Genomic DNA, 114,771 nt, shown 5'->3' with positions numbered 1-114,771 from the left:
AGATGTGAGATCAAAGACAGCCTGCAGTAACTGCTGCATGTCAGACTTGCATTATTGAGGGAAATATTCCTAGAGCCACTGGTCCATTGCTGCAAAATGGAGGAAACCAATTGGTGTTTTCACCCTATTTCCTTCAGCATGTAAGAAATGGTGAAGGTCAATGCAATAGGCTCCTACACTTGCTTGTCCTCTCAGGATTTGAATGTCATTGTTCATCAGTGGAGTGAATTTGCCTGTCTGGAAATGTGAAGGATGTAGTTCTGTGTCTGCTCATGAGATCTTCAGGGCCAGAGTCTAAGGATGGCAGAGGGGATGAGGCATCTGTTGCCTCAGGAATGAGAAGGAGCAGTCACAGGGGAGATGATGCTGGAGGGGAGATCAGGGTACTCAGCCAGCAGTCCCTACGGCAATTGCACTGCTGACTGCTTTCCTCCAAGTGCTTGACCAACATAAAAGAGAAAGGGGAAAGGAGCAGCTCTTCTGACCATGCATCCTCACAAGAAGATGGGCAGGAATCCTGGTGGATGTACCACAGGTTGGGAGTGCTAATGGTGCAGCCTCATCCTACACTGAAGAGCATTAGTGCTTTGCTTAGTCAAATAATCTTTTTCTCTTAAGGAAAATAAAGAGAGGATACTTGACTGACTGACTGACCACTACAAGTGGATAGAGGATGGTCTTCAGAACTGGAATTCTTCAGAATGGTCCTCCAGCTGCAGCCATTGGCTCTAGAGTTACTGCTGCCACATCAAGGGCTTTGAGAAGAGCCAAGGATCTGGTAGGTGTAAATAGTATTCTCCTGTCTCCCTGAGTGAAAACAGGACAGCCAACACTTCTCTTGACTCAAATCTAAGCTGCTGACTTTCTCTTTCCTTGGGTTGCCCATCCCATCATGGGAAGGATGGGCACCATCCTTCACCACCTTGCTTGGGAAACCACAACAGGGAACACACCAGATTTTTCTCAAAAACAGCCCACAGTTTTTTTCATTTTAAATTGGAAATCAAGTGTTAGCTGGGTATATGGGTTTTGCCAGCATTTGTCGTTTTTTTTTGTAGCAGCCAATTAACAGCAGGCACTGAGATTGGCAAGGTAAATATATGTATCAAAGACTGATGGTTATAGAGTTTGACTTACTGATACAGATTCTTAACATTCCCTGTGTTCTCTGGTGACCCTTGGGTTAGTGCATGTGCTTGACCCCTTGCAGGCACAGAGGAGGAGGGTTTGAACTTGGCAGTGAGCATTTACCAAGAGACAGCATGGCAAGAATGGAAGAGCTGTGGAAGCTGGAGGCCAGCACTGATGTTTCAGTAGGCAAGAACAGCATTGGCAACTGACACAGAGCAAAACACCTCTGAAGAGCATAACCAGAAAAGCATTACCAGAAAGACCTGTCAAAGCTGACAGAAAATCAGGGGAACTGGCAGAAATCACAAGATTGAGCAGGACCATACACGCACGATTTCTGATGATGGCTGAACACAGTCCTCCACACTGACCACCCCCAAACAATGCTGGAGGACCACAAAGCCCAAGAACTGAGGGGTCTACACAGTGATAGGACCCAGAATTTTCTCCATTGGGAGAAACAGCTGCCAAACCCTGCAAGCTTTGTTTGTCAGTGGAAGGTGATCTGACAGCTTTGTAACAAAGTACAGGGAACGTCTCTTCAGGGACCCAGCAGACAAGACTAGAAGAAAGACATAGGGAAGAAGAGATGCCTCTGTAGCATAGCTCTGCCCCATCTCATCTATCTGCTAGAATCACCCAATACACAACTTGTTTTTCATGTCTCAGGAGCGTACTGTCTCCATTTGCACCTTTGAAAGTCCTGCATAGTAGCACAAAGGGGACGGCACAAGGAGATTGTGGGAGATGAGAGAACTGTGCCATGGAAGGAAGAGATCCTCAGTATTTCTGCCATCAAAACTTGGAGGAGGAAAGAAAAAGGGAATTCAAAACCCCAACCCCCACACTAAATTTGCACTTGTTCTCGCAGGCTGGCAGCCTAGAAGTTCGTAAACTCAGAAGTACCTTGTTCTGGAGTAAACTGTTCTGAAAATAGTTTCCAATGGCTTCCCCCAAGTTTGCTTTGCTGGTGGCAGCCCTTTGGCTCCCATGCTGGCACGTGTATGAAGCTCTTTGAACAAGTTTTGACCTTCCTTTAGCCCCTCTGCCCATCAAGCCAGCTAATGACATGCTTCGTATTGCACAGAACACATACAATTGACAAGTTCATAGTGTTGTTTAAATATTAAACAGTCTAGACAGGCTTTTGAGTCTTACGCCGCTGTGAAAAGGCTCAGACCATGCCCATCTCTGAAACTGGGCTGCGGGATCATTTGCACAGTAAGACAGACAATAAGACTTGTATACATTGCCATGCAACAGAATAGACCCCAAACCGCCAGCCCTAAGTGGAAAGTTTATTTCTAAGCACAATATATGGAAAAAACAAACCAACAAACCCCACAGATATAGAAAACGTTGTAGCAAATCCCTGGTCAAGTAGGACTTCATGTCTGTCACTATCCTGCACCTCACAGCCGCTTAAAATGTCATGCAATGGAGGAGAGGGCACTCGGGCGACAGCCTCCGCGTCCGCGCGAGGAGGTCTCCAGGGAGGAGAAGGCCGATGGGCTCCCGCTGTGATCCCACTGTAACCAGCAAAAGGGCAGCGCTGCTCACCCCCACCACACACCTCGGCACTACCGGCGGTAGACTCAGCGCTTCAACAGGCTTTACCAACGTGGATTCTCACAACACCCCTGTGAGGTAGGTACGTATTGTTATTCCCCCTTGGCGTGGAGGGGGGACTGAGCCAAACAGCCCAAGGCTACAGAGTCAGTGGCAGAGCTGGAGTGAGAGTATGCAGAGTCCTGTGTGCTCAGAGTACACCACTCTTTCACAGCAAGTTGTGCTTCTGACCTCGTAACATTTTATCTGTTAGCCAAATTAAAGGAATTTGACTTCTCCATGTTAAATGAGTGGAGGGCAGGGAGGGAAACGACATCATGGGTGACAGCTGTCCCTTCATCTGTGTATACTTTCCCCTTCCCAAAAACACTATTATTATTCATCCCTCGGAATGTGGACAGCTTCCAGAACAGGCAAAGGAGTGAGAGGCTGCTGTGTTTGCTTGCTTTGGCCAGGTTTCTCTCTACTGATGCAGTTCTTGCAGAGATCATTCATTGCAACACCTTCCTTCTGGGGGATAGCTACTTTCAGAGATGACTGGAGCTGCACCTTCCCTCTCCCTCTGCCCACCACCATCTCTCTTCTCCCCTCTGCCAAAAGCACTCTTTGGTAGATAGTAAATCTGGTCAGACAAAGGTACAGTGGCCTCAGAAACCATGCTGTTTCACACTGGTCCTCAGTAAGCTGGCTTTCTCGGACGCTGTTCCACCTCCCACATTCTCTGCCAGAGAAGTAAGTACCTGTTCTGTTGCATTCTGATATTTAAAGGGACACTGTCAAGTAATCAAGGTGAAAAATACGACCTTGCCTTAAGCTGCTCACCTCCATCCCCAACGCTGCAGGATGGCTGCCATGCTCAAACACAGAGGCTGAAGTTTGACACCTTCTCCAGTCCAGAAACACCTAACCTGTGGCAGCCCGTTTGCCCTGTCTCACAGAACGTGTGAGAGGTGCTGGTACGATGATGGAGGGCAGCTGCTTTCAGCCATCGTGCAATGTTGCTTGGCACTGCTGCTAAATGGGTGCAGTTTGGCTGAAGACTTTATCTTGATTTTGGAGGGAGCTGGGTTCAGGCTTGAACACTATGAGGTCATTGTTTTGTGATAGCTGAGCTTCTGCTCCTGAAAATCCCAGCTAATCTCTGTATTTCTAGGGTTCTTGCTCTTATGCTTCCTCTGTAGCAGCTGCAAAATAACTCAACCCCATAGAGTTGGGACATACCCTCCATAGAATGAAGACAGTCAGCAAGAAATCAGAAATATGGATTTCCTCCTGTCACAGAAGAAAGGTGGGGAGGAGAAGGACAGGGATAGTGAAAGGAATGGGGTGAGTGGAGAGAACCATACATGCCCAAATGGAAAAGGACAAAATCGGTAGGGAAAGAAATTTTATTTTCAAGCTTGTAAGAGAATATTACAAACAATGGAGAGTAAAAAAAGCCCAAACCCTAAAAACTATTTAAAAAGTACTTGACAGTGTCCCTTTAATATCCACAAATGATTCAGCCATTGTGCATTGAAAGAGAATGTTCCTGAAGAGCAACCGATACCTTCGAGGATATATCCCAGAGAAGGAGACTTATTAGAAGTGCTACACAGTCAGTCAGCAACTGTGCTCCCTCTTCAGACTAACTCTCTCTTTTGGATGATTGAATGGAATAGACTCTGTAATAAACTAACAGACTGGATGTGAAAGGATCAGCCTACAAGACTGAGTGAGACTGTTGCAAATTGAGCAGCAGAGATACAGACACCAAAAAAAAAAAAGGTACATCTCCAATGTATGAGTGTCTGAATCAGCAAGGGAGCAGAAACCCACCAAAGATGGGTCAGCTTCTTGTGATTAGAGTAAAATGGAAGGAAATTAACCTGGAATGTCTGCATGGAAAATGATGTGTGTGGGTGGTAAGGTCTGGATGCTGCATTTGGGGTTATGAAGGCATGAATCACACCAGTACTTGTGCTTGAAACACCTGCGGAACGTTTGTACAAAATTTGCCAAAAATGCCTATACGTCAAATAAAGGTTATGGAGCACCCTCCCCCCTCCCAGTTCTACCCTCACAAACCCCTTGTCAGGAACATTATGAAAAAAACAGGCTTCTTGGTGAAATTTGGGTATGCCTGGATTTTGTTAAGATTTTCTTAGTGAGATGATTCAATATGTCTTCTGTAAATCAATACTGAAAAATCCCCAGCCATTTCACTTCAGGTACCCCACAGTAAATCAAACAAGGCTTCAGTGACTCATGAAACAAAACAACTCATAGCCCTGGTTAATTGGAGTCTGGAAAATAAAACCACTCCAAATATTTCATTCCCTTCCATGTTTTTATAAATCTCACACTACGTGTGTGTTTGTGTGCGCGTGCGTGCGTGTACGGGGGCTGTGCACAGAGCGTTACCTATTCCAGGTAATAGGATTTGTAAGACATGCTCAACCGTCTGTTCCTCTGCTTCCCCAGAACTCTGCCTACTCAGTTTGTAGTCTGTATTGCACTTGTTTTGTTGGTTTTTTTGTGATTTGTGTTGTTATTTTTTTCTTTTTTTTTTCTTTTTTTTTTTTTTTTAAACAGGCTGGAAAACATTAACCTCTTTAGCATGAGTGTGCAGCTCTCCCTCCACCTGCTTTTTTCCTTAGCTGGCCAGGTGCCGCCTCTTATATCTTGTGCAGTTACTGAAAAAAGAAAAGAAGAGAAGAAAAAAAAGAAAAAAGAAAAGGAAAGAGAAAGAAAAAGGCACACCATGCTCCTCTGCTTTATGAGTTCTTTGTCTCCTCCGCTTCGTGTTAAGGCCTCCTGAATTCCTCTGCTCAGACCGTCGTGACCCTCATGACGAGCTCTCTGTTACTACTAGACTGACTCCTCTGTTCGTGAGGCCTCAGGTGGCTGAGTATATGCAGGATGGTATAAGCACAGTGGTGGTCAGAGAGGGTGCCTGTGGCATGGCCGGCAGCCCGTGCCCCGCTGTCGGCTGGAGCGGAGTTAGTGGCTGTACCACCAGTGGAGGACGAGTGGGTGGTTTGGGAGGAGGGGCGCTGATTTGTCCTGGTCCCTGTTTTTTGCTCCTCCATGTCCTTTGTTTTGTCATAGTTCAGCACTTTCCACTGCTGATTGACCGCCTGCCACCGTTTAAAAATCCGGTAAACCGAGGGCCCTTCGTGTATTATTAGACCTGGAGGGAAGGGGGAAAGAAATAGACATAAAACACAAACAAAACTTTAGAAACAACCATAAACCTTCCCCAGCATTTTTCCCCAGTTAGCTGGCTAAGGTTAGCTCTCCAACCAGTGCTTTCTGAATGATAAATCCTGTATTTTAATTACCGACAGGCAGAGCACTGGTGCTCATCCTCTGCTGGATCCCTTTTTCCCCTGAATTAAAGGAATTACGGGTTTATCTCAGCCATCGACAAACGGATCGTAAATGGAGCGCAGTGAGTTATGCTCTTACAGCAAAAGAGTATCTGTTTACCAACAAATGCCCAAGGTTTATCTCTCACTGGGCTAATTTTGCATGCTGCATAGGCATGATTCACTGGGCTCAGGCGTGTGTTTGGAGGGGGTGTAGCTGCAGCTGACGTGTCACTGACGGCTGCTGCACCAGCGCCGTGTGTGTGCACAGCCCATGTCTCTCCCCACACACAGCAGCAGAGCAGACACACATGTGGAGGCCAGAGGCAGCAACTGAGCAGAAAAAGAGGTTCTGTCTGTACCCATAAGTGGTTTGTTATCCAAGGTAAAGTTTTGCTCATCTGCAGAGCAGGTACCTCATCCAGCATCGTTGCCTCCTCCCAAGGGAGAGCTCAGCACGCTTGAGAGAAAGGGCAGAGGAGCTCCCAGTGTGTGCAGAGCATGCAGGCAGTGCCTGTGTCCTGCTGCCCACCTGCAGGCACAGGGCTGATGTCTGGAGATGGCTCTGGGCTGTAGGACACAGCACTGCTAATGGTCTCTGTGTTCCTAAGAGAAGGAGCAGCTCAGGCCCCTCAGCAGCCCAGCAGTTAGCTCAATTCCCAGCTGTCTCCATCATCCTCCCCACCCTTACATAAGGACTAAGGAATTAAATTATTTTAGCTGCTTGGATGATAACACTACTTGAGTATTAAGCTCTGCTACTATTACTGAAGTTGCCAGACCCTGGCTAGACCCTGTGGAAGCACTAGGTCTAGCAGTGGCTGCCACACAAGTCTTCTCCCCCGAGGCTGAAGGAAGCTGCAACATCTTCTGTAGACTGGCTTAGCTGGCACACTGTAATATACCTCACAAGCCTTGCTAGACAATGGGATTTATGTGGAATGAGGGGAGCCTGAGTGTCCCTGCTTTGCAGCCATCTGTCTCTTAGGAAAGTGCCTTTGTGTCCCATGTAACTGAAGCCAGACCAGCAGGCAGGACTGGGTGAGTTAGCACTCAGTTAGAATGGTGAAGCCAACTCAGAATGGTGAGTTGGCTTCACCATTCTGGGTCACGATCAAGATTATCAAAAACCCTTCTAATAAAAGTAGCTCTCTTGCCTTCCTGTTGCAATCATAAAAATACAAGAACAAGATTCACAAGAATCAAACCCATGCCTAAACAAATGGGCTGAATTGACCAACAACATGTAGAGAGATGATGGGCACCCCAGAATAAAGTGGTTTACAGCTATCATTGATTAATCAAATCCTACAGCTTTACCCACCACCTACTTTTTCCAGACACTTCCAGCTTCTGATGACAGATTATTACTGGAGACAACCTGTGCCACATCAGACCCCAAAACACCTGAAGGTCATTTTACCCTTAAGGCTAATCTCCCCATTACCCACTGAGAGGATGCAGGCACGTGGTTTCTTAGGATCAGCATTTGATGTTAAAGAGTTTAAATCCTTGCTTCAGTACAGACTGAGTTTCCAGCCTCCCTGGTTCTAAGCATAACTAGGAGCCCTGCTGACTTGATCCCAGATTAGCTTCAGGGAATGAACTTGCATTCATTGAAATGGGATGCTGAGCCTGCTCACTGGCTGTAGAATTAACTCCATTGGATAGCTTGTATGGAGATCTGACTATTTTGGGACAGGGAATGGTGCAGGGCACCACAGTATGAGAGAGCTCTACCCTCTGGTTCCCACAGGCCACTGAGATTGCACAGCTGTAACCCTGCAGTGCTGCTGGCTTTTTATAACCAAACCCAGTGATGTCATAATAGCAAATGTGGGTTTCCCTTCCTGCTTTGAAACATGGCTGAGGATTCTGACGTGGTCTGATCAAAGCATCAACCATAAAAAGCAGGACTTAGGGAAAGCCTGCAGATCCAGCCAAGGAGACAGAGCTTTGAAGCATGCCTGAAGTGGATCAGCCCATGACAAGGGACATTAGACATACATTTAAATGAGCTGTCTGATCAGTAATGAATGAAATTCCACTCTGATCAGTGTTTCTCAGAGACCACTTTAAGCCTGGGATAAAAGAGCCAAAATCAAATGTTTTCTCTTTGGCTGTAGAACATTCTCCATAGAATCAAATCCATTCTATAAAGTATTAAACACCGAACCACGATTGTAAATCTATTCTTAATTACCTTATCACAAATATTTAATGCGCAGCCTGATTCAAGAGGGCTGTTTATAAAATTCTTGTTTGTTTGCCTTCTAATTATAAATGTTTATGATCTTATGCAATTAACTGTGTGATGCTGATGGATGGGTTGCTGAGTCAATTGAGCAGCTGTTTTCTTAGATAGTTTTGGTTTCCAAATATTTATAAAAGTACAAAATAACCTCTTTTCATCTGTATTTACTGGGCTCTAAATTACTTATCGATTTCCCAGTGTCAAGCTCAGGAAGCTGTAAAATTAAGAAGGAACCAAGTGGAGGGGTGGGCATGGAAGCGGAAGTAACAGTGATTCATTCACAAGAGGAAGTGCCAAGGGTAAGCAAGAGTCCATCAGTTAATATCAAGCTGCAGGATGCTTAATGCTCTCATTGAAACAAATCTTGTCTGCCTCAGATAAATTAGGATTGGAATTCTTACATTCAGCTCTGTGCATCCCTTACCAAGAACATCCCTCCCCTCAAGAATCATTCTTGTTGACTGAGGTGAAATGTTCAGTTTAAAGGCCAGAATTCAGTGGGAAGTCCTTTAGGAAGGACTGTATTCAACTGGAGGTGTCCACTTAGAAGCAGTTATTCCATACGCCAAATCCTCTGAGTGTGTAAGATTGCAGGCTGGTGTGATCTTCTCTCTTTGTGCAGTCCTCAACACAGAAATGTCTATATCAGAGTTTCAGATGGATTCTGGGAGTGTCCTGGTCCTTTTCTACTTCTCCCCATTTTATCTTGCCCTCTTCTGATTCAGAAAATCTGTTCTCAGTGGATCCTCTGTGAAAACCATCCTCTTCAGAAGGAATATTTCTGTGACCTGTACACTTTTTAGTCTAGATCGTTGCCTCGTTGCTCCATGAAATCCCAAGTTTGTAGTGTTGGTGAAGTGAAACTCCCATGGAATGTGGGCACTCATTATGTGTTGCTCTCATTCCCATTTTCTCATGTAGAGACCTTGCTGGACCAGCATTAGATGAAATTCCTTGATCTGAAAGTTGTTGAAAGCTGGAATCTCGGGAATAGAGACAGAGATGCATTGCATAGGTGGGCTTGTAAGAAAACTCATCAAGAGAAAGGTCCTCAGCCCAAGGGCCAGAAGAGCTGCTGGGAGAACAGTGGCAGAGTAACAAGGGAATTGTGTTTGTGTCTCTGGATGGGGAGCAGTACCATCACAGCTGCTGTACCACCATCCTGTGAGACTGAGATTAACCCAGGGGGTTGTGAGCCTCCAATTTAAAGTAACTTTGGAGCAGCAGTCTCCCAGAAACAACATTCAGTGAATTCCTGAATGTGGTCAGCCTCTGCCACTAAGTGTTTTCCCCAGAATTTTCAGCCTCTAGTTACCCTTCCTCTTATTCCAACACTTGCTATTCATTTTCTTGAAAGAAACAGGTAAAGTTTTAGGGCAGGAACTGTTTCATCTGTTTGCCAGTAAGGAAAACCACCAAAACAGGGTTTCTGCTGACAGTGGGTGGCTCATCACCCCTGCACTGACACTGATATTATCTACATGAGAATAAAATCACAGTCCATTCCAGCCAGTTGCCTTCTCAAAAAGGCCCTGTCCTGTTACCTCTTGTTTCCACCTTCAGCAGGACTTTGCCTTTTTGTTTTCCTTTTCAAATGCAATTTCATCTCAGCCAGACAGCTGCCATGCTTCAGCCTGTTTCTGTTGCTTTCATTATTGGGTGTCAGGGGAAGATTATGGCAGCTGTGATCAAAGCTTAATGTTTGCCTCCACAGCAGCTGTGACTCAGGCCAAGGTAAACCAAGCTTTCTGGGAGATAACACTTTATTTGCAAGGCTTTCTCTCTATTGACATCATTGCATACACAAACCCTTCCCTCCCTTTCTGTGAATTCTTTAATCTTTTGTGACAATCTCAAATTTCGGCACTTTTGTTTCCAAAGCTCCACCAGCTCAGCCCTCACTAATCTTTTTGCCTTAATCTTATTTTATTTGCTCCATCCTTAGTCACCTTTTATCTTGACCTAAGAACAGGAAAGTGGCTGATGATCAATCAGGAAAAGAAATACAGGCTTGGGAAGGGGTACATGGTATCTGGCATCCCTCACCATTGTGCCCAGGTCGGTTCCAGCTGAATATGACAAATTCTCTGAACAGCCTGGCATTCTTAGGTGCTCCTGTGGCTGATACTCAAGGCTGCAGAGGAAATGGGGAAGAGGGTGAACCTGTGCTCTTCAGGAAATGGGGAAGAGGGTGAACCTGTGCTCTTCAGGAAATGGGGAAGAAGGTGAACCAAGGAACAGGGAGAAGTAGTTTTGTATTTGAAAACAATGTCATGGCATCAATTTGACTCTGTACTTGGGCGGATTTGGAGGAGAGTTGTGAACCCCGGAGCTGACCAGGCTGGGAATGAGGTAATGTCCTTCTTCTCCTCAATCCTGCTCATCATCTCCAGAATATTTTCATTTCATTTCCCTTTTTTCTGCAGGTGAACTCCCCAGCAGGGTGCAGTCCCAGAGCAGAGAGGCGCAGAATCAGCACTGTAACTCCCCACCTGCCTTTTGATTCCCTGCTGAAATAAACTGGTCTGTCACTGTCTTCAGCAGTGTGACTGGTCCAGCTTGTGTTTGGGATTCTGATTTCTCATTCCTAAGGGTAATGCTTTGCACTTCTTTATTCAATTACATCTTGTTGATTCCTCCAATTTGCCAAGATAATTTCAAATTTCAAATGCTGATCTGATCCTCCAAAGTGCTTGCAGCCTTTCCAAGCCTGGTGTCATCTGTGTATTTTATAACAGCAGATCCTATTTAATTATCTAAGTCATTAATAAAAATATTGAAGAGAGCAGAGTCCAAAAGACTCTCTACTTGAAATGTGTTTCCAGTTTACAGCACACCACTGATAACTACTGAGAAAGCAGTTTCTCCATTGGCTGTACACCTGCATTATAGTAATTTAATCTAGAACATGTTTCTCTGGGAGGAGAGTCCAAAGGCAAAGCACCAAGAGCATTGCCCAAGCCACAGCATATTAAACTAACAGCTTCCTCCTTAGCCACTTTGCAATTACCCTTCCAAATTACATCTGGTTATATTCCTGTGCTCACCAATTGGTTGGCTAAAAAAGATTCAGTATCTTTCTATGAATCAGTTAAGCTGATTTGCCCTTCATTTCCTCAGTGCCTACCTTCATTATCTGATAGAGATTATGTTTAAAGTTAGGTACTCTGCTTGCATTTCCCCAGCTGCCTGGCACCTCCTGCATCCTCCTCAAGTTCCTGATGATGAAATGCTCATGGGTCAGCCACTGCTCCTGCAGCTGCCTCTGAAGTTCATTAGGACATGCTGACAAGGACAAAGCTAACTCATTTGAATATTTTTGAGGCTCTTCTTTTCTGATTCTGCCCTGGGCTCCTTTCTCCTCATTAAAATTATTTTAGTTAAGTTTTGAGGACTGAAACAAAGGCAACATTTAACTATTTGTCTCTTTGTTATCAAATACTATTTGAGCTCTTAGACTTGCCTTGTTCTTATTCACTTATGCTTATGGACCCAGTTATTTTTGCCTTTTGAATCTCTGGATGGTCATCTTGGGGCTCAACTCTGACAGCTCCCCATGCCTGTGTGATTTCTAGAGACTTTTCATTAGTTGAAGGTTATTCTCTCTGCCTTTTGGGTGATTGCAGCTTCTGATTTTGGGTCCTCAAAGAGTTCCTGGTGCAGCCTCTGTGCTCTCTTCCCACGCTTCTGAGCTTCCCCCTGCACAGGCACAGTTTGCTGCTGTGCCTTTAGTATCATCCCTTTTGGCAGCTGTGAGCTGTTCACAGCTCTTTTATCCTTCAAATTCTCTTCCCAAGAGACACTGGCTGCTCTGCTCCCCTGGGGCTGCTGCTGCTGCTTTTCTGGAGTCCATTATCCTCACATCTTACTTTTCTTCAGCTCTGGAATGCTTTCATTAAACAGCTGCTTCCCATACAAACTACTGATACATTCAAATTTTCAGGGAGTCTTTGCTTTCTGGGGAAATCGAATAGGAAGTATAGATTCCTTCATAACTATCATCTCCACTCTCCAAAATTTAATTTTTGTCCCTAGAGCTGAACAGTCTTCCCTGCATACAGGATTAGTTCCTACTGGTTAGCCTGGAACATGTGGTGCTGTCTTTTAGAAATTTCTGGAAGCTGCAAGACACTGGACCAGTGATCAGGATTTCTCTAGTCCACAAGACTTTTAGCAAAGGTCTGCTCTGAATTATGCTGGAACTGAACTAGGAGGGTGTGCAAACTTAGCAATTGCCAGCATTGAATGAGATAAAGTATAAATTGAAAATGTATTCATAATGATTGGAGCTCAAGTGAATGCTTAACATATGGAAAAATAATTAGCTGATTATAATCAGGGACTTTCTTATCAATCATTCTCAATGCACATTTTTTTAATGTTTAAAGAACTGATTATGTACTGTTGTGGCTCAGCAGGACTGGGATGTCTGCATGGCTGGACTCCCTTGAGTGCTGTTATCACTGGATGCCATGGCCATCATGGATCCCATGGACCTGGGGAAGACAAAACATTCCTTCTGCAAAGTGCATTAATGGTAGTGAGGTTTCACTGTCACAGCGCTTTCCCAGTACTGGCATGCCATGCTTGGATCTCCTGGCCACAGGGCCATGACTCCAGCAAAACTGAAATTGAGCTCCTCAGAGATTGGTACCTCCACAGCCAGGAAAGGGCTCCCACCAGTGTGCACAGAGGAGCTGCTCCCAGTCTTTTATGGAGGTTTGGACTCTTCCATTTTGGGTCACTACAGCAAAAACAAGAAGGTTGTGGGGGGGCCCACAACCTTCAAGTGCTGAATAACCAGAAAACCTTGTGTTTATTACAGCTCATTTCTCCCCGTTCAAAGGCAGCTGTGCCTCAGGGCTTCCTCAGCCCCTGGTGGGCCAGGACCACCCCCAAGTGCAGTGAGAGCCCTTCTCCTTCCCTGCTTCCTCCACCCCATCGGGCAGAGCCAGGGGAGCAGCAGATCCACCTGGGCAGGTCATCATGCTGTGCCCCAAGCTCTCAGCAGCCGGTAACACCCAGCCCAGAGTCAGCCCTGCCAGGTGGGACATGGATCCAGCGTGCTGGCACCTCAGGGAGTCCCCACAGCTGCTGCTCCACCAGCTGGGTGCTCCTGGGGCACAGCGTGGGGAGCTGGGGACAGGAGGCAGCTCTTCCATTACTGCTGGGAGTGCCTGGTGTGGCAGCTGGCAGCGTCCCTCCCCCAGGAATCACTGAGATTTTGCAGGATGAGGCTGAGCTACATGGCAAGAAACAATCTCCAGGCTGTGACACTCCAGCTTGTCCTGAGTTCATGTGACCCAAGCATGCAGCAGTGATTCCTGCGAACACAGGATGCCACAGGTTCCTCCTGGAAGCGGGAGCTGTCCACCCCACAGACATGGCATTTGTAGCTGTGGGAGGAGGAAGGCTTCATCCAGCAGGATGAATTGAGCTGACAGGTAGGACTGCTGTCATGGGGCTTGTGGAGCTCATGGGAGCTGGGGACAGGGTTTTGCAGGAGCATTTGGGGAGCTTTTATGGCTGCAAAGTAATGCATCTTCTCTGTGAGGTGCTGCCTCCATCCCAGGGCAGCCTACTCAGCCATGTTCCCCACAACACATGGCAGGGCCCTGTAGGGCTGAGCTGGTGAGACCCAACATGAGGAAACACTGCCTAAATTAAGGAGCTGAGAAGAGCTGCCCAATGGAAATGAAATTTTATTTTGTTCAGCACTCCCACACGGTTTGTGTGCAACGGGAAAATATGTCCAGCAGAGATGTGACAGAGGAGCTGGGCTGACCCCTGGAGCTGCACACAGCAACACCATGGCCCTGGAGATGCCACAATACTTCCAGCTGTGAACATAAAAACTACCAACCACAACTTCCTCCTCCTGCACTGCCCAGACCAGTACTTTTTTACCCCTTGACTCAAAACAGTGATAAAAACCACCCTAAAGCAAAACAAGAAATAACTGAAAATAGGTAAAATGAAACCCAAAGAAATTCTTGCTCAGGCAGTAGATAAAAGCATAAACTGAAGTACTCCCATAAACTCAGCTGGCTGTGGACAGCTAGAGCAAAATGGATGTTGTGCCCTGAAGGGCCCTTGTACTCCTGTACAGGGCATTATAAAGCAGAGGATTAAAGGGAAGTCTGCAGTTATGCAGGCAGTAATAAATGAGACTGTTCTTGGAAAAATCAACTAAATAAATAGAGATGGGAGCTCCACCAAGAGAACACCCCCTTGCTTCTGAATCATGCCTCTCCAGCACCATTCCCCACTTGTGTGTCTATCCATAACTGTGCCAGAACAGGAGGGACAGGGCTTGGAGGCAGTATACATAAACCCTCTTGCTCTCTTAAAGTTTCCCCTCCTTGCTTTGTAGCTAGGACTGGGTAGATCCTCTTGGAAGCTTTTTTTTCCTCTGAATTTAAAATGGATATAACAGCAACACCCCACATCTTGAAAAGGCTTTGTTCAAGAGGTGAAAGACATTCATTGTGTGCATGACAGATACTGCAAGGTCTTTAAAAGAAGGGAGTAAATAATCATTTCAAGCTAGGTTGAATAGAGCACTGGTCTCTAGGTGATTTTATGGGTCTTTTCTACCTTCAGATTTCCAGACATTCCCTACAGAAGCTCATGGAGTTGAATACTTATGGTGAAAAGAGAAAAAGCACCTGACTTCCACTTCATTCTGTTTGCAGGATGGAAACCATTCCAGGTCTGGGTCCTGAACCTTCCTGTGCCACAGCTAATGTCACTCTGCCCAAAGCACTGCCTGGGCAGTCATGCTGATCCCCAGACATCCCAGGGACACTCCTTTAAAAGGACAACACCACTGTGCTGTGCAGAGCTTGGAATCTGCCTTCACATTTGCTTGGGGACCTGAAAAAGTCACATTGTTCCCCAGAATGGAAGAACACACGTGTATTTGCAGACAGGTTAAAATGTTTCATTTGGAATTGAATTTTTTAAAAATGTTGTATTCTAAATTCTGACACTGAATTTGAAACACTCAGCATGAGCAGTCATCTCTAAATGTTAAATCAAAATGCTTTGTTCAAGAATGATCAAAACATGACATTTGCTTATTGAATGTAGAACTAATGCCTCCCTCTCTGCTTTTATTAGCAAATGAAATTCTGTAAGGAAAAATGAGAATAGTTTCACAATTTTTTCATTTTCTAAGGGATGCAGGTCCTGTCTGAGCCCAATTCCTCCAGACTATTCCAGTCGCCTAAGTGCTTTTTCACTAAGACAAATACAAACCAATTAGGAGAGACACAAAGGTGAGTACAGATCACCCTTGCCATCCCCCAGGGTAACGTAGGGACATGGGCTAAACTAAGGGACCTGAGATGCCTGTGATGTCACACATTGGCATGTGCATCGTGATTGCCTCTACTGCCTCACTGGAGTGAGACGTGGGCATCTCTCCCCTCCAACATGCAGGAAGGCATCCCAAGGATGTCAGGCAGAAGGTGTTCATGCTGGTATTTGGCCAGCCTTTTGTTGGGATAAACATGTTCCTGGGATATGCCATGGTGCAGCCTGTCCTGTGCTGCTTTGTCCTTCGCAGCCATGACAAAAAATACCAACAGGATTTCTGTGAGACCTCCCAAAGCCTTTCACCTTGGTGCTGCAGCCTCTCTCTGCTCCCTGATGATGTCCCCACAGGTCTCACCCCACCTTCTCCCCTGCAAAGGTCTCCTCCTCTCCCACAGAGGCACTGTTCAATATTAACAAAGGTGGTAGAAGCCAAAAGGACAAGGGTGTGTTATTTCTGATCTGTTACTACCTAGAATCTCTAGGAAGGCAAAACACAATCCTTCCTTCTCTGCACATACAAGGGTCTTCCACCAAAGCTTTTGGCCTCTGTGGCTGCAATATCCAGATGAGTGAATGCTGACAGAGGCTGAGGGGCAGGAAAGGGTTTACCTGCACCTATGGGATCTGCCAGTGCTGAGCTCACAGGTATGACAGCAGTGAATGGAGCTGAGCATGGTTAAACCTGCAGCAAAGGTTTAGAGAGCCCTGGAGAACACAGAAAGGCTCTATGTGTGGCTGTGGCTGAGCAGAGTGAATTGTCCCACCTGGCATAGTATGGATATTGTGGAACCAGCTCTGCCATGGGACACAGGGGCTCAGGCTGTGGCTGTGATTCATGGGTTTTGGTGCAGGAAGAAAAGCACTCCTTCAGGGCGTAACTTTCAGGAAGAATTAACTTTAGCAACTTAGCCCATAGGCTTGTTTGCAATATTCTTCATTACAGCCTGTTGCATCTGGATTGAAAGATGGCTGTGCTAGTAGGTAGCCATCAATCAGTCTCTACAAGGTGATCCCAGAGCTTGATTAATGTGTCTTCATATTAATCTCTTCTTACCTCTGCTTCTGGCTCCCCACTGAGCTGGGGACACACTCATCTACTGTACATGGGGGGTGACCCCACTGTGGTCTCATCTTTGACCATGGAGTTGAATTCTCTTGCTACAGCCACAACAGCCTGCCATGGGCCACAGCTTCCACCTCCAGGAGTGATGTGTCTGTGGGGATGCAGGCTGCAGTAGGAGGAGTGATGGGACAGAAGGCATTTGGAAAAACACAGCCTGGCACAGAACTGAGGACTTTTTTCATCCCTTACTAGACAGCACAATTTGTGCAGCTGGCATGGGAGATCCTACCAGCTGCCTACAAGGGAATTTCCTGCCACAGTGTAGAGGTTGTGACAGGCAGGTGAGTGCTCCTGCCTCTGCCCACATATGGAAACTTAACTGGGGACACCAGGCACATGATTCTGTCAAGGAGTTTAGTGACAGTAAGGCGCCATTCTGATTGTAAGGTATCACACTTGAAAGCACAAGATGCAGTTCATAAGGTGAAAGAATTTCTTTTTTCCCCTCAAAAAAAGCTAATTATGTTGCCCTCATTAAACGCCAAGCACATTGATCCACTGGAGCAGAGAGCACCATATGGTTATTCACGATATGGTTATTCACTGTTGCAGCCCTGCTGCAACAGTGGGACCCTGCTGGAGATAGATGTGGGGAAGGAGTGTGGAGCTGAACACACACATGTGAAAGCCCAGGTGCTGCTCAGTTTGTGCTGGAAGCCAAGTTCCCTCCCTTCAAGGAGGGAGAGGGTTCAGAGCCAGGTCCAAAGCCGTGTCTCTTTGCTCAGCAGTGATGTTCTGGCTCTGTGGAGGGCAGCTGGAGCTGTGCTGGAGTCCCGTGGGCACACGGAGCCCCTGCAGCCCTGCCCACTGCTGGGAGAACACAATGCACACATGCCAGCTGCCCCTGTCCTCTCTTATGGAATAATCAATGCAACAGTGGATAAAAATAGGTCCCTTCTTTCAGGGCAGAAGGGTGGCTTGTCTCGATTTCGCCGAGCATCCGTGGTTCCTGGATAACAGCCAAGGAGTCAGTGGCCAGATCAGCTTTGCAGCGTCGCTTCTCCTGATGCTGGCCCAGCTACAGGGCCCACAATGATTGCTCCCCAGGAGGGACCCTGCCCAGCTGGATTGAGAGCTCCATAACATGCCCTGTGGGAGCTGTTCTGTCTACACAGCCTCTGTACAGCTGATAGATCAATGATGTGCTCAGTGGTTGTTAAAGCACGCACACTGTGGCTGAATGTGTCCAACCAGAGTTCATGGTGAAGAAAAGGTGACTTTGCTGCCTAGCTTTATCCCAACAGCCTGCTCTGAAGGTAGGACTTGGATCTGGCTACTCCTATTAGCTCCTGACAGCTCCAGTTTACATGCAAATTGGGTAAGAAGTGCATGAAGAACCTGGCAAGCAGTGCATCAAGCTGAAAGACACAGAAGACCACTGTATATTCTCACAGATCTCTTCCAGGTATGCCAAAGTCACACACATTTGCTGTGTGGGCTGCTGTCAGGTCTCTCCTCCAAAGACATTTGCTGAACTTCTCTGCCTTGTGCTCTGCCTTTAGGGTGTCATCCAGCCAACATGTGGGTTTGGTGCTTCCTCAAAACTGATTATTGCCTACTGCGATAGGAATTCTTCCAGCTTTGTACCTTGGGGGACTGTGTGGACCTGAATGAAAACATCTGCTTTTCTTTTGAGAATGGGACTGATACAGATGAAGACCAAGACCCTGCAGACACTTCATTTCTCAGTTTTGTTTTATTTCGTTGTGACTTTGACTTCTAAATCCTTTGAATGCTGAAGGCCCAAGTGACCTGGCTAGATAACACCCTGAGGCTACCTCAGCCCAGCATTTCCTCTGGAAAGCAAAGCTCATTTAGAACAAAACCCCATTAGTCTTGGCAGGAAGCTTGAATTGTCACTGTTTCAAGGAAGCTCCATTAATTACTGTTCCCACTGCACTATGAAAGATCAAATGCTGTGGATCGGTTTTAATTGGCTATTGATTTCTTATGTTATTACCTATGGTTGTGCTGAGATGCTGTCAGACATACTGGGTGCTTTTGATTATTCTTTCTGGCAGCTGGGATTAAAAACAGCAGGCAGACATTTCCTGATCTGTAATGGATTGCCATGGTGTGCCAACAAGACTCGTTGGCTGGATGAATGGTCCTGCTCTGCCCATCTTGTGCTGCTGAGGTGCAGTGCTGTTTTGAAGGCAAATACCATCAGGGGCCAGCCAGGGAAAGAGTGGGAAAAACTTTAAAAAGCACGAGGATTTAGTGCTTGGAGAAATGCACTGCTGTCAGCACCAAGGCAGGGTGAGCCAAGGGACTTGGGCACAGACAAAGCAGAAGCGCCCATCCGTCAGTGATCCAAGGAGAGGCAGACCAGATTAATTTTGCATTGCTGGGGATAACCCCCCAGCAAGCCAGCCTCAGGCATAGCCCTGTGATCCCAAGCAGGCCAGCACACACAAACCCTATCACCACAGCCCTGTGCACACAGCCTGCTAATGGCCCTCCTGGGACATGCTTCTCTCTCAGAGCCCATCTGGGGATGCCTGAGCCCACTCTGAAACATGCTCTCATTAGGTGGCAGAGTTCCTTCTTGTTTAACAGGAGATGCTTTCCTGTCCTCCTGACCCCAAATGACACCTTATTCTACAAATGTCGACTTCCCCTAATTGCACCTTGACAGAGAGAGAGGCAAACCCCTCCTTTCCTCTCCAAGGACTGTCATTTAATTAACAGGCAGGTATCTCTCAGGATTTCGAGGCCAGCTCTAAGCTGCTACTCTCTCTGCTCAGTAGCTGAGGCCTGTGAAGGCTCATGCCATTTGTCTGTGCATTTCAATAACTGCATTTTTGCTAATCTTGCTACGTGAGAGATTTACCTCTTGGATTTACCTCTCATGGACCATGGGGAGAGCAGTTAATCAAATGAACAGTCCCCATCTCACTTCTCATTCCCTTCCTGGTTCCTGATCTCAGATGTCTGTGTTGTAGATGACTTCATAGCAGAGCTGTACCTATGATGGCACCATCACCAGTTTCTAGTTTAATCCAACTCTCATATCTGTCCTACAGACATGACCAGAGATAGCACAGATGAAAGAGAGATCAGAATCAAAGACATCGAGGCTGGCTAGACATCAAGAAGCATTTAATTTGTTCCTCCTTCACAAACTGGGATCATCTCCCTGCAACCTGTTCTTGACATATGTTTTCTAACAGGTTCTTAAATAAAATCCAGTACTGGAGGTTCCCACAAATCCCAAGCAATCTTTTCAGTGCTTCTTGCCCTCCTGTTAGATGTTTGAGAGCAAGGGGCAGAACAGTGTTAAAAGCCCATCTTGCACATCTTGCCCAGAAGGACAGAGATTCTGGTGCTTGGGGCCATACCACCTGTCCCACTGATCATGAGGAGCACACTGATTTTACTTTGGTTATGGTTTTTGTTTCCATCATGGGTGAAGAGGCAGATAATGGTTCCTGTCCCTCCCAACTGTTTTTGTGGGGCATGCTAGATCTAGAAAAGTCCAAAGAAAACTAGTATATTACTGAAGGTTAGTGACTGAGGGTCAAATCCAGACCCCTGGATTTTGTTCCATGGATCAATGGTCTCTGAGTAAACAGACATATTTTCAGAGTTCAGCTTGGAGATGATCTGACCATTTCAGAACAAATGAGGATAACAACAACCAGTTAATGTGCTGAGGGAGCAGTATGTGCAAGGAAGCACTTATGCCCTCACCTTTGACTCCACACTGGAAAAGATCAGTGCTGCCATGGGATTACCCATGCAAATTGCCACAGATATCTCTGTCTTGGCAAATTGCTACCTAAATCCCTTACTGACCAGGTAGAGAGGAGATCACACAAAACAGCTGGGCAGTTGCTGGCTGCCTGTCTGATTTTATTCACACCTCTGCAGAGTTGGTGACTCTCCAGCTTTGAGACTCCAGAGTGCCAGAGGAAGTGTCCTGCTGAGCATCTCCAGTGACAGGGTGTATAAACCTGCCTCCAGGACAAGAATCACTGGCTACCCAATGGATGTGAGACATCCAGCTATAACAGAAGTGCAAACTGGCAGGAGCTACAGAGGAGCTCTATTTCAGCACACCTGCTCTTCAGTAAGTACTTTGTCTTTCAAACCTCTGCTCCTCTGATAGTGAAAGAAAAACTTGGGGGTCAAGCTGGAGGAAGAAACAACTGGAATTCATGCAATTACTGTAGGACCTATGGTATCACATTCTGCTAGCTAAGGCTGCCCAGCCTGTTACAAAAAAATATACAGACAGCATCTTACATTAGCTGGAAAAACCAAGTGTGGTAGAACTGAGTGCACCTAATGTCTGGCCTTTCCCCATGACTGAGCATTTCTTAGTTCCTAAATCTTTCCTACCCACCCACAGGCTAGGTAACAAAAGAGGAAAAGGGCTCTACTGCAGAGGAGGAGACACTGAATTGCACAGACAAGACTCCAAGTATTTCAAGATCCATTGCCACTGTAATTATCCATGAGAGGTTTTATCCTAAACTTGCAGAAGTTGAACTAAAACCCAGGGACGAATAACAAGAGGCTTAGGGCCATGCTGGCAGTCAGGAGCAGAACTTTCAATCTCCAGAGCTGCCTTTGACTATTTGTCAAAAGGCCCTGCATGAGGCAGTAAGGTTTGGAAGAAGGATAAAGAGAGGGAGAAAAGCTGTTCCACAGTGAGGAACTCACTGCAAGCCTTCTAGGGAGACTGCATCCATCACAAATTTATAGTGAATGAGGAATTCACCTCAGTTGCAGTGTTCATGGAATGGGTTGGGTTGGAAGGGACCTTAAAGATCACCTTGTTCCAAGCTGCCTTGGCCAGGGACACCTCCTACTACTCCAGATTGCTCAGAGCCCCTGTCCAATGTGGTCTTGAACATTTCCAGGGACTGGGGACCCACAACTTCTCTGGGCAACCTGCTCCAGTGCCTCACCACCCTCACCGTAAAATATTTCTTGCTAATATCTAACCTTATTCTCTTTCAAATTGAAGCCATGACCTGTGTTCCATCACTACATGCCCTTACCCTAAGTCCCTCTCCAGCTCTCTTGTGGACCCCTTGATGTACTGGAAAGCTGTATCCCCAGACCCTTCTCTTCTCCAGGCAGAACAACCCCAACACTCTGAGCTTGTGTTCATAGGAAAGAATTCCCTGTGATGAGTCCTTTCCCCTGGCCTGACCTGGCCTTGCCCCTCGGTGGGACAGAGCAGCCTTTTGGCCAGTGCTAGTGCACACCCTGAAATCTGCAGAGCTCAGAAGTCACTCAGAAAAGAGAGATGACCACATCAACTGCTGAAGATCTCATTTGTCACTAAGTTTGAACTGGGCAGAAGAGGAGGAGGAGGGGAGAAGAGTGAACACACACTCTCAGCTAGTACGGTTCAGAACTTATTTTCTCTCCACTGCTGAGCTGGCAGCAACAGCAGCAGCAGCACCAACAGCTGGGATTTCAAAGAGCAAAAATGCACTACACAATCCAGTTTTACACTGCAGGGTGGCAGGGGCAGAGGGCTGGCAGCATCACACATGAACTTTTCTACAGGAATGGAGACAGAGCTCACGTGCTCCAGAACATCCCCTGTCCCTGATGAGCATGGGTGGGCTGCCTGGCAGCACGGGCAGACGTGCTGCACACAGCCCAAGTGGAGCAGCTCTGGGCAAGAGAACCCACGTACAGACATGTTAACTCACTGCATCTGTAATGCTTCCCACTGCCTTTTGAGTTTGTGGGAAAGCCAGCATGCCTGGCACCCCGGGACTGCCAGCTGTGCAGGGAAGAACATGAGACAAGGGGATGCCCCAAGTCACGACTCTGAAACGTTCCTGGGAATGGGATGTAAGCTCCCAGCTTAAGGCATTATGCTTTATGGTGACATCAGTGAAGATGCAAACAAACTTATTTTTCCCTCAGAGAAGGTGGAAAAGAGAAATAGAGGCCAAATCCTTAGGAAAAAATAACAAAAACAAACAAACAAAAGAACCTAAAATCTGATCTGTCTGCCCAGTTCCCCTTCAGTTCAAGGTTGGCATGGTTTGTTCTCTGCTATGTGGTAAGATTTGCCTCCTATTAACAGATGAGCTAATCAGTTCCCCTCAGCTCTTAAAACTTTATCAAAGCCAGTTAATCATGTTACTGATGTGTGCCCAGCTCAGAGCTCTCCACTTCTGTCCCCTGCCAACAACGCAACCCATGTGCACACCACACATGCACTGGGAAATTTTTTTTCCACTTTCAATTATTCCAGTAAGAGGACATAGCCTGTTGTGCCTATTGTGCCAACATATGGGTGCTGCCCATCTCTCTTTAACACACTTTGTTCCTGGGGAAACGTGGTAGCTCCACCAGCATCACATGAAGAAGCAGGGTGATCTCTACAGGCCAAGCTCACATCTCATTGCTAGCACAGTGGTGGCAACAGTGGGAGGAACTGGTCTTGGCAGCCCCGTCCTGTGCTGGAAGGCTGCTGAGGCCAAGAGCCATTTGAACCTGGACACCAGGGTGTGCAGTCCAGAATTCTGTCCCTGCCACTGGGTCTGTTTTACTTCTGCACCCAAATTCCACTAGCTGCTGCTCTGTCCTGCTTCTCCTGCGGGCTGGAATGGGGGCTGTTCTTCCCTCTGGAATGGTTCTATCCACACATACACATATCCACCAAGTCAAGAAGACTGCTTTTTCCCACTGAGTTTGAGGGGGCTTCTAACTTCTTAACAGTGATGCCAGGACCCAGACATGAAGAGGTCTCTGGTTCCCTTTTTGCTTCCTGTCAGGGTCACTTGAATTGACAAATTATCTTGTGGCCTGTGCTTGGGTGGACACTGCTCAGGGGCACATTTTGAGGTGGCTGGTGCTCACCAGAGTGTTTCAGGAGCTGCTGCAGGTATTGGCAGCTATGTCCCTCCATCCTGCAGACTTGCACTGGTCCCAGGGAGACTTTCCTGGGGTCAGGCTGACAGCAGCTGCTGTGCTCTCCAGGCTTGTGCAGTGTGAGCAAGGCAGCTGCATCCTCAAAGAGCTGCTCTTTACCAGAAACCTGACAAGGACCCCAGGCTGGCCCGTGACCTGGTTTGGACTTACAGCTCCAAGGTGGGCCAAAGAAGGGGAAGCCACTCCTGCCAGGCAGAGAGACTGGGGCTATACCACCTCTCCCACTGATCATGAGGAGCAGACTGGGCTGGAGAGCCAAGGAGCTGCGTGTGGAGAGACCCTTCCACGCCTGGTGTGGGGCAATCCCTAAATCAGCTATCCCAGGATTAGCTTTATTCTCTAAAGCCTGACACTCCCCAGCCTCCCCTAGACCTCCCCACCCACTTCTTGCTCTGAAGAGACATCTGCTTCTCTCTGGTGTTTTTGCCGGTACCTCTGCCACCCCAGCCAAGGAAACACTCTGGGGCTGCCCAGATGAGCTGAGAGAACAGTGAAAAACGGGCCATAAAAGCAAGGAGGAGGAAAACCTGTGGGACTCAATCCAAGCCAGACTGTATGGGCTGGCTCTCCAGGCCATGCTCCACTCCTCTCCAGGGGTGAGTGAGCAGCTGGCACGGTGTGAGGTACGGTCACCCACCTATACAGACAATGTCCATGAAGCCGTACATTCCATAGCAGATCTGGAAGAGCAGGTCCTGGCGCTGCCACTTGGCTGAAGGACTGAAGGTCGACCAGATGAGCCACGAGATACTGGCGATGAGGAAGAGGGAACCCAGGATGGCCGCTGCTATCTGAACCTTCTCAATGACCGTCAGAGAGATGGCCTGCCACTGTACAGGGAGGGCACAAGAGGGAGGGAGGGAGGACAAAAGAGAAGAGTTAGTTACTTGGAGCACATTGCTGTTTTGCACCATTGTGGTGGCTTTGGAGATCTCAAAGAGCACCTCTGGGCATAGGTGCTTTTACCCCATCCATATTTGGGATGGAGTACGGCAGTTGTTCAACAGTGCACGGCCTTGGGTTTCTTGGCAGCACTGCTGAAGAGGCAATGGAAAGGAGTCCTGCATCTCACCAGGAAAGCACAGCAACCTGAGTGAGGCAGGATGGATGAAGGCAAGGCACCAAAAACAACATGCCCATGGCAGTAGATCTGCGATGGCCATCAGAAACCATAAATTCAGTTGCTCCCTCAAATAGAAGCCAGGCAACATCCTCATCCAGGGCATCCCAGTACCAAAAGAGTAAGTATCTCAAAGAACCAAGCTCTCTTTCATATGAGCTGGCTCTGTGCCACTTTGTGAGATCTGACATGATCACAGCCCTAGGTAGAATCTCACAGTGGCAATGCACATCCCACAGAACGTGCTACAAACAACACAAGTTGTTGTGGTCAGGACACCCTGCCTTTAGATGAAGACATATTCAGGCTGTGTTCCAAGGTAAACGTCAATGCTTCTTCCTCAGAAAAAGAAAAAAATAGAAGTAACTCCTCCAAATCCATTCACTTTGTCAAAGAGCTTTGTATAAGCAATGTTATAAATATCCTAAACCCAGACTCCTCTCTGTCATCCAGCATAAAACCTCCCCACTCAGATTTACACTGCTGAGAAAACTGTCCTATAAAACCAAGAGCAGAAATTGGAGTCTTTAACAAGACTTGGGGACATGGTCCATAGCATCTTCTGCAAATCAAACATCAAATGTGTAAACAGGTTGAGGAGAGACAGTCTCTCCTGGCACTGAAGTATATAGGCCACCTCTAGCTGTGAGATACATGCCCTTGAAATCACAGTGGGACTGGCAGGAGGATAAACAAAGATGGACTTCAACCTCCTGCAGGTACAGAGGATTCAGAGGAGTTGAAAATCTTTAGCCTAGATTGAGCCCAAATTCAATGTCCCCATGAAGTAACAATCTTGTGAGATCTCAGAGCCCTGCGTGTTGGTCAAACGTATCCTAGGACACCAGGATCACCCAGCAAGCCTGGTCCCATCCTTCTGCAGTGCAAGAAGGGAGTTCAAGTACTGGATACCTCTTTAATGCTCAGGCCAGCCAGGAGTTAGCAATGTTTTTTCCAAGGACTTTTGAACCCTGACTGAAGGGTGAGAAGCACAGGGTGACTTGTGCTGGTACAGACACACATGGCACTGCTACCAAACCCCTCAAACCCCTGAACCAAATGCACTTCCCTGAAAAGGGCTGCATTTGGAGAGGGACAAACGAGAGCTTCAGCCAGAGGCTGAGGTCTGTGGGTGGCAGTTGAAGGAGATTCCTCTGCCTCTGCCAGCCTTGCTCCTTGGCTTACATCCTGCATGGGCAGACAGCCCTCAAATTGTCCACCATGGATGTGTAGCACCAGTGAGGTGGGCAGTACCAGCTTATTTGGAGTTGGCCACAGAAATGGTCACTGGGCTGCTGAGCAGAGAGAGAGAGCTTGTTCCTCCCTGAAGCAGGACTGGGTTCAGCTAAACCCAGTCTCTTCCCTGGGCTCAGCTACTGCTGTCCCCTTCCTGCCATCTGCCCCAGCAGCTGACCCAGCCAAAGGCAAACACAGCACTGGGGACACTCAGTAATCTTTTCAACAGCCCATTCCCACTCTGCCACAGCCCGACCTGCTCCATGCCTCCATCAAATCCACCTGGCACCTCTGTGCCACTGAGAAGTGAACAGCCTGGAAGTCCCAATGCTGCAGGCGTGCTGGAGTCCATAACAGAGGTGCAATGGTGCAACTCCTCTCCTGACATCAGGCAGAGCAAAGGCCACCTAGCACCCATCACAAATCTGCCATGTGAGGGTGGGATAAGCAGCTCTGCCATCCTCCCACCAGCTCTCCAGCTTTGTTCTCAACAGCATCATAAGCCAATAAAGGACAAATCTGCAAGCAATGACTTTAGCCCAGAGCTCCAGGACTAAATTCATGTGGTGGGGAGGGAGCTTGGCTGTGTGCATGGGGTTGCAGTTTCACCCCTGCAGCTTCCCTCAGACCTCATCTCCCATTCCACTGGCAGTGGCTGACTCAGAGGGAATGAGAGTGCTGAGAGCTCAGCCTGGGACTGCGTGCGAAGGCTTCACTGCAGCCCCGCACACTGACCCGCGTGCGCCTGTGCCAGCCAAATCATTCTGCATCATTTCTCTCTCTTGAGGAGGTAATGGACTGGCTCCTCACCATCTGCCTGGAATACTGCAAGGCCTCTGCTAGCAACAGGTCCTTCCAAGGTAGTGATTAGCAGCAAAGAAACTTTTTTCTACAACTAGAAGCCATGTACCACCAACACCATGGCTCTGCAGAGAAAGGGAGGCTTAGGTGTAGCACTGAATACACTGTTAAAGGGGATGGGGCTCAGAGAACAGAAGAGTTACACCTGAGTGCAAAACCTCAGACCCTGCTCCCCTTGGCTGGGAACAGAGAGGCTGAAACACTGGCAGGGACAGTGCCTGACACTGCTCAGCTGGCATGGCTGCTGGGTAATTCACTGCGGTGATAATGAAGAGCCTGGAGCCTGTCAGCTGTGCCAGGGGGTAGGAGGCTCTCCCCCTGCATCTGGCACTAAGTGACAGTGACACACACAGCAGCAGTCCTGACTCTGTTCAAAAAGTGGCACTGGGGTGTGATTACCCTCTGGCAAGGAGGTAAATGGGTCAAAGCTGAACATTGGGGAAAACAGCCAGCATGCAGAAGAATTTAGTATTTTCCAGTAAAAAAAAAAAAAAAAGTAATAAATGTTGTATTTTTTTTTCTGGCAAACCTGAGAACTGCAATTTAGTGTCCCAGATCTAGCTTGAGCCACTAATAACTAGAGTCATTATTTTTCATCTTTTAATTCCATTTTGCTACATGTCTTAGTGTATGAGATAGAAGATGTTAGCATGAGACAGAAGATAGACCCCGTTACCCCCATGAGTGCTCAGACAGAAAGGTCCAAGAGCTGTTCAGAGGTGGAATGTGCTGATGAATTTCAGCTGCAGGAGCTGGGCTTGACATGTTCCTGCACTGGTAGCCTTAGGAGCTCACCTCAATCACAGCACCATGTCTTTCAGATTTCATAACAGCCCTTAGAAAATCACCCCTTTTCCCAAGCCCTCTCCACCCTCATTATAGCCAGCAGACCAGGGACTTGGCAGGAGACCTTATCATCCTTGGGTCACCAGTAGAGCTGCTCAGCAACTCTGGAGTCCCTCTACTGGCACATCTGAAACCCCCAAAGCTCTTTGTCTGAATGCCTAGCAGCAGAAACAGCCCCCTCCCTCCAAATCTCCACTCAAATGTTCAAGATCTAGCAAGATCACAGTAGGTCAAGCAATCCCACTTGTGGGGAGAGACCTAAAGCTGAGCCCTTGTTCCCCCAGCTGATAATGACTCGAGCTCCTGGTAGCCACTGAGCTGCCCTAAAATAAGTGCACCTTTAACAACTCAGCTCACCCAGGTTGTCAGTCAGGGACATGACCTTTAGGCAGGCAGAAAGCTCTGCCAGTGCTGAATAGGGCAGAATAAGGACTTGGTGGTACCAAAAAGCTTTAAAGGCTCCTACAGGATAACAGGATCAGCTTTGTGAGCTCCAGACTCACAATGGCTTCAGAACATGTCCAAGCAGTTCTCTGTGATGGTCTGCCACCCGCACTGGAAAAGTGCTCCAACCCTCCAAACCATTCTGGAGAAGCTGTCTGGAGCTGTCTGTCTGTCCCCTGCTACCACCCCCCTGGGCCACGTGCTTTGGCACACCACCCATGTCTGCAGGTGCAGACCACTCTCTCTCAGACCAGTTTCCTCAAGTTTCCCCATTTTGCCCAAATCACAAAAATCTGCAACCCAGATGCCTCAGAAAGGGCTTCTTAGGAGCTCAGTCTGACATTTGTGATGATTTTAGTCAGGGTCCAAGCTGGTACTGCTGCTTTTGAGTATGTCACTTGTTCTGCATTGTTTCATAATCTGCAAGTTGTACTTGACACAAACCTGTTTCCCTGTTTGCTTCAGTGATTCTGCTTACAGATTTGTAAGTGAAAACCTGCTCACGTAACACAGATGAATAATGTCATTACTACAGTATTTAATGCATGATCTGTATTTCCCTGTCTTTGGCACTTGCAGTCTACAAAGGTTCCCAAGCAGCAGCACAAACATATCCAAGGCAGATACTGCCTGCAGAAGATGTCTATGTCTTACTGCAGCAGCTTGCAAAGAAGTCTCATTTGCTGGAAGAGCCTTCCTGCACTCCCCTGAGAGCTCCTCCATGCCTGCCTCAGGCAGTTCAGTTTATTTTTATTGCTGTATCTGACACATCCCCTTAATACACATCATTAACATCCTGAGCTGTGCTAGTCAGCAATTTAATTCTCAGACCCAGGGTCACAAGCAAGAGAGGTTTTTCCTAGAAGGTTAGAGAGGATCATTTGCAGCTTAGGTGTGGTTCTCCCCTTGCTGCTGTCCCAAGACCCTGGCCATCAATTATCTTCTGGAGGATGTTTTTTTCTTATAAATTCACCAAGCAAAATTAAGCCATTGCTGTGGCATAGCTTCCCTGCTGTACACTTCCAGATGCTGTGGCTTATTCAGATACTAGAAATGCAGCAAGGAGGCGGGAGGGCCCAGTAGGGCCATGTCATGGAAATGTGCAATGATGAAAACCCCCCTCCTCCATGTGCCACAGCATCTGGTAAGACTCAGGCTACAGCACTGGCATCCTGGAAAACTCCTGTTTAACACACAGGCCCTGAAGTCTCTCTTGCAGTGCCTGCACCCATTGCTTGCAGGCTGCAGCTGAAGCTCAGCTGGGAGAAGCAAAGCTCATGCTCAACACAGCTGATTCAGCAGGCTGGGACAACCAGGAGACATCAGTACACTTGCCTCAAGCTTTTTAGCTCAGCATCTCAGGATGAAGCTCCAACGCCCTGTGAGATCAGCTGTTCTTGCAGTTGTGAGTGTCCTGATGAACTGGCCATGTAAGAGCACTCATCAGCTCCTAACAGATCATCACCATGGACAAAATGGAGCCAGAGGAGAACAGAGACCAGATCCCAACCCCAGCATTGGATAACTGGGGATCTTTGGAGCAGAAACAGCCCACAATGCAGGAAGAGTCAGAAATAACAACTGTAAATCAGAGCTGAACTCATCAAGACTGCAGACAGTTGTTGGGAAGGTTGGTTCAAACAGATTTTCTCTTTGCTAAAATCAGAACATCAGAGTGGATGTGGTTCAGGACTGACTACAAAGGAGGTATATAGATTAAATACACTTCAGAGGCCCATCAAGGTAGATACCTACTCCACTATGTATCAGCACCAGGGTGCAGGCAGTATGATCACATGCTTCTAAACCCCTGTGCCTTCAGGGCCTTTAAAAAATCATGGGCTTTACACGAGTATTACTATGGAGGGAAGCATTTAAACCTCCAAGCTTATGACTCCTGTCTCAGTGACTGGCTAACTGGACAGCAGAATGGATTGGTGGATGGATGGATGGATGGATGGATGGATGGACGGACGGACAAAAGCTCTAGATTTCCTGGTTGTTCACAGCTGATGGAATATTTTTGCTCATTCACTGTCTGACTGCTGCTTGGCAGGACACCTGCTATGTTGTCCAACAACTTTAATCCCCCAGCCTCAGCAGGTTAGCACTATTGCTGCTTGAAGACCTTTGCTCTTAAATGCCTGCAATCCAGGGAGCAGGGAGTGGGGTGGGTTAATTTACACAGATTCATTCTGCTAAAACAGAAGACTAAAGGTCCCTCTCTGGTATGAAGCTTCCTAATAGCCTGGAGGCTGGAAGGAGCCTGTGTTAATTATGCATGAACCCGGCTGTAACTTCTCTGCCCACACCATGAGTCTCCAGACACATCTGGCCCATGCTGTGCTTCTAAGCACTCCAAAAAATGTGCAGCAGATGTCAAAACGGGCAGAGAAACATGCAGGTCCCAGGGAACATGTGGGTGTTGGATGTGCTGCTCTGCTCAGACCAATTGGACATGCTTCAGGGATCCAGGGTCTGCCAGCTGCCTGGATCTGGCTTCCCAGCAGTCTATCAGATACAGGACACAGGAGAGAGGTAGGCCATGATCTTGGTTAGAATCTAGCCAGGCTCAGAGCATCACCCAATTAGGTTATATTGGACAAGGACATGAGGCTTGTGTGGTCCTTGCCTGTATTATGGTTGGTCTGGAAAAAACAGATGACCTTGACTTCCTACAGCATTTGCCCTCCAAAAACTGTGACAGAGATCCAGAGATTTCTTGTAAGAATAAAACTGGGCCCAAGTTCCAGCAGACCCTGAGAAGAAAGGTCAGAGACTTTGAGATATACTTGTATGTCCAGCTGGCCCCTGTTATCCACATGTGGGGTGCAGACCAAGCAGAAATTATGCTCCTCCCACCTGCACATGCTGTGACTTGTTATGGGATACAGTGTTGGGGCATAGTAACTCCTGTGTCTTCTCTGCCCCCTTTTCCCAGTATCTTACCAGAGGGTGAGAGCCACAGAGAAATGAGGCATTCATAGTAAGGGGTTACAGGGGGCCCAAGCCCTGAGTACTGGTAGGAAGTCCTGGCCTGGTGTATCAGCCACTTCCCACAGGATTTTGCATATTAATGCCAGGGTAGCATCTGCTTCCCAGCAGTGCCTTTGTGCTGGCACCAGACAGGGCACCCAGGCTCACAGCTGTAGCTCTACACATTGCATTTATTCCAGGCCAAGTGGTTTTTCACTCCAGTTGCTTCTTTCCATCCTCCAAATTTCCCAGTGCTTCTGTGAGAAGTGCTGTGAAGTCTAAGCCAGCAATGTGAAGGCTCCAAGCCCCGGATCTGCACAGTGCTGTGGGACCCTTGCTCCTGGAGCTGAGCTCTCTAACTCAGCTGTTTCTGCCACCCAGTGTTCATGGCAAAGGCCACCAGATCAGGCCACTTTCTGCCAGGGGAGCCCAGAGAGAGAGAAGCTTTGCACAGGCTCGGAAGGTTTTGTGTGTGAGGTGGAAGCTTGTCCATGAGCAGCTCCAACAAATTTTAGCTGAGTGAGGAACAGGAAGAAAGTCACTGACCCATTGCCCTGAGCTCCCTGAAAGTGCAGAGTGTTTTGAAGTCATTCATTAAAGGCGGTTCTGAGGACACAAAGGCTCACAAATTTGTACTCACAAACCTCCAGTGCTGCTCAGCATCGCATCCCCAGTCTGAGACACAGGAAGCATTAGGGCAATCATGGAGCAGCTTTCCAGAAATAAACAAAAGCTGCTTTGTCCACATCTCCCCTCCTGTGTTTCAATCTGCTCTGAGTTACTAGAGCCAAGAAATTAAAACATTCCGGGTCTGAGGCTTGGGATGAAACTACTGATGTGTCCAGCCCATGGCTCATGGAAAATTGAATCAGAAGCTGTAGGGACTCTCAGAGAGCAGGCAGGTTTTTCCCTTCTCTCAGTAAAGTTTCCCCATGATGTCCCCCTAATTTCAGTACTTCATTTAAGTCTGGAGTCCTAATGGGTTGTCCCTTTTTCCTCAATGTGGTAAGTAACCTCAGGCCTATAAAAAACCACACAGAGACCACAGTTTGAAGGAGAGAGCAGGAGTTTGCCTTCCCCCACTCCCCTGTACAACTGGGCACCATCACCAGCACTGTCCTTGCCTCCTGGTAGAGAGTGACCCACAGAGGGCCAGGCACTGGACAGACCAAAATCCCTACAGACATGACCCTGGTCTCTAAACCACTGTAATGCCCCTCCAGTCCAGATGATGCTGATTAAGCAGAAGTGCCTGGATGTAATGTGCTTCCTTATGGCCAGAGCACTAATGATGCTTAGCAAAGGCATGCAGTAATTAATGCATCTTCAGGCATTGCCCCCACAATAAATCAATAGCTATTAAGGATAATTTATCCCATTTTTAATAGTCACACAGGTTTCCCCATTCTGAATCCTGATATAAAATCACCAGTCTGTATTGTGACTTATTCACTACAATGCTTTTCAGATAAGAAAGAACATGGGTCCTTGCATGACTTTCACAGACACATCAAAGATGTGCTTTACCTGTTGTGTGCACATCTGCAAAAGTCCATCAAGAATCAGGCTTGAAGAGACCAGAGTTTTAGAGTCAACACCTCCTGTGCCTTGCCATGACTGTGTGAGAGCAGTAAAGTGAAAAAGGGGGTGAGATCAGAGAGGAGAGTGCCAAGAACCCTCCATCTGCCTCCACCATCCCTCACGCCAACACAGCAGAGTCTCAGCAGGAGGGGATCAGGATTAATGGCACAACTATAAACACGTGGAGTCTCGACTGCTCAGTCACAGACTGTGAGCTCTGTTGCAGTAAATCCCACAATGGCACAGTCCTTGCCTGGCCCTGGAGGCAGGCACAGCTGGGGTCTCCAGTGGATGAACACATTTGAATGTGAGGTATTTTAGCACTACTGTGGAATTTTCAACAGGAGGCAAGTGAATATAGGAATTGCCAAGGAGAGAAAGAGCAGACTCCCAAGGGAGTCTGGGGGCCTCTTTGGACCAGCCCCTGGCAATCCTTTCTGAGTGTCTCAGACATATGAATCCCTGTGCACAGGGAAGGAAAACCCACACAGGTAAAATCCACTTGCTCCCAGAAACAAAAATTGAAACAAGAATAAATAGACTTTGAAATGTCTCTAGTACCTTTACCTGCAGAGGGTTCTTTGTGCTTATGGCAATGACGTGATACTTGTAGTAACACAGCTCACAGCTCCAGCAGCCTCTCTCGCTAATCCATTTGATCAGACATGGCTGGTGCGTGCACTTCACAGATCCATCGCATCGACACGGGCTCAGCAACTCCCCCTGAAACAGACAGACAGACAGCATCAGCGAGGCTCCCCTCCTTCCACAGCATGGCACACGTGGCAGGCATGGCAGAAGCTCCCTTATCCACCATGTGAACTTTCTTCCTTTTTTACCTGGTTTGGCACAGGCAATCATGCTGCTCCCACCCCTTTTTCCCTCTAATAATGCTTGGCTCATGTGAATGAGATGTCAGGGATGTAACAGTCTCAAACACTGGGGTCTTACACGCCTTGTCACCACTGAAGGAAAAGCTGGATGAGCACAACTCTTACCACTCCAGAGGACCCACACTGACCCCAACCAGTGGACACACTTCTCTTGGAAACCAGACACCATCCGTTCATTGCTCAGGTTTTTGTCTCTCTGCTGCCTATTTTAGAAAGTGAGGTTGGTGGTGGTGATAAGCTGTGAGACAACCTCTGCTGCAGATTGATGGCCTGCTCAGACCCATGTAGCTTCCTCAAGCCCAGGCATGCAAAATGTCCTCAAATTTCTCTCCCACACTACCATCCCAGACAGTCATACTGGTGAACTACAGGGCTGGCTATTTGCACCCTAGAAGCAAGCAAGATGGAGAACAAATTGTGTTCTGGCCTGCAACCCAGACAGTTATGAGTGGTGGCTGAAACACTGAACCTCCTGGCTTACTCCCTTGTTTCTGGTTCAGCTTTTAACAGGGTCCACAAACATCCACAAACACTCCCTATTATTCTGATCTATCTGCTATCATGCTGTTCACCATGAGACTAAATTCCTCTGTGCACACAAGCTCAGGAGCCATTTACAGTTGTTTGCCATTGCTTATTTATTTTAGGAGAAAGCCATTACATTTTACTCCTCACTGTTTAGTGTTTAAAAGCCACAGTATAGATTCCAGTAGTCTCTTTAACTGTGCTCCAAGACTAAAAAGCTTTTAAAGGCAGGATATCTATGGGACAGGGAAGGTTGGATCATACTTTCAGTGCTGGGGAGAAGATATTTGCTCTTACAGCCCAGATCAGCCTCATGACTAGCCTGATGGAGCACCAGGATAACAGATCCTGGCACTGGACACTGCTGGATATGGTAAAGGACATCCATAACTGCCTCGGGTTATGAACCAGATCCTGCTCTTGCTAACCCTGGTGGGAAACTGTCTCAGCTTCTAGGTCACTACATCAGGTCTCAAGACCTGAGGAAGTGAGGACCACACTGGGCAAGAGTGATACTTCTTTTTACGAAACCTAATGCGAACATGTTAATCGTTTCATTTGTTTCAGCTAGGTCACCTAAAAATGTCATCTTTCATGAAATTGTAGCATAACTGTAAATAACTGTTTGTGTTACAAACCCAGCCTTGGCTATACTTGTTACTGGTTTTCATTATATACTGGAGGGGATACAAATCCACCTGGCAAGGGGTGACATGGCAAACCAGAAGAAGGGAAGCAGGGAAGGATTAGATGGGAGAAAGGTGCACATGGGAATGAGCACTGACATCTGGCACTCAAACTCCCCATATGAGGTCCAATTTGAGGGGCTCAGGTTTGGCTGGGCATGTTTGTGCCCTTGGCTGAAATTGGGGTGGGACATCACCAGAGTGATCAGGAGCCCAGAAGAGCAGGCACTGCCAGACAGGATGCAAAAGGAGGGACCAGAACTTGGCACAACTCCTCTGCTTCCCCACTCGCCAAACCTCTTCCACACCAAGAGCCAGCCTGGTGCAAGGACCACTGCCCTGTGCCTCTGGTCCGCCCTTCTCATCTCAGTCCCTGGTGCCTTATTTTGTCAACAGCTTTGTCCCTCAGCACACAAGTGAGGCCCCAGCAGTAAGGAGGTCACGCAGAAACCTCCCAGATCTGCAGCATCCCTGCCTTTCCACCTCACTGCACAGCAGGGTCTCTTGCAGGGCTCAAAATGGTGAGTGCAGGACCTGGGCTTTATCTAACGAGCAGCTGGAGGCACCGATGATGAGGGATCAGGAATGGAGCAGGATGGAGCAGGAACTAAGAGCAACAACCTCCAGGCAAAGGCAGAGGGGAAAAGCTGCAGCTACAGCCTGGACTCGTGTTGGCTTCTGGGGCTCTGTAATAAATGAGTCTCTGAAATCTGAGCTTCTCTCTTCAGAGCCAAGAGATGTTCACAGATGTCCTACAGCACCATGGGGACCCAGTCTCCCTCCCTAACTGTGATGCTCAAACACACAGTCCTGCCAGCTCCTACAAACTCAGGATTCAGCTGTGGAGATGAATCCCCCAGTAACTTGATTTTAGCAAATCTAGCAAAAACTCAATTTATCGCATTTTCTCCAGCCATCTGAAATATTGCATCCTTGTATGTGGCACACAGCTATTTTTGCATACTGTGAAGCCCAATTCTATCCACAGCAGGCATTTGTAAAACACTGCCACAAGCACACACGTGCACATGCACTCCTGTAGCAGCAGAAAAACAAACACCAGGGGCATATTAAAGGAATAAATCCTTTGTACAGCAAGGGAGAAGGAGTCTCATTGCTGTCTGTACAGAGAGCTCAGGAACAGATCATTGGCTGTGATACACAGGAAGGTTTTGCTGTACAGAGTCCTTTGCTGCTAAAAGCTACAGGAACACAAAAGCAATCCCAAAGTGGGACAAAAATCGCAATTAGAGATGGGAATTAAATCCCTAATACTCATTTTTGCAAGTTTGTAGAAGATGGGTCTGCACAATATATTCTCCAGTGCCCAAACAGCAGCACTCCCACCAAATCCCTGTGGGGACTGCTCTCCAAAAACCCTTTGAAGGGTCTATTTCCCTATTTCACAACATTTATTTTTGCAACTTCCCATTATAGAGTTACATTTCATCACTGGGATGAGTCTAAGCAGCATTTTTCCTTTTTCAGTAACTAGTGGAGAAATGCTTCCCAACTGCAAGCTTCCTCCTCAATTTGCTCACTGTCATCTTGTTCTTCTGAAACACTGAAGTGTGCTTTGGAGTCAGGTCACCTGCCTTCTTTTTTTTTTTTTTTTTTCTTTTCTGCTATCCAAGTCTAAATTAGGAAAAACCAGCGTTAACAAAAAGTGAAAGGCGCTCTGGCTCAGCCACAACCATTTCAAACATATGCATGAAATGCTCTTCCCTACTTCTGGAAAGAGTAATTTACTGATCAATTATATATATATAATATTTTTCCTTATCTCTCAGTATGATGGAAGCTTGTCTCAAGGAGCAGCAAGGGCGAGGCCAGGCTGAACTGGCTTTACCCTGAGGAGGACAATACTGCTGGAGATGCACCAGTAGTGCAGCTCTGCTCCAGCTCTGTCCTTTCTGTCTGAACTCCCAGTCTGTCCCCGCTGCAATACGTCAAAGTGGTTAATGATTATCTGGCCCCTGCTATTTAAAGCCTACTGGCAGGAGTGCTGAGAAAGGATGGGGAAAAAAAAATTATTGCCAGTGCGTGCTTGTGGTGCTCAGTATATCCAGGGAGAAAATAACCACGTCAGGAGCAGCGTCACCCCTGTTGAGTGGTGGTGGCAGAGCTCTGCCTGGCTTTTATCTGTCATTTATCAGTGCTGGGGCCCATCCACAGCTGCAGCTGCTCACCGACCAGCAGGCAGACAGGGGATGTGTTTCCTAGGCCTGTTCTTTTAACTGCAAATTAAGTACAGCAAATTTGCCCACCCAGTCTCCTTTAAACAGGGCAGGGCTGGGGATGATGGTGTCACTGGGCCAGGATGTGGCTGGTCTCCTGGGTTGGCCCAATATCCTACTACCGCAACCATTAAAGCAAACATTTTGAGTGCCAGTGCAAGCTGTGCACAAAACCAAGATAGTTGATGGTGATCTTAAGACCTGCAGTTTTTCCTTTACCTGTGCATTTTTCCTGCTCAGGTATGCAAAGTAGCACAAGCATCAGGCAGAAGAGCAGTGCCCTGGGCCAGAGCAGATCAATGAGAAGATGCTGGAGGAGTTGTCCCATCACACGGGCTGCCATCTCTCTCTGGGGTGTACATGCAGCTGCTGAGGCTGCTCACAGATCTGCATGTGTGTATCTGACTGCTAGCATTTATCTGAGTTTGTCTAGTTTGCAAAAGGAAGCCAGGGTCATTTAATTTCAGGTCTTCAGCTGTGTCTCCTAAATATACTTAAATCTTCACATTGAGTTTAAATGCAATGGGAAGTTTTATTACAGCAAATAAATGCCAAATGATTTCTATATTAGGAACATAATTACAGACAAATTAAGTAAAATGGCAAAGAGAAGCCCATTGTTACACAGCTGGTAAACTTCAATGAACATGTACTAATGACCACTCTGTCTTCACACACTTACAAGAGTTGCTCTTCCATCCTTCTGAACCAAACACGTTGTTACCAGCATCTCAAATGCTTCCCCATGCATGCAAGCCCTGTGCCAGCCAGCAACAGGCAACAAGGGACATGGAATAGGTATCTATGTGAATGTGTGTGTATACATATGTGTTATATTGCATGAAATTCTCCAGTACTGGAGCAAATTGACACAGAGTGGACCCAGGGAGGAGTGGAGCTAGGTCTCCTGTGGTCCAGGATAGCACAGACATGGTTATGTATGGGGCTCTGGTGAGATGGCATTTCCCCAGGCACCTCAGCAGAGCTGGGAGCTGATCCCAATCTCCATCTTGGCAGAAATCTGCTGAGAGCCTTTTCTTGACCCAGCTGGGGGAATACCCCAGCTTGGCACCTCCCTAAAATCTGGAGACCCTATAGGAGAATCTATGCAAGTGATTAGAAAAATAAATCATCCAGACTGCCATCTCTGTGATCAGAATTGGACCATCCCACAGCTCCACTGCAAGACCCAATATCCCTGTGCCATGCAGAGATAGCACTGCCCATGGCAGGCAAGATCTGTGTGCCCTGGGGTGCTGTGAGTACCCCCATCCCAACAGCAAGATAAAATGCAGTCCCATAAAGGAGAAAAATCCAGCTCTGGACAATTTTCTGTTGCTTAGCTGCGATTTTTATTAAGTCTGTGACTGCCTGGTGAAGCCTCTGGTGTGTGCTCTCGGCCTGGCAGCTCCCTGGGTCAGGATCATGTCTCTGCAGGCTCAGCTGTGGCAGAGGTGTGGGCCCCTCTCCAGGATTCCTCAACTTCTTGGCAGTAGGAAGGAGCAGCCACAGCTGGGCATGTCAGGCTGGGGGCTCTGAGATGGGTGTGGTGGGGGCACAGCTCTGCTTTGTCATGGTTTTCTGCAATTTTCAATGGGGATTGGCTGTTCTGTGTGCCTCATGCATCTCTGCCTACAGGCTGGGTGTGAGCAGACAGGGATCTCAGCTTTAGTGCACCCAGCAAAACCATCACACACCCCTCTGGGACCACCAGGAGTATTTTGGTGATGTCTGGCAGTGTGGGCGCTGGTTGAGAAAGGTGTGCATCTCACAAGGTCCTGAGCCAAAACGCCTCATTTGTTCCAGTGAGCCTTTTCTGAAAAGCCATCACATCTGCAGAGCTCCCAATGCTTCAAAAACAACACAAATTGCCTTTCCACCCACAGAGGCTGCTGCTGTGGCACCTGCAAGGAGTGCTGGGGCTGCCACGCTGCTCAGGCTTTTTCTGCACCTCTCTGATGAAAACATGAAAGGCTGCAGCCACAGCTGTGAGGAGGGCAGGGTGGGACCTGCTCTGCATCTTCCCTCTGCTGGAAAACTCATCCCACCACTGTCACAAGAGGCATGACTCCCCAGCTGAGCAGCTGATGCCCATAGCCTCTGGCTTCACCACAGACCAGCGAAATTTAGAGTTTTCTCTGCTCTTTCCCGTCTGCAGTGTTTTGTGCTTGTCACCACTGCTGAGACAGACAATGACAGAGGTGTCAGCTCAGAATTTGGGAGTGGGATGGAGAAGTGGGAAGGAAGACTTTCCATTTTCTGAGCGTTACCATTCTCCCTGGGGACTCTTCTGTCACTGCAGAACTGAGGGACCATCACCTCATCTGGCTGCTCATCAGGGTAGGAACAAAGCTTGCCCATGTTTTAAGTCAAAACATGTTTTTTTGGTTGAAGCAGATGACTCAAGAGTCTCAGCTGTGCTGGAGGCAGACAATGGATCAGATCCCTGTACCCATGCCCAACAACAGTGCAGGGATGTGGAGGTCAGGCATCTGACAGAGGCATTGGAGGTCCCTTCTTAAGGCTGTTCAGAAGAGAACAGAAAAGTCCCAAGAGGGCCCTCAGCTGCAATGGCTGCCCTCTTTGCCAAGTTGCTCTGCTCCTACTCTGCCACCTCTGAGCAAGATGTTCCAAAGCAAGACCCCTTGTGGCACTATCCCTGCGCCCCCAGGGGATCCCCACTGCCTATTAACAGGGATGTGTGCCGTGTCAGAGAGGCCTGCGGGCACCCTCTGCTCTCCACCTTCCCAAAGGGTCAGTAATGGTGCCACAGACTCAGGAGCAGGAGTGGGTTCCTCTGCACTCAGATCATCTCTCAGCTCTGCCAAGGAGCAGGAAAGAGGATGCCTTCTTTTCCTCCCTTAATTGCTAAAACCTTAAAGAGTTCTGCAGGGCAGGAAGGTGGGAGAGAGGCATGAAGACAAGGAATAAAATCTCATGAAGAAAAGAAAGAAGAAGAGGCTTGAGAGGTCCTGGGTGCAGAAAGCCCAGCGCATTGGAGAGGTGGCTCTGGCTCACTCGGGCAGGAGCCTTTGCTGTGGTGACTCATCCTGGGAGCAGTCTGGAGTGGTGGCTCTGCCCTCACTCCTGCACTGATTTCCAGAGCAAGGTGATTGAACACCGCTCCACTGAGCTTAATGTGATCTGTCAGGGAGCTGGGGCGTGTTTGTCTTGGTAACAGAAGAGAAAACAGGCAAGCTGTAGAATTTAATATAAAATATTTGGACGTGACCCAATCACTTTTCACTATAAAAAAGGAAAAAAAGGACTTAATCTAGGCTGGGGCTGTTTCAGTATTTATCTGACAGCAACCTGGTCATGTGTTTCCCCACAGCCTGGTACTATCCAACAGCTCTGGGCACTTCTTTGCCACCACTGGTAAAGACCAAAGAGAGTTGGTTTGGAAGGGGCTGGGTGTCTCATGGCTTAACACCAATTTCCTTCAAAGCAGCAGAAAAAAAGCATTTTTGTGAGAAACAGAGAATCACAGGGCATTTTATGCGCAATGAGCTATGGAGTACTTTAACACCTGGTTTCAGGCCAGTGAAAGGTGAAAGGCGGAGAGCCATTCAATTCCCACTTGGCCAGGGAAGGGAGACAGCATGGAAAGGGATGCTGGGGATTGATTCTCACCTGAGTCCACCACTGCAGGGGAAGTGAGAGGGAAGGACAGTCTCTAAGGGTCCCCCTTAACTGAGAGGAAAGATGCTGAACTCCATCTCTGTGTGCTGGTCTTGCCAAGACAGGCCCTTCTCAGAGGAGATTCCTCTGAACAGGAATCCTGACCCATCAGTTTTCCTCAGAGCAAATAAGCAAATGAGAGCAAATCAGAGCAAAGCAGTCCTCAGTGCAAATCAGCTCCTCAGGACCTGCAAGCACTCCTGCCATGTTGTTGCTGCCACCAGCAAACCCATGACAAAGCAGCTGAAACTGATCCTGAAAAATTATTGCACCACAACAAAGTAGAACCTTACCTGAAATACAGAATAAGGAATCAGGAATTAATTATTAATAGCCCAAGGAGCAGAGAGGTTACAGAATATGATATTTATTTGCTTTTCTCTCTACAGAAGGATTTTCACAAGAAAAATTACTTGACTTATGTGTTCTACAGCCCACTTCATCCTAATGTCATTGAACATGTTTTTGATTAGCTGATTTAAGTAATTCTTACTAAATGTTGCTTGGTTGCAAGGAATCAAAAGGCAAGTGTCTCAAATATCTCCTGCTGTGCCTCATCAGGTGTGATAATAGCACCGATTAAGTGAAGAGCCTTCAGTGCATGGAAGTCACAGTGCTGCACATGTGAAATCAAGGTACCTGAACACCCCTGAGCACTTGGTGTTGCACTGAGTTCAGCTCCAGACTCCTCTTGAATACAGAGTGGAGCCATTTCAGCATCCCAGAGAAGAAATGTCATGAACTGTAGCTCCTGGGCTTTCACCCAAGGTACTGAGGGCTTTAAGCTTCTGGAGATTTACTCTAGATCCCAAACCTTTCATGAGGTAGAATACTCTAGTTACTTCTGAAAAAGAAATCCACTGTTGTTTCACTCTGGCTCTTCTTAATTAAATTTAAAGTATTTCAGACAATACTTAGATTTATTCTGTGTGAGATACAAGAGGGAACTCAATTTTGCTCCCTAGGATGAGATGCTGGGATAAATCTGATGCGACACCATGAAGTCAAACAACTCTTCAGAACAAATACAAAAAATACAAAAAAAGTACCCTTAAGTTATGGCTTCTTGTAATAAATCTACAACCAATTACAGAAGTTTTCTTTTCTTTTTTTTGGGTACAAATGGCTTTTTTACTAGAGAAAGCATCATCCAAATAAAATCTTTCTAAATATACTTATTTTTTCATAGATAAAAAAGATAGCAATTATTCCTTGCTATCTCTAAGTTCAAAGTATAAAGTTAATGCTTTCAGAATGCAAGTACTGTACAATGCAATTCTTATCCGAGATGTGCTCATAATTCAGCAAATTGAACTTTGCAGCTACTTCCCTGGGAAGCTGTTCATAAAGATATTCAGCTAATGGCCATTTCAGGAAACATTATGCCATCAACTGCTGAGGAACAGCCATGGAAAATCTACAGAAATGGATGCTGCTTTGACTCTCCACTTTTAAAGACAGTGAAACAAACAGACCAATAGGCTTTTTGGTTTTGTTTTGTGGTTTTTCTTTTCCTCAGAGAAAGCTGAAAAACCCTTCAACATTAGGCCTGAGAAAATCTTTACGCTGTAATATTTGCCTAATCTTCCTGGGTTCTTCAGGAATGAGAAAATGGCCAGGTGCTACTGGCAGTCATATAGCAGTGAGATGCTCTGTCCAAAAGTGCAGCAACAGCTTAGGAGCTGTTTCACCCTGTACCATCTCATCAGTACAGGAGGGGAGCAGATGATGGCAGCCAGGATTTGAGGGCTGTCATTTGCCATAATACCCTCAAGGGATCCCCAGTCAGGACTGAGGGCAGTGCTGTGAGGAACCGAGGGGGCCACATGCACATTCAACAAGTGGAAACCAATCAGGCGCAAACAGAAGCACAGAGCAAATCTCCACTACTCAATTCAGTGTTTTCCAGCTGGATGTGGAGTGAGGACACGACAGGAGGGACTGTCCCAACAGGTCTGGATGGGAATGGTTATGCAGGAGCTTTTCCTGCTCCATTTGGGATGGTCAAGACTGGCAGATCAGAGATGGAAACTCTCCAAAGCCATGTCTGTCTCCAAAGCTGTTTGTGTCTCCTGTGGCATGAGGGAGAGCTCAAATGTGGGCTGCTGGCCTTGGGGGCACCTGGGGTGAAGGCTGAGGACAGCCTGGCAGGGGGCTGAAAGCAGAAGTGAGGTGGGAGACCACACACACGTGGCTGCAGCAGCAGCAGGGGAGCTGTGATATAAAATAATGAGCGTGCTTTGTTTACTTTTGGCTTCACTAGCACTGCGGGACTGAGCTGGTTCATTAAGACGTGGCCTGATCTGCTTTTCCTTTCTGCCTCCCAGACTCAAGGAGAAGAACACGCAATTACAAAGTTCACTCATGTAGAGCCCTTCAATTACTGGGTAACTCTGTTATGGCTTTTCCAAACGTTTCAAGACTCGTGCAATAGGACATGACATCTGAAGTAATTCATTTTTCATCTGCTGATTAGCAGAAATTAAAATGGTTCTCAGAACATCCCAATTTATGTGAGATCAAGTTCCTTATCGTCTTTGCGGTGAAGGCATTTCTTTTTATTGTCTCAGGCAACCGTAAAGCAGAGATGCTGAACAAAAATACATGAAGGAGGCAGCTGAGGGGAGAACAGAGACCCACAGGGTCAGCAGGGTGGTGGAGCTCCAGAGCCTTGCCTTCCAGTCCTGCCATAAGGTCACTTAAGTGTTTGGCAGAAATTCAAAATCTCGCTGGCAAAAGTGCACTGGAGGCAGAAGCACCTCCCTTCTAAATGATGCTCCAGAGTGAAGCTGAACTGCCTTTACTGGCAGTGAGCTGAAAACCAGCCATAAATATAAAGGGTTTCTTCTGCAGGTGTCTGCCATAGGTAGCAGAGCAGCTGCCTGCAGGATGCACTTGTGCCATGATGATGGATTCGACTCAGCATCCCACCAGGCAGAGCTGCCAGCAGCACCTCTCCAGTGGGATCCAGGGAAGTACTCACAGGGCTGTGCTGGGGGGTGTCTGCAGGGCTGGCAGCTCAGGGGGCTGCGAGACGGATGGAAGAGTGACAGCACGGAGCAGCCTGAGCAAGGAATGGGGTAAGGGAGAGGATAAAAGCAGGGTGTCTCACACCATTTGGCCATGGCAAGAGTGGTCACACTGCCCTTTCATTTGCTTTCCATTTTCAAGTCATCCTGAGAAAGTAGGTGAAGTCCCCTGGGAAAAGGCTGGGATTAGGAGGCAGGGGAGCATGCTCTTGCTGACTCTCAGAACCCTCCTCCCTGCCATCACAGGAGCCTGCTCCAGAGCTCATAAACCCACAGGCCCACTTAGCTGAAATGCAGTAAAAATACACCATGGGAAAAGGCAGCTTAATCCCCAAATCCTTTTGCACAGTGTGACAACTTTCCAGTCAAGAGCGGCCCAATAGGATAGAGCCAGAGGTACCAGTGGCACTGGCTGCACTGTCCCCAGGGGAAGCTGCACAACACTAATTGTGATTTTTTCAGGGCTGCCCTGGCAAAAAGCCTCCTGTATACAAAGCTGCATAAATCCATGTGTTTCAGTCTTTGCCTGCATACATCTCCTGGAAAGCCTTTCTTGCATTTTCCTACTTCAGCTGGGGAATCCAGCTTTCCTTTCACAGGCAGAATATGAAACAGAAAGGAGAGAAAATAGAAATAAATGTAAGAATAGCTGTAACATTAGTCAAGTGGGCTATAGAGGCCATTTTCTTTTTTTTATCAGTCTTTTGCACAAGTTGAAGAACAGGTGAAATACACACACACAAATGTGCATATATAAACAGTGCCAGGACTTTGAGGTTTCAGCACTATCAGTGCACAGATATTAAGCATTACATAGGGCTGACTTATCATGTGACTCTGTGATAACCTTCTGAAGATATACTGATTGGCAGCTTACATACTAACAAAAACATCAACACTGAGGCAATGTCAGATGCCATGTACAGCTGTGCTCCACTCCAGAAGTGGCTGAACTTCAGACAGTGGCCAAATCATTTGTACCCCTCAGTATGAAAGATGCCCTATTGAAATATGAATTATTATCTCTCTGTTATTGGTCTTTATTGTGCTTTGTCAAATTGGTTCTCCTGCCCTTTCCCCACAAGATTTGCTGCATCAGATACAGAACCTGTTTGTGCCAAGCACGATTCCTCCTTCCACACCAGGATTAGTTAGTCAGTGAACTATGTCCAGTCAGACTGGGCTGTGGCCTTCCTTAGCTACAGGTTAGGCTGCCTTTCTCTGAAACAACACATCTCCTCTGTAAAAACTTACCGTACTTTCAGCAAGTTGTGTCTCCACACAGGAAGGCTCAAATACCTGTTCCTGAGTTCCAGTGCTGGAGATTTTATTATCCATCTAACCTGCACTCAGCTTTTAGGATGGGGTTGTCCTTTACATCCACCCAGCTGCTCTACTCCACTTTCTGGTGCACCAAGCCAGGAACAACATGAAAATGCCCAGCCCACTTCCCTGAGAGTGACCTGCTGTACTCTGGCAAGACTCTTCACTCCTTCACTGTTGTTCATGCAAGCAGCTGGGATGGAAGAAGGGCACTGGAAAGAGAAGAGGAAAGAGGGAAGCTGCTCTCATTGCTTTGCCCTGGATGTCATGAGTACAAAGGGGACAGGGCTACAAGTCCCAAGAGTTGAGTTCCTTTAGTACAATAGTCCTGGTCTTTGTTGTGATTTTAAGAGGCTTTTGAAAGCTCCTAGTGGTTTTTTTCCTTGCCTTTGCAGGACTGGGGCTGGTAGAGAGATAAGCACAGAAATTATCACTATCCACACATCTATTTCCTGGAGGAAGTCCCACTAACTGCTCAGGGCAGGGTATTGTGTAATCAGCTACTCATCTGCTCTTTGATGTCAAACACTGAGAAGTTGTGTCTGCAGAGCCGAGAGCATTCAAGCAAGACTAAAGAAACTCATTACCCAGCTATCACCCTCCAGGGCGATGCTCCAGGAATGGGAAACACCTGCAGCAGCCACAGAAGCTCCTCATGGGCTGCAGTGTGATGGGAGCTGTGTGGGGATGGCATGGGCAGAGTGGGCCCTGGCCCAAGCTCTCCCTCCCACAGCTCTGCTGATGTCCTGCTGCTGGGTTTGGGGAAGGCTCCATGTTGTGATCCTTGCTCTTCATTTATCTACATGTGTCCACAGTGTTCAAAGATCTTGAAAAAATAAGGTTGTTGAAGGGAAAATTATTAAGCATGGCTGGCCACCTGTCTGCATGGACACTGATCTTCGCTGGTGTGTCTTTGATGCTCTGGCAGTCAGAGCATGTCCAGCCTAAAGCACTGGGGCAGCCAGCTCTGCTCTGGAGGCAGGTCCCATCCCTGCAGCAGCCCTGTTCACCTGCAGAGGTGCTTGAGTGGAAGCTGTTTTTCAGAGGCCCTGCCAATGTTTTGTAACAGCAAACTGAAATTTTAAGGAAAGAGAAATTACCTTACTATTTCACAGCCTCCCAGTAGGGGGGCTTCTCCTCTTCAATATGTTTACATACAAATTCTCAGCCTGCCTTCTGCGTCCTGGGTGAAATGAATGGGCAGTTGCAGATGATTTTTTGTTTCCAAAACGAGTACTTCCAGCTGCCATGCATACCTGTGAGGGGCCAGTGCTCAATGGTTCCTCACTGCAGGGATGGCAGAGCAGGGTCAAGGGGCCCTGGCAGAGATACAACACCTGCATCCAAAGCTCTTGCCCAAGCCATGTCTGCCTTCATCTCTGGTTGAGATACATTTCCACAGGTAGTAAATACATTTCTACGTTTTCCTTTTGAGGGGCAGTGAGTATGGAATGAAAGCAGTGGTGCCTCCAGGCAAGGCTACGGCAATCATCCCAAGAAGCTGGAAGAGTTCTGACAGCCCCAGGGCCTGGAGGGTGAAAACACCCCGTGTCCTCCAGACCCCTTCCTTGTGCTCGGTCACGTTCCTGGGCTCTGGTAGCTGCCATGGAAGCTGAACAAGATCTGAGGGTGGGACCTGCATCCTGGCCTTCACTGCTCAGCATCTCCTCCAGCTATTTTGCCCTCCTGCTGCTGGGAGGAAAGAAACGGGTTTTGAATTTTTAATTTAATTCCTTCTCTTTATTTCTTTGGAGATAACAGAGATGAAAGTCTGCCTGGTAACAGTGCTGAGGAACACAAGCACACAGGGGGCAGGTCTTGAAACGTGCTCTGCTGCACTGACACGTGTTTTAGGGCTGGCTGTGTTACAAACTGAAAGCAGGGTGTCCAAGTCCCTCCTGACCAGTTCGTTTTCTGGTTAAATTCATTGCTTAATAGGAAAAAAGTAATAATCCCAGCCTGCAGCTATTAGACTTGCCAATGGTTACAGAGGGGAGCTTGCCTCCCTCCTTACCTGAATAGGTTTCAAGGAAACAGGGACATAAACTGAATGAGATTTTCCCCAAGGTGAGCCAAAAATATGGCCATGTTTGCCTCTACAGGAATGGTTTTATTCGCACAGCCTGCAGGTAACTTGGCCATGACAAGGCTGGGGCTGGAGCACAGGAAGAGGGGAGGCGGAGGGGAAGCGATCACCTGGGTGTAATGGGATGGAAGGGAGCGAGGTGGGAAAGCACAGAGGAAGCGGAGCCGCGGGAGCTGCGCTGCGAGCAGGGAACAGGGGCCGGAGCAGGGAACAGGGGCTGGAGCAGGGAACAGGGGCTAGAGCAGGGAACGGGGGCTGGAGCAGAGAACGGGGCTAGAGCAGGGATCAGGGACTGGAGCAGGGAACGGGGGCTGGAGCAGGGATCGGGGGCTGGAGCAGCGCAGAGCCCGGCCGGGCTGCCGGCAGCCCATCGCGGCCGGGCTGGGCACAGAGAGCCGGTCAGGAGCCTGCCGAGATGGGTTATTTGCTTTTCCCTACGGACAGGGACAAACCCTGCTAGGTGAACGTGTTAAGGCCACGCTACCTCGAGTCTGCCAGCAGATCCCCAGCCCTGCCTTAGCCTGGGTGATGCTTTGCTTCTTTGCTTCGGGCCTGAGGATGTTGGGCAGAGGGATCTCAGCGTTGATTATCTGCTCATCATCCCAGGGCACAAGCCCTTCCAGAGAAGGGCTGGCCCAGGCTTTGCACTGTCCCTAGCTTTGCACAGATCCTTGTGCACATTGTTTTCCAGAAGCAAAGCCACTGTATTCCCTGCATTAACTGTATTCCCTGCCGCTGTATTCCCTGCATTAACTACTGCACAGGCAGTCACTCAAACCTGCCTGGCTCTGCCATCGCCTTCCCTTTCCTCCCTGTCTGCACTTAACGTCACCTCTCTACAGGCATGAATTTCTTCTTTTTCATTCCAGACTGTCAGGAGGAGATGGCAACAGACAGCTGCTTATCCTGTGTCATGTCCACCTGCAGTGTTGTCTCAGGAGGAATATCATACATTACAGCTGTGAAAGATGATGGGACAATACCTTGGGACAGACACAGGGAGTGAGGGCCTACAAGGGAAATGCCATAATTCATCATTGGTGTGGGTGTAGTCAGGCTTTTTACACATTGGTAGTCAGTTATGGAGATTGTCACACACAGAAAAGCTTCCCAGTTCCCACCAGGCAGCAGAGGGAGGATCCTAAAGTGCCCCAGAGAAACAGTCCTACTACAGTCTTTAAGTATTAATATAACAGTAAAAGCATACTGTCTAAAGGAGAAAATATTTCCGGATGCCTAACTTCCAAAAATACAGTCCAAGGAGACCCTAGGGCTTCCCCAGCTCAGACCTCTCCTGCAAGGACACACAGCATCTTCACAGCCCACCTGCAGCTGCTGCAGCCTTCCACCTCACCAGGAGTGACCCAGGAGAAAGCCCATTGGGCTTCTTTCCACAGTCCTGAGGGCATTAGCAAACACACCTGAATATCCTGGGCACACCTTTGAAGAGTGGAAAGTGAGGCTGTTTTAGGGTTTGGATATGGCAGTGGGGTGTCCTCTTGGGCTAGTGGCCAAGAACAGCCCCAGGAGGGGACTCTCCATAGCTGAACTGCTGCTCAGAGCAGCTGTGGGGAGGTAAAGTCTCTATTAAAGCAGGGAGCTGTCTGGGGATGGGTTTGCTATGGGTCACACAAGAAGCTTGGGAAGATTTTGCTGGCTCTCTGGTGCTGCTGCTGCTATTTGTGAGGCTGTGTCCATGACAAGCTCTGCTGAAAACCAGCCTAAAATCTTAGTGGGGCCAGGGAAGATAGAGAGCTACAGAATGGAGGCTGTACCTAGAAGCAGGATGGAAGGAGGCTGACCTCCCTTTCAATCAGCAATGTTATGGCCTTTGCTTGGCTTTAGTGAATTTGTTTGGCTTTACTCTGAGCCATGCAGGATTAATTTCTCTGGGACAGTGACAGTAGGCTGCACCTCCTTTCTAGGAGGACTTAGCTCACTGTTCTTGCTGCCTCATGGGGAGCAGGTACCACTGATTTTTCTCAGCCTCCCCTTTCCTGTCTCCTCTCCTTGTCTCTATGGTCATGCAGTGCCTGCATGTGCTCTGTGAACTCATTCCTAGGCATGGACTGGAAGTGTTTCATAATGAAATGCAATCTAGTTTTCATGTAGAAGAAAAAAAAAAAAAGAAGACAAAAAACAAAAAGAAAAAAACCCCTCTGTCAGCCTGTGGTGACCAGAAAACACTTACACCTACCTCTCATCAAGGAATCTGCCCTTGCCCCAGTCCAGGCAGCCCCTAGGGGACTGATCTGTCCTCAGTGCAGCCAGGTAGAAATGGAAGTGTGAGCTCTGAGCTGAGCTGACTGGGATTCCTCCTGCATCCACCTTTATTTACTCTGGATGTTTCCCAGGTACAGAATTTCTCAAAAACAGATTAATGGCTGAATGTGAGCAGAGAGCTGATGTGAGCTTTTTAACCTGATGCTAAACACACTTCATCTTTAAGCATCTGTGGTACAGAAGCCCCTCACAGTCCTCCAATCCCTAGAGAAGACTTTAGACTCTGCACCATGCAGGACTAGAAAATGAGACTGCTGTAAATGTAAAGATTGCAGGTTATGTCAAACATACCTCACCCTTGATGTGTTCTATGCTCCTGACTTGTTTTCTCTACCATGAACCTGAATACAGACCCTCAGCCAACAGGGAAGGAATGTTTTTCACCAGAGATCTGATCCAGTTCTAATTTTTTGGTTTTCCTTTCTTGAACCTCAAGAGTTTGATATTATGGTCTTGGGGGTAAAAATAAGTTTTCTGTCCACAAAGCACTGTTTCTTTCATGTTCAAGGACTGGAATAATGGGTCTGCTTACATAGTTTTGTTTTGTTTTGTTTTTTATTTTCCCTGTGGGTCAGGCCAGTTTTTCACTTTTTATCAGGTCAGGTGATGAAAGCTCTCTGCAAACCTTGCTGTGGACTATGGGACTGCACCTTCACCTCCCTGCCTATTCCCAGGCTCACAGAAACATGCCATTGCAACCCAGCAGCCTTTCAGGTAGTCAATTATTTATTTCCGTAATTTTGTTGTAATTCTGTGAGTTGTGAAGTGGTTGTTGGGAGTGCTGTTACTGCTCCTTGTGTTGCTGTGAACCTGTGACCAGGCATCATTCACCTCTGACCTGTTGTCTCGGGCTCCCTACAAATGCAGGGAGCAATAATCCATCCACCATAATATGTCTTTACCAATCATTTTTGCAACTGTGACAGGATAAGGAACTGTGAAATTGAAGACTGAGACTCTTGGGAACAATTATGAAACCAATATCCTAAAAACGCTCATTTCCTTCTTGCAATTCTGTGTTTTCACTTATACTTTCAGAGAACTATTGTAGCTTGTATTTTCTGAGAGACAAGCACTGCCAGCAGCAGAGTGGAGATGCTGTTGAGTTCTTTGGGATGCTTTTCCTCAGGGCAAAGACTTCCCTCCCCCCCTACTCTACTGAATGGCTCATTAGATCCTATTTAGGTGGAAACAGTACTTATTTCACTTGGGAGATACTCAGAGCTGTGTGCCAGGCAAGCTCTCTCTACCTGGAATTATTTTGAAGGATGCTCCTCTGCAATACTACAGTAATTGTAAAAAGATCACCCAGGTGTATTAGCAAACTGGAAGCTTTGAGTGATGATAAATGAGTGATAAGCTGTCTACTAATTTGAGGTTTATCTGTTCCCTCATGTGTGTGAGTTTAGAGCTGGCTGCTTTCAGTGATCATGGCTGGTTTCAGAATTGCTTATCCGGATTTAGATTTGCAACACCCAGAGGGGGTTTTGCACAGGGGAATACCCATGCTAGAAACAGCAAAAAAAGGCTGGAGAAGCACAGGTAGGCCTGCTGTGTGTATGGCCTGATGGAAGTTGCAAGGTCAAGGAGGGACAGTGATTATTTGGCAAAGTTCAAAGAGAAGCAGTGGGAGAAAGTGAACAAAAATGCCCTATGTGGCAAGGGTCCACCTTAGCTGAGATGATGCTCCTCTGGGCTGGGAAGGGTCTTCCCCTCACACTGACTCTGCTCCAGCCTCCATGTGTTGTGAACCATGATGCTTCTACTGTTTCTGTGGGTATTAAGAATAATACACCTTCATCCTTGCAGTCAGAGAAATAAAAGCTTAAATGTATTCAGGAGGCTCTTCCAGAAAGAGAGCCCTGTTGGGTTTGACTTCAGAGGAAGGAGGTTTTGGTGCTGAGATTTTGTTGCCTTGCACAGCATCTCTGTAGACCATGCCAGCAGCTCTGGGCTGTGGGGAGAGGGTGGTGATGGTCACCAGCTCACGTCTGCCCTTGCTGAGTGAATGCTTTTGTGCTCAGAAATTGGAGCCTGCTTTCAGCAGAAAGATGTAAGATTGAAGAGATCACTTCAGCTACCAGCTCCAGCCTCCTGTTATTGCATGTCATAAATTTGCACTCAAACCTGCTCTGCTTCATTGTAATATCAGTTCAGTTTAATGACCCAGCTCCTTCTGGAATGTTCCTCCAATAGCTCCCTACTTGGTCAGTTGGAAACTTGTGTCACCCTAAATTCATTCAGGCTCTATCTATATTAAATATTCCTGTTGTAGAGTAATTTGGGGAAGCTTGAACAGCTTGAACTCTCTACCCAGAATTACATGTCTCCTGTGTATTTACAGGGACAAATCAGGTCAGCAGTTTATTTCTCCCTGGGCTCCCAAGCTCCTGCTCAGGAAACCACCTTGGGTTTGTGTGCAGCCTGTTTCTGCACTGTTGCTGGGTTGAAACTGCCCTCCAAGCATGGTGTGCTCCCTGTGCTACCCTGGCCCAGCCTTGCCTGCAGCCAGCTGCAGGTATCAATACTGCAGAGAACAGCAGGGAGACCATTTTCCATGGTGTTCAGGATCACATTTGTCTTTTTCAGTCCAGATGCACTCTGGTCACTCAAAATCACTGATCCTAGAGTTCCTCAAGGAGCTCAGTTACCTTCTCTTTTCTGGGAGTAGAGATATCAGACACAAGGAACCATCACCCTTCTGCTTTTGATGTGAGCAGAACTTTACAGCAGCAAGTGCAGGAATATTATTTGTACCATAAGGCATAACTGGAGCCTTGTGAGACCAGTCTGTGTGAGGTGGAAGCCTCACAAGATACTCCTAAAGCCAAAGGGTCTTTAAATTATGGGAACCCCTAGCTACAAAAAGCCAAAAATATGAAAGAAAAATATGAAGGAGAACAGCAGCAAAAGCCCAGATGAGCTGAAGATTTCCTTCAGCAAAGCAGAGCCCTCAGTGTCCCTCTTGTCTGTGCTTCCCTCCAAGGCCCAAGGCAGACAGTGATGCTCTAAGCCACAGAGCTGGGATGGGGGAGAGCTGGGGAGATTTCCACTTCTCTTTAAGGGCAGAATTCCAGTGCTTCCTGCTCATCAGTTCAAATGTTGCATTGTCCAAACAATTCATTGCAGAAGGGAATTAAACAAACATCTCCTTTCATTTTCCACAATAATAGTTTTATTCCCGGGAAACCTTGTTTGCTGCATAATAATTTAATGGGTGAAAGACAAATATACTGATTAACTGTTTCTAAATTTACTCACTTGGTGCAACAAAAGGGAGCTTAATCTTGCAATGAAGTGATTTGAATGATGGGCACCTTTGAGAGGCAGATCAGGATATGAAGTCAAATAAGGAGCTGTGCTGGGGAAACCTCCTCTGTTCCTGCTCTGTTCCTCTGTGGCTCCAGCTGTTCCTGCAAGTGGGGCAGAGCACTGAACTGGAGGCAGAGGTTCAGACCTCTAAAATACCCTCAGTGCCATTCAGTACGAGGCAGTCCTTCTCCCAGGAGTGCTCAGGCTGGCTGTGGCAATGGCAGTGTCATGCCATGACCTCAGGTTCACAGGGTGCACACGAGGGAAGTCTGGAGTGTGCTCTTTTCTGCTTGTCACCTTTTGAAGTCTATGGCCATTCTCAGACCTCATCCTGTGAAGCCAATGGGAGGGTGCAGGCAGAGATGATCAAGAACTTTCTGGACCCTTTTGGTGTATCAGCCCCTTGAGCACATGAGGAACAGTACTCAAATAATGGTGCTAGAAAAGCAATGAGGTGGTGAATGCATTTCCTAGCACCTTTCTTCTGCTCTTTTTGCAGAGGAAGGGCACAGCTCATGTTTCAAATTCCCCATGGCTTGGTGAATTTGGCCTTTGGGTTTCAGTGTAGCCTGTGAATGTGGCTGGTGGCCACTTTGAAGGCTTATTCTGCAGTGAGACATCTTCTATATCCCATCAAGGGAAAACCCTGAGTCATGGTGATGCCTCATTCAGCTCTGATGTTTGGACTGGATTAATAACTTGGTCAGCTTAACACAATTGTAAAGAGGGAGGGCAAAAATCCAATGGGCTGCCACTAAAACTAGTTCATTCAGGCCTGCAGCCAACATTCCAGATGTTCTGAATCTTCTGGGACATGTGGCAGAAAGGATAAAAACAAAACAAAAAAAAACCAACTCAGCTTTTTAACACTTAATTCACATAAATTTTTATGCTTTTTCTGATCCATGTGTCTATGGCTTGTGAGAATATGAATGCACTCTAGGGATGCAGGCAAAGATTTAAGCCATAATCCACTCAATTTCAGACATTTAAGAAATATAAATGCACCACAAGAGTAACTGCTTCTCCCAGGTCTAAGAGATGCTAGTAGTACATGAAAGGGAAGGTCAGAAAGGACAAAAGAAGACTCAATCTTGCTCTCCAGCAAATTCAACAGGAAACCTCTTTTTTACTGTGCTGAAATTGGGACCTTGAAGAAAGTGTCTCCTGCTGAAACATGCTGAGGATATTTTAAAACCAGATTAATAAATAATTGGACCATCTGCATCAGAGTCTGTAAGTGGAGTGACACATGGAGGGTGTCTGTAAATGGAACAGCTTCAAATATGCAGAGTAAAATACACAGTGGAATGGATTATTTTTTTCCAGAATAGACATAATTATTGCCCATTTGCGTCTCAATGGCAAGCACAATGAGAGACACTGCCTTAGAGATGGGCTGATTTCTCCTAAGAATGGAACAGATAGATGGTAAAAGATTGTGCCTGCCCTGCAGAGGTGACAAGCATATTACTGAGACAGAGCTGAGTCAGGAGCCATACCAAGGAAATGGTTTTCCTGAGGCTGGGGAGCAGATCAGCTTCCCATTTCCTAGGATCCAGCTGGGCCCCTTTGCTGACAGAAGATGATATTGCCTCTAAGGCCACCAATATCTGTTGAATCACCTCCCATCACTCCAGGGCACTGTTTGTCCTGCTCTGGACAAGTGTTTTAATTAGTGTTCCTCTAGGGGCTGCAGCAGTGGTTGGGGTTAATGCTTTCCAGCCACAGCCTTCCTAACAGCAGGGTCAGACCAGAGCTCATTGAAAGAAGCTGCTTCTGGACCACTGTGTATAATAACTCCTAATCCCTCTTTCAGGTGTTTTATTCTTTTTATTTTCTCCTGCAACATCCCAAGGAAGTGAGCTGCCCAGCTGATGGATTGTGCTTCCTTGTGCTGCTTTTTGATCTGGTAACTGGGCACCCTTTGGCTCTTGTACTGGAAGAAGTGATGAGTAATTAACTGTTCCTTGTTCTTGATGCTGGATTTTGTAGCTTTCTACCCTGAAGTCTCCACTACCATTCAATTGCTGAGCCAAGGTGAACTAGTTATTTAGCTTCTTGCTTTCTAGAAACACACCGAAGAAAGGTGGTGTGTTTTTTGGGGAAAAATGTCTCATTTGCATAACCTATAGATAGCAGCAACATCAGCCTTTTTTAAAACCTGAAATGAAGAGGAACATAGAGAGAAGCAGTGACAGCAAGAGAAGCAGTTTGACTGAGAGACAGGGTGTGGGATTTATCACATCTAATGTGCAGTGCTCCCCTGCAGACTCCCCATCTGAGCTCCTGGTTTAGGGACAAGTCAAGACAGGTAAGAGGGGACCATTAACCATCCACAGCAAATGAATTAGTCTTGACACTTCCTTGCTGGGCCATATCTGTTATTGATCCATGCAGACAGTGCTTGGTTTCTAGATGTTTCTGAAGGTATTTGGGGTGCAATGTGCTCACCTTCCCTTGAACACCTGGAAATTTCTGATCTCCAAGGCAGAAATTATGTCTCAGAAAACCTGAGATGTGGTATTTTTAGTCTTCTTGCTGCACAATCACGCTGACTAGAATTTAAATTTTTTATAAATGCAAACATGTTTTTGATCAGTTGATGTCTCGTTTACACTAATAGAATTAGCTTTTATAGGGATAACTCCTTATTTTTAAATTGTAGTTGAAATTGCATTATATCTATGTAGAGGAGAGAGAGTCTCTTCTGTTTTGGTTGACTGAAATATATCTTTACTGTGAACAATCAACATCATATTTTTAGAACAAAAGAGAAAAACCTATTTGTCACTTCAGCTCTTCATTTAGGGTCCTCATGAGCAAAGAAAGCAGCAGCATTAGCATGAAGCAGGTGCTAAATATATAAATACATGCCAAAGACCTAGAAAAGGGTCCTTACTCATGGTAGCAGTGGAGTCTCTCTCTAAAAAAAATTATAAAGGAGTAGAGATAATTACATAAATATAAAGATGTAAATAAAACTATAGAGGAGTAGAGCATCCTCTTGAAAAAAGGGACAGTTCCACCTGGATGGTAGAACAGCTAAGGCTTCCAAGAACAGTCAGGCCCTAACTTCAGACAGTATATGACTAAAGAATGGGACAATACCAGGACTGTACCCATGGGTGCACAACTGCAGGGGTACCAGGAGAAACAAAGCCTGCAGTTCCTCCCTCCAGGCACTGCCCTGCAACCAAGGCAAGGCCATGACCGAGGACCTCACCTGAGCAGGTGGTTAAGTGATGACAGGAACTAAAAACGTGGGACAGCATGGGGGAGTGAAAATAGCAGGTGCTGCCACGTGGATCCTACCCTCTCACTTGCCTCCATTTCCCCTAATGTGAATGTCAAAGATAACTGCATGAACGGAGATGAATCAAAATAGCTGTTTTGGCCAGGATGGACACGACACATCCATGCTGCAACATCAGATCCTGTAAGATCCTGTAGTGGAGTCTCCAGTCATAACCTGTACCCAGACCCTTCAGCTGATGGGATGGCAAGACAATATTTGTGAAATCAGCCTGTTAAGCTCTGTGGTCTTATAGTCTTAACCCTCAAGGGTAGGATGTTGGTTCTCATGAGCTGCTTTCAACACAAACCACCTAACCACCCCTGATGAAATTCATGACTGTGGGTTAGGGCAAGATGGCTGTTAGTCCGGAGATTTTGGACAGGAAACAGAGGTAGTTCCAGTTTGCCACTGCTGGCAGGTTTGATAATGGTTTAATCCTCGTGCAGTGTCTCGTCTCTGCATCCAGGCATTCAATAAATGTAAAGCAGAAATAAAAGAACTGCCTCATTAAAATCTGGTCACAGAGCTGGAGATAATACCCCTGTTTTTGTCAGATATGGAGTCACGCAAGCCCCAGCAAGGAAGGGAAATGATGGATGGAGTAAAATGTACCTGGTGTCCCTCAGACACCCCCTGCTCCTCTGCAGCTCCGGCTGCAGTGAGTGCGTTACATGTCTGGCAGTAATGAGTGACTGGCAATGCTGCACGGATCCTGCTGGGGAGCTGTCAGTCAGGGGCTCCCGGGAGGAAAGAGTGAGGAAATGGGAGGATCCTGACTGAAGAAATAACCCCTGACGCAGATCTCCAGTGACGAACTCCCCACCCTCTTCAGAGGATCCAGATGCAACCCTTACGGCTATGTCTGAGTCGTGTCATTGTGACTCCTTCTTCCCAGCTCAGCACCAACACCTCCATCCTTTTGGCTTTTATCACTCCAAACTCCTGGTTGAACATTAGTTCCCTTGCTCCTGGCCTTTCCTTGAGCATGGCCCATGCTGAAGAACCACCTACCTCTTATTTTCCTTTAACCAAAACTCCCTGAGTCCGACCCAGCACTACTAACACATAGCTGTGAGGACGTCTCGACATCTTGCTCCTGCAAAATCACATCACTGGGGACAATGGCTCAGAAACAAACTTCAGCTCTTCTCCTGACAGGACCACCCTACATGGGCATTCACTGACCAGGATTTAGAACTGTGAGTTAGAAAGGAAAATGCACTATTTTTTTCTGATTCCAATCCCCCGAGCATTTGGATGCTGTGAATGCTCTGTTTTTTCAGAAGGGAAGCAATACCTGACCACACTGGGGATAAACTCCCAGAGAAGTTAGGCAGCACTGAAGCTTCACATCTGAAGAAAGGGAAGGGACACAATATAAATCTAGATCTTAGAAAAACTTCTTCAAAGAGCCTCTGAAAAGGCCCTCTCCCCCAAGATTTAGTTAGCACTTTTAAATGCACCAAACTCTACAGAGATGTGCCCTGGGCAGTGCCATTAGAAAAAGTGCAAGATTGGAGCTGATCTGAACTGAAGTGACCCAAAAGCTGCTGAATTCACATCTAAAACTTCCCCTGAAGGGTTGCTCTCATTAGATTAGTCTCACTCTCAGACTTCAGTCCCTTGTGGAGATGCAGATAGGGGCAAGAAGATGAGATTCCACCTGGAGTACTGTATCCAGCTCCAGGGTCCCTAGCACAGGAAGGACAGGGATGTACTGTAACAATTTCAGAAGAGTTCCCTGAGGATGATCAGAGGGCTGGAACACCACTCCTATGAAGCTGGGGTTGCTCAGCCTGAAGAAGAGAAGGCTCCAGAAAGACCAGACTGCAGCCTTCCAGTACATGAAGGAATCCTTTAACAAAAATTGAGACTTTTTAGCAGGGCCTATTGTGACAGGAGAAAGGGTAATGGTTTTAAACTAAAGAAGGGACAATTTATACTGGATATAAGGAAGAAGATTTTATGGTGAGGGTGGTAAAACACTGGAACAAGCTGCCCACAGATGTGGTAGATGCTCTATCCCTGGAAATGTTCAAGGTCAGGTTAGATGACGCTGAACAACTTGATGCTCCCCTTGCCCATTGCAGGGGTTTGGACTAGGTGACCTTTAATGGTTCCTTCCAATCCAATCTATTCTATGACTCTGTGATATCCCCAGCCTGGTCCCAGCTGTCTTGGGATGTCCCCTCCTGCACCACTGTGTGTGACGTGTGAGGACACCTTCTCCCTGTCATGGCTGGGGACAAGGATGAAGGGGGATTGCACTGCCGGATGGGGCTGCCTTTGGGGCACAACCTGGTGGTCCATGAAGCTGCTCCAGAAGCATCACCTCATGTTTCTGCAATGAGCAGTTGCTTTCAAAGCCCACCCTGCAGCAGTGCAGACTCAACACTGTGCAGCCCTGAGCACCCACTATGTGAGTACTGAAGGTGCTCACCCCAGCACTGCTCCCCACAGAAACAGGCAGGGGGCTCAGGAAAGCAGGCAATCAAAATTTTTCCTTTTTCGCCCAAATTTGCACTCTGTAGTGATGGTTCTGAGTGATTCACCAAAATCCCACAACTTATCTCTGGTAAAATCTGTGTTTTACCTCCATTTCCTCTTAAAAAGAGAACCCTGAATGACATCTTATTTTTCCTGAGCAACACACAGATTTTGGTAGAGGCCATTCAATAGGTTTTTCCGGAGAAGAATTAATGTTATTATAGGACAATCACCTCCCAAACTGACCATTGCAGAGCTAGGAGCAAGAAAAATAACACAAAATCAATTTATTTGTGTGCCATAAACTGGATTCAGTGTGTGATAACAGGACCAGGATGCAGATCATGCAAATGAGGTCACTGAATGGATCTGGAGCTGAAATATTGCATATCTCTAGACAGGGGTTGGTTTTCCATCTTGGCAAGTTTTCATAGACTCCAGTGTCAGCTGGACTTGACAATTCATTCACAGCAGCATCCCCCTGTCACCAAACAGTTCACAGAAGTGCCCAGACACAGTGTCTTAGATTGCAGCATCTCTTTGGTCGACTGGCATAAAGAGAACATGCACTTGGTGGAAAATATAGTGTACTGTGACTGTAAATACTACGTGAATTATTAATTTGCTGTTTACTGACTTCAATATTTTTCTATTCAATTATTCTCTATAGATAGAGCAAAGGACTGCTCTGATTTTTAAATAATACGCACATTATTTTTTGCACATATTTACAGGAAGAATTTTTGCACATCTTTTTATTTGAATAGATTTTGAATTATTTGCTGCATGTTTTATTAAAGCAGCTGTTCAATAATTAAGGAGAGTATATAATTATATGTAAGGCCACCGAATGATTCATATTGCAGTATTTATTAGCAACACTTTGAGAGTATAACCCCTCTCCTATGAGCTGTTTTTCAGGATTCATAGGTAGGAAGACCACTGTCTTCAATTTACTGCTGGGGAAACTGATGCATGGGAAGGGCAGATGGTTCAGGGGACTAAATGGGAACTTAAGAGCTAAACCCAGAACTCAGGACCCACTACAGATCTCCAGTCATTTACACACACTGCATCTTCCTGGCACACTTTGTATTACCCTGTTAAGACCCCCAACCATATTCCTGTGAACAAAGCAATAATCTCCCTGGAAAAGGAGGGAGTATGAATAACTAAAATCCTTATTGCTCTGTGGGGCATTCTGTAGGCAGTGACTGGCCTCAGCATTCAAAAGAGAGGGTCCCAGGTCCTGTGTGCAGATGACATTTAAACACTAATAGCCTTCAAAGTTAGTTGGGAGAACTTGCTGACTCAGGAAAAGGAGGGCTCATGTTTCGGCTGGAGCCAATTGCACACACTGTGATGTAATTTACTCTTCACAATACACAACTCATTTAAGGCCCTGCAAGCTGTGAACCATTTAAAGCAGCAAGAGGGTGACTTTGAATGGTCTTACTGAAACATGTTGAAAAACCCTTCAGCTTAAGGGTTAGGGAGTTTGGAGATGTCCTGTTCCTTTCCAGCCATCAGAAAATTATTCCAAAAGGGAGTGTATTTCTGTTTCAATGCAGGGATCCCAGCCCAGGTTTCCAGGGTGGTTACCAGCACATAACTTGAATCCCTGTGACCCTTACAGTGACAGTGATGTCCATTTTGGTTGTGGATCCCCACCTGGACCTCCCAGGTTTCCTGTAGGAGCCTATGCAGCAACTGTTCTTTAAAATAATGCTACTCCCAAGCTCTGTAGCTCATTTCTTCCTCATCCCAACGAGATGCTGTGGGGTGGGCTGGATAAGGCACTCCAACTCTCAAAGCTGTGCCTTCCCTGTCAGCTGGGAGAACTTATAATTACAATTCCTATTATTGTAAGTTGTGCACACAGTCTTGTAAAACATGACACTTTAAGCCTATTAATTGCCATGTTTTGAATTTCTGCCAGCAATTTACTCTCCCCCACCCCGAAAAAAGAAATTATTCAATCAAATCTGTAGCACAACACCACAGCTACAAGAGAACCCAGACTGCTGTGGCAGGATCTGGGGCTCCCCAGGAGCTGTCCTGAGACATGGTTCACATGGGGCTGTAAGGTCCCTCTTGCAGCTGCTGGCAAAGTCTGCTCTTCCCATGGGATTAGGACTTCCAAGACCCTGGCATGACCCAGGCTCATGGATGCCAGCTGTTTCTCCCACTCCCTAAGAGAGTGTTTGAGCTTAATTAGTTCAACCCCTTGATCTTAGACCCTTTTCTCGTCCCAAATGCTCAGCCCTACATCACAGCAGACTCTCAATCCAGACTCTGCAGGCTGCCAGGAAAGAAAGCTAGCTTGCCAGGAAAACTGGGGTTCAGCACCCACAAAATAACACCCAAAATAGCCTAGAAACTCTCTGTGTGAACTTCATAGGCATAGGTGGCTTAGTTTCTGTTTCCTGCTCAAATTTCAGCTTTCTTCCTAGGAAGAAGTCCCTGTCTTTCAGCTCAGCCTTTTCCAGAGCACTTCGAATATTTGGCTCCATGTAAGCAGTTGCACCTTTGGTGGCAGTGACTTTCTTCCCCTCCCACCATGAGTTCCAGCAGCAGGACCCCCAAGCCTTGCTTTTGCACACCACTTTGGAGCCCTTTTAAGTGAAAATAATGACACAGAAGCAAAAGATCTGTGTGCAGCAAAGACTGTGTGGATTTAAAATACTAAAATACTTTTTCTGTCTGGAGCATATGTGCCGACCCCAAAGGGTTTTGGAAACAATGGTAAGACTCTGCTCACGTTGTGATGTGGGAAGGCAAAGAAACCACGTGCAGTCAGAAATGAAAGCAAATGGAGATGGTGAAGAGCCAAAAAGGAGATGGGGGTCCTGCTTGCCTTTGGCTTCTCCTACACATGGGACATCTCACTGGGATCAGAGAGGGAAAAAGAGAGCACCAGGGCCCCAAGTCCCCTTTAAGGGAGCTGTTCTCCAACCAGACAAGAAAGAGCATAGTGGAGCATACAAAAGCACAACATGGAGATCTTCCTCAGAGCCAGGCTCTAGCACAAGAGCCCCAAGAGCTGCATCTGGCTCTTTTCTAATCCCTCACCAAGTGGACTTTCATCATACTTATAATTAGGGATAATAATTTAAAGAGATAGTTGAATAACCAAATCTGCTAATCCTTTAGTGGAGCCTCTACCCTTTAATCTCCCTCTGGTTCACTAATGCATAAAAACGTAGCCAGGCACCCACTGCCCTCATTACAGGGAAACTTTACCCTCCTCCTCCCAGGCTCGGAGGCCTGCCAGCGATGCAGGGAGGGCACAAAGGCAGCCCTCTGACTGCCTGAGACACGCAGGAACTTTGAACACATCAGCCTGAGCTTGTTCCAAGACCGGTGTCACAACAGAGGCTGGTTGTCATGGAAACAGGTTATCAGCTATCGAAAACCATCCGTGAGAGAAATGTCACAAGGAGAGATGGCAGCTGGGGCTGCGAGGGCCCGCACACGGGCAGGTCTGACTGTCCGAGCCTCTGGCTACAGCTGAGCAGGTGAACAGCCTCACCTGGGCTAGCACACCTGCTCACACCCATGCACACTCCTGCATACCCGCTCACACTCATGCACACCCACTCACATTCTTGCACATCCACTCACACTCTTGCACACCCGCTCGCACTCACTCACACTCTTGCACACTACTCACACCCGCTCACACGCTTGCACAGCTGCTCACACTCACTCACTCTTGCACACCCGCTCACAATCATGCACACCTGCTTGCACCCATGCACACTCCTGCACATCTGCTCACACTCATGCACACCCGCTCACACTCTTGCACACTTGCTCACACTCACTCTCTTGCACACCTGCTCACACCCACGCACACCTGCTCACACTCTTGCGCGCTACTCACGGCTGCTCACACTCTTGCACACCCGCTCACACCCACCCAAACTCTTGCACACCAGCTCAAAATACTGTGATATTTTCTGGCATTGATTTTCTCTTAATAAACATTGGCTGCTGTTTCCTTAACCAAGACGAAACACTTGTGTGGGAATGGCAGCGAGGATGCCCTGCACGGCTCCTCATCCTGCACCCCAGCTGAGCACAGCCCGTGGGGACATCCCTGTGACAAAGCTTGGTTGGCCACCAGTGGGGTGGCGGTGGCTTTTGTGCTTCCTCTCCAGCCCTCCTGTTTGCACCCCGTGCTCTGGTGGTGGGCAGCGGGGATCCCACTGTGGGGATCACTGTGGGGATCAGCAACACCAGTGCTGGCATCTGCAGGGTACAGAGCTGATGCACTTGGTGGGCGAGGAGCAGCCGCCAGCGGGAAGCCATTGTTAATTAATCAGATACGCCATGTAATGGCATTAATCACAATCAATATATTAGATAGGGATGTTGAAGATGCTGTGCAATCTCTGTCAGATAGCAAATAACACCCACATGTTCCAGCACAGACACACACAGTTCCTGGGATGTCCATGCTCTTCCCCTGATCCTCCTGGCCTGATGACAGCATCAAACTGTCTTTTTGCCTCTGCTTCTAGGATCCTACCATTCTCCTCTCCCCTGCCTGCCTCTGGACTCACCCTTCCAGTCTGCCTGCCCCCCGCTTCCCTGCACCCTGCCTGTATTCCTTGTTTTTCTCCCATGACGTAATTTGGAGAGCAGCTCTGAGTGGCATCGTCTCATCCACACACGCCTCCATCTCCAGAGCTGGCGAAGACTTTGGGAAAGGATGGGATTGAGACCTTGATGTGCTGTTGTGTAGGTGGGCAGTGCAGGCTGTGCTGCTCCTCTTGGAGGCCCTCTGCTCCACCAGAAAAGCACGTTAGCCTTCGCTGGAGCTGAGTGACAGCAGAGTCTGCCTAAAAATGCAACATGCTCACACCATTCATCTCGATTGCACTTCCCCGTGTTTTCCTGAGGAACAAACCCCATTTTCTTCTCTCCTGGTGTCCCTCATCCCAGGAGCAGAAATTTTGGGATGGAAAGGCATCTGCACTGGAGTAAAGGGTCCTTCCATAAAATACCACTTCTCCCTTCCCACACACAGTGCCACAACCTCACTGCACAAGCTGGAAGAGTAATGCATTTTCTCTGGCAGCTGCCACCACAGACGTAAGAGGCATGTTTGAGATAACAAGACTTCATTTCCAACAGGAATGGTTTTCATGGCCAGCACAGTGAATAAATGTAAGACATCTATTTTTGCTTCATGTCCTGCTCTCCCTAACACACATGGAAAAGAAACTGCAGACATACCAAAAACTTTGACACAGCTAATCAGCCGTCTATTTAAAAACAGAAAATGCCTTAATATTTGATTAAAAAAAAAGAAAAAAGAAAACTAAATGCAGTCCATTAAAAGCAGATGAGAGGATATGAAAAACACTTTTGGAAGCTAAGTAATAGTAAAAAACATTTTAAAACCCCAAACAAATTGGCAGAAAAGCCCAGTGAGTCATTTAATGCTGTCTGTGCAGACAGCATTACTGGCTGGGTAATTTCTTTTTCTTCACAGCATGGTCTTCGGGCAGGTCACTCAGGGAGGGTGTGTTCAAACTCACCATGTTTTTGGCTCTCTAAAGGCTCTTCCCTGGGCTCACTCAGACTGGAGGCATATTTTCTACCTGCTCTGGGGCCATGCAAAACAGGTTGGGAACTGGTTTTTGATGTGGAAGAAAGCAGCTTGTGCATGAGGTCTGCTGTTCCCCAGGAAGGCACTGCCAGCAGGGCAGGAGCAGGCTGGAGAGCCCCAGCAGGAGCTGGGAGTCTTAAGCACAGTCTCCTATGACCAGGAGAAAGGATGCCACACAATAATAGTGAGGGAGGGGCATTTGAAGAGTCCTACCACATGTGAAGGCTGAAGGAATAATTGTGTACAAAATTTGCTTTGGGACTGATGAAGGCCAACAGCCTCTTCTGAGTGAAGGAGAAATGCAAAGCAGTTACTGTGGGATGGACCAGCAAGAATTGCCAGACCCCTCCTTGCTCAGCTGCTCTCTGCTACCTTTTAGGTATATTGGTGCTGGAGAGGTTGTGGTGCCTGGCACAGATGCTCAGGTACAGTGGGACTGTCAGTGCCTCTGAGGAGCCTGCGCTGGCTGCAGGTAACGAGCTACAGCCAGAGCCAGTCCCAGCTGCCTGCTGGATTTTGTCCTCACACAGCCACTTTGGACAGCCACCAGTTGGACAGAGAGTGGAAGTTCAAATACTGACCTGAATGATTGTAATTTTCTCTCTCATCTCGCCACAAGGCCATGAGAGAAGAGCCAAAGCCAAGAGAAGGTCAGGATGTCTGCGCTTGCAGCTCATGAGAACAGAAGCTGGACCAGAGCAAATCTCCTGTCTCTGCCTCCTGACAGCTGACCTGGCTACTTAGGTGGGATGAAGAGTGTGTGTGGAGATCTAGACCTTGCCCAAATTCGATACTCTGAGTTCACAGGAGGCTTTACACTGATTAAGACCCATTTAATCAAGTAGATGTAGATTAGAAGATTAACTGTCTGATTAATAGTTCAAATTTTTGAGCAGGGAGAAGAAACCAGAGATGATGAAATAGTCATAAGTTCAAAGTTATTTTTAGTTTGCTAGTGAATAAGTCTCAAATGACTAAAACAAACAAATCCAGCTGGGATTAACAAACTGTACATATAGAATTGTAACTCTTGGAATCTCAAATCTTCTTCTTCCAGCTTAAGTTTCATGCCACCTTCTTCTTACCTTAGCCACCTGATTTATTATTTTTGTCAAATAGGTTTTGGGTGTGTGAAGAATATCAGAAGAGTTACGGATTCGGAGTGGTTGATTTACACAAGACTTTTCTGAACTGACTATTTTTATGGGGGAGACTTTTAACTTGGATAGACCAAGTTGTATCCCAAGGCAAACATCAATCCCAAGTAAAAGACCCAGGCTTTTAAAAGTGGTTTTTCTCTTTGTGTCATTCCCCTTGAGGCTGTTTCTGAATTTTTCTCCTTTGAGAACCATGCTGACTGCTAGTGGACATTGCTCCTTCATGCTATGGTCTCCCATACCCCATCTAGCAGAGCTAGAATAGCCCAGCATCCTTCCTTCAGATTTTGCCTTCTTAAGCCAAACACACGGCTGGTGTCTTCCTCTTGTCCAATGGGTCTCCATGCTTGTGACCATGCCAAAAATCCTCCTCTGCCATTTTCCTCTCCACAGATGATGCCTCTGAACCTCATGACATTGGCAGATCTCAGCAGTGCATTGGCCCACCAAGCCACTCTGTCCTGCCATCAGGCTTTTTCTGCCCCTGGTAAGCAACAACCACTATGCAGCAGCCATGGCTTGGGCTCTGCTAAGAGTGTGGGGACTGCAGCTCTGGAGCTTACTCTGAAAGTAGTCAGAAATGAAGAAAGCTGAAGAGAATGCAGGTCTTCCTCAGCTACACATAATTTTGAGGTTTTTTTCCTTTTTTCTTATCCTTTAGTTTTATAGACTATGTTGCCCAACCTTCTCATGTTCTTTGTTTTTAAGGTGCAAAAAGAAATGTGAACCTGTAGATGCATATTTTCCCCAGAGAAATTGTGAATGCCCCATCTTTGGCAGTGTTTAAGGCCAGGGTGGATGGGGCATTGAGCAGCCTGGTCTATGGTATTGCCAAGGCCATGGCAATAAGGTTGGAAACCTGAAATCTTTAAGACCCTTTCCAACCCAAACCCTTTTATGATTCTACACAATGAACACCCATGATTGCTGCATAGAAAAGAATCTTTGCATGGGAGATTTCCTCAATGTTACACAGCTCCTTTCATAGTCTTGGATGGGATTAGCATTCCCGAGGCTTGAAATTATCACCCATGACTTCAAGTACAAATGGTTAAGCATCCTATCCATGTGTGTTTTGTGAAGTTCAGAGGGACACTGAGGGGACATTTTAACAACCACAGGGGCACTGACTTCAAAAGGTCAGTACTGATCCACTCACCCTGCCCAGCCAGCTAAAATCTCCTTACTTGCCAAGAAATGTAGCCAGTGTTAAGTAACGTTTGATTGACTGGTGAATGCATTTAGCGAGGATTTATAACCAAAAAGACAGGAGTCTTCTTAGACTCTTTCTCAGCATTCATAAGGATTAATTATTTTTAGTCTGAGCATTGTAACTGAGTGTATCTGCGATCTAAGACCTTTCACAGGACAGAAAGGGAACCGGGTCCTCATTACCTGCACAATTTCACAATTAATATGCTAAGCTTCATCTGCCCAGCCACCACCCTATCACCTTCCTGGGAAGGCAGATTCTTCCTCTGGAGAAGTCTGGTTGCTCTGGAAAGTGTGGTGCCACATAAAGGCATCAAATGTTCTGCTCAATGCCCAACTCACCTACTTGACACATGAGAGGAGATGTCCGTATAGGTAACTGGAAATATGGCAGATTAGAGCCCAAAGCAGGGAGGCGTTAGACTGCCACTAAAAGTAGTAATTTACCATCAATGCCACTGGTGTTGGCAGGCCTACCACAATTTCATAATTCTGAGGAGAGACCTAGGCAGATGACAAAGGCAGTGGTTTCTCCAGCCTGGCGAATGGCCCAGGCACTTGTTTGGATGCCTTTTCACCAGGACTTGTTTGGATGCCCTTTCTAAAAGCACCATGAGAACTTTTATTCCCACCAATGAGAACAGTCACTGCCATTCTGGCTGAAAGCAAGCTCCTTGAGATAAACACAAGCTTTTCCATCACTCTGGGGACCAGAGGTCCTTAACTCAATAACACTGCTCTGGGCAGTCTGTTGGGCCTGCACTGGAAGGGCCCCAAGCAGCAGGCAGACTGTGGTGACATCGGGGTAATTTCCAATGATTACTTTTCTTTCTACTCCCTCTAAAGCTTGGAGCTGTTTTCTGCTTAGTCTTTTTGCACACTAAATCATTCTGTGTCTGTCCCACTGAGGATTTCTGAGTCTTGAGGACTCTTCAGTCCTTGGCAAAGCTGGACATCCCTTTCTTTATTCCGCAAGACAGAGAAAAGAGGACAGGAAAGGCTTTGGGGGCTAACACAAAACAATCTGAGCACATTAAGCCAAATCAGCTAACTAAGGAATTCATGGTTCACAGACAACAAGACAAAACACCATGCAAAGACACAGGATTGAACATCCTTCAGTCCCCAACTCAGAGGCCTACCCCACCCACTGCTCCTGGGTGACAGCAATGACGGAATATCCTCAGACTGCCAAGATGAGAAACTGCATTTACACTGAGGGAGAAACCTGTGATTGAGGAGTGTGGCTTGGCCAGAAATCCAGAGGCAGAAATCCTCTTCAAGACTTGGCAACTCTGGTCAGGCACATGTCCTGGCTTTAGAGCAGTTCTGTTACATGGAACCCAGGTCCCAGTGTTAGCAAGGTAAGAGATCACGAAAACAGCAATGGGAACAGTTACATGAAGCTGCTCAAACTTAAAAACTTCCAAGAAGTTTCAGGGTTTGGATCAATTCTTATTCCTTCCAGATTGCTTCACTCATCCCTCCTGGGTATTCTTGATCAAATCACAAAAATGCTGAGCAGATTCTTGCAGCGTACTTTCTAATAAACCGTTTAGGAAAGCAGAGTTGACAGCATCTTACAGTTTTTTCTTCTTTTTTAAGATAGCTCCACAGCCTCTGCCAAATTCAAGGATGCCAAATATGATCAGGCTGTGGATGGCACCATTCGTTTGTGTCAATCCTCTTCATACTAGATGAGCAGACAGGACATATGGGCCTATCCTTAACGAAGTACACACAAGAAGTAAATGGGAAATTTCTGCAAATTGGAAAACTTCTAAGTGCAAGATTAACCCAAAAACTGCCAGATGCAGAGAGGAGCTGCTCCAAGTTGAGATAGTTGAGAAATGTTCTTTCACCTCCAATTCCTGTAAATACATCCTGGAAGAAGATATGGTGGAGAGGAGAGGTCTCCAAGACTATAGAGTACTGTGCTTCATCTCCATGGACCAGAGTCTGGCAAATCAGCACCTCAGAGTGAGTTCAGCCTCTCCAACACAGCCTACACCTTATCCTCGTGTCTTGAGGTTAGTCTGGTCATCTGAACCATCTGGAGCATACCCTGACTCTGCACAAACCTCCTACAATTTCAGAGGTGAAAAGCAGAACTGTGAGTCTGTGTTTGGGAAAACCTGTCTCTCTAGTGAGTAGAGAGAGAAGCTTAATCTTCTTAGCTTAATGAAGAGAAGGTGAAGACGTGACGCGACTGTAATCTGTTAAGTACTACCACTGGGAGAAGGTTTTTAACAGTGGAGGGCTTTTTAATCCTGTAGACAGGCAGAATGAGATCCAGTAGATGCAAGATGAAGGTGAACAGATACAGTCTAGAAATAAAGTGCATTTTTTTGAAGAAGTGAAAGCAATTAGCTATTAAAGAACTTACAGAGAGATGCACTAGCTCCCTCAACTCCTGAAGTCTTAAACAAAATCTAGTTATGTTTGAAATTTTAAGTGTCACTGGGTCTGAAATGAGGGAAGCCTGACAGAATTTCACACCACAGGGAAATCAGGAGTGCTGTTTTTTAAAAGAACTGCTTTATGAAATCCATGAATTTACCTTTGTTCCAAAAAGGCTTCTGCATGTCTGTTTAACGGCTGTCCCCTTCCAGCCACAAGTTGTGCACTGAGCAGTTACACACATTGTCCATGGGAGAATGTTAATCAGGCTCTGGATCACTTGCACACAGTCCTCCTCTCCCACTTCCATTTCCAGATGTTCCAAGGTACCCATGACCACAGCTGGCCAAGCTGCTACACTCTGAATAACAGAAAAAGTTCCACATGCTAAAAGGTCTTAAAAGGCATCCACCTGGTGACCAAAGGGCCATATGGGCACTGTCAAGAAAATCAAGGACTTTCTCTCCTGGCTACTGCAGTCATGGTGATGACCTGTCCCATGGGCTTTTTCCATTCTCAGTGGCACACTGAGCCCTTGACAGAGACCTTCTCGTCCAAACCCTCTGAGACACTTTGGCAGTCCTGCCCTGAAGCCCCTCCCTGGGGCACAACGTGCCCTACTGCTGGCAGAAATGCACACACCAGTTTGAACCTGCCCCAGTCTTCCCAGGGACCCCCACAGTCTGTCCAGTTCTCTAGCTCAGACTCTGTGAAATACACAAGCATGAAGCATGGAGGCATTCAAAACAGTGCTCAGCCACACCTAAGTATCAATCTTTGTCCAGAACTGCAGTGTTTTGGATCATCCCAGCACATGTCAAACATCCAATTGCTTCAGCAGCACTGCTGAGTGTACTTTTTTCCTTTCTCCTGCAGCCAGAGCTACCTCACTTCTGCATCACTGCCATCTCTATAGTGTTGCACCTTCCCCCATCATGATCAGTCACACCAGGTTTTGCTCTTCCCCTTTTTAGCACGGTTTGTAATGGGAATTATGCTTGCAAAACTGCATAGTTGGTAATACACAGGCCTGTGTGAAACCCCCAATAAATAATTTTTTAGTTGTTGGCCACTTTCAGCCAAACTTGGCAAGGATAAGAGGATTCTAAGATAAAATTGCTTATGTGTCTTGAAAATAAGGGAATGCATAGAAGAGAGGAACCTTATTACAAACTGTCAGTGTAGGAAAATCAATACATTGAGCTGAATTCCTTATTTGACTCTGGAGTACCCACACAAAATGGAGAGGATGCAAAGACAGGGTCAGAAGTGCCTTGATATCCTGGAAATTACTTTAGTTCACATGGTTAGGCACCAGAGACATTGAGTGCAAGGCACAAAGGAAAGCAGTCTTCATCAGTGCTGATCCACCTTTTCTTCAAGACCTCCCTGAAGATCTCAGATCTTTACTCCTGGAAACCACAGAGCTGCCAGCATGGGAGACAGTGTTTGCCAAGGCTGTGGATACAGGATCCTCCCATCCTGAAGACATCTAACAAGCAGGAAAACTACATTTTCCAGGCTTCTCTGGAGCTCTCTCTCTGCCTGCAAAGCAGCTCTGTCACTCGGTGTGACTGGGTGATGTGCTGAGAAGCAGAGAAGGCAGAGACTTCACCAAAACTAGCCTAGGAATTTTCCCTCCACAGGGAACCAGTAGGTGTTTGGGGGTTCTACTACATGAGGAAAGCCTGTCTGCCAAGAGCAGAGGGAAACCCAGGGCTGGCGATTCCTGCCTTGTCCAAAGCACTCTCAGGGCAGAGCTGGAGAGCTGAGCAATAGCTAATAGAGCACTGGGACTTAGCAGTCATGCCAAGAGGGTCACTGCTCTGGCACTAGATGAGATGTGACTGTCCCATGCCCCGAGCCCGAGTGTATGCCAAGAGCACAGAGTGCTCTGAGACGCACAGCTCCTGCTGTGTGCAAACATGCTCTGCACAGCTTGGGCAGCCTTGGGGGTCCTGCTCCATCCTAATGACTGTGACACAGCTTCTGGCCACATACTGTCCCTGCTTGAGGCCAATCCTTGGAGTCCCCATTGGATTTATACAGACGCCCAGTAATTCACTTGTCTTGGCTGCTCCTGGGATGGTGTGCTCTCTGCTGTCATGGTTTCCCAGTGTTGCTCCAGCAGTTGTCAGCCACACTTGCATCTGATCTGTGCAAAGCTGGGGCACGCCAAAGAGAAAAGGAGTGCCAAAAACTCTGCAGGTGACACCCATAGAGGAGGAGAGGAAAATAAACAGGAGCGAGAGCAAGAAAATGGAAGCGCTGGACATTGCTGCATAAAGCCCACTTCTCCTGCCTCCCCTCAGTGTGACAGCTGGACTCCCTCACCAACATTCCCATCCTGTGCTGGAGCAATGCCAGCCTTGATACTGCAATGTCCCTACCCTTCAGATGAGCTCTGCCTAGGGGCTATCAAATCTGCTGGTGCTGATGCTGACACCTATTAACAGCACTAGCACGGCCGGGGCACTGCTGGGATATAAATCCAGTGATGGGAACGCATTTGCAGCCAATGCTGCTGCGTGGGAGGGGTCTGTGTGTGAGGCTGCATCAATGTGCATTTTGCTGGCACAGGCAAACTCCCTGCCCATGCAGAGAGCAGCTGAGCACTGGGCCTGGTGTGGGAGCCAGAAATCACCCAGCTGCCTTGAGCTCTGCTGAACAGCTATGTTCCCTTCTGTTAAAGACTGGCCCTGACTCCAGATACAGCCAGAGCCTTTGTCTCAAGCTGCAGAGACCGCAGCAGTGTCTGGGAGAGGCCCTGGTGTACAACCCTGTGTGTGGAACCAGCAGACAGAGACTCAGAGTCACTGCGGCAGCGAGAAAGCGTCACTGCTTGATCCCCAGGGCCTTTGAACTCGCTCGTCAATCCCCACTCTGCTTCCTCCTGCTCACAGAAAGAGCATCAGAAGGTGTAGATGGCTATGTAGGCAGAGGAGGAGGAAGGGCTGAGAAGCAGAGAGCGCCGAGGCTCCCAGCACAGCAGGAGGAACAGGAGGGGGATGCTGGGGACATAAACAGCAATGACTCTCAAAGGGAAACTGGCAGGGTATTGTGCATGACTTTCCAGTTTTTCCTACCTCTCCCTGTTCACTCAGTGACACTTAAAGCAGTCTCCTGGAAAGACATTTTTGCATAGAGTGCTGCTGCCTTTAATGTTTCCCAGCTGCAGCGGGAACAGGAGGGAAGGAGAGCCACAACCAGGTCAGTGCTGGGCCTTGCTCAATGCTCCAGGCACAAGCAGTGGGAAGAGGAGAGAGGCTTCTTTTGGTTCTCCTGATTAAACTCCAGCTGGCTTTATTTCTCATTACATTGCTCCTCTGCAATGTCAGGCTGCACACATGAATTTGCTACTGTGGGGCTACTCCTTCTGAGGAGGTTGCTACAGAAATGCATTTATTTTAATGAGAAACCAAATGCTATGAAAGGATTTGTTATGAAATGCAGGGACACAGAAGAACTTGTCAAAGAGGAATCCCATGAGTGAGTGCTATTCATCCCCAGTTGTCAAAGGGCTTGAGATCCAGGTGCTGGGCTCTGCCTGCTTTTTCAGACCAGGAGCTGGGCTTCAGGGCTGTTCCTCCTGGTTTCCAGCTCTGGTTCTATAAGATACCTTACTGTGACCAGGTGCTGTCAAACAACAGGCATGAATGAACTTGTGGGCATCCATGCTTATTTGAAAATAATAGATGGCATAAAGCTCCCGGAGACAATGAAAGGTCAATGCCAAGAAGATTATGATCTATTGGATAGTGAGGCTTATTAAAGGGAAGGGATGGCAAGGTAGAAAGAGTGAATAACTGCATTTCCTGAAGCTGAACTTCGTAAAAAGAACTGTATCTGAAGGCAGCACATCTTCCTTTGACAGCCCTTATAGGCTGCAATGTAAAGCAGAGGATAGGGGTGACCTTTTTTCCCTGTAGGAGATAAGGAAACTGAGGCACAGGCAGCCAATTAAATGTAGATAATCAGTGCATTTCTGAGAGCTAACATGGAGACACCCAAACTTCTCTTCCAGGCCATAAACATCTGTAGTTAATGACAAAATTTTAATTACTGGCAATCAGCTAATGAGGGTAAAAGCTGAACTAATTTTCTGCTGCCTGTAATGCTACTCTAGACTGTGTTTTGCCCATCAGCTGAACTGCTATTTAAAAAGAGGATGAAAAGGAAAAGGGAAAAAAAAAACATTTTGGCACCTCGCTCTGTCTCCTCTGCCAGACCAGATTAGTGCAGGGGGGAAATTCTCTGGTGCAGACAAGCCCTAGTTCATTTTCCCATGTCAGGCAGGGAATCAGCTACAAGCTGAGCACAGGGCCCTGCTACCCAGCCCTGCTTCCTACTGCAATCAGCTCAAATGACTCTATGGCAAGGTGGAAATTGTGTTCCTTCATGATGCTAAGAAAACACTCTGCACAACTGTGCTCCCCATAGTGGGCCAGGGACAATGTGCTGCTCCTCTTTTTGCCCATCTAGGGTACCAGCCCCATTCAGCCACAGCATGGGCCAAATCACCCCCTTCTGGCATTTTGAAGAGGCAGCTGGAGATGACCCTTCTGGAAGAGTAAGGCAGCACGTATTCCTGCTGTGCATGAGTAACCAGCAGCCATTCCGGGGGAGGCTGTGCACTACCGCTGGGCAGAATGATTCATCTCTGTGTCACGGACATGGTAGCAATAGCCCTGCAACAAAAGGCACAGCCATGGGGTAATTTGTCATTATGGTGACTTTCAGCCTTGCACTGATCAGCCTGGGTGCTCACATCTCTGATGCTTGCAATAAAACCTCTCCATGGCACCAAGGAGGGGAAGACACCAAGCTGGAGTCACTGAGGATCTCGCCCTAGTGGAGACTCTGAATTGTACAAAGTGGGTTTGGGGCTATGAAGACAAGCTACAGATTAGAGATTAGCTGTCAGTATTGCCTACAACACAGTAAAACCAACTGACTGGCACTGTGTGTTACCCTGCCATGGCACAGCAGGTTTGTGGTAGCTCTGTGCTTGGGGAGCAGAAATGCCAGGCTGAATCCCACGCAGGATAAGCAGCTAAATGTCCCTTATCCTGTGACTGAGTTGCCAGGGACAGCTACCTCTGGAAATTGCCAGCTCCAAAATTCACTTTTCAGTCTGGTATTTCATTTCAGTCCCAAGCCCTCACTTAGAGCCCACATCTCAGGGATTTGTCTGTGGCTGCTTTCTTATGATCCCATCAAACCAGGTTTCTCAGGCAGTACATCCCAACTGCTGTCCTGTGAGTCCTACTCCACACCCCTGGGGAGCCTGGGCCGACATACAAGTGGCTGCCATGGTCCTCCACTGTGCTCCTCCAACCCGGTGGATGCCTTCAGGCACTAATGCCAATAGATGTCTTTTCTGTCCAGCTACCAGCTGAAGAAAACTCCTCCTGATTAAGCTGATTTCAGCTATTTGATAAGGCTCCCCCTCTGCAGACTCACTTCCTTGCTGCCACGATGCTGACTGCCAATCAACGGCTACTGCTGGTGCAATTAATTCCATCTCCCTCTGCAGCCTCAGTTCACTGCGTGCAGGGACAGCTATCACATTTCATGCTCTAAAGGGCTTAACACCCCACTACACACACATACATCTGCACACTAACAGGGTGGCCAGGAAGGTGATTGGAAACAGACTAAAGGAATTGGAGGCCTCAGAGACGAGGCCACCCTAAATCAGATTTAGCAGGTGAGAGAGGACAAAGCAAATGTTCTTGGACAGAGTGGCAAACGCCCTCCATAACATAAGCCTCTTACCTGAGTCAGGGCTGCATCCATCCCACAGCACCGTGGGTTAGGGTCACCTGAGCTCTGCATTGTCTCACTTGGGATGCAGCAGCAGCAGTGTCCTGATAGTTCTTTCCCCATTTAAAAGCTACCTTGCAAAGGGGCCAGATGGAGAGGTAACTGGAGGACAGCAAATATGTTTCATGTTTAGCTCCACGCAGAGGATCCCCTGCCTTGGCACTAAGGCTGAGCTGAGCTGGGCTGGGACGGATACATCTCATTGTGTAGCATTTCCACAGGTGGCTGTGCCAGTCCTCAGCCCAGCGAGCTACAGTGAGTCCAGGGATAGTTTAAGTGGGGAGACCATTTTGCTACAGAGCCTGGAAATGGGAGCCAGCACTACCATAAATCCAGATACCAATTCCTCTCCATCTCCTGCAATATATTTCCAAGCAGCTCCAAAGCTCCCCAAATTCAGCACATTTCCCAGCAATTCCACCACCCTTTGGGCTGATGCCATGGAAAAATACTTCTGGATTACTGCTGCCAACAGCTCCCCAGCTGACTGTGGTGTGAAAATCCTACAGGTCACTTTAGCTTATGATATTCAGGCTACATTTTACAAACATGCTCTCTCTGGCTCTGTTGGGTGAGAACAAATGAGCTGTGTGACTGGTGTGCAGGGGTTCTGCGCCTCTCCCTTATCCTGCAATATCACAACATGGCTGAGTTATGCTGTAAGATCAAGTCGATAACTACTACTGTTATTATCTTTAATAATCAATAATAATGTCCTTATTTCCTCTTGTAGGGCTTCCCAGTACACCCCTGCTTATTTATCCTCTGTCTTATTTCCATCCCGACTGTACAATCGGATCAGGGTGAGCAGCTGCCAGCACTGACTGAGCGGCTGAAGCCCAGCTGCACTCGAGTGAAGTCCCTTTCAGAGCAGGGACAATTCTGACTTCAGCCAGCCTCCCTGCAAGGAGGGAGCCTCATGGAGCCAGGGCCAAAGCCATGAGCTCTGGTAGGCAGCTCTGTCTGAGCTGAAAGGGCTGTAAGTACCTAACACCCCCCCCGGGAGACACCAAGACATCTGCAGCAGCTGTAAAAATATATAAAATGAGGCAAGGTTAACAGTGGCTATCTTGGGCAAGCGTGCCTGTGTCTCCCTCTTTCATACTGTCTGAGGGTGTGTAATTGTCAATGCCTTCACCCTGATGGTCTCCCTGGGGAAAAGGGACAGCACAGTGCCCCCCGTGCCCAGGCAGGAGCTGGTGTGTGGGCAGAGGTGTGCTGGAGGACACACTGGCAGAGCAGACATTTATGCCGCAGGCTTCCAAATGCCAGGTGAGAGGTTTCCTCCTGGCACCATCCTTTCTTCCTTTAACCAGCCTGTATGCCCCTCCCTGGCTTCTCATTCATCCCCTTTCTAACAAAACCAGCTGGTCCTACCCAGCCTGGCAACACCCCTTCAAAAGTCACTGCACATTCCTGAGCTAAGCCACGTTCCAGCAGTGAGAAGCCACCGCTCCATGAGAGAGCTCTTGCTCTTTGGGAGAACAAAACTCGTTCTGCTTAATTGCTCCTGGCAGCGCACTCTGCCATAATGAAGGTGGGAGCAGGGTGGCAGGAAAAGGCAGCGCTACTTCTTTGCACTGAGCCTCAAAATCCATCCTTTTGTGCTGAAAGCACAATGCGACGCTGGACTCACTCCTTCAAGTCACTCGTGCTGAGGAAAGCAGCATCTGCAGTGAGCCCAAATCCTCCCTGCACACATCCCCAGCTCCGAGCGCTGGGAGGAGGCTCGTCTTGCTTTATTTTTAATCCCGTGAAAAACCTAAAGTACGTCACAAGTGAGAATCTGCATTGTGGAAAGGCTTTTTCATAGACCCTTTGGACTCGGCTTCATGCGCCCAGAGGGCTTTGCAATAGTTAATTTTGCCTCCCAGCTCCCGGGAGGGAGGGAGGGAGGGAGGGATGGAGGGAGGTGTTACTATTTGCGGTTTGCTAAGAGGACTGTGAGATGGATGGCTGAGAAATAAAGTCTGCGGCCTGATGGTGCTTCTCGAAAGCATTAACACACTTTCTTCCTTCTCACCCACAGGCACAGTGACGTTTCACACTTCTGCCGGGGTCTGGCTCTCTGGAGACCTGATAGCTGTTCCCTAATGCCTCTCCTTTCACAGCAGCTTAAATAAGAGTCAGAGCCAGTGCCACAATCAGGAAAATGGCTCCTCTGCAAACCAGCAGTGTGGTACCAAGCCCCCATGCAGAGGCTGGGAAAGCCTACCCTGTCCAGTTGTGGCACCTAATTCTAACTCCTTGTAGGTGAACAGGAGAGAAATTTTTTAAAGAGGAAATTAGTAACTATTTAAAGGAATATAAATCATTTATTTGACATTTTTGGAGGCCTGATTTTGGTTAAATAAAGGACTTAATGCACACAAAACCAAACAGGTCTCAAATAGCTTGGAGTTGTGGGCTGGCTAGAAATTGGTCAAGATTTCCTGGCCATCCCCAGTGCAGGGGCTCTCTGGGTCAGTCCCCAGCAAAAGCAGGCAGGGAATAAAGTCCCTTCCTGCTGGTGCTGGGTATGCTCAGGGACACAGGGCAGCCACACCTGGCCAGCTGAGCTCATCTACCTGTCCAGAGCTCCCTCTTTGCCTGGCTTCTCCACTGGGGCAGGCTGCATTTTATCATCACTTTCTCCCTTGGCAGAACAGCACCAGATTGAAACCTTTCATCTACTTCCTTGAGGGAGAAAATGAGCAGCATTTCAATGCATGTGTCAGAGACCACACTTATGCCTTTTGATAGCTGAATCCCACAGACAGAAACAAGCATCCAGAGGCAAACAGGAAAGGCATTTTCCCTTGAAATAAGGTGCTGTAGTGAGGCAGAGATATTTCTCTTTTTTTTCTTTCTTTGAACGTCATAAATGCAATCCATTAAACACTGATGAGCAGACGGCACTGAAAACAAACACCAAATTAAGCACGCCCACTCTAAGGGAGAGGTTTTGCCTGCCTTCTCCTCCCACACTCCTGCCAGGAAGGTGAAGATAAAGGGAGAGCACCTGGAAGGACCATTTTGGGGGGCTAGGCTGGAAGAGCTACTGGAAGAGGAAAGTGGGGATGTGCCATAGGAGAAAGAGCCTTGGGTGAGGAGTGTACAAGTATGTACTTTGCAGTACTGAGCTTGGGAAGGCTCTGGGAAGTGGGAGTGTAAGACAGGTACTGCTAACTGGGAATCTGAGGTGACAGTCACTGGGAATATGTTACTGGGGTGCCTCAGCAAGACAGGTGGAGAATAATACTGAAAGCAAAGAGGTTGATATCTGGAAAGCAGGGGTCTGATGTTACACTGGAGGGACCTGGTGTAACCCACAGTAAACCATGTTGATGATATGGGAGGTTGGGGGTCATCTAGGGAATAGAGCAGGAGACATGCCAGAGGTACAGATAAGGAAGATGGTGGGCATACAGAGCACATCTACCCAGTCTTTTCCAGCCCAAATTTTCACTAGTTAGACATTAATTTGATCTCAAAGTGAAGGATGGCAGTACAAGCCCCCACAACATGAGTGGGGAGCACAGGCACCTCCTGGACATCAGTGATGGACTGACTGCTGCCACCAGTGCAAAAGGCCATAGCTTTGCTGTGCTCATTAGGACAGGCTCTTGTGCTGGGCCAGCTCATTTGTGCAAAGGTCAGTCAGACAGAAGTTGGGACACACTGAGATGGCTGCAGGCACAGTCATGCCTGAAGGCAGGCAAGTGGGTGGGCTCACATCTCTGCGTGCTTAACAATCTTCTCCCTGTAGCACCATTGTCCAGAATGAGAAGGCTAAAACCTATGACCAGTGACACTGCAGCCACTTCTCAGTCTTCCCAGCCCCTTTTTTTTTAAGGTTACAGAATTTAAGTTGGGAGGTCTCTGGATTTCTTTTGTCCAGCCTTCTGCTCAAACCTGGGCTAGCTTCAAGGTTGCTCAAGACTCCATTTTGCTGAATTGTCAAGATGTCAGAGGACTGAGATCCTACCATACATCTGGGTTCCTGTCTCAGTGCTGCTCTGCTCTCACTGCAGAAGTTTACTTCTGTATATCCAATGAGTACTTCCCTTGCTGCAACGTGTGTTGCCATTGCCTCTAGACCTTTGCTGTGCCCCTCTGGCACTGTGGTCTTTATGCTCTAACTTCAAGTAGAAGGAGGCAGCTGATCTCCCCTTTCATTCTTCCTGCTGCTAGACTGAACAAGCCCAAATCCCTCCACCTCTCCTCACACATAATGTGCTTCTGTCCCTTTAGCATTTTAGCATCCCCCCCTGACTAACCCAGATTGTCAATCTCTCATTTGTGCTGGGGGAGTATTTGGGCACTAAGAAAGGTATCTCTGAAATTGCAGCTTGCAACCACCTGGTACAGCCCTTCTTCCCAGGATGGCCAGAAGACAATTCCTCCCTGAGCTGGGAACAACTTCAGTGTCACTTGGGAAAAACTGCAAAGTGTGTAAGAACAAAAATGGCATGGCTCCATGCCTAAAAGTGTCACTGGCTTTCTTTTTCCTTTTACAGAGGTAAAAGGGACTCCCTCCAGGGACAGATATTCAGATGTCAGGCCAGGCAAGGAGCTTGTTTTCTTGAAGAGCTGAGCTTGAAGTTTGCTTTATCTCTGGGCTGAATATAAAATAATCCCCTTTAAATTGCTGCAGAGTATCTTAAATGCCTTATACTTTATTGTTGCTAGAAGGGAGTTGCTAAGTTCTTGGTACTGGGATGCAATTCTGGGCACAGTTTATGCCTAAGTCTGTGTTGCCATCTCCCCCTTCCCACTGCCCTTCCTGTGTGTGCTGCCCTGCCCCATTACCAGTGCTGTGTTAGTGACCAGGTGGTCAGATAGGGGAATTGATTAAAAAAAAAAGCTCATCAGAATTAAAAAAAAAAATTGGATCAAGTTCCCGGCTGCATGGTCCCTGGTGCTAGAGCTTGGAAAGGGTTGAAATGCAGAGCTGAGGCTGCTGCTCATTATAGCTGCAAGGTCTTGGACTGGCTCAGCTTGCTCATGAACACACATCACCAAGACACTGGACAGTCACCCTTATCTACAGACCTTTCACCTCAGGAAAGGTCTGTAGATAAGACTTTACCTTCTTTCAGTGACACTGACTTCTCTTTCAACTTCAGTGACACCTCCTTCCTTCCCTTGGGAATGTTCCTGCTGCTCCTGCCTGAATGCTGTGCAGGGAGACACCATGTTGGGAGGACAGAGTTCCTGAACTGACTTTAGCCTGACTGTGCTCACCCTGGATGCTCTGCCTTCCAGCATTGCATGTCTTTTTGCATGCAGCCTTTACCCAGTGCATCTCCTTTGTGCCAACCATCCCCCTCCTCATCCATCCCCCAGCAAGGTGTCAGTCTTCATTAGCAGAGGAGTGTGGGGTTTGCTGGTATAATTTCCCAAGCAGTCTGTCTGAATACACAATTGTAGGGGAGCAAAGGCACTCCAGGCCTTTGCTCACTGTTGTGAGCTGGGGCACTTGTCCTGGCATTGCCAACCTCAGCTGGGGTAGGGGTTTCCTGAGGGCTGAGCTCCTGAGAATTTTCTCTCAGGATAGATACAGAGAAATATCTATGTCCATACTATGATCTATCCCAGCCCCTGCTCCAGAGGGGAATCATTGACTTAGAAGCTTCAAGGACATTGACTTTTCTTTACTATAAATATTCAGACATATAAGTGTCAGAGGGACATGCAACTTTCTTAATCATTCCCAACACTATTAACTAGACAAATAATGAAGAAATTAATTAAGCAAAAGAAAAAACAGACTGAATACCTGGCAAAGTGTCTTGACACTGAGTTGCCTTATGATAATCTCTGAGGGACTTGGGGGAGGCTGTGGTACTCCTGGCACATGGAAATAGGTGTAGAAGAGCAACAAGAGAAAGCAGTGGGAGCAATGTGTAGGTGCTGCAAGGTAGGAACCAGGAAGGAAACAACAAGCCTTCAATATCTATGACACAGCTGGAAGACTGATAGATTCAGCCAGCTCAGATTTTTTAAAAATCCCAATAATGTAAATTCCTTAAGTACAAGCCAAGCCTATGAATAAGATAAATCTCTTAGTCACTTTGCCAGTGATATCCTCCTAATCTCATCCTTCCTGAACGATGCTGCTCAGAGAGTGAAACACTTTGCATAAATGGGTTTGCTGCTCAGAGCAATCACTCATGCTTCCCACTCTGACCCCAGGATTAGAGAAGTCCCCTGGATTAAGGCTGTTACTATTTAGAGTCAAGGGTGAGCCAGCTAAGCAAAAGCTCAAGGGAACTTTCATGTGATTGCAGCAGAGTGAGAAAAAGAGAAGGAGAAGTGAACAGGAGGCCACCACCGTCTCAGGGAATTGCATGTCCCACACTGGTGTTGAATTGTACTTTAAGTGCTTTACAAAGAGAAATGACCCAATAACAAGGAGTTATTGACATACACATGGGAAAATAATGAACAGTAACTCAAGGGTCAACCAAGCCAACTTTTTCTTTAAAAAATAAAGATGGCATTGAACTGATGGTGCCATTTGCAGAGATGCTGAGTGCCTTGCTTTCCATCAGACATCTCTGTCTGTTGAATAGGCCCAGCATCTTGAGATTCAGAGCCAAGGTCTGCTGAACTCTCCCTCCCAAAACAGAGATTGGAAATGACCTGCTGAAGGATAAAAAGTGATCTGAGGACCAGAGACACATCCCCTGTTCTCCCATGCCCAAGAAGAGTGGTGGAGCCACTTACATCCAAATGATGACAGCCTCAGCACCATCAGATTCCAGACTGACTTTGGCCACTTTATGAAGGTGAAAAGATCATTCTGGATTCCAAAAATGGGAAAACCATGTTGGTTCATACAAATTACACCTAGGACCACCATAAACAAGTTGCCTTTTGCTTACTGTTCCCCTGTAGCACAGACACATGTGAGAACTGTTCCCAGTACTACTTATGTAGCATATACTGTAATAAAGTATGTAATCCTTTAATATACAAGAGCTTTTCTTATAATCCATGCTTGTGTGAACCCAGACAAATATTTAATACATTCTTATCACAGCAACAGGAAACAGTTTCATCAATTCTGACAGACACATGAATTTTCAAAGTGCCTGTCACACGTCCACTGCACCATTTCCCAAGAATTGCTCCCTTTCACTATTTCTCTGTGAAGACCCCTTCTGCTGATGCTCTCCCCTCCCCATAGGAGCTTCCAGCAGCAATTCCAGTTGGACGCTGTAAAATGGAAAATAACAACTTTTCAGAAGCCAGAGGAGTTTTGCTGTTAGCAACAGCAGACTGGCAAGCCCTGTACATATTTCAGGATGCCCTGTACTAGATTTTCAGTGTTTTGCCAAGAGAAGGGTGTCCTCATGCAGTTTCTGCCTGGGTTTGCAGAGCAGCTTTTTTGGGCTTTGGTTAATTAAAATACAGCACGTCTTGTGCAACTTTTGAACTCCATTTCTGTAAAAGATATGTGAGGCTGCAGGCTCTGTCTGTCACATTATGCATGTCCCCCATGCCAAGACTGCAGCATTCTATTTGACTGTAAGTCATCTATTAGATGCAAGACAATTACTGTTTTTTAGTGAGTCATTTTTTTCTCAGTAATTAACAGTTGTCAGTTCAAGTCAGCCCAGTGCTGGTGTCACTCAGTGACTTCAAGGCTGTGTTTAAAATCTCCTTTCTCCCACACAACAACTCACCACAAACAATATCACTTTTCCTGCCTTGTCCACTGGAGCTATTTTGCACCATGATTATCCTGATTAGCCAGGCCAGCAGTGAGGAGCACTTGCTGCTTGAGCACGGAAGGAACTGCCCAACAGGAGAAGAGCTTGGCCAAGAAAAGGCAGCTCACCTTCTTGACCCCATTTCATTGCTATATGCTTCAAATCCTGGCTGCATCTGTCTTGCTATAAAAATGTCAGACTGTCTCTAACACTTATTTTTGCTCATCACTTCAGCGTGGCCTTACTTGGCAACTTCTCCCATCTGTTTACTTCTCTTCAGTGTTGTGCATGCATTTCTGAGTTCCTGTTTACTTATAATAACGTGAACACTCAGCATTTGCAGAGCACCTAGGTTGAAGTGCTTTGTAGATGAGCAAGGATTCCTTAAAGCATTCCTAGAAGTGAAGGTTTCCAGTCTGCTTTATGGAGGCATGAAAGGGTCCTGCATACTCCATGTAGATGCAGCAGCTCTGTGTGCACTGGATGCCCTGGTTCCTGTATAATCAATGGAGGTCTAGTCAATGTTGACAGCAGAGCCCTGGGAGTGAGTCAGCGGAGCAAATGTAGGTGTCTGGCTCTCCTGCATTCGCTAGGGGCACGATTACCTACCTCAAGATGTTTTCCACTAAGAAATCATTGCGTGGGCATGACTCAAGCTCTTGATTTTTCACTGCCTAAACACCCAGTCCACATGCAGACACCTACATTGTGACACTCACATTGAGGTGTCTGCAATTCAGAGCTGTGTCCCACCTTGGTGATGTGCCCAGAATCACAGTTTGTTTACAAAGCTCAGACGAGAAGCTGAGATCCATGGTTGTTGCTCATCCACTTTCATTCACTTGAACTGGAAGAGGAACCTCCTCTAGCCAAGCCATCCCAATGGGGGAAATATTCTAAATGTATCCTCTCAGAGCCAGAGACTGACCCTCTACCTGGGCTGAGGCCTGTTATCCAGTGACCCAGCTGCCACCCTGACTGTGAATTCTGGGGTTTGCTAATTCTGAGGTAGCTCTCATCTGAGATGACTGTGTTAGCTGCTCAGTTCCCCACACCTTTTATTCTACTTCTTTTTCTTTTGCAGAAAGACAAAACCTGGCTCTGCAGAAAGCAGAGGTGCCCTCTCCAATGTGGTTTTCCTTCAAATCACACTGTGCCATTTGCTTACTTATGTTCTGACATGGCCAGGAAGTTTTCTTTACTACTTGCATTATCCACCAAGGGCTCACTACTGTTTCACAGTCACAGCCCTGACACCTCAGTGTCAGAAAGTATTCAAGCCTAAATCAAGTTCTGAACCATCTTCATATCTCGGATCTTTCCAGGTCAGCCTGCTTTCATGACCCGGTGAACTTACAGCTGACCAGTCAGATGGAAAAATCTTTTTCAGTGGATGGCTACAGAACACTGGTAAGTGGATTGTAAAAAAACCACAAGACACAGAGGCCTGATCTGTGAGCTATTGTGATTCAGTACAGGTGTGATACACTGCAAATCACCGCACTGCACTGGCTGTGCCATGCACACACGACTGGAGAAACAGAAAAGTGCAGATCTCTCACTACAGATGTACCAGTAACAGCAGAGAGCAGCTCTCCTCAGCTGGGAGAGCTCCTGGCTGGTGTGCTGTGCTCGCAGCCCCACAGTGTGCTCAGCAGAGTCCTCCAGGAAAGTGCCTCACAGCAGCTGGAACTGCTACATCTGCTCCACAGCCCAGATGTGCACCATGGCATCAATCTGCCCTCTGCAGGAAAACGTGACCCACAAATGACCATTTAATCTCCTCAATCCAATTTGGCTCAGCCACGTGGCATCTGCCTTCTCCCACCATGCCAGAAACACATGTGCAGCCGGTCCCTGCTCAGCAGTGAGCGCTGGGATCAGCACACACTCACACACTGCAGCAGTGCTTGCGGCTGGCTGCTGCCTGGGAATCACACAGAACCTCTGAAGACAGAGAGGCCACGGATGTGCTGATGGGAACCCAGGACCCTGACCCTCATGGCCCTCTGAGCATCTCATGAGAGCCCTGAAGGCTGTGCAGTCCAGAAGCAGAGCAGTGCACTGGAGATACTGATGCCAATGCTGCTGCGCACATTTCAGGAGGGAAGAAAAACAGCTCAAGGCAATGTAGACACAGTGATTTAAAAGGAAACAAGATTAAAGACAGTCACGTGAGTTCAGCTGTGTCCCAGCATTTATGCCATATGCATTTATAGGTAGATGGAGATCTGGCAAAACTCCTTCTCTCTCCCTTGAAAGGATCTAAATCATAGGAAGGGCTGTTATTCATGCTGCAACCCAGCCATGACAGGCAAAGCTGTGTCAGAGGGTACCAAACAGTATTGGCCATGTGGACAGGGCAGTCTCAGAAATGGGACTTGGGGTGAATTTTGTTACATATTTGTTCCAAACATGTATAGGGCATGCCATATGGAGGGAAATCCTGATGGTTTTCCCTATCTCCATAGATTTGTACAGCCTCTTTTTGACTTGTCAGTATCTCTGGCATACAAATGGCTAACGGCCTTAGGAGCATTTACACAGGGGTAAAGACCTTGGCCTGCACTGATGGTTGTACAAAAATGCAAAACAGTTGTCAGTCAAAATGAGTTTTGAACTCAAAGTTGTTTCATTTCCAGCTGAGCTAATTTTCTCTTATTTTACAGGATACAGAGAGAACATACTCTCTTGTGCCTAAGCACTGCTCCTCATCTCTGCAATACAACAGAACAAATAGGCTAATCAAGCCAAAATGCAGAGCATGCTGAAAAACTGGGAACATTCACAATGTAGTTAGAGAAGGTGAAAATCTCCCCTGTAGCCTAAGAGGGCTGGTATTGCTGCTCCACCCACAGTGCTTGGGGGCAAAAGATGATCTGGTAAGAAAAGACAGTTACACTGCCCTATTGGAGAGATGCCACCTGGAGAGGGATGAAGTTATAAATCCTATGGAAGGAAACATACAAAATGGGGCAATGCAGAATTGGGATGCAAAGAAGCAAGGAGCTGATGAATGCCATTAGGCTTTTTTGGTGGCAGTGGGATTGCAGGAATGAATGAATGAATGAGGTTCCATCACATGCAACAGAACCTTGTGCTGATCAGAGAAGCAGAGCATGTGTTTTCCAGCTTTCATCTGTCCCAAGAACATCCCGCTCCATCTTCTGTTTCATCACAGAAACCCAATCTCAGAGGCCTTCTTACATCCATTACAGAGAAAAATAACTCGATCCAACACAAACAGAAAGCAGAGCCATGCTATGGTAGAAACCCTGCCACCTTCAGAGATCACAACTTTTACCCCGTACATTTCTGATCCTCCTAAACACAGGCAGAGCAGCTCAGTTACACAAACACACACATTTGTATGCCTTGTGTTTGCAAATAATCTCTCATGTGAGCTTACTGGACTGCTCCGTGGAAATCCATAAGCCTGTAGCAGCTTCTGCATCTCCTTCGGCTTACTATAGCAATAAGAACTTCTGAAGAGTCCCTGCAGCTTAATTTGCTTTCCTACTGACAGATGCACTTTGGATGCCTCTGATCTAAGTTCCTCCTCTTATTAAGTTGCACAGAATTATTTCTGATATTCTCCCTGCCAGTCATGATCACTTAACTACAATCCTTCCCCTGATCACCTGGCTCTCCGCTCCAGCTGAGTTTTCTGCAGTGATGGAGTGACTGCAGGCTTGAGGAAGAGCTCTTGCCATCAGCCATCTACCAAAGCTGTTTCTTCAGGCTTTCAAGCAGTCCCAGGTAGGGCTGGATCAACATCCTCCCTTTGTGTGCTGCCTGAAGGGCAAGTCTCACCATTTGGCTGTGTGTGACCACCCTGTTTTGAAGTGCCCTAGAAAGAGGCTGACTAAAATAACAGATCCTGGACTGGGCTCAGTGGAGAAGCCTCTAAAACTTTTACTATACAGGTCCCTATGTTTCCCAAATGTACAGTTTTCTGAAATATTCCAGTATTAACTTCAAACTTGCTAGTTCCACATCTGCGGGCAGATGGATCTTTTTCTTGCCTTTTTGTAAAGAGAATTAAAAGCAAAGACAAAAGCAGAACCAGAAGGTCTCGGAGCAATGGAGCCAAACACTGTGGATGTTCTCCCTGAATTGTACCTGGTAGTAAGGTGGCTTTTTCAGTGTCTAATAGGAGTGGGCCCCTTATGACAATTCCCCTCCATGGCATCACAAACCCAGTGTGGGGAGTATGCCCCACTCAGCCACACATTTTCAGACAACTCATAAGAGCTTAGGAGTTCTGCAGCCCTTTATTTATCAAAGGTGGCTGGATTTGACAGAGAAGTTTAAATGTCACTGAGTGTATCTTGTGAACTTATAAACAGAACTGACACGGATAAGTACTGATGCTTAGGAAAGCAAGTAAGAGAGAGAGAAGAGAATATTTTTCTTTTCTATTAAAACATATCTTGGGACAGGTTTTAAACAGCTTTCCAGGCAAATAAATTGAAGGCAGAAAGCAAAAATGGCCTGTAGAAGAGAGAATTATTGTAAGATTCCTGAAAGCAGCAGTTGTAACAGAATGCTTGTTTGTTATGAAGAGACTAATGGCTGTTTTGGTAGTAATAAGACAACGTATAATAAATTTCTGCTATATTGCATATTTTTACAGATTCATAATTTTTCAAAATCTGCTTCTGTAAAGTTGTAAACCTTAGTTACAGATCTCTTTTTGCTCAACCTTCTGTTCAATTTAAACAAAAACCATTCATGTTCAATCAAGGTTTTCTTCAACCAGTATTTCTGTAAGACTCAGATTTGAAATAGAATCACCTCCTTGAGGTTTAGTGATTATTGGATCAAGAAGGGTCCTGGCTATGACAAAGACACATAACTGAGCTTTTGCTATTATTAGCAATGTTTGTTCTCATTCTTCAAGCTATAGATGGGCAGGTATTTTCTCTTGGTATTTATCTGACTACCATTACACAAATCTCAGCCCTTGTCCAAATCCACACAGGGCAGTTAGAGCAGACATTTAATCCTTTCTTTTGCACATCTCCTCCTAAAATCACTTTAAAGCTTCAGGGAGATCTTACTGCTGTCTTCAGCCACCTCATGGTACAGCAATAAAACCAGACTCTTCTCAAAGGTGTATGGTTGCAAGAGGAAACAGATACTATTTGAAACACATGAAATTATGATTATAAATCAAAAATACACCCCTCACACACACATTTTTACCACAAGGGAGGTAAATATTAAATCTGGTATCCAGAGACATGACTGGAATAACAGTCCTTGGAATTATCCAGCTCTGGATATCTGGAGATCTGATTTGCTCAGATCCGCTTGAACAAGATGATCTCTTGAGGTTCCCTAAAATCCTAAAATATTCTAAGGCTGAGTGAATTTATTTGACATGAGTTATAACTCAAAATTGTCACCATCATCTGACATTTGCACTGAATGCCTGAGCACACCTTCAAAGAGATGAAGCTCCTGTCTGGCATCACCAAGAAAAAGATGAGAGAGGAAATCTCATTAATAGCTGCAGAATGAGAAGGCCAAGAACTCTCCCACAGATTTCATATGACTGCAAAAAGGGCAAAAAATAAATCATAAGGAGTGGGAAAGCTAATAACAATGACCCAACATGATCAGCTGGGCCAGGTCATGACAGTATAGCAAACTGGACTTTATGAAAGAGTCCTCACTTCAGGCTATGGGGGCTCTAAAAATGTTTATCTTAGAAATGAGGTAGCTATCCCATCTATGAAGAAAATTCTCCAGATGTGGGTTAAATGTAGGTGACAGCACTTCTGCTTTCATATGTCAGAGGAGGCTATGAACTGTTTTTTTCCTAACTAGCTGAATCCCATGAGTATTTTTCCAGGCTGAAAGTTTCTTGCTTTTAATCTGATGTGGAATAAAACTGTCTTCAAATACAGAACTTCTTCCATGAGGGAAATCTTCTCTGCCAGGTAGCCCAAGGGTTTTTGAAGCTGGTTTCTAAGGATGCACACAGTACACAGTTCTTTCTGTGACAGAAAAGACAAAAGTTGATATGCAAAGACAGTTTCAGTTCTGTTTCCCTGGATTTTCTCCTTGGGCACTCCAACAATTTCCCATTGTTGGAGACCTGAAAATCAAGAAGGGATATTTCTTCTCCAGTCCTTGCACTGCTATTAAGCTTCAAGCAGGAATTTCATTGAGGGAACTTATTTCACTGCTATTACAGAGAGGTTCAGACTAGACTAACCCAGTAACTCCCTCTGGCCTTAAATCTTGTAAGAATGCCTGCCTTTTCAATGTTAAGGAAATATTGGGGTTTTATGTCCTAAAATGTGAACTCTGTAGGGCAAGAAAAGCCTTTGCTTCACTTCTTGGTGCAATGTTTGACATATTGACAACCTGTAAAGGTTATCATTGTATTAAAATAAAGAATGGTCAGGAGGCCAGAAGCACCCATAACTCTCCTTCTGCCTCTTGTGGAAACCCTCTCTTTAATTACTTAACTGCTATTTCTCTCTGATACAGTATTTTATTATTGCCTACTTTTCTTGAATGCCCATCTGATCCATCTTAATGTTCTTTTAATATCACTTGGAATGGGATAATAATATTCTTGTACTTCTCCAGCACCTTAAGCCCTGACAGGTCCTAGTGTGCTTAACAAGGAGAAAAAGAAAAGGGAAGTGCTTAATTCATCAGACAGTGCAAGGTCATGCAAGACATCAGACAGAGAAGAAGACTGACAAAACTAAAAACACTGGGGTGTTTGGAGGGGCAGGCTTAGCCCATGGCCCTGCACTTGCAGGAAGTGCAAAGCATCCACTGAGCTTTAGTTCAGCACCTGCAGGAAATTGCCAGGGTAGGTGCTGATGTGATGTGGGTGAAGTGCCAGCAGGATTCCTGCAGCGCTGATGCTGTGTGTTAAGTCTTCAACAGATCCTTCCACATGGGCTTTTTTTAGCTCTCCCAAACGCTGAGAATTGGAGTAAAAAACTACACAGGATCTATCTGGGTAAGGACAGGGAACACTGAAGGGTGTGGAGATGCACATGGAAGTTCATGGAAAACCATTTATTTCATCAAGATACCAGTCAAAGAAGTGAGCTTCTTGGTTTTGACTCCACTGAAGCAGGACAATGCCTGTGCTGGGAAATTGGAGAGGGAAGGATCATAGTAATGAAGGCAAGAAATGAGGATCTGAACAAATGTCTGTGCAATCCTAGAGAAAGCAAATGAACACAACACGAGTACACAGCTGGGATATGAGAGAACATAAGCTCAAACTGGGCATAGGGTTAATGCCCCAAGTGACAGTGCTAGCACAAGAAGGTGCGAGGAGGAAATGCGAGCCACCCTATCCATAAAGCGATTGAAGAAGCAGGAGGGGTGGTGTGGGCAACATTTCAAGCGTGACTGGCTAAAACTGTCAGGAAAATCATATTCAGCCTTGCTGAGAGTGGCTTTAATTGGGGCAGGGAGCAGATACCTGAACTGAAGGAATGAGGATCCATTCACCCTTCCTCCACATGGCCATAAGTGGGCAGGACCAGCCCCAGCTATATCTTACCTGTGGCACTCATGGGATCCTTAAAGAAAAGCACAACTGCTCTTTCAGCCTTTTCATTCCAGCTCCCCTCAGGAGGCAAGGCAGAAGAGCTCAAGTCATTAAGGATCTGAAGATGCAACTGCATCTGCAGGCCCTCCTGTAAGGGGCTGCTACTGGGGGAAAATGGATGCAATTCAGTAAGGCCAAATGCAGCTCCTCCACCAGTGCAGTAATGCCAACTGCACAGAGCCAGGGTGGAGGACTGGCCAAGAAGCAGCTCTGAAAGACATGGAGATCATGAGCTGAGTAACAATCAATAATCATCTGCTGTTCCCTAAATAAATGAATAAATAAAGAGGGCGAACATTAGCCTGGAATGGATGATTTCTGCTACCTGTTAAGCAGGATTCAAAACCTTTCTGCCTGCTAGGCACTGACAAGGATTCAGCTGGATGATTGTCTCCAGTGCTTTTATAGCAAAATATGGACCATGTGGTAAGGGTAACACCAAGAATGATTAGTACTCTAGAAAATACATCATAAAAGGAAAGGCACAATTGGGATTGTTTGGCTTAGAGAAGAAGTAGCATTATGGCTTCAGTTGTCACTTAAACTTGTAAAATCCTGAAAGGATGAATTTTCACTGTGTTTACTTGCAAATACTGGAAAATACTTTCAGTTACTTACTTATTGGGAAAAAATGGAAAGGGCAAGAAGAAATGAGTGTCAATAGGAAAGGTGGGTTCTCCAACTATGCCCAGCCTTAAGAACTGGCTAGATCAGGCTCTGTCAGGATCTTGGACAGGTAGAGGGCACTGCCCCAGGCTTGGGCATGATCAGTGCACACATTAATAACTAGAAGCTAAACCCACAGAGTACCAGAGGTTACAATGGCAATCCCAAGGAATGACTTGACAGAGGCTGTGGACACAGGACTGACTGCAAACAATGGGGACAAACACCTCCAAATGCTTAGAGCACTGCAAGCCTTAGAGGTGCCTCTAGCACTGACTGACCTCTGGGCTAATGGCACATACTTTCTGCATGGGAAAGGTGACCTCATGGCCTCACATTAAACATGAACACACTGTCAATCAAGCAGACCTTGGTAACCTGCTGCTGAGAGCAACATGGCAAAGAAACCACAAGGGCCATAGCAGTGCTTGACCTCCAAACTGGCTGAATATCAAGTTTGTTTTCTCTGTCATGTTCTGCAAAGTTGTTTTGCTTATGTCTGTGACTCCATGAAAAAAAGTATGTCTGACAGTCCAGCTCTCCAACCAACATGGACATTCCCTGCAAAGTTATTCTACAGACAAAACTTTCTCAGGGATCCCTTCAAGATACAACTGCCTCATCCTCCATGGGGTTTACAAAGTTTTCCCCAAGCACAGCCTGACTCCTACAATAAACACAAGGTACTAGATGTAGGAAATTATAATATGTAAACCCTTATTTTTTTTGTATCATTCTCCCATTCTGTACCATCTCTCACTCCCCAGCCAGGGAAGCAAGCTGAGCTTGTGTGACTGTTGGGAGCGATGTCACCTGCGTTCCAAGCTGCACAGAGAGGAGGCTTGGATTTGATGGTTCAAAGGCCATAGGAGAACCGGTGCAGATAGAGACAGATAGGATGGGTGAAACCAAGCTCTGATGTGTCAATTGACTTTGGCCAAGAAGAAAAGAAGGAAGAGGAGGTGAGAGAAAACCACCCAAGAGTGTAAAGAACAAGAAATGACATGACAGAAGATGTGTGACAATTTCAGTAGAGGGGCCTTGTCACTAGAACCAGTTTGCCCACCATGATTTTGCCTTATCTCATCACTTTTCACAGAGGGCCATGGGGACAGTCCATTTATTATCTACATAGGTTTCCAGGTCCTGCTGTTACTTTCTTCACCAGAAGAAAGTCATCACTCATCACTCTCCACTACCAAAAGTGTAATCTGTTCTACTGTAACCAGTGATAAATCAGAAAAGGATAAAAGGTAGGTTGTGAAAAGATGGGGGAAGATAAGAAAGTCTTCGGCATCAAGCAATTCATTTTAGGTAAGCAATTCTGATTAACAAAGGAAAAGGAGAAAGATAAAAAGTTAACAAGCTATTCTGTAAGTCTGGTTTCCCATGGAAACCATATCATGATGGGGTTATTCTTTTTTTGTCTAATGGGATACACATTCCTATTACAGCTGCTGTTCCATCTGAAGCTCTCTCCTCCACGGACTCTACAGTGTCTAGCTCAGATAATGCTATAATCTCTCTCTCAGCAGGACATTTCTAGCTTTCCTCTTCTTCACCCAGCTAGTTTTCATGAAGCATACAGGAATTTGATGCCTTTCAGATCTCCACTCTCAGCCAGATGTGGCCGTCATTAGCCAGTAGGTTTAAAGGAGGGCTGATGAGCACAACCTGTAACAGCTCACACCATCACACGGCTTTATTCCTGTGGCAGCCAGATAATAAATAAAGGGATGGGATGGCCACAGACATGGACCACTAACAATTGCAGTACATTTTATTATCTTACTACAGGCCTAGGAGGAATGGAGACATGCAGCAGGCACATAGGACACACAGTATCACAGATTTTTGGCACGACCATTTCTGACTTCTGGACTGGGCCAGCCTTGAATGCAAAAACACCAATGTGAGCAAAAGGCTGCCACAGAGGAGGCCCTTGCTGAGAATGAATTTTTGCTAAAAAGACAACCTAAATGCAATTCAGTTTTGTATGAACAGAGCCCTTCCAGAGGCAAGTGTTGCCTTTGTGGAAATAACAGTGACTCTACAGATGCAAACAATGGATCTACAAGCTTTTGCATTGCTTGTTCTGTCACTTACTGACATCAGCCACTGTTAATCACGGTCTGAAATGTATATTTAAGAAACAGTGACACATAGACAAGTTCCTTCATGAAGCCTTTTATACAGGGAAAAGTGAAAGAAAAGAAAAACTGCTGCTCAGGCTAGCTAGTGGCACTGAAATAAATGGGTCAGGCATCAGAGTTTCAGCAGGCACAAAAGGTGAAAACCTTGTCTTCCAGAGCAATTAAAAGTCAATGGGATTAGTGGCTTTCACTATTATTTATAGAAACCCCGCTGTGCACACAACATTATTGAAATACAGGGGTCAGGTCCTTGCTACTGGATGCCTACACTTTTGCTGTTGAAGTTAATGGGAGCTTTGCCAATCAACTGTGTGGCAACAGCAACTAAATCTAAAATAGATGACATTCTGGGCTCCATTCAGTTGATGGCTCAAGCAAAGCTTTTGCCAAAACCAAAAATGTTCTGCCTGCACAGTGCGGATTTCATCCTGGGACAGGTGAAAGAGGAGAGGTAGCTATAGAGGTGTTAAGATTCAAAGATGGAAAGGCAGAGAGATGGACTGAATGTCACAGAAAGCATCCTCTCTTTCTTTCTTTCTCCCATAAATTACAAAATATAGATTGAAATCCAAATGGCTGCATTCCAGCATCTCATATTCTTCAGTTTTAGCAGGACTGGCTGTTTTCTAATGAATTATTCTCTTTCTAACAGCAAAGAAATTAATCCTGTGGGAACACACCTATGAAAAGGTCATGGATGGAAGCCTGCACTGTCATGGGATTCAGCATGTTTGAAAACAGTGTCCTGATGGTCTAGCCAGTTTGGACAGAACCTGTGAAGCACCAACATCTATATTTGCAAGTTTTCTGGGCTTTGGACATGCTTGTGATACTGGTTGCACAGTTGTTTCTTCTTCCACTCATTCATTATCATACTTATGCTCTGAATTCTGACAAAAACTGTCTCTTTTCCTCTTTGTCTCACTCTAGTACTTCATTTTCCTCAATCTTGCAACATTGCAAATCAGAAATCAGGTATCCCAGACACCTCCTCCACTCCTCTGTGCTGCTGAGAGCCCAGTCTGTATAGCAGCAGTATTTCCTGACCTTAGCTCATGCCTTCTCTGCAGACCCTACCACGCAGGTAGCTGATGATGCTTTTTGCTCACGTCTGTACCAGGAAGAAGTTGACATTCTCACCAGATATTTCAAGTAACACAGGCCAATGACCAGCTGTTCAGTGGTACTGACCATTCCCTGAACCTACACAGGGCCCCAAGCATGTGTGTTAGTCCAGGATGAATAATTTGAGGTCACTTTAATTCTAGAGGAGTCCTGAACATGGCAGGTGCCTACACACTGAAGACATTACTTTACATGAGCGTGAAATCCAGACATGCACCTGCAGGGGTGGATCTCACTGGGCAGGCACAGGAGCTGTGGGCCAAGACACCAGCCCCAGGGCCCTGCTCCTAAGTCAGTCCTACCCTGATCTCTAGACTGGCTTCAAATGTGAAGGATGAATTTTACTTTAAGAAGTGTTATCATTAATTGTGACGACTCTAGGTATTCATAATAATCGCGTGGCTTTATAATACTTCATTAAACTTTAGCTCTTTGTTTGTCCTGCAGCAGGGAGCTCCACAGCCCAGTTACATCTCACATGGAAATGCATGTCTCAATATCCATTTTAAGTTATCTTCCCTTCCAATTTTTTTGAAGGTTTTCATGTTCTCATATTAAAGAACTGGTGTCCCAAAAGTCTAGCAGGAAATTTGGTGGGAAGAACAGTCTTCATCCAAGCATTTCTATTGACTACTGAGCTAAGTCCAAGCTACTAGCCTGCAGGTAAGAGTCTACAATCTCTCTGATCCTCCATAGCCAACTAAATCTACCACTATTGACTTTTCAAATCTCCATCTTTCCAGCATCTTTCCCCCAAAAAGAGAAAGAGAAATGCAGACTGAAAATGATAGGTAAGAAGAGACGTGCACGCACTCTAACTGACAATATAACAAAAAATCTCAAAACACATGGCTTTCCAAATTATCCCAGTTTCATTTAAGAATGGCTTTCTATTTATTTCCAGCACAGCTGAAATCACCACTTCTGAGACCCTAAACTCCACAGCACAGCTAACTCCTTGTGACGTGGGCTAACAGTTTATCCCCTGATGCAAAGGGACTTTTCACCCATGTCTTTTTCTGGTAATCCCCATGACTTGCTTTCAGCTCGGAACCATACCAAATACTGTAAAACATTTGTCAGAGAGGAGCTCATCTTAGTTTCCTCTTGCAGAACATTGTCAGAGATCCAGGAAAGCAGACAAAATTCTACAAACATTAAGCATTAACCAAAACAGAAGAAAATACTTCAGCATTTTTCTTCCTCACTTTCTCCCCAGAGCTTTGCTGCTCAATCCAGGGTCTCAGAATTTGCTGACACAATGGTGCAGGATGTTCAGTCATTGAAACCTTTGAAAATGCCAAGCAAGTCCCTGAAAGGAAATGCCACTGCCAAGAGCTGAGTTCAGTCCCTCAGCTTCAACCATGTTTAGCTCTCATTTTCAATGAAAGCAGCTGCCTTTTTCAACTGTCAGACCTGAGCAGAGTTTGCCCTCCATGCCCTCAAAACACGAGCCCAGATGCTGTGATCCCCTGGTCATCAGATCCACTCTTTTCTTGCCCACATCCCTGGTTTCTCTTGACTAACACGCAAGGATCAGAACAGTTTCACAATAATGTGTTTTCCTCCTTCCTATGGTCCTCAGCACATTTTTAAATGGAAGAATCAGCTTGCCCATAAGAACCACAAACCAACATGAGGAGCTTAAAATATAAGCAATTCAGTAGCCTGAAGTATCATGCATGTTGGGCAATCATAAATTTAAAGCAAAAATCCCTACCAATTTTATTTTGCATTAGATACTAAATAAAACCTACTTGCAAAGCCAGATTACTGAAAAACCTTTTTGGCTGTTGTTTTGGCTGGGCTTTCTTTATATCAAAACAGGATTAAAACATCTTTTGGAGACTCACTGTCATTTTATCTGAGTAAATAAGCTTAGAGCGCCTAACAGTCAGTTTATAATGAAGGCTTTTGTTCTTGTTACTGTGATGCAGCCCTGAAAATTTGCCCACAGCTGCAGCAAATTCAGATGGTTTTGACAGGTAAATAAAATACTGTTTAGATCTGTCATTGTTATTAATCAGCAGAGTAAAGAAATAGCAATTATATTTTGTTTCCAAGCAGATAAATTTTCATCATGATCTTGGCAGGGGTGGTACAGAATAATGTGCATCTATAACTTTTACAGTTGGGAGGGTCCAAAATATGAAGAGTCTTTGGTCAGCTGTTGAGCTGTAAAAAAAAAAATGGGAAATAAAGGCTAAACCAGTAATAAACACCATAACAAAAAGGAACAAGGAATCTGGGATTTAGCCCTGTTGGAGTTTTATTGACATAAGCACCAAATAAACCAAACTGCAGGTCTTGACATCAGCTGCACCAATTCAGTGCTCAGTTATTCTGAACTGTACTTCCAGGAATCTGTGTCAGGATCTGGCTGTGCTTTGAAACCCCACAGTCTGGGCCTCCATAATGACTTGTACTCCCCAGCTGCTGCAGGGGCAAAGGTTTCAAATGCTCCTCAAGCAATGCCAGTGAACAAAAAATTATTTGTGGAATAAGGTACTGCTCAAGGAGGAGTAGCAGAATACAGCTGCAAATATCTTATTGTATTGGTCAGAAACTGTGAGAATCAAAAAAGAGAAATCCTGGTGAAAGTGTTATGAGATGCCAGTCACATCTGCTCAGCTCCTCACTCAGGTAGGCTGGCAGATGGTCAGCAAACAGTCTCACTTTTACAATGCAACCTACACTGGTTTTCAGAGTGAAAATTAGCATCCAATTATTTTCAAGCATTAATGTTCTCCAAGGAAGCAAGCTACCTTTTAATTCTGCTTAGGCTCTATTTGCTCTGACACGTAAGCCAATCTCGGAGGTGCCTACGTCTTGTGTACACAGGCAGAATGGCAAGCCAGGGAAGAGTACTAGAAATGTGGAATAATGCAAATTCTCAGGAAGTGAATTGCATGGCTTCCAACTTTTAGAAGAGATGGGGACAAGACAAGCAAGAGAAGAAGGTGCACAGTATCTCCAAAAAAGAATTATTTCCTCCACTCCCATCTGAAATCCTGTGGTGAAAGCTGTGTTTCACAGCTGTCTGCCAGCTGCATAAACCATTAGAGAAGGCTACAGTCCATTGAGCACTGAGCTGGGACCTATGGAACCCTTGGTATGACACATCCAGCAGGGCTGTGCATATTGGGATCGGTTGGGGGCAAGGAAGAATGGAAGCCCACTCCCCACTTTCCAGCACCCATCACCACCATCCTTAAACCAACATAAGGGAAGGCACAATCACTGCATTACAGATGTTGGCAACTTGGGGAAAGGCAGGGCATGTGCCAAAGCATGGCCATTTTCAAATGAGCACTGGTTTTCTCCTTAGCAGAGCACGCAGGTCCATGAAGGGGAAAGAACACCTGGAGTAAAACGCATAAGATTTCAATGTATCACCTTACATGCCAGAATCTGTGCCCAAAATGGAAATAGTCAAGTTGAACTTGGCAACCCTTTTTCATACAAGGATCTCCTATTATGACAGGTAATGGAATTATCCTGAGTAATAATGGTTATCTGCACATATGGACTTGATCTCACAAGAGGAGGTCTACAGCCTTCCTTGCACCTGCAAGCTGTGTCATGTTAGGTACAAATGTTGCTGGGTACATCTCTGCAAGGAAGTTGCTGGCCCTAAAATACATGAGATGCTTTTAATTGTCATTAAATATGGAGCATAATGCTCCAGGGTGGCATCTTATATTCCACCATGGTTGCATTTGTTTCATTCTCCTGTGTGGTGGAGAGAAAACTTCACTGGCCTAACCTCAGTCTGTACCATGGAGCATCTCAAGGCTGCATTTTCAGCAGGTACAATCACAGCTAGCTGTGTTTCTCCTGCAGATAGTGCAACTGGGAGCACGGGAGCAGTGGAGCACCTGCACAATCCCTATTAGCCATCCCCTGGGAAACACTGAAGTGGGGTTGTCGTGTGCCACGTGTTTTGTACAGACTCAAGTTGTATTTTTAAAAGCAAAGAGCACATTAAACTCCTCCTCTGCATCACTTTTGGAATCATTGCGACTAGGTACCCACAAAGCAGGGAACAGCCTCCCTTGCTGAGATGTGCTCTGCTCCATGAAGGTGCCAGCATGTCCCTCCTGCCATGCCACGGCTGTACGGCTCTCAGGCTGGGCATGAGTGCCAGGGGCAAGGCTGCCGGGAAGCAGAAAAGGACGGAGCACACTTATACCCCACACCTCCCTGGGAAACACTACCGAGATGAGAAATCTGGAGCCCGGGGCCTGGGCAGAAGGCAGAGCCCCTCTGGGTTTCGGCTCCAGGCTGTCAACAAGGACAGCCCCTCCAGCAGCAGCAGGCCCCGGGTCCCTCAGGCCGGAGCATCGCTGCCACCGGCCCCGCCGCGGCCCCCACCGCCCGCGGTCTCTCACCTGCTCGGGCCCCTGGAAGCAGATCCTGCAGAGCGGGGTGCGGATGCCGCTGTCGACGCTGCTGCCCAGCGAGTAGCGGTCCTCGGCCTTGCCCTTGCCGAAGTCATCCGAGGAGGTGCTGCTGGGCAGGGAGGCGGGCGGCTCCCCGGCGGGGCTGCCCCACTCCTCGGCGGCCGGGCTGCCCGCGCCGCCGCCGCCGCCCGCCGCCCGCCAGCCGGGCCCGCGCCCCCCGGGCGGTGCGGCCCCCGCCGCCGCCTCTGCGCCGCCGGGCATGGGGAGCGGCGGCGGCGGGGAGGGCGGCGGCGGCGCGGGGGGTCTCCGCAGCAGGAAGACCTTCAGGTCATTGAAGAGCATGCGGCAGCGGCACTTGAGGAGGCCTTGGTTTCGCAACATCTGTCTCGGACGGAGGAGCCCGCAGCAGCAGTAGCAGAAAATGCCCGCGCCGGGTGGTATTAACATGTGCCTTTCCTTGGCAGGCGGGCACGGGGGAAAGAAAAGGGCAGGAGCCGGGCGCCCCGCGGCCGGGGGGGCTCCGCGGCGGCCGCAGTGCCGGGGGGGCTGCGCTGGCCGCCGGGGAACGTACAAAAGCAGAGCCGGAGGGCGAGGGGGCCGAGTCCCCGGCAGCCCGCTGCGACCCGGCGGGGACGGCGATTGAAGAAAAAAAATCCACACCAGGAAAAAAACCGACTCTGTGCTGCCGAGGGATCCTTTCCCCCCTCCACAAGTTTGCTTAGAAATCAGCGGGAGGAGGAAATAAATCTCCCACGCCCGAGGGTCCAGGGGCGCAGGCGGCGGTCTCGGGAGAAAGCCCCCGATCAGCTCTCGCAACTCCTAAGCATGTAAAAAAGAAGGGTCCACGTCTCCGGTGGGTGTGGGGAGGAGAGAGAATATGGTTCTCTCGACAGTATTTGGCATCTCAAGTAATTTTCCTTTTTCTTCTATTTTATAATAATTTTTTTTCAATTAAAAAATAAAACCCGATCACACGATTCCCGGTGTGCATCCAGACAAAATAGCAGCTGGTCTGGCTATCAAAATGCAAAATTGGTAGCTGTTGTTATTATCAAAATTGCCTCTTTGACAAAAAAGACCTTCACATTGTTTGTGGGAAAACACCCTACGTTTTCAACACTGTGCTCCCAGGTGGCTTCAGATTTTACCGTTGCCTTTAAAAGATTTCATTGTAAATATTAAAAGTCCGGAAAGAAATAATTAGCATTCAATGAGCTTAATCCCAGATGTACTGAGACAAATATATTTTTATATATATAATATATATATCATATATATTTTATATATATTTATATATTCTGACCTTCTCTATTCCAGCAGCTGTCTGGACCACACACAAAAAAAATATCAGGGCGAAATTGATGAGGGAAGGCGGCTGTATTATTCCCTAAGCTGTTACCATCCTGGACCAAAAACCCACGTCGAAATCGGATCTATTCTTCGCATGTAATTGACCGGGGAAACGTGGATCTTACATGGTCACGTTTCCTTTCCTCCTTTCACAAAACAGGAACGTCATCAAACGCATTGGCAGCTTGTACAGACCATTGTGGATGGCGAGGCGGTCAGGGCTCTATCAGCAATTGCAGGGACCTCCTTTTGATGCATTGGACGAGGCTCCTTCTTTCTCTCCTCCACCGTCCCCACCTTCATTTTCCTCCCCTTCTGTCCTCCTCCTGCTCTGACTGTTGCTCTCTCTCACAGGCATTGACATTCAACCATCGCAAGTCTGTCGCACTCTCGCTGGCAGGGAAAAAAAAACCGAAGCAGATAATTCTCTTCTTCCTCCTAAAAGGCTCGGATGGAGCACAATGCGCCAGACACATGGGGCAGCATGGCTTATTTTTCGTGCGGTTCCTACCGCTTTAGCAACATCGAGCTGGTGTGTGCGTGTGTGCCTTCCTCCCTCAGCAGCAGCCTCCTCTCCGCTCTGCCATCCGGCTTGCCGTGATGATGTTGCTGTTGCTATCTCCCTTGGATGCAATGGGGAAGGCAGATTGTTTGCAGTGCGAGCGGGGATTTGCAGGAAGGGAGGGGTGGGACGTGGCCGCTCTCTTCTTCCTCCCCCAGCTTGAGGGAAAAAAAAAAAAAAAAAAAAAAAGAAGAGAGAGAAAGAAAAAGCAAAAAGGCGGGGTGAGAGGGGGAGAATCAAAGCGAGGAACGGAGCCCTTCCCAACCTTTGATGCCCCGAGCTGCCGGCTGCCTGCGAGAGCCCACGCCGGGGAGGAAGGGAGGAGGGGCGGGGAAGGGGCTGGGCGGGCGCTGCGGCTTCAGCACCACGGGGCGCGGACAGCTCCGCCGGGCGGGGCGGCGCGGGGCGGGGCGCGGAGGCTCCGCCGGCGCTGCGCCCTCGGCCCGCCCGCCGAGCCCCGCTCCGGCCCCGCCGAGCTCCGCACCGGCCCCGCTGAGCTCCGCACCCGGCTCCGCCGAGCCCCGCGCCAACCCCGCTCCGGCCCCGCACCGGCCCCGCCGAGCCCCGTACCCGCCCCGCCGAGCTCCGCACCGGCCCCACCGAGCCCCGCGCCAGCCCCGCCGAGCCCGGCCCTGCGGGACGCGGCCCCGCCGCCGAGGGGCACCCGGAAGGCGGCAAAGCCTCGGCGCCCCGGCGTGTTCCAGGCGGGTTTCCAGCTCCCACCGGCCGCTGCGGGTCCTGTGACACACGGGAACTTCCAGGGGCAGAAGGCAGAGGCCGCAGGTGCGGCGGTGTCTCGGGTAGTGGTGAGGGTTTTACGTGTTCCCAGCAGGAAGCCGAAACCCCACCAACAAACTTTTCCCTAGCAGATTAATTTGTTGCAGAGGTTTTCACGGTCTAATAGCTATGATATCATTATTACATTTTACTCCAGCAGCGTTTTTTGCTGATAGATTTGTTTTGTTTCAGTAGCATGTATTTCAGTAGAAATATGGGTTCCTTGTAGCCCAGTGGAGGGTAAATATGACTGAACACTATTGCTTAATTAGAGTTTTGCTACAAGTAATGAATGGATGTCAAGGCCAATAGTTTTTACTCTCTCAGCCTGTTTGAAAATTTTAAGTAACAGCTGCTGTTGGCCATTAGCTCTTCTCTGCAATCATCAGCAGAAGTGGCTTTCCCCACCCCATCCTGCGATGTATGTGTGTCCATGCAGACCCTGCAGCCTCTGAATGGCAGGTGGAACTTAGGTCTCAACTGGAACTTGGTATTTGCATTCCAGCTGGAACAGCTGACAAAGGTGCTGAGTTTCATGTGGACCAAAAGTATTATTGATCCAGTCTATGCAATCTGGCTAATGTCAGTGGAATAGCTCAGCTCAGGGACCAGTGAATACCTGCAAGATGAGACACACCTCTTGGCACCTGGGTCTGACATCATGACAATGCCATTGAAATTTCATTTAATTTGGTTTCTTCCTTAAACTTCTCCTTGAGGAGGCCATTGCCTGCACCAATGCCCAGTCTGGGTTCTCTAGCTGGTCTTGTGTACAAGGTCTTCATTGGCAGTGACCCAGGCAATACCACTCATAAATAATCTCATGTCTCTTTAAAGTTGTGCTGGGCCCTAGACAATGATTTGAAATTGTTTCCCATAGAAAAAGACATGACGTGCATAAAACATCGTGTCATGATTAGTAGAGGAATCTATGTTGTTACCTAATTAAAAAGGAGCAGACTGATTATTTGCTACAGGAAAATGAAACCAGCACATGCAATTAATTTCCAGGAAATAAATTACACATTGGGATGCTTTAAAACATTCATCAATGCAGCCTTCCGTTCCTCAGAAAAGCTGGGCAGATTTGCCAGTGTAACTGTCTACAACATATTAAAGCTTCTCAGAATTTCATACGTGTCTAATGGGGTCATTAGAGAAATAATAATGGAAAGAGCATTTTAGAGACTTCCTGTGTGTGAGACAGGCTGGCTAGAGGTTGAGTCTCTGTGTCCATGCTCCAGGATGGCTTTCCACCACCGCCCCCCATGCTTTTTATTGCTCCCATCTTCTTGTCTTGATGTCACCAACATTTTCAGAATGGTTCCATCAATAACAGAACTGGAGAAAAATACATTGTTGTCATCCTTCTCTTGTGTAAAGCATCTTTCATCCTTCCCTCCTGCCCAGGCCTGGTTTTACAGAAAGGATATTCTCAGGCTAGAGGAGATCTTTGTGTTATACTCTGGGTTTTAATGTATGGGCTGTGTGCCCAGAGAGTTGAATGGCTGATAAATGTGACAAAATAAATAAAACAAATAATAAATCGGAAGTGCTCCATATGCTTCCCAGAGGTGAGTGGGTATTATTTCTGTTTTGGTAAATGGGACAGCTGCCAATGTTTTCACACTTGGATGCTGCATTCAGGCCCTTTGGTATGGATCAAGGTGTCTCACTTAAAATGCTTGCACTAGAAAGAGCTGGCCCAAGACACTTTGGTGAGATCCCAGTGAGAGTCAGGATGTGTTAGGAGGCCAGTTTAGCCTTCCTAATTTTGCTTCACAGGAAGCAATGTGCAGCAAATGATGGGCAGCACCTTCTTTTGCAGAAGGACCTGTTTCTGGGAGTTTTGATCCATTGTCTCTTGAGCCCACTAACAGGCAAGAGGTAAACATTGGGAGGACAACCATGGGAGGCATCACCTCTGGCAGACACTACCTCTGCCCTCCTCAGGTACCCAAAGAGGAAGGAAAAACACATGACTCAATCAGCTGAGAGTGGATAACTGGTTCCTCTTGGTTGCTTACATCCAAGCTACTGACTAGGAAATTAGACTGGGATATGTCCAGGCATCTTGGCAGGACTGTTTGTTATAGAAGGATTCAGGTGTCAGGCTGCAGGTTGGTCTCACAGCAGACACTGGTTATCTAAGGCACAGTGTGGGCCCATTTGCCCTTAGCTACTCCCTCAACAAGGACAAAAAAAGTATTGCTATTCATGTGCCTCCTCTTCACCTCTCTGTACAAGTCATGGCTCAGCAGAGAGGGGGTGGAGGAAGCAAGAAAAAAAGTGGCTAGAGCTGCATGAATACTTGGTCTGCCTGTGTGGCAGCTTGATATGAAATCATATAAGCAAATTTTTATTTTTATTTTTTTATGTTGTTAGTTCAGGTTTTTTTTTTTAAATGGTAGAGATAGGGAGAGGACAAATGCAAGCAGGAAAACATTATGTGGACTGCAGCTGAACAGATTGAACTCAGCACACTGGTCATTGTGCACAAGCATGTGAGAGACAGACAATATAAATGCTGATGTGGACAGAGAGGATCAGGGAGCCAGAAAGCTGCCAGAGAAACATTCCTTTGTGTTTTCCATCTCTCAGGAAACAGTTACCTAAACCCATTTTCATGCCCACCTACTCGGTCAATAGCTGCACTGCGCCTCCTGCTCTACTTACAGCTCCTTAATGGTGCAGAGTAGCTTTGATTGCCGTGGCATGGGCCCCATCCCTCTTGCAAACCATTACTTAAATCCAATACATTGAAGGTTCCTGCTGCTCTCTCAATGATGGGGAGCTGCTCATCAGCTGAGTACCCTCTGATTGCTTGTCACAGCCAGACTTCCTTGTTCTTTTTCCCGGACAGAGATATTAAATAAATCTCAAGTGATGTAATTACCATAACTCAGCTGAGGAAGCCTGTGGGCAGATGCAGCCAGGGGCCAGAGGGAGCTCTGTCATTTTTTTTTTTCTTTTTTTTTAATCTTTCTTTCTTTCTGGGCAGTTGCAAATGTGCTGATGCAAAGGATGTTGCTGCTGGAAAGCTGGGTTGAGCAGATGGGGGTTATGCATCTTCTAAACATTCAGAAATAATCTATATATTGATTGGGATAATCTCAGAGGAGAACACAAATAATTTCTGGAGTTTTGTGCCTTGGTGTATCTGCTGTCTTGGACTGGAGCAAAAGTCATCGCACTCTGCACACAGGGAGTTTCTGTGCTATTGCTTTCTCCCTAGGCAGGGACTGAACTTCCACTTGCTCTCTTCCTGCAAAAATCATGGTCTGTCTCTGAATTGATACAGAACAAAATTTTCTATTTCCATGGCAGCTTGCTCTCTACAAAGGGGAGAGAAAAGAATTGCTTTTTCTTTGAAAAATCAGGCATGTCCAGCAAGAGGACCCCAAGCAAAGCGAAGTACAACTGCACATCTTTTTGCCTGGGTTCAGGAAGAAATCCATGTCTTTGTTTTAGAGCTTTCTCTACAAGCAGGCTTGAGGCCAGTCAATGTGCAGGAGAATGTGGGTGAGAAGATACTACTGCTGATGAGGACAGCCCCCACTTTTTCTTTCTTTAGGCTCTGGATTTAAAATTCAAACTTGCAGTGCCACAGCACTTCTCTTCAGGACTAGACAACTTCAAACATGGAGCTTTCCTGGTAACAAGTCCTACACTACCTCCTACAAAAGGAATTCCTTGTCCCCTTGGATGACTAGTCAGAACTCTGACTGGAACAGAGCAGCTGCAATAGACAGTAAGTTTCAGGATATCTTCAGAAGACATTCAGCCAAATGCTGAGTGGATTTAACTATCCAGGAATGTAGTAATTGTCATGAAATCCCAAGCCTAAAAGGACCTGAAAATTAGACATTAAAAAAAAGAAAGTACATAATCAAAAGTGCCTTGGATATTTCCACTACTCTCCTAAGTCAAGTCAAATTTGTTTCAAGTGTCTAATTGCTTTCTCAGATGTATGTTATTTTAGTGACACACAACAGACCTAGAACTGGCTTACACTTCTGTGATGGATTTAGAGAAAAATGAATGTTGTTAAACAAGCTCATTAGGGGCTGATCCTGAGAGATACCCCATGCTCTCCAAATCCAGGTGAACAGAAAGGATCTAGCATGTCATCCAGCATTTGCTTAGTTACCAAGGTTCATCAGCAGACACAGAAACAATGAGGATGTTCCCCCTAGGACCATCGTCTGGCACAACACTGCCATCCTCAAGAAGAAAGCAACAGTTTTGTATGGGAAGATTGATAGTCTGTCCTCAGGAGGATCTGTACCTGGCATAAAGGGGTAGTGCACGGAGTCACCACACCAGGATGTCCAGGAGATTAATCCTATGAATCCTGTGAATCCTGTGCTGAACTAAGATCCTTCTTGAGCTACAATTCTCCTTCAGTATAATGAATACTTGGATATTTGAGACTGTTTCCCCAAATTCTTACCAATATATATCTTAGGATTTAACATCTTAGGCTGCCCAGATAGCTTCCCCATCTACAGCACCTTGTTTCTGGATCAGCAGGCAGATATACACATGCTGCATAAATACAGTGCAGGTAGTGAAGCTGCTTACAAGACAGATAATCTCCTTAGCTTCATCAGCAGTAGGTGGGTTTCCATGTTGACAGAGATGAGAAGACCTTTTTAGCTGTCTCTTAAATGATCTTTGTTGCATAAAATGGGTCTTGAGAAGAGCAAGGACACTGGAGATGAGAGAAAGGCACACTGAAGTACATTGCAGGAGGACATCCTAGTGTCTCCTTGTGCATACCCACCATATGCACCAGCTCCACATCATTTTCAAAGAAGAAGGCAGTAGGCTTCCACAACTGCCTGGAAATGTCAGGCACAAAACACAGGGCTCACCCACAGCCTGTTAAAATACTGCATTGTCTCCTCTCTTGCCCTGACTGTGCTCCAACGCACATCAGAAACACAGAAAAGATCACTACTGTCATTAAAAAGTGCACAAAGGTTCCACTGGCAGGTGTCACTCTCCTTGGTGACCTCTCCCCACAACTTTGCACAAAGGACAAGTGCAGTGTCTGTCAATGAATGAACTGAAGGCTCCAACAGGAAGAGAGGAGTGTGGATTTAAAGGCAGGGTTGTTGGAGGTGGCATAGTGCAGACGATGAAAGCAGAGGGAAATAGAAGAGTGGTAAGTGGGAAAAATTAGTGGATTTACATCCATGGAAAGAGGAATTGATTTTTGACCATTGCATTTCTAAGGAGCGTCCCCCAATAGTACCTCAGAATGGAAACTTTGTTCTGAAAAGGACATCTTGGGCTTGCATGTGGCCCAGACACAGTATTTGAAAGGGAGCTTAAACATCACATTGACACTCTCCCAGGGCCTTAGGAGCACATGAAGTGAGAGACTGTTACATCCAAGTGATGGCCCAGATCTACTGCTTCCTAATGCACTTTATGTTAATTAAAGTGAGATTTCAAAACCATACACATTTTCTTACCAAGATAATTAACTGATTTAGAAGCTTATGTAGTTAAAGAGTTTTGTAATTACATTTTATTGTGGGGGAGCATTTTAGGGATGGATGCTGCCATAAGCTGAATATCTACATAAAGGTGGTGAGTGCCTGGGTTTCCCTGTGGGATGAACCCTCAGTGCTGATGAGCTGGAAATCTCCTCCAGTCTTTGGGGTCATGCAGCTCCTCATGACTTGGTCCTAGCAGACAGAAATATTCAGTCTTGCAGACCCTAAAAGGAAGCCCTCAAAAGTTAACAGTTTCTGAGCCAGTGTCTGCAAGCAGGCAACAACTCCATGCTCCTAAAGGGGCTTTTCCTTCCTAACAGGCCTGAGCTCTCTATGGTGATGTTTTTTAACCCTCAGGTCACAATGCAGATGACTGTGGTGATGGGCTGACTCTAATACCAGTCCTTTCCATCTTAAGACTAGTGGGGTCTCTCTGGATCTTCCTCCCAGACAATGTGCTCTTATTCAAGAGGGGGAAAACAAGCTGTCAACCCCAGGAAACACATCTCTCCCTGCATCATCACCAAACTCACAACTCTGTGAGTTTGTAAGGACATAAATTAATTCTTGGCCCTGAAAGCACTTAAGCTAGATGGGAGGAGCTACAATCCCTTTGATTTATATTGGGAAACTGAGGCACAGGCAAGAGAATTCCCCCTTTGAATCAGCAGCAAAGCACCGTGTAGGAAACTATTTTACCTCATAGCATGGCTCTCTTTGAGAGCAATTTGCACATCCTTGTGTGGTGTGCAAGTAAGAACACATGCAATATATCTCTATTTTTCTTCCCTCTTTTTATGACTGAATAATCGCACAATCTTTCTTGCATGGAAGTTTGACTGCTGCTGTTTATTGCCCCCTGGAAACGGGATGACAACAGCCCACGGCTCCTCCTCAGCAACTCGCAAAGGTCTCCTAAGCAGAGAATTATGCCCATTGGAGGCAATAAACAGCGGGAACAGTAGAGTGACTAAGCACCAAAGATCCTGCATTTGTGTAGAAACTAGCAATGAAAAGGAGGCAAGGATGCCCTGGAGAATGGTGCCTTAGGAAAAATGTTTCCAGCATTTTCTAAAAATGAAGGTTTTCGTGCATAAAACACAGGCCAAATTTGAACCTCATTCCACTGCTGAAGCTGTCTGTGATCCTGGGTATGACTTTCATGCTAAGCATCAAGACTTAATAAAAAACTGGTAAATCACAGGACAATTGGCCCAGGGTACACTGAGATGTATTCTCCTGCTCTCCCTGAAGTTGTTTGGGTATGTGGAGTACTGGTAGAGCCTCCTGGGTATCAGGAGAACGTGCAGACAGAGATGGAGTCTTTTCTATCTAAAGTCATCATGTGTTGGGACTCTGCTGCTGAGCCTACCCCTGACTGGCTCTGCCATTTGGGGAACCCTCATTTAGGCAGAAAAGGATCAAAACCTCAAGGGATCTCAGCACAGGATACTGCCCACATGGTCTCTTTTCTCTGAAACAGAGCTGCACCTGAAGTAGCACTGGCACCATGTGATCCCATAAAATCACTGTCCCAATGAAATCCTGATGTACAAGGGGAAAAAAATTAATCTCCTTTTGTTCTCTTCCCTGACCACCTCCTTCCTACATTTTTCTTCTTGATTCATTTTTATGTTCAGTGATATAAATTTTCCAGGTCAGTGCTAAGTCCCTTGCTTGTGTGATCTTTACATACCAGCAGACATATGCAGAGAGATGAGAGGAGACCAAGTGCAAATCAATCCATCCTGCTGACACTTTTATTTATCTGTTTTCTTTCCCCATCTGCCACTGCTCAACTGCCTCTGTGTCTGTGTGAAAAAGGGATGGGGAAAGGGGTTGGGACACTGGTAGAGCCACTGAAGAGCTCTCTACTTGCAACTGCAGCTTTTTCTTCCTATCCACTGCTCCCTATATTAATTCTGCTTCCTACTACCCTGCTATCCATTGCTATCCATATGGGTGTCAATAAAAATAAGACAGGGCATTTTAGTGCTGATACAAGATACCAGGTTAACAGTCAGGAAGCCAAGCCCAGACTCGACACCAGTGGCAAAGCTGCGTTGCTGCTGAGGGCATCGAGGGCTCCCAAGAGAAAAGCACCAGTGTCTGCAGCCCAAGCTGAGCTCCATAGCTGAAATCAAAGACAGATGTACATTACTTGTGGACCAGGCAGAGAGATGGACTCTTAACATACACTGACTATTATATTTCATGGTTGTGACATCCAGTAGCCACAAAAAGAGACAGGAGTTTGTACTTTCAGGTTTGCATTTAACCATGCCTCCTCACGAAAATGTGCAAGCCAAAGTTAATCATGGGACACAGTGGAGTTCTTTGCTCACTAGGCTTGGGCCAAGACCTCGATTTTTTCATGTAGTCTCTATCACCTGCAATAATTTCTACTCTACTCTGACCCAAGATGGCTATGAATCATCAACTAGGGCAGGGTCCAACGGCTGTTAAGTTTCTCACATATTAAATCATTCACACAATCTCCATCTAGAATATTTAACTTTTTAAGCAATCCTGTTTTCTCTTCTAGGAGCTAAGCCTCAAGAACTCATGAACCACCAGGTATCTGCAGAGTGACATGCATTCAAAATGCAATTCTTTTATAGCAGTGGTGTTATCACACAGTGAACTTGTTCCTGGAATGAGCATTGCTTAGGAGTTGTCAATACTTTAATCTGATTTATACAAGCTGTGTTCTCCCTCTCTCTCCCTCTTCCCTCAAATAAACGCTAATAAGTTTTCAACCTGGACAAATCCCAGGAAGTGGGATCAGTACCTGGCAATATATCAGCTTTCTTGCTGAAATCAGGAATGAAACAGGGACAACTGAAAATGCTTTTCCAAGTTGTTTTTAATTCAGCTTGCAAATAGATGGTGCCTGTCTAAAGTATGACTGTCCTATAGGAATACACTTCAATTCTTATACTACTGTGTGCCCATTAAGTAATTAATGAAAGTGTGGAAAATCTATTAAAAAAGGTGGTGGCATCCACAGGGAACATTAATACTGCAAGGTGTCATGCCCATGGATAAAACCTGACAGCATCTGCAAATTCAGAAGGAACTACCTGTTCTGCTGTTAAGAGACCAAGTTTAGGTGCTGATCAGAAGATTTTGAAGACTTAGTTTTTAACTTCTCTGTGGACTGGAAAGTATTTGTGGGGCACAAGGGGTTAGTCTTTGTCCTCCAGGACTCAGTTGTCATTTTACAACCTTACAAAGCATTAGACATTGCAGGACATGAATGTCACTGCTTTTAGCCTCAAATTCTGTCAGCATGATATTGTGCCATGATGCAATCTCAGTCAGCATCTTGATTTGATTTGTGCATTGCTTCACAATTCGCTCCAGGAGGGCTCAGGGTCCAATTCTGCAAACAGCTCTGCAAATGAGAAGTCATACCCACCACTGCTTAGAGACCTTGACATCCAGCAGCGCTCTCAGAGCACGGAGCAGCGCCCTATCCTCACAAAATTACATGGAAATGGTGGCCATTTCCAAACTTCACTTGACCTCAGAGGCAATGCTTGATTTCTCCATGTTATAGTGAATCCAGATGGGCAACAGGGAAAGAATCAAGGGACTTGCTGAAAACCCAGCTGCTGCTTCTGAGCTTGGATTTTCCAGGTCAATACATTTCAATTTTTTTCCACCAAAAGAGAGAAGAGAAAACCTCACTCTTCCATGCTCAGTCTTAAATCAAGCTCCTGCAAGATAATCTTAAAAGGAATTTCTTGCCTGTTAAAAGAGGAGACTCAGTCCCAGCCCACACTTCTGCACTGACTGCCTTTGATTCAATAAACTCAGTGTTTGTACTGTCTCTGTATGTGTGCACCCTCGCATGACAAAGAGATCCAATCAGACAACTCTTGCACTTTCCTCCTTTCTGTGGTGCAATATGAATAGCTGCTATATGGAGCAACTTCTGAATATGAAAGATGGAAAATGTCTAATAGACCATCAGAAATAACTGTCGTTAAAACACATGATCAGCAAGGGAAATGTATTGCCTCAATATATAATCTAGGATCAAAATGTGCATTTTATAGTAGACAGCTATGTGATAACCACATGATCTGTCACCTAAAACTTGGGTCTGATCCCTGGTACAGACAAAAGGAAGGATTCAGTGGACAGCCACACTGAATAGGAGAAGTAGTTTCCTTTATTCTTGTATAATTAAGCTAATTCTCCTCATCTGTAATTGTTGTCATTCTTATGCTTTGTAATCCTTTTGACTGGACATAAATATTCCAAACAGCAGTAGTTTCTTGGGTCCCAGAAGCTGAGCTTAGACAAACTTTTGTGATTCTCAAACCAGGTCATGAGCAAACTTTCAGTGGATCCTTAATAAACCTTTCTCAGTGTTAGGTAAGAATTGGTATGTAACACAAAACATCAAATGAGAGCTTGTAGTTGAATTTTGACATGACAAATACTAAATTTGTTACTTATCATACAATGTCTAACATTTATATTTATTTATAGCCCCACTGAGAAAAGTACAACTCTGCTCTACTCACTTGTGAGGAACCCTGCATACCTGTGCCACCACAGGAATAAAGAAGTATTAATTGCACTACCAGTCCATCAAGCTATTCATGCCACTCCTTCTCTCTCACCACCCTGTATTAAGCCTTTTAAAGCCAAAAGTGGTGTAAATCTTTCTAGATGCCAGAGGACCATTTTGCTAAAACAGTATCCATCTTAACAGCCTGTCAGATTTCTGAATGGGAATGACTTCTTTGGTGGGAAGAGGCCTATAACTTATACTGCTTCTCATTTCCTGAAGCACTGGAATTTTGCTGCTCCCTAATGTTATTTTATTAAGATGCGATTTGTCATCATGTTGCTGAAAACAAGATAAAATGCTGGCTAATTAAATTCCTTATTTAACTTGATGAGCATCTGCTTTCTGTAGTCACAATCTTTCAAACAGAACCTTTATGGCTGTTTCTCAGGATCTGGCTATTAGGACTTTTGCTATGATCAGAAAGGGGAAATGCCCTCCCTAAACATGTGTGTTCCCATTGCCTATGACCCTTGCTGTTTGTAATAAGAGATGCATGGGCAGATTGCAGCAGTACCTTGCAAGCACACTGCCCTGACACTTCAAGAGCACTCCCTGTTGTGGAATAATTGCTATCCCATGGAGCCCAGTGGAAATCACTGAGACAAGCTGGTAGCAAAATACTGCAGCTGACAGCAAGTGTTTTCTAGATCAGGCTGCTACACAACATATAATAAACAAATCACCTTGTGACCTCCACCTTCTTTAGCAGATGAGACTCCCAACACAAAGGAAAATCTTCTCTGTTGAAGAAGTAGGCTTAACAAGCTTAAGCACACCCTTCAAGTTGAGCATGTGCTAAAGCGGGCTGTTTGTCAAGGCCAGATTCTGGCTCACTTTCCAAGAACTGCACTCACAGTTTCTAAGATGAGAGCAACCTTCCTGCATCATTGGTTGAGTGAAGACTGGGGTAGAAGCAAGTCCTCTGCTGAGTCGACATTCCTAATTCAAGCAATAATCTTACCTTGCTCCCATCTAAGCCACAGCAGAGGATGGCAAACAATTGTATCAGAACCCACTGTAAACTCAGGGCTTTTAGGAAAGTCTTGAGGATGCCACAGGTCAGGGTCCCTCTCTTGGAAGACCCCTTGGCATCAGACCTTGCATCCCACAGAACTCCAGAGGTGCTCTGCCGACTCCTTTTGGTTGGGATTATGCTTTGAGATCCTTCAAGGAAAGGTGCTGCTCCTGTGAAAGAGCAAAGAACCATTAATATGACATTCGTGTAATATCACACCAGTGACCTCTGATTCTATTGCTTAAAGGACATCTCCATATCTCTGGGTCTCTTATGCACCAGGAGAAGAAAGGGCAGAAAACTGTAGCTAGCTTTAACAAACAGGATCTCAATACCTGGCTTCATATAAACACAAGGCCATAGGATTAACTGTTTGTTCTGAGCTTGAAAACCAGGCCAATAATTTAAACTCCAGAATAGAACTAGGAATGCAACTTTAGTTTGTTTAACCTCATTTCCTAAAGAAATAAAGTTTATGCAGTTAAATTGTCTCTGTGTGCACACAAGTTTTCTTTCTAACTTTGGACCTTTCTGCCAGTTGAACTGTGTTTCACAAAGATAAAGTTCTGTTGAGCATCTGAAAAAAGAATCCCAACCACTCCAGTCTTAAGCATAAGATACTGGAGAGTCTACACTGCCAGTGCCCTCACCCAGCTGGATCACAGCTCATATTGTGCTAAATGCTGGTGACACAGAAGCTTTGGAAACTGTTTGAATTTCAGGGTAGGATATGGGGTTTTTGTCTTTTAATTTTTTGTTCTGGGTGCCAGTGAGGTGCCCCCGCACCTGGGCTGCCTCACACAAAAGATCAGGAGTAGACTCAACTTTGCAGCAGCTCTGTGAGGCAGCGGCCTGGCAGCGAAGCGGGGGCCATGTGCTGTGCAGACCATTGCTCTGGACTGCAGCTATGGAGGGGAACCCAGCCAAGAAGGACAGAAGGCAGAAAAGAGACCCTGCAATCTGTTGGAGGGGTTGTACTATAAACAAGAGCAGGAAGGCTTCAGCGTGCCAGGGAAGAACAAGCTGTGTAGATAAAAGAGGCTGCTTCAAAAGAATGGAGGGGGACTAATTTTTCTTGCACTGGGCAGCCAAAAAGAGGGAAAAAGAAGTGGTCTTCACTGAGCTGGCAGTCAGAGGAGGGGAGCAACCTTCTCATGCTAGAAAAACTCACAGAAAAGCCTCTGCAGGTGCCGTTTCATCAGAGTTTCAAGGACAGCAGGATTCAGCAAACTCCAAATTTTGTCTTTGGTGCTACAAAAATGCTCACGGAAAGGGCCTGAGATGTCAAATGGGCCAAGAGGCCATGGTCCTTGATGTGCCTCAATGGCAGAGGGAAAGTTGAGGACATTTACAGCTGTCAAAGAAAACAAATCCAGGGAATTATAGGGGATACAGGGTCAGCACCTCCCCAAACCCAAGCACACTCTGGCCCTCCAAGCCCAGGGCTCGAGTTCCCCATTAGGCAGTTTTGACTTCCTTAAGGATCCCAAACCAGAGCAGAAGAAGTACAATCCCACAGCCTACAGAGCACAGGTCTTTTAAAGAGTATTCAGGTCAGACCCTAGCAGCCCAAAATAAAGATTTCTCCATCTGGAACCAGTTCTGACAGTCCAGAGGCCTTCCTCTGACTCTCCTGCACCACAACCTTCTCTGAAAAGCTGACCTGTATGTCCCCAGTCACACCACTTGACTGGTCTTAGCTGGGTACAAACTGATAACATGGGATTAATTTATTTTAGAAGGTGAAACTACAAGTTCTCCACAGCTAGTCAAAGACTGGTACAATTGGGCATTGGTTATGGCGTCCCTGAGCTCAGTGTGGGCAACCAAAACCCTCCCAGAAGCTGGGGCATCTCAGGATCCTTAGCCTGGGCTGATTTCCAGTTCTCTGCTGGATAGCTTTGCTCCACACAGCAGCCCTGCATGCAATTCAGCCCCAGCAGAGAGTGCGGGCTGGCCACACATCCAGGAGGAAGGAAGTGAGCTCTGTTCATGTGGAGAGCCACCAAGGTGTGCTGGCAAAGTGGTGAAATGGGGCAAATATTTTCAATATGACAGTAGTAGGACCTCCAAAGAGCAGCCCAAGACCCCTCAAAAGATAATCCATGAGATTCCAGAATGGCTCTGGAGTTTTGGGAGACTCATATTAGATATGCTGCCCATATAAGATATACAATACAGGCACTTCTGGCTTATTTGATGCCAGCAGTCAGCCAGCCAAGGCCCTTGAGAGGAGGTCTAGAGCATGATCCAAATGAGACAAAGCTTCTGCTAAGAACAACACTGAGAACCCCATTTCCTTAATTTTTTTCACTGATGGGAGCATTTCTTTGGAAGGATGTGAACATTTCCTCTGCAGCACAGCTGGGGTGCACCATCCCTCCCAGGATTTTCACTCTGCATCTCTGCCCCTGACCCAGTATGTGGAGGGTGAGTCCAAGCCACTGCTGGAAGCATGTTCTGGCTGAAAGGACACCTGGAGTGCACCAGCAAACTGCTTGCAAGTGGCCTCTCATTTTGTAGGTCTGTTCTCTGCATGGCCGGGCTGTTCCTGGT

At 46.7% G+C, this 114,771-nt stretch overlaps 1 protein-coding gene across 3 annotated transcripts; it reads right to left on the bottom strand.

Moving 5' to 3' along the window:
• Nucleotides 1-770: 770 nt before the first annotated feature.
• MARCHF4 (membrane associated ring-CH-type finger 4) lies at nt 771-100,646 on the bottom strand. Of its 3 annotated transcripts, XR_010440947.1 has the most exons (5): nt 98,405-100,646; nt 33,282-33,443; nt 24,294-24,486; nt 5,443-5,872; nt 771-2,771 (listed from the first exon to the last, which is right to left on the bottom strand). XR_010440947.1 is itself a non-coding variant. In XM_064717864.1 (4 exons), the coding sequence occupies exons 1-4, from the start codon at nt 98,861-98,863 to the stop codon at nt 5,511-5,513; spliced, it is 1,176 nt and encodes a 391-aa protein (XP_064573934.1). In that variant the 5' UTR covers nt 98,864-100,646; the 3' UTR covers nt 771-5,510. The 3 variants fall into 3 exon arrangements, 2 of the variants coding, with proteins under 2 accessions (XP_064573934.1, XP_064573935.1); XM_064717864.1 differs by having other exon boundaries at nt 771-5,872; XM_064717865.1 differs by having other exon boundaries at nt 771-5,872; nt 33,288-33,443.
• Nucleotides 100,647-114,771: the final 14,125 nt, after the last annotated feature.

Source organism: Zonotrichia leucophrys, chromosome 7 (assembly GCF_028769735.1).
Source record: "Zonotrichia leucophrys gambelii isolate GWCS_2022_RI chromosome 7, RI_Zleu_2.0, whole genome shotgun sequence".
In the NCBI taxonomy this organism is placed as follows: Eukaryota; Metazoa; Chordata; class Aves; order Passeriformes; family Passerellidae; genus Zonotrichia; species Zonotrichia leucophrys.
Note: the sequence above shows the minus strand (reverse complement) of the source record. Positions and strands in the feature narration are given on the sequence as shown.

Coding starts and splice junctions, on each gene's coding strand:
- MARCHF4 (XM_064717864.1), bottom strand. CDS start 98,863: ATGTTAATACCACCCGGCGCGGGCATTTTCTGCTACTGCTGCTGCGGG. Junction 33,444..98,404: donor GCTTCCAGGGGCCCGAGCAG/GTGAGAGACCGC, acceptor TGTCTGTTTCAG/GGGGAGTTGCTGAGCCCGTG. Junction 24,487..33,281: donor AGAACCCTCTGCAGGTAAAG/GTACTAGAGACA, acceptor CTCCCTGTACAG/TGGCAGGCCATCTCTCTGAC.